This window comes from Phoca vitulina, unplaced genomic scaffold, assembly GCF_004348235.1.
Source record: "Phoca vitulina isolate PV1807 unplaced genomic scaffold, GSC_HSeal_1.0 scaffold5, whole genome shotgun sequence".
In the NCBI taxonomy this organism is placed as follows: Eukaryota; Metazoa; Chordata; class Mammalia; order Carnivora; family Phocidae; genus Phoca; species Phoca vitulina.
Genome location: NW_022589708.1, coordinates 61565634 through 61709812, shown reverse-complemented (window position 1 = coordinate 61709812; position 144179 = coordinate 61565634). Strand labels below are relative to the sequence as shown.

The 144179-nt window shown below is 42.2% G+C and overlaps 1 protein-coding gene and 1 non-coding gene across 2 annotated transcripts; one reads left to right on the top strand and one right to left on the bottom strand.

The window, feature by feature from the left end:
- Positions 1–29935: 29935 nt before the first annotated feature.
- Positions 29936–123872, bottom strand: FOXO1 (forkhead box O1). The gene is made up of 3 exons (XM_032403105.1): positions 122826–123872; positions 30512–31867; positions 29936–30046 (listed from the first exon to the last, which is right to left on the bottom strand). The coding sequence occupies exons 1-2, from the start codon at positions 123474–123476 to the stop codon at positions 30530–30532; spliced, it is 1989 nt and encodes a 662-aa protein (XP_032258996.1). The 5' UTR covers positions 123477–123872; the 3' UTR covers positions 29936–30046; positions 30512–30529.
- On the top strand, positions 59227–59333 carry LOC116631869. Its single transcript, XR_004299307.1, has one exon. It is a non-coding gene; the product is annotated as a U6 spliceosomal RNA (small nuclear RNA).
- Positions 123873–144179: the final 20307 nt, after the last annotated feature.

The following is a 144179-nucleotide window of genomic DNA, read 5'->3' as shown; positions in this document are numbered from 1 at the left end:
AATATCGAAAAAGTCGATTGTTTTCCTATTCTTGCAATTAGCAACTGGAAATTGAAGTTTAAAAAAAAATACCATCTACAAAAGCATCAAAAAGAAAAGAAACATTAAGTATAAATTTAACAAATTATACGCAAGATCTATATGTAGAAAACTACAAAACTCTAATGAAAGAAATCAAAGATCAAGATCTTTCATGAATTGAAAGACTCTATATTGTCAAGATATCAATTCTTCCTAAATTGATCTATAAGATTCAATGCAACCCCAACCAAAAACTCCAGCAAGTGTTTTTGTAGATATTGACAAAATAATTCTAAAGATTATATGGAAAGGCAAAGACAGAATAACCATCACAATATTAAAGAAAAAGAACAAATTTGGAAGACTCACACTGACTTCAAGTCTTATAATAAAGCCACAATAATGAAGACAGCACGGCATTGCCAAAGAATAGACAGTCATCAAAAGAACAGAATATTTAGCTCAGAATTAGAGTAATACAAATTTAACCAATGGATCTTTGAAAAAGGAGCAAAGGTAATCCAATTGAGAAAGAACAGGCTTGACAACAAATGGTGCTGATAGAACTGGACATTCATATGCAAAACTCAGACCTAGATATAGACCTTCTTTTACAAAAATTAGCTCAAAATAGAATATAGACCTAATGTAAAATGCAAATGTGGAAAACTGCTAGAAGAAAACATAGGAGAAAATCTAGGTGATCTTGGATTTGGCGATGAATTTTTAGGTACAACACCAAAAACATAATCCATGAAGGGAAAAAAATGAAAAACTGGATTTTATTGAAGTTAAAAACTGTGACACACACTGTTAACAATATTGAAAGACAAGCTACCGACTGGGAGAAAATATTTGCAAAACACGTATCGGATAAAGGTCTTATAAGCAAATAGACATAGAACTCGTAAAATTGAACAATTAAAACATGGGTAAAAAATTTGAACAGACACCTCATCAAATATACATGGCAACTAAGCAAATGAAAATGTGTTAAACATTTGTCATTAGAAAATTACAAATTAAAACAAGATACTATCACACACTTATTAGGATGGCCAAAAAAAAATTTTTTAACCTGAAATGATTGCTGATGAGGATGTAGAGCAATAGGAACTCTCACTCATTGCTGCTAAAAAATGCAAAATTGTGCAACCATTTTGAAAGATAGTTTGGCACTTTCTTACAAAACCAAACATACTCTTACCAAATAACCCAGAAATCGCACTCCTACATATTTACCAAACTGATTTGAAAACTTATATCTACACAAAAATGTGCATGTGAATGTTTATAGCAGGTGTATTCACAATTATCAAAAACTAAAAGCAGGGTGCCTGGCTGGATCAGTCAGTAGAGCATGCAACTCTTGATCTCAGGGTCGTGAGTTCAAGCTCCACACTGGGCCTAGAGATTACTTAATAAAAAAAAAAAAAAAAAAAAAAACCTGAAAGCAACCAGGATGTCCTTCAATAGGTGAATGTATGAACAAACTTTGACATATACATACAATGGAATTTTATTCAGTGATAAAAAGAAATGAGCTATCAAACCACAAAAAGACATGGACAACTCATAAACATATATTCCTACATATGCCAGTCTGAAAAAGACAAAACCAGCCTGGGTGGCTCAGTTTGTTAAGTGTCCAACTCTTGGTTTCAGCTCAGGTCATGATCTCAGGATTGTGAAATCGAGCCCCATGTTGGGCTCCATGCCCAGGGTGGAGCCTACTTGGGATTCTCTCTCTCCCTCTCCCTCTGCCCCTCCCCACACCTGCTGGTGCACTTGCACTCTCTCTCTCTCTCTCTCAAGAAAAAAAAAAAAAGACAAAATTATAACAATGATAAAAAGATCAGTGGTTGCCAGGAATGCAGGTTAAGAGAAGTAGGAATGATAGGTGATGCACAGGGGATTTTATTTTGGGGGGAGTGGTGAAACTATGTATATGATACTGTAATTGTGGACACATGACTATGCATTTATCGAAACCCACAGAGCATAACAGCACAAACAGTTGGCCTTAATGTATGCAAACTTCAAAAACATCATTTAGGAGTTTGGGGGACAACAGGATGGAATTCAGAATGTGACGAAACAATCTAACTGTATCGTGAATGTATAAAATGACCTCACTAAAGGGGATGTGGGAAGATGTTGTTGTCCTAAGTAGCTTTGGAAGTGAATGGAATCTGTAAGACTAAAGACTAAAGACAAAAGAAATTGCATATAAGCACGATACTCTAGTGGTTAAAGTTGTTTCACACAGGGGTATAGGTTAACAAATTTGATACCGCTATACATGGATACTAGAACTAAACAATTAAGTCAATGAATGGGGGATGGTGGGAGCCTGGTTACTGTTACAGTGAGAGGTTACAGACAAGGGAGGGGAGTGATCCATGTGGTAATGGACTACAGCTGGAGATTTCAATAGGAACTCTTTTTGGGCTTAATATGGACATATAGAGTTATATAGAGAATTGTTTATTGGTATGTTTACATACACTGATTAATATACACACATATATTTCCCTTCTCTGTCACCTGAGAGAAGTAATGACACACAAATACACCAAGTACCCAGATCTTGGCTTCATTTTTTTTTAAATTAAGGTATAACTGACAAATAAATTGTAAAATATTTGAAGTGTACAATGTAATGATTTGGTATATGTATGTATTGTGAAAGGAATCCCACCTCGCAGAGCTAATTAATACTTCCTCCCATATTTTATGTCTTTTTTTTTTTTTTTTTTTTGGTGAGAATATTTTTCTACTCTCTTAGCAAATCTCAATTGTACACTACAGGGCTATCAATTACAGTCACCATGTCATACATTACATCCTCAGGCCATATTCATCTTATAACTGAATGTTTGTAATCTTTTACCAACTTCTTCCTATTTCTTCCAGCCCCCATCCCCTGGCAATCATTTTTCTACTCTCTGCTCTGTGAGTTTGACTTTATTCAGCTTTTAAGATTCTACATATAAGTGATACCATGCAGTATTTGTCTTTGTCTGGCTTATTTCACTTAGCATATGCCCTCCATGTTGTCACTAATAGCAGTGTTTCCTTCTATTTTAAGGTTGAATAATATTCCATTGTAATCATAACAAAAAATTTTGTAGCTACATATGGTGACAGAAGCTAACTAGACTTATTGTGATCATTTGGTAATACATACAAATACCAAATCATTATGTTGTACATGTGAAACAATTGTTATATGTCAGTTACACCTCAATAAAAACCCTTACCTCACACCATACACAAAAATTAACTAAAAAACAGATCCAAGACCTAAATATAAAAGCTAAAACAGGGGGTCCCTGGGTGGCTCAGTCGGTTAAGCATCTGCCTTTGGCTCAGGTCATGATCACGGGGTCCTGGTATCAAGCCCCTAGTCAGGTGCCCCATGTCGGGCTCCCTGCTCAGTGGGAAGCCTGCCTCTCCCTTTCCCTCTGCCTGCCATTCTGCCTGCTTGTGCTCCCTCTCTCTGTCAAATAAATGAAATTTTTAAAAATAGATAAATAAAAAATAAAAGCTAAAACTTGTAAAAGTTCTGGAAGAAAGCATAAGAGAAAACCTACATGACCCTGGGGTAGGCAAAAATTTAGAAATCACACCAAAAATATGATCCATAAAAGAATTATTAAATTTGACTTTATCAAAAATTAAAGCTTTTTGTACTTCAAAAGACACCATTAAGGAAAAGAAAAGATAATCCCCAGTATGGGAGAAAATATTTGCAAATCATATATCTGACAAAGGATCTATATCCAGAATATATAAAGAACTTATAGAACTCAATAATAAGAAGACAAAGACCCAATTTCTAAAATTAGGCAAAAGATTTAAACAGATATTTTGCCAAAGAAAATGTGCAAATGGCCAATAAGCACTTGAAAAGATGTTCAACATTAGAGAAATGCAAGTTAAAACCAAAATGAGAAAGCTTTACACTCACTAAAATGGCTATAATCAAAAAGAGAGATGGGGAACAAGGCAAAGCAAATGTTGGCAAGGGTGTGGAGAAACTGGAACCCATATACATTGGTAGTGGGAGTGCGAAATGGTACAACCATTTTGGAAAATAACTGGACAGCTTCTTAAAAGGGTTGCTTAAAATGTTAAATATAAACTTATCATATGACCTAGCAATTCCACACTTAGGTGTCTGCCAAAGAGAAATTAAAACATATGTTCATAGAAAGACTTGTATAAGAATGTTCATAGCAGCATTATTCAAAATGGCCAAAATTTGAAAATAACCCAAATGTCTACAAAGCGGCAAAAGGATACACAAAATATGTTATATCCATATAATGGAACACCATTGGCAATAAAAAGGGTCATACTGCTGGGAGGTGCTACAAAATGGATAAACCTCAAAAACATTATGTTAAATGAAAGGAGCCAGATGCAAAAAAAATATCTATTGATGATTCCATTCATATGAAAAGTCCAGGTAAGAGCAATCTACATAGCCAGAAAGCAAAACTGTGTTTGTCTGGGTCTGGGGGGTGAATGCAAACTGATACAAAGAATCTTTGGGGGTGATAAAAAAAAAAAGTTCAAAATTGGATTTTGGTGATGGTTGTACAATTCTATAAATTTATTAAAAATTATGTAATTGTACACTTAAAATGGGTGAATTTATGATATGTAAATTATACCTCAATGAAGCTGTTCAAAAAAGGACTACCTAAAAATGAAATTTAAAAAAAAGCAAATAGGGTGCCTGGGTGGCTCAGATGGTTAAGCGTCTGCCTTCAGCTCAGGTCATGAGCCCAGGGTCCTGGGATCGAGTTCTGCATTGGGCTCCCTGCTCAGCGGGGAGCCTGCTTCTCCCTCTGCCTCTCTCTCTCTCTCTGTCTCTTATGAATAAATAAATAAAAATCTTTAAAAAAAAAGCAAATAAACTCAAACTTGCACGTTTTAGTAATCACACAAAGATTATTTCCAAGTGACTTTAAAACTCAGTGATATTATTGCATATTCCCTAGTAGAATATCCCCGAAAAGGAAAACAAACAAAGAACAAAAAAATTTAAAAACTTGAACGCCTGGGGGGCAATCAGAAGAGCATGAGACTCTTGATCTCGGGGTCGTGAGTTCAAGCCCCATGTTGGGTGTACAGATTACATAAGGAAATAAATAAACTAAAAAAAAAAAAATTTAAACTGTTTTTTAGTATAAAGCATATTGTTTGTAATAGTGTTGGTATTGTTCTAAGACAGCAATTTGGGCTGATAAAGAAAATAAATGATTATATTGGTGTACAGTTGATCCTTGAACTATGCTGGGGTTAGGAGTCCCAAGTGCCTGAAGAGTCAAAAATCCATGTATAACTTCTGACTCTCCCAAAACTTAGCTACTAATAGCCTACTGTTGACCAGAAGCCTTACCAATAACATGAACATTACCACATATTTTGTATATTATATTTATTATATACTGTGTTCTTACAATAAAGAAAGCTAGAGAAAGGAAAATGTTGTTAAGAAAAACATAAGGAAGAGAAAATACATTTTCAGTACTATACTGTATCCAAAAAAAAGCCACATGTAAGTGGACCTGTGTATTTCAAAACTATGTTTTTCAGAGTCAGCTGTAGTTGAAAATGAGAATTTTCAGTGGAGGAAGGAGATACAAATGCACAATCAATTAGGTTAAATAAAAAAAACCTGTGGTCCTGAGTTTGAATTGGAATTAACAGTAGGAATTAATGATGTATTTTATCTCAAACTTTTTTTTCTAGCTTTGTCCACTAAAAATCCTAGTGACCCTATCCAGTAGTAATGAGCCTCTTAGCACCCAGACTATGGTCTCTGAATATATAAAAAAGTTTCCACTTTAAAGAACAAGTACTCTTTGAAGAAATGTCTGATTCCAGATCTGTGGCACAAAATGTTCTAGATGAGCCCAAAATTTTTGTCATACCACAGAGAAAAGAAGCTACCAAAACCTACCAGAGTCGTGTCCAAAGGAAGGAAGTGCCAAACTGATTCAATTCCAACTGGCCAAATGGAATAACTGAGTATCAAAGAGGACAATATCCACCATAAACTGAAACACTTCCAGTACATCTGAATCTCTGACTTTATAATCAGACACTAAAAAACAAAACAAAACTCAATGGTTGCTTTGGAGCATGCTGGCGAATCAACCCATTATTTTGAAAAATGGTAAATAAAGCAAAGGATGAAGCATTTATGTTGCTTTCATATTCAAATTCAAACTGAGGATACCAAGCGATTTAAGAGGGCAAGGTTATCTTGCAGAAGCCTTCCAGGTAATAAAGGCAGAAGGAAAATGAAATGAGCAAACCACCATTTTGCAGTCATAATGAAATACGGGATTTAGGCAATAATTATCAAGGGTTGCTAAAATCAAGAAAAAAGATAATCACACACCATGACGTTCCATTGGAAGGACACTACACCATCTATAATGTCACCTTGCTAAAAAAGGAATGGAACCTGAATCTCAGGGAGTCACCAAACCCAATTTACAGGAAGTACAGGGGGAGGTGAACATTTATATTAAATGATGTGTTTTAAGTCTCTTGTAATGTATAGGTATTATCCAGGAGCCCAAGGGCTTTATTTTCAATTTTCAGTTTTCTATTTTTTTTTTTTGCAATCACAACATATGAGCCCTAATAAAATTCTGACTCAAACAAACCATTAAGAATGTATGTTTTAAGACTGGACTGTGCTGATGTTTGCACAACTGTCTAAATTCACTAAAGATCAAACTGTACATTTATGATGGGTGAAGTTTATAGTCTGTAAATTATACCCCAATAAAACTGAAAAAAAATAAAGTGTGTCAGACTGGCAGGAAAATAAGAACACTAATGGATAATAAACAGTTATTGTTGATTTTTTTAAGGCGTGATAATCAGATTGTGGTTTTTAAAAAAAGAGTCCTTATCTTTTAGAGATTAATACTGAAGTATTTACAGAAACAGATAATGGGAAGCATTTCCTTCAGAATACTCTGGTGTGGGGTGAATGAGGGCTGTAAGTGTTACAGCTGGGTATTAAGCACATGGGACCATTTTACTAGTCTGCATTTGTGCCTGGCAGAAATGTTCTATAATAAAAAGAATGAGGTATAAAAGGATGATTTGACAAAGAGAAACAGTGAGTAAGAGAGTCTCTTCCTCTCTCGCTTAATTATTTACTTCTTATCTTTCCACCTTTGATATTAATGCAAATACCTTGTGGCAATTGATGGCATATAAAAAATAACACTATAACTCAAGTCCCATGTCTTCAAAACTATAAAAAGTGTGGGACTGCTGCCTCCCACCCCAGGGACGTTGTAAGGAAAATAGAAACCAACCACCAATATGTGGGTCTGACCCCCCGATGGGAGCCGAACTGCTAAGCAATGATATGATCATGTCTCCCGGAGCCACACATGGACGTCCTATTTTTTTTTTAAAGATTTTATTTATTTATTTGACAGAGAGAGACACAGCGAGAAAGGGACACAAGCAGGGGGAGGGTCAGAGGGAGAAGCAGGCTTCCCGCTGAGCAGGGAGCCCGATGCGGGGCTCGATCCCAGGACCCTGGGACCATGACCTGAGCCGAAGGCAGACACTTAACGACTGAGCCACCCAGGTGCCCCACGGACATCCTATTATTTACTATAGTCTAGCTGGTGAAGTAAGATCCCCAGACCCACCAAATGGATTCTTCTTAAAATAAATATTTTGCATTGTTTCACGAAAGTCGGAGCTTACACATCTGTGAGTAACGTCACTTCAGGAAGATTCTGAGTAGAGGTGAGCTTTCCCTGCAACGTTTGGTGAACCAGCCCTGCGAAGTCTAAAGCTCTCCCCACAGCTCTGCATAATGGCTGCTTGTTGGTTTATACAGTTTGTTCCATCCCAACCCCCCTTTTTCCTTGAATCCTGGATTATTTGTTCCAGAATCGTTAGGGGATGGCGTTCAGTGTAGAACACTGTTAGTATGTTAAGTCATCTTTACCTGCCAGGAGTGCAGAAGGCGTGGCCTGGGTTGGGTTACACCTGTCAGGTGGGTAATGGGCTTTTCCATATCTTTTTTTTTTTAAGATTTTATTTATTTATTTGCCAGGGAGAGAGAGAGAGAGAGAGAGAGAGAGAGAGAGAGGACAAGCAGGGGCAACGGCTGAGGGAGAAGCAGGCTCCCCACTGAGCAAGGAGCCGGGGGCGGGACTCGATCCCAGGACCCTCTGAGATCATGACCTGAGCCAAAGGCAGACGCTTAACCAACTGAGCCACCCAGGCAGTCCTGCTTTTCCATATCCAAACATGAGCATCCAGTCACTTGCCCTTGACACTCGGCTTAGGAAAACCTCGAACGTTTCCTCTGGATTGGTCTGAGTTAGATAATACAGCATGGTGGTAAAGAACATGGCCTTCGGAGTTAGATCGGCTCTGTTCAACAAGCTAGAGTCAATTCTTACCTTTCTAATCCTCAGACTCCTCAACAGGGAAATCGAAATAAAAACCCCTTCCTCTCAGGACTGACGCAGGGGTGAAATGAGATAATGCAGGGAATGCTTTTAGCACTGTGCTGGCACAGAAGACATTTTAACCAAAGCCACTCACCATGACGTTCCTAACACTGAGACTCGTGGGGGATTGAACTGGAGGTGGACCTTGCAGCCTGTTTAACTGGGGGGGAAAAAAACATTGAAAACTGAAAATAAAGCACTTGGGCTGCTGGATGACCTGGCAGGGCACATGACTGATGAACAGATTTTTCCAGGGATGATTCTGCAATGGCAAAGGTGTTTAAAAGGGCTTCAAAGGTCTGCTGCAGTCTCTCGGAGGCCACAGCACCTGCCCCGTCAGGCTCCAGGGCGGGCCTGGTCATGGAGAGAGGGCGCACTGGCCGGAGAGTCAGACAGACCTGTCTGTGCGTCCTTGGCCTCCTCCCTGGCAAATGAGGATGCTAACATCCACCCGGATGAGAGGGAGGGTGAGAGGGAAGCCCCGCAGGAGGGATGGCAGGAGCTGAGAGGCCATGCTCTGTGCCCCGCACTGTGCGGGAAGCTTACAGGCACTGTGTTATGTAAGCCTCACAACAATCCCGAAAAGAAGGCATTACTTATTATCCTATTTCGTCAGGGAGGAAAGAAGGGCTCAGCTCGGTGAAGGCGCCTGCCCAAGGTTACATAACTGTTAGGTGAAAGGGCCAGGATTTGACACTGACTCTCAGAACAGATCCCAACCCTCCAACCATTCCTTTCTACCCTCTCACTCGGCTCCCCACCCTGGACACAGAGAGGCCCAGAGACTGTCTTCCTGTGGGACATAATATCTTAGGTGTCCCCCAGCCCCTGTGATTTCATGAAGCCCTATCACAGTTACAGAGAGGAAGGGGTATCAGGGCCTGGCTAACCTTCCTCCCTAGCTTTGCTACCAGCTCTGCATGCAGGACCTAGCTGAACTGCGTACAATGGGACCAAGTAAAAACATCACACACACACACACACACACCCCACACACACATCCCCAGAAGATCAAGGGAATATTTATTTGGCATCTAGGGATCAACTCCTGGAAGAAAAAATACAGCAATCCATTTAAAGTCCATCTCTTCAGAAAATTAATTAACAGAAGGGCTGCTCGCTCTCAGCAGTTTCCAGAACTGAATATGCAGAGAGATGAGAGTTTGTTTTTCTGAGTACGTGCTGTCTCATTGCTTGAATTCTTTAAAGCTCAAGTTCTAGCCTCAAGTCTGCAGATCCAAAGTCACGCCAGACCTGAGAGACGTCACAGCCACGACGCTTTGGAGCTGTTGTCAGACTATTCAAACAGAAGCAGAGCCAAATACCCCCCCAACCAGCGCCGCCCTGCTCCCAAAAATGTTATGTTTTCCATCACACCTAGCCATAAAGTCCCATTTGAGCTTGTGAGCCCAAGGAGCCACACGACTGCAGACACCTTCCCGGGCTGCACTTGCGTCTTCCCTTGGGACCCAGCATCTCAGCAGAATGGCCACGGTCACGTGCTAAAATGAGTCACAAGTTCCCCAAATCTCCTGACACCACTTGGGAGCAAAGGGAAAGGGAGAGCAAACAGGCCCCTCAGGGGCTGCCTGGCCATGACCTAAGAATCCAGCCCATCTCTCTGGAGGAGCCTTCATGCCTCGAGCCCAACCTTGCACAAAGCTGGGGGAAGCTCCAGAGACAGCATTTGCCCCGGGAGCCACAGGAACTGGGCCAAGCACCACGCAACCCTCTAGGGCACTCCAGACGTTGAACCACCCCACAGAGGCTTCCCTGACACCCTGGGCCCAGCAATCCCGTCATGCCAACAAGCCGGTTCCCAGAAAGTGGAATTGTCCCACAGGGAGGTTATTTTCATTCTGAGCAGGCGAGGTTCCAGGTCACACCAGGAATCTTCCCTGTACCACAGGGGAGAGACACAGAGCACACGTGTTCACAGAATGAATGCCCCTAGGGGATGGGAACCCCCACCTGCCCGCCCCTCGGCGCACACCGGGCTCCTGGGCCTTCCCTCACTGACAACTCGACCTCCACAGACACCTTGAAAATACACCATCTGCCTCATGCGTGTCTAGCTGCTCTTGAGGCAATGGGGATAGGTTCAAACTGTGTCCCCGATTCCTTCAGTGGGTGAACTGCCCCGGGGCAGAGCCAAGCAGTGTTCTCAGGGACTTGGGTCTAGCTGGCAGCTCCCCACACTCCGGCTGCACTGAGAAGTCTGGCCCCTGCCATGCCTCTTGGAGGCTGCTGAGGTCCAGCCAGACCTACCCACTCACTCTTTTCCTGCCCTTTCCTGCCATTGTGCTTTGCTCCAGACCTTGAAAGGACCATCCACCTTAAAAGCCTCACGTGTCCCATCGAAACCTGCCTATCACAATCCCCCCGCCCCAGGCTTTGAGGCCCAGCCAAACACTCCGGCACCTTAAAAGGCCCCCGTAAGTCCCCATCCCCATCCTCCAGTCCAGGCACACCCCCCCGACCCCAGGTGTCACTCATCCCATCCCACCACCCCAGACGGAATGCACTAGGAATCCAGTCTACTGCCACACTTCTTGGGAAGTGCACTGTTTACTCTTAGCTCTCGTGCACATATGCTGATTTTTAAATCTTCCTCTTTTTTGAGATAATTTTAGACATACAGGAGAGTTATAAAAGTAATACAAAGAGTTTCTGTACACACTTCACCCAACTTCCCCAATGTTAACACCTTACGTAGCCGCAGTACAACCGTCTGAACCAGGGAGTTAACCCTGGTACAATACTATTACCTAAACTACAGGCTTTATTTGGCTTTTCCACCCATGTCCTTTCTTCTGTAACGAGATCCAATCCATGATCCTTCACCGCGTTCAGTCAAGTCTCCTTACTCTCCCCCAAATCTGTGATGTGAGCCGGACGCTTTGGGAGACGTACTGGTCAAGTATTTTATAAAATGTCTCTTAACTTGGGTTGGTCTGATGTCTTCGTACCACTAGACCGAGGTTGTTCATTCTCAGCAAGAATACCACAGACAGGATGTGACTTCTCAGGACATCACATCAGCAAGTACATGGTGTTGATGGGTCTTATTACCGTCGATGTTGACTTTGATCGCTTGGCCAAGGTGGCACCTGCCAGGGTTCTCCACTATAATCTCATTATGTCCCCCCTTCATAGTTAGAAAATATGTGGGGGAGATACTTTGAGGCTAGGCAGATATTCTGTTTCTCCTTGAACTTTTGCCTTCTAATTTACCATTCATCAGTGGGTCTTCCTGCAACAATGATTACTCTGATATTCTAATGGTTACCTTTACTTCCCTCATTCCTTCTATATTTATTCATCAGAACTTTTCTGTAAAGAAAACTTGTCTCTCTTTCTCATGTACTTATTTATTTCAGTCATTAACACTTCTCAGTACTAACTGCAGAATATTTATTTTATTTAAAATTAATATTAAATATAATTATACTCTGTATTACATCACAGAATATATAAACTCTTCTATCTTGTAAATTATGTATAACGTATTATATAGGAATTAAATTATATAAATTATTTTAAATATAAATACTACCATCACTTATTTTGTTGCTCAGATTGTCCTAGCTTTGGCCACTGGGAGCTTTACTTGTGTTGCGATGATTTGCTTTACTGAATTATAAGCTTTTGAAGATAAGAATCATGGCTTACTGGTTGTTGGTTCCCACAGCCTTAAACACAATGTCCCGAATATCCTGGATTCTCAATCATACTACTTAATATTTACACACATTTCAGTTTTTAAAGTGTTTTCAGATCTCTTATCTTGATTGTTACATTGTTAGAAGAATGTATGCATGGGGCGCCTGGGTGGCTCAGTCGTTAAGCGTCTGCCTTCGGCTCAGGTCATGATCCCAGGGTCCTGGGATCGAGTCCCGCATCGGGCTCCCTGCTCAGCAGGAGGCCTGCTTCTCCCTCTCCCACTCCCCCTGCTTGCGTTCTCTCTCTCGCTGTCTCTCTGTCAAATAAATAAATAAAATCTTAAAAAAAAAAAAAAAAAGAAGAATGTATGCATGAATAACGACCAAAGTAATTCATGAGTGATTTCTGTGTATATCCCAAAGAGTTGAACTCACTTAGGTTGAACTCACTTAGGAACTCAACTCTTACCTGTCTTTCCTTAGTTGAGTCTAGAGTCACTATCAGGCAAAATACTTGGTTATTTTAGCTATGTCTAGTCGCCACTTTTTTTTTTAAGTTTTTGATTTTTACATAGTTGAACTTTTTTTTTTTTTTGAGAGAGAGAGGGCATGACCAGAGGGAGGGGGCAGAAGGAGAGGGAGAGAGAATCTTAAGCAGACTCCCTGCTGAGCACAGAGCCCGACATGGGGCTCCATCTCACGACCCTGAGATTATGACCTGAGTCGAAATCAAGAGTCAGACACTTAACCAGTTGACTGAGCCACCGAGGCACTCCTAGTTGCCACTTTTGACTCAGGCAAATTAAGTATAGGACTCTGATGAGTAGATCTTAGGTTGTTTTGGTTTGTGTGTTTGTGTTTCAGGTCAAGCTGAATTTCCCTTGCCTCTCCTCTGTCCTGGACAGTGCTGGTCTGTTACCATACATTGAGGTAGCTGTCTGAAGTGAACAGCATCCTCAGGGCACCTGGGTGGCTCAGTCAGTTAAGCCTCTGCCTTCAGCTCAGGTCATGATCCCAGGGTCCTGGGATGGAGCCCCGCATCAGGCTCCCTGAGCCTGCTTCTCCCTCTCCTTCTGCCCTCCCTCCCCCGCTCATGCTCTCTCTCTCTCTGTTGAATAGATTAAAAAAATCTTTTTTAAAAAATAAAATAATGAAGTGAACAGCATCCTCTTAATATGGTTCTCATTCATTGGGCAAAAGCTTCTAGAGTATGATGCCCAGCCATGAGCACCTGGCATTCTGTAAGACTGCAGTTCAGATCTGTGTGGACAGGCTAACATGAAACATGGCAGTTGCTTTGTACTTGCTACGCTGTCTTGGAATGAGCTGCAAGGCAGTAGACTTGGAGTGGCTTCAGATGAAAAACAATGTTTCTGGTTATCAAAAATAGCAAGGCTGGGAAAAAATAAGGGGGCACTCCCGATCTTATGGACTGTATCAGAGGGGGGCAGTCATGAAACTCCAGTGATTCTTTCCTCCAGGAAGAGCCAAGAGGACTTTTGCTCACGTCCACCACTTCACACCTGAGCCTGAAGAAAAGTAATGGGTAAACTATTGCGTATGAGTAGGGTAGCCATATGACATACCCAAACCAGGACACTTTTGAAAGTGAAAGAGGATACTATTATTAACTACCATAGGGCAACAAGTAAAAGTTGAAGCTGTCCTGAGAAAACTGGGATGAATAATCATTCTATATAAAACAGAATCCCTAGCTTAAAACAATGGAGACTCAGGGCGCCTGGGTGCTCAGTCAGTTAAGCATCCGACTCTTGATTTCAGCTCAGGTCATGATCTCAGGGGCGTGAGATCGAGCCCCACATTAAGCTCTGCATTGGGTGGGGAGCCTGCTTGAGATTCTCTCTCACCCTCCCCCTCTGCCTCTCCCCCAGCTCCCTCTCTTAGGGGAAAAAAAAAAAGGAAGGAAGGAAGGAAAAAAAAAAACAATGGAGACTGGTAAACTTTTACTGAACATATGTATATCTTCAGGAAAGCCCACAGCAATCCTTGGTGAGGTTTTGAGGGAAAGTAGATTGTTTCATGACTGAGTTAAATGTGAGAGGGATAGAAACAGCTGGGTATGTGTAAGATATATTTGTGGAAGGGCATCGAGGGCTAGGAAGGACAAGGAGGCACAAGCAGGCTAATAGACAAAAATTATCCCCCTCCTCCAATCAAGAAAGAGTGCAAACCTCAGCCTATGAACCAGCTGAGTGGTATGTCTCCCGGCAAAAGGGACTGTTATGTAGCACAAGCTCATTAGTCTTTCAAATCTTAAACATTTTCTTCTTTCAAGTCAAAGCCAATTTTAAGTATTCTGTTTAATAATTTCCTTCAAACATCTCATCACTTAGGTCATTTCCTTTTACAAGACACGAGCCATGAGGACGGAAAAATGGGGACTCTCACCAGGGAGGGTGTGTTCTCTGGGATGTTGCTCTCCGATGTTTATTTGGAAGCAGTCACAAACTCCACCACCTACCCAAGTTGTCTCCATGTGGTCTGTAGTGGGAAACACCTCTTTGGCAACAAGTCATAATCCAGTATTATTTTTCCCATTCTACCAAGGAGGAAATGGAGCCTTTGTCAGGATGGGATGACTTCGTTAAATTTCTGGCTTGAGTCAGTACACAGCCGGAGTTGGGATTACGGAGCTAGAGCCACGGTCTTTCACCTTTAATGGGAATAGTCAACATCCTGTTATAGGAGTGTTTATCCTGAGTTCTTATTTTTTTCACACAGGGAAAGGCATTTCATGGTATCAATCTTTTCAAACCTAAAGAGTTAAAGGAGGAGGGAAGCCTTCCACATATCCATAGCGGAAGCAATGGCCTACAAGAAACCCACAGGGAAGATCAGGGATGATTAGATAAATCCATTATCTTATGGTGAAAGCCATGAGAATCTCTGAGTAATCATTTCCACCTCGGAGTATCTGATGAGTGACCTACATTGAGTACTTACGTTAGAACCTGCCCCAAAAAGTGCTCAGCAGACAGTGATTATTAATTATTGCCATTGCTGTAAATATTAATAAGCAACGACTTCAGCCTAATACTGTGGGGAGAATTTAAAACTGGTGATTACAAAGCAGGTTAGTGATCTGCTAAAATCACTCACGTCCTGACTATTCAAGGTAAAGTCCATAGGGCGCCCAAATGGTTCTTACAGGGAGGTCTCTTCATTGAAGTTTTTAGCTAATGAATTTAAAAGAGATGATAGAATATCACCATTTTCTTTTTTCTTTTTTTTAAGATTTTATTTTATTTTATATTTTATTTTATTTATTTTATTTTATATTTTATTTTATTTTATTTTTTTATTTTATTTATTTTATTTTATTTATTTTATTTTATTTTATTTATTTTATTTTATTTATTTTATTTATTTTATTTATTTTATTTTATTTTATTTTATTTTATTTTATTTTATTTTATTTATTTTATTTTATTTTATTTTATATTTTGACAGAGAGAGACCCAGCGAGAGAGGGAGCACAAGCCGGGGGAGTGGGAGAGGGAGAAGCAGGCTTCCCATGGAGCAGGGAGCCCGATGCGGAGCTCGATCCCAGGAGCCGAAGGCTTAACGCTTAACGAATGAGCCACCCAGGTGCCCCAGAATGTCACCATTTTCTAACCCTAATGAAATAATCATGAGAACAATGATCATCGGTGGCTGCTAAAATCATACAAAATAGACACAAACATCATGTACTTCCCACCCTCTGTATTCACAGAACACTATGATACACTCTTTACAAAAAATGAACCTAAATATGATCACAACTCGAGATCTAACTAGTAATTTTCAGGATAACCAGAGGATGAGAAATATATTAAATGATCCCATGAAGATACAATCTAAAATCCAAACCGTGGGATAGTCTACAAATGACCCAGTTTCTTTAACAGAGTGCAAAAAAAGAAAAAAAGGCAAGATATATAGATAAAGACTCTTAGAGATGTATCAAAATACCAATATATGAACGTCATTTGGATTCTAATTTGAATAAACAAACTCTAAGGAAAAGTTAGAAAATAATTGAGAAAATTTTAATATTGTGCTGACTGGATCCTTAATAATACTAAGATTGTCTTATTCTTTATGTGTGATAATGGTATTATGATTACATTTTTGTTGTTGTTTTAGTTCTTGATCCTATAGAAAAACAAAACAAAAAAAATGGTAAGATGAAAACATAAGAGAATACAGGGTGGGGTAAAGATTTCTTGGTGAAAACACAGAAAGCACAGACCTTAAAGGAAAAATGTTAATAAAGTGGACTTAAAAGTACTAATTATCAAAAGACACTGTCAAGAAAATTGATAGCAGGGGCGCCTGGGTGGCTCAGTCAGTTCATCTGCCTTCGGCTCAGGTCATGATCCCAGGCTCCTGGGATCGAGCCCCACATCGGGCTCCCTGCTCAGCGGGGAGCCTGCTTCTCCCTCTCCCTATGCCATTCCCCCTGCTTGTGCTCTCTGGCTCTATCTCTCTGTCAAATAAATAAATAAAATCTTTAAAAAAGAAAAAAGGAAAATTGATAGCAGATTGGGAGAAAATATGTGCAACACCTAGATCTGAAAAGATAGGTAAGTAAATGATAGACAAATAGAACAACACCCATATCTTGTATCCACAATATACAAAAACTTCCTACAACTCAATAATAAAAAGACAAACAACCCAATCAAAAAATGAGTAAAATACTTGAATAGATGCTTCACAAAAGAGGATGTACAAATGGCCAATAAGCCTATGAAAAGGGGTTCACCAACATTAATCATCAGAGAAATGCAAATTAAAATCATAAGGAGATAACACTATAAGCAACAGAATGGCCAAAATTAAGAAGATGAAATGCTAAATTTTGGAGAGGATATGGAACAACTAGAACTCTCAGACATTGGTTGGTGGGAGTGTAAAATGGGACAACCACCTCGGAAAACCATCTGGCATTTCTTAAGAAGGTAAACATACCTATGACCCTGAAATCCCAATACTAGGTATTTACTCAAGAGAAATAAAAATATATGTACACACACACACACACAAACACACAAACCTTGGATAGGAATGTTTATAGCAGCTTTATTCATACTAATCAAAAACTGAAAACAGCACAGGTGTCCATCAACAGAAGAATGGATCAACCAACTAGCACATCTATACAATGGACTACTAAAAAATAAAAAGGGTCAAACCACTGATATAAGCAACGACATGGGTGAATTGCAAAAATAATACACTAGCCAGAATAAGCCAGGAGAACAGAATTATGATCTCATTATATGAAATTCTCAAATAGGCAAAAATAACCAGCAGCGATAAAAATCAGATCAGTGGTGGCTTCGAAACACAGTGAACTGATGGTGGAGGGCACGAAGGGTGGGATGCTAAAAATGTGATGTACCTTGAGATGGAGTTGCCAAGCTCTCTGAGGATCTGAATGTATGTAAGTTACAAGTCAATAAAAATATTTTAAAACTTAAAAGGATTCTTCTCTATATAATTATATAGATAGACCTTTTAAACAGGTGAAATTATGTGCTATATGGAGTTTCTTCAAAATAATCCAGGGTGAAGGGTGGGTATATATAAACAAGTTTGGTCCTGAGTTGATAATTGTTCAACGCAGGTGATGAGTACATGGAAGACCACTGTACTTTTTTCCCTGCTTTTGTTTAGGTCGGAAATTTTCCAGGATAAAGAGTGGGGAGAGTGAGGGACCCAGGGAGAGAGAGAGTTGAAGGGAGGGAGGGTCCAACACCAAGATCTGTGTCAACAGCCCTGAGGACATCTCTGAATACCAATTTGGCTCAATCGCAGATATTCTGTGATGTCATCAGAAAAGGTCAAGTTGAACTAGATAAGATTCTTTTTGCAACTGAGATTTATGTCCTACTTTTGGGGACACTTTTCAAACAAAATAGAAAAAATCCAGGCAACCCTAGGGGCAGCGACTTCTAGGGATCTGGAATGTTCCCTTGTGTGGAACAGAGCTCAGCCTGAGGACACCACCCAAATGACATGTCAGTGCATTATCATGATAGAGTGTCTGACCCTACCCCAGGGTGGTTCACGCCGTGGCTCTTGCTCACCAGGGCTTTGGAAGAGAGGCTCCCTACCCTGGAGCTGCAGCAGGCTTCGCCGGGGAGCAAGGAGGCGCTTGCCCAGCCTGGGCCACAGAGGTCTGTATGGTAAGCTCATCTGAGCCAGAACAACTGGGTCCAGCTTACGTTCCTTCAAAGATTTTGCAAGATGAGTGGCTTCTCTCCTACAGCTTTACTATTTTTTTTTTTTTAAAGCCTCATTTCCAATGGAAAACAGATCCTTCATGGACTGGGTTATTTTCTTCAGACCTGGAAGCATTTAGCTCAGCCATGTGATCACTCCGGATCAAATCGGCTGTGTTTCCAGGTCTGCCTCTTGGCTCAAGCTGCTTAAAAGCCACTCCACAGCGTTATTCAGGGATTGAGCCTCACGCTGGTGAGAAGCCAAACCAAGCCTTGACTCATAAGCACCTGGAGGACTGGGGGCCACTCTAGTCAGCCCATGTATTCAGCACTCACCAGCACGGCAGGCAGATAAAAGCCTTTGATGGATGACAGAAATTTTAGAGTTTCAGGGTCTGTTATCAGCCCAGTATTTATCTGACCCAAGTAGCCTATTTTTAAAGAATACTTCATGACATCTTTCTGGTAGAGTAAACCTCACTCCACAGCTGAAGAGAGTAGGAGACGTCGAGCCTCAGGAGGATGGCTAACAGGTCTGTCCTGTCTTGTTCACCACACAGGGAATCCCTAGCCCTCTGCAGAAGGCCTGGGACACAGCAGGTGCTCAGTAGATATTTAATCATCGGACGGATGAATGAATAGCAGTACATGTTATTAGTACCTCCACAGACTGGTGGCCGTTCTCAAACATCACTGTTCATAAAAATCACCTGGAATAGTTAAAATGCGGATTTCTCAGCCATCGTAACTCCTATTGCAGATTCTGAACCCACAGGTCTGGGAGGAGCCCTGGACGTGACATGTCTACAGATGTTCCCAAATAATTCTGTTGCCCACAGTTCGTAGCTCCCACTTTGAGAAACACTGTGTCTCACGTCAGCAGGTTCCCTCAGGGTCTCCAGTAACACAACTCCCCGACCCAGGGGACATTTTTTCCCTAGTCTGTGGTCCACCTAGAGTGGGTTCACTCTGCTCTTACTTTTATTTTCGAGTAATCTCTACACCCAACATGGAGACTCGAACTCGAACCCCGAGATCAAGAGTTGCACACTCTGCCGACTAAGCCAACCAGGAGCCCCTCTGCTCTTTACACTGGCAGGTGCTTGGTATCCTTTGACGGAAGGCATTGCAAATGCTAAGTGCTACTAAGCTCACAAAACGCTCTGAATAGAAAGCCTTTCCTAATAACCCATCCACTTTTCTTAATTATAGTTTTTCCTCCATGAGTCTTAGAACTGTCCTGGAAAAAAAACATTGGCTCATGTCGCAAAAAAATATTCAATTCCAGCACTTTCCTTGTGTAGGTCAATGATTAGCCCTGCTGCTTTCAAACATTTCGCATTTGGGACTTTTATTCTCTGGAATCCAAAAGATGGCAGAAGGCCTCCCCTGTCACTCAGGTTGTGACACAGGTACCCACAGCTCTCTTCCCACGCAGGGACAATTGAGACAAAGGCACGCTTCATTTCAAGACACTTGGGTCGACCAGCATCTTTGGGATCCGTAGCTGATTCAAACTTCTTTTTGCTGCCAAATACATTAAGAAATTCTAACCCCAGAGGGAGTATTATTGTCCATAATAAAGATTGAATTTTCATTCACTCAATTCCTATCAGTTTCTCTGACACTCAGATTCAGGAGGGGGGAGATGGCTGGGTTTCGAGCCAACTCTTTGAGCAAAGGAAGGTAAACTCAGACTCCAAAAGTATTACACAACAGAATGCCCAGTCCTGGAAACATTCCGAAGCCTTTTTTTAGTTACCCAGAAATGACAAAGGAAATTCTTTACTCCAGGAAGGTTTGCAGATTGGTGTGGCTGCAAGATCCAAGAATGCATTTTTCTTATGTCTTCCTCCCCATCCCTACTCCTGCCAGTAACCAAGTGACAGCAGAATTATTGCTAGTCCTCTATTTTTTTAATCATGTGATTTTCTTACAAAAGACAAGGACAATTGTTGTTTCCAAAAAAAAAAAAAAAAAGGCACATGATGGTTACATGAGATTCCATACAGCTGTTAAATGCTTCCAGCCTGTCCTAGCCAGGCTTTTGAAAATTATTCATGCTTTTAACAGCGTATCAATTATTCAAGACAGAAAACGGAGTCAGAAGGGAACTGGAACCTTAAAGATAACACTAATTTTAAAGTATAGCCCATAGGGCTCGAAGAATTTTGAGATCTCGTAAGATACATTTACAGGAATAAATAACATTCTCTATTCAGGGTATGTCTTACCACAACTTCAACAGTATTTCTAAACAAAATTGCCTGACTTCAGGAAATGTCTCCTTTTTACCAAGTCTTGGTTTGGGTAGGTGTGATGAACTGAAGTAGGAAAAACTTTTTGTCTCGTAAAGGAGAAAATTACCTTCCTTTCAAAATATTTTATTTCAAAAAATATTCGAAGACTTCAAATTAATTTCACAATAATATTCTTAAAAATCAGGATGCAAAAATCCACGTATTTTATCCAATTCCATTTGGTAGGGGAGAAGTAGAGGCCACCCAATCCCACAGCAACACTTTTTAAGACAAAAATTACAAATGGCAGCGTTCATGTCTTTTCCAAGGGAGGTTCTGTGGAAACGCATCAGCAGCTAAGGCTGAACAGTTGCCCCCACACACACCTTCTTTCTAAACTGGCGCAGGACTGGCACGACCTATAGCTACAGACCTGCTAACCCTCCCCAGGGTGGCAGTAAGCAGATGCACTGGCACTCTTAATGGCAATTTTGGAGGGGGGTGATAAACACGGGGAACTGGCTCTGTCCCCTGAGCCCAGAGAAAAGCTATATGGAAAGGCAGGGTTTTGCAACCTGGGGGGACCACTGGCTGCAAGGAAAGCCAATGATCTCTTACAGGTCTTTCATCATTGGTCCTATCCCTTCTCCCGCCTTTGAGCTCTCCTCGGTTGAAGAAAGCCAATAGCAGTTCCAGACCTGTCAAAATACCTTGGGCTTCTAGGTCTGCTTTTAATTTGTTGGAATGTTGGCAGACGCAGCCTGGCTCACCAAAGAATGCCTTTGGCTGTGTCCAGTGGTCAAGTGTACCGGCCAACTGCTTTAGGCTCACTGGGAGCTTGGTGATGACCCAAGTCAGTCAGGCCTGGCTCCGAGCTTCTCTGGAGGATGGTTACAGGGCTGCCTTGGGAGATTACGGAGGATTATTATTATTTAGCTAGAGCTCAACACAGCCACTGTGCGTCTTGGTAAAAGGAGCCCTGAAACTCAGCTGACCCACCTGTTCAAGTAACTCCTCTGAGGAGAGGCTGGGGTGGGACTGAAGGGTAGGGAAGGCTTTGAGCTGTACCTCAGTTAAGGAAAGGAGAAAGACAGTCCCGATAAACAAATCTTCCAGCATATGAAAACGCTGGAAAGAAGGCTGGGAAGGACCTCATAGGCCTGGGATTAAACTACGACCCTCCAGCCGAAGGCAGCTTCTTCCAGGGGGCCCTGAGTGCTCTCACCCACAGGGAACTCTCGGTACATCCATTGTGCAGGGAGGGCTCCAGGAAGTAGAAACCCAACAGCAGTTATCCACGTACAGTGAACATGTAATTAACCACCCAAACCTGAGCCCTTCAGAATGATAACAGCAGCATTAACAATTATGCCGGGCAAAGTGCCCAAGCCTGTCTTGGGCAAACCAGAATGTTTGGTCATCCCCAATTTCTGGGGCCCCTTCTGGGTGCCAGGCATTGGTATGGGGTCTTGATGCGGGTCATTCCCCCACTCACGCCAGTAAGTAGATCCGTAAGTGACACACCTTGATGAGTCTCAAAAGTGGAAGTGGTGTCCTTTCGCATTCCACTTCCAACTCCAGAACCTTTTTCTTCCACCGGCAAGGTTAAAAAACCTCTGCTGATGCTTAGGTTATCCAGCTACTCTATTGTGTACCCTTCCTGGTCACTGATAACCAGCTGCCATGTGCCTCCTGGTTTCTCCCCCAAACTAAAGGCTCTGGCACTTGAATTTGAAACTTCCTCTGTGCCCCAGGTCCTGCTGCATTGGCTCTGAAATCTAATGTGCATGCCCCACGCGACCGCCAGGCCTCATCTTCCCCGGACCTCTTCCCCCCTAGGGCCTGTACCCCACGGCCACTCAGTCACCCAGTGCCCCGACCACACCCTGGGCCTCACCACAACTTCCTGTTCTGTCTCCCCTATCCCCACTCTGTTTGTTCTAGATCACCCAAACCACCAGTCCTCTAGCGCCTTCATTACACTGTCAGTGGTGTGCTGGTCAATATTTAACCTGCTCTTCGGATGCCTGGATATAAAGTTTATTATGAATTTACTGCCGTGAAGGATGTGTAGCATACAATTTGCAAATATGAAAATATACCACACTCTCTATCGTAAATTCTGTCAGGCCAATTGATTCCCACAAAATGCTCTCATTGACTTTTGCCAAACTCTTTTATCTGGTGCCAACATATGACAGCGATTCAGCCCGGATTAGATAAATGGACTTGCATCCCAACAGACTCTTTTCTCAATAAATGTATTTTCTCAGTAAATTTAACTGATATGACTTACTGTTAAACTATTTCTTACCTTCATTCAAATTACGTTCATTCACCTGAAACTGTTCGGCTTCAGCAGAGCAGAAGCACGCCATGAAATGATACTCCTACCAGACAGACACGAGCCATATACATACCTCAAGAGCAGACAAGAGTACAATGTAGTACGTTAGGATGAAACTCATTGGTGATGCGTTTTGAGCATTTACTACCCTTGTTTTTCTTAATATAACTTACAACTTACTTATAAGTTTACCTAATTTAATTGTAAATACTGGTGGTATTTAAAATCGGCTCTCAATGGGGCGTCTGGGTGGCTCAGTCAGTTAAGCATGAGATCAAGCCCCACATCAGGCTCTGGAAGTGGAGCCTGCTTTTCTCTCTCTTCCTCTCCCTCTGCCCCTCCCCCCACTCCCTCTCTTAAAAAAAAAAAAATCAGCTCTCAGAATCCCTGCAAATGTAAGCACTACTTCTCATGAACGGGAGGTTCAGGCTCCAATACCTCACTGTGGCCTCCATAACATCAGGCTTTTCCTCCCCTCCCCTCTCCCTATCACAAAGAAGGATGGTCTAAAAAGAACACAGGGAATTGGCGTCCTCCACGGTCTGCTGGGAAAACATGACTGGGGTGAAGCCAAGGTCAAGCAGCCTAAAGGTCTCTCAATTTTCTTTGGTATGGGACCATGGGAAACTTCTTAAAGACCAGTATCACAACTAGTTTGTAATGGGCACATAACAGGTTTACAACTTACTAAGTATTTCTCAAGTTACCAAGAAAAAGAAAGGCCTATGGACTCCCTTGGGAGTATCAGTTTGGCCAACTGTCCACACTCCCCTGCGTAAGAGATGGAAGAGTGCAAATAAGGATGCAGAGCAAAGATGGAAATGAACCAAGTGGCTCTCCCACTCATCCTGCAGGAAATGCTGACCGCCCAAAAGCCCCATTAAGGAAACACATCCCCAAAGCCTACTATTACCTACACTGACACCAACTCACACGTACAAGGTCTTTCTCCCGGACACAGGAAGCCATCTACAGACATTACCTCATCCTCTAATCCTCACATCAAACCTGGGAGGCAGGTAGTAGAAGGTATCCTCCACTCTCCTTATCTGTGAGGCAATCACTTCCCAAGCAGCAGAGCAGATCACACTCCGCAAGCCTACCAAGCATCCCTCACACCAGCACAAGCAAGCAATGGGCATCTCAGCTCTCGACCTGCAACCAAGCACTGAAGTGCGGAACAGAGCCCCCCCTTTATCCCAATGTATCAGAGAGAAAGAAAACTCTGGTTTAAAATGGTCCCGTGAGCCCTATTCTAAGCAGCTGTCTCAACGAAGCTCATCTCAGTGGGGCAGCCACTTTCCTATGGTTACAACCCCAAAAATGTTTGCAGAAACTCTAGCAGTACAAGTACCCAACATGGCTCCCAGGCTACCATCTGCAACTTTTAAGTTCTCTGCGAATTCTGAGAAGTTGGCTGGTGGGGGACTGGAGCTCATGGAAGGAATGAGAGGTAAAGAATGAATAGCTGAGCCCTCACAAAGTCACCCTCTTTCTTCCTGGAGGATGTAAATCCTTACTTTCCACCAGTGGCTTCCAGTGCAAACAAGACTTGCGCTTTTGGAAGACAGAAACACGGTAAAGATACTTACTAATGCCAAGAAATTTCATTTGGCCTTTAAATTCACGGAGGACTGGGAGAAGATAGAATCCTGCCACCAATCAGCTAAGAAAAGTTGGCCCCAATCTCCTTTCCTTCCCTTTCTTAGAACAGACGAATGGCTTCACAATGTGGAGCTTCCCCCCTCACAGCCATACTGCCAAAGCCAGGCGTCCATACGGCCTCCCCCCACCAGCCACCTGCAGTAACTAAAAGTTCTCAAGCTTCTGGATGCCCATGCCACTCTGTAGCTTCCTCCAAGGGCTCCAGACACCTTCAGCTCACACCACAGCTGTCCCCGTTTCACATCTGGTTTCCTGATGTATCCCCCACTGATGGGACTCACCGCCTTCTTTCTTCTCTTACACCAGCATACGTACCTTCCTTTCCGTTCCACAGGAAATGTCATTTTGCAGTTTAAGGAACTGGAAAACATCCTAGACTCCATGTATGTTATCACCAGTGTAAACTTTTTAAAAGATTTAGCGAGAGCAAGCAGGGAGAAGAGCAGAAGGGGAGAGGGAGGGAAAAAGAATCTCCAGCAGACTCTGCGCTGAGTGCGGAGCCCGACCCCACGACCCTGAGATCATGACTGAGCCACCCAGGCGCCCCCACCCATTTTTTACACCAAAATAATGAAATAGCAAATTGGAGTAAGACACCTGCCGTGCCTACACCCTCATTTTGGAGGTCACGGCCCAACCCGGCTGCTGGCTCAGGGGCCTGTAATAAGCACAAGCAGATCAAAAGTTCAACGCGCATGTGATGGCATCTAACTCAGACTGCCACTTAGCACGATACATCTCTCAGAGCAGCCCTCCACCTACCTAACCACTCCAACCAGTGTACCTTTACCTAGCACAGCACAGCCAGGGGCCAGCTCAAACATGACAAGACAATAGCTGAGGCAAAGTCTTTCAGGGTGGCAGGTTCACTGGTCAAGAAACAATCCTAGGTACACACCCTGATTTTACCATCAGCGGTCTGCTCACAGTGGGGGCTATGTACGGCCCGAGAAGTTTCTCCTTTTACGTTAAGCACCGAGCTCCAGGCCTGGGATCCAACTGGGGAATCTTCCTGCTGCGTCGCTTCCTCTCACCAAGTGATGTTAAAACTTGGTAACTGGTCTCAATAAATGACACGAGATGCAGGATTTTGTGTATATGCACGGAGGGTTATGAAAGGAGCCTGCTGGCTTGAGTTCTGACAACACGATCAGGGCACTTCTCTGCATTTGGGCTAGATCAGTTTTCCCCAAGTGATCTGTGCATGAGCCCCAGGGCCTGGGAGTAAATGCTTTTATCTGTTCTACACTCTGGGCTTTCCGACTATCATCTGTTTTAAAGAAAGGGTTCTATCTGCTAGAAGCAAGGGAAACCAACCAACCAACCCTGAAAGCTGGACTGACCTTCTGGTGTCTAAACAGATAAACATTAGAATAACCTATCTCCTTGTTGCTACTCTCATTCATTCACTTGCCTTGTAAATGAGTCAGGAGCAAGGAGACCACACTTTGTCCTGGTTTCCAAATGCATTTTAACCATATTAATCTAATCCTAGCTCATTCCTCAGGCATCTTCTGAATAAAGCAAACCTCCAATCCGTGGCCACTTAAAGGAGGACACAATCCTCCCCCTTCAGCAAGGGGTGTAAGGTGGGGATGGGAGCCACTGCTCCCCGCACCCCAGCCCGTGCCTGCCGGGTGCCCTCCTGGCCAGAGCTCTAACTTGCCCTTCAGGGGTTTTTACCTTCAGCACGGTCTGTTCCGACATGAGACTTAATATGCCTAGGAATTACTATACAGGATGTAGTTTCAGACATTCCGAAGATGAAGTACTCTGAGGTCATTTATTATCAAGAATTTTACTTGTTCAACTCTCGGGGCTTCAACTCTTAGAGTTGGCCCTCCCTGCCCTCCCCCCACCCCCACCAAGAGAACTACCAGATTTGAAGACACCATGGCACTGTGGCTCACAAGGTTTGACTCAACCTAAATATTAAAAAAAAAAAAAAAAAAAAAATACAACCCACTAATAAAGAGCTTATTCTGCACAATTAGGAAAGAAAGACACCAAACCATTTAAACATAATTTATGTACATTTATGGCTTTATACAATAATAGCAAAGATTGTTCTTGTGTCTGTAAGTACATCAGCATCATCAGGCACTTCTCAGAGAGTATCGGAACAGGAACGTGGAATCCGCGCTGTTACTGAACTCGAGTAGTGAAATGCAGGTGGGCACGGCCGCGTCCTGACAGGACTCCCCTGGCCACACCGCCAGGCTGTGCGCACCACCCTCAAGGAGGAGGCCAAGAGTAATGCAAGGCTGTTTTGTTTGCATAAACCACACTGCATTTTTTAATGAATGATTACTCCCAAACCAAAACCACAAGAGAAACTTCTCGTTTAAAAGTCAGTTATAAATTAAGCACTCTTAAGAGCTGAATGTGAGAATTTCAAGTAAGTCTGGGGGAGGGAGAGGGGTGTTGGTAACATATACCCAGCAGTTGAACAAGTCCAAATTGTATAACTTTGGAAAACTTTTTTTTTTCCCCCCCGTTTTAAGCGTCCTTCTCTTCTTGGTACATTCCATTGATTTACTGCCCACTGGGATACAACATTTGCTAATTAATTTAGACTCTGTCAGTTTGTTGAAGCGGAACTTTGCAAGTAATGCATCTATTACCTAAATATATTCCATACGTCTATATTACGGAAACAATATTTTATATTTAAAATATCAGAGTAGCTCTATAATACAATATGCTTTTAATAACAGTACAAACCAGAGGAAATAAATCAAACAAGGCTGCATAGGTGGTATCATGTGCACATCTCACAAAGCAATCATGTACAATAACTGAGACACTCATTACTCCAGAAAGTCAGTATTCGTACAGAAGAAGAATTACCAGAGGTCACATAATGTTTGTTTTCAAAACAGACAAGGTGTCTTTCGCTGGACTTCACTGTACCCCAGAGAGATACCCAAGATTCATGTCAGAATCTCAACACAAAGAGAAATCTGAAGGGAAAAAAAAAAAAAAAAGGTATTTACACAGACTCAGGAGGAAGAAACATCTTTTTAAAAGTTATTCTAGGATGTAGTAAGATTTTAAGAGCGATTTCAGCTGTAGTTGCCTCTTTAATGAACAAATGGAGGGGGCTCTCAGGCTTGTCGTGTGAGGGCACGAGAGGAGGAAAGAAGGTGAACACGGCAACAGGAATGGGAACCCGAGGACTCTGGCATCGACAAGTTCTATCACATATGCAGAAGGCACTGCTTAGAGGAACGAGGGTTTCCAAAACCAGACCTATTCTGGAGTGGCCAACAGTGAAGATAGTTGGAGAGGAGGCTATTTAATGAATTCTCAAAATAGCAGAAGTCACAGTGGGAAGCTTTACAACAGAGCTGGCCTCCTATAGGAAATCTTTCAAGAACACTTGTGTTCTTGTTAAACATGTAGGAAAAACCAAGCCAACAGATCCGCAATTCACATGCAAGACAAAGCAAGTGTGATCCAGGCTAAGTACACAGAAAGAAATCAGAGCCTTCTCAAGAAGGCAAGAGGAACATTTTCATACACCTGCTCCTTTTACTGTGCTGACTTAGGGCATTCCACATGACTTGAAAATACCGATGGGGCGCAAAGCCAATTAACCTGGTCTGTCAGTTATAGGTAATTGCAAAATATTAAAACATAATGATGCAGAATTATAGTTTAGGTTGCTAAAGGCTAAAGAAATTCTCCAATTTTTAACTTACACTAAGAGCTTTTAAAATAAATTCAAATATGCAACTTACAGCTGGTTTGTCGGGTTTTCAAATTAATTGCCCCAATCTTTAAACAAGCTCTAGTTCCCTTTGGTAGCCATCTGCACTCAGGGACACGAAGCATTCTGCAAATCAGTAAAGTCCTATTTTAAATTTTCCTCCTTCCACCTAAATTTCCACAGTGTGCTACGTAATCTGCAGGACAGAAGGGACAGAGGGATGAAGTGTGAGTCTTAACATAATCCTTCGAGGCAGAGCTACAAAAGCAACCTCCACCTACACCAAAATAAGAACACAGAAGTACGAGAGGAAACATTTGCTGAAGCTCAACTCAAAAAGGATGAGTTGATCAAAACTCCCAGGTTTGAGAGAGGAGCACGGTTTTAGACGCAGGACTCCCTTTCTGATCCACAAACATCACGAGGCCCCTCGGGAGTAACTGACACAACACAGCACACAGGCATCTATCAGAGGACTCAAGGCTCTGTGATGTACTCAGTTCACGGGATAATAGGAGCAGATGGAATTTCTTTCAAAAACACACATAAAAAACATATTAAGTTCTCCTACACATGAAACGCAAAATGTCCCTAACTATACATCGCTCTCCTGCCAAAACAGTCAGAAACGTTGAGTATGCAAGTACTAATTACAATGATTTTAAGATTAGTCAGAAACAACACCGAGTAGCATCCCAAAGTGTACAAACCAGTTAAACACGTATAAAATTAGTACTAATCCAGTTAGAAATACAAAATGAAAATTATGGATGCTGCCTCAAATATCTGGGATTCCACAAATTTACAAGCAGACTATGTAACAAAGTAGACTCTAGTTTTAAGAAAACATTACAGTTCAGTATCTATTCCAAAAATGATCTCAAGTCCCAACGATAACATCAAAAATCATTTATCTGGAAATTAGAACCATTTAAATGTTTGTACAAATTTGCAAATAACAAAATAAACAAACAAAAAAATAGAAAAGACCTGTACAAGGCTGGCATTTAATCTATTTTTCCCCCAAAGGTGTTTGACAAGTCCATAAATTCAGCAGACTGGTAACAGGCTATTGGTTCTCATGTGAATTGTGTGGCTGTGTGAACAGGCCCAGAGCTGTTCCACGGAGGCGCAGGATGGAGAGCCTGGTTCTCTGTGGTTCGTCTGTTCAGCAGAACACAGGTAGTACAAACAAAAGTTTAACTTATCAAAGACATGAGACCATCACAGTATTACAAAAAGAGTATAAACTTTCCTTGGACCAAATGGATATTAAAAAAAAAACAAAAACAAAAACAAAAACACACACAAATACAATTCTGTAGCCACTGCTTATGTACAGAACTTGAAAGCACACCAGGATCCGACGTCTTTTCTGCAATTACATGGTGTAGTGAGTTTGGCACTTCATTGTAATGAAATTTCCAATGGCACAGTCCTTATCTACAGCAGCACATAACCTGCAAGCATCGGGCAAACATCCTGTACAGGAAAAGTGTCTTCGCTGCCAAGTCTGACGAAAGGAAAAAAGAAATGCTTTTCTTTTTTTTTTTAAATCAAGAAACGAAAAGGAGGGGTGAAGGACATCTTTGGACTGCTTCTCTCAGTTCCTGCTGTCAGACAATCTGAAGTACTTTTAAGTGTAGCCTAGAAAAAACACACAATGAAAATACAGCCAAATTAAAATCAATTCAATTTAACATATTAGAGTGACAGATATACTTGGGGGCAGGGGGGAGCTTTCTCAAACAGCTCCAAAATCATTCAATGGGGGAAAATTCTATTTAAAAAAAAAACAAAACTGCAGTATTTGATTTGTATCAAACATATTCATTTATTGAAGAGCTACTAAAAAGATGCAGCCATCTAACTGTCAAAAGAAAACCTTTAAAGCAGTCAAAGGAAGCTTCCTTATGCTTAAGCTCAAAAAAAAAAAAAAAATTTATGAGCTGCAAAAGGGGCAGAGAACGCATGATAAAAGATGCCTCTCGGCAAGGAACAGGCAGCTGACATCAGAAAAGTCGCAACTATGGAAGATATATGGCAAGTTACTGTGTTCCTCTATTTTAAGCTCTGGCTTCAGAAGGTCTTTTGACATTGGGGTGATCTTACCTGTTCACTAACTCACTCTTAGCCTGACACCCAGCTATGTGTCGTCGTCTTGACGCTGTGCGGGAAGCTTTGGTTGGGCAACACATTGTCAAAGTTAAAATCCAAAGTATCTCCATCCATGAGGTCGTTCCGAATGATGGACTCCATGTCACAGTCCAAGCGCTCAATAAACATGCCATCCAAGTCACTGGGGAGCTTCTCCTGGTGGAGAATGCCCATCCTGCCATAGCCATTGCAGCTGCTCACTGAGGAGTAGGCCCCTAGGGTGTTCATCTGCATGGGGTGGGACAGAGGCACTTGTAAAGCTGTCTTCACTGGGGCCAAGCGGTTCATACCCGAGGTGTGGGGCATGGTGTTGACCGCGTGGGGCAAGGCACGCCCATTAACTGCAGATGTTGGCTGGGTATGTCCTGGGTGGGTGTGGGAGCTGGGGTTCATCATTTTGTTATGAGATGCCTGGCTGCCATAGGTTGACATGACCGAATTAGGGCCCATCAACACATTCTGACCAAGGACCCGGCTGTTGGGCTGGGCGACCCCAGGATCAACTGCTGTCATAATATCATTATGGGGAGGAGAGTCAGAAGTAAGCAACTCCTTCAAGAGTCCCGGTGCACAGTTATACTGATTCATACCTCCATAGCTCGATTTGTTGTCCTGAAGTGTTTGCATAGGCATCTGGGGCAAAGGGCTCATGCTGGACTGGCCGTATGTATATTTTTGGTAGTTTGGGCTGGGTGAATTCAGACTGGTGTTTGGCGGTGCAAATGAGTAGCATGGTGTCTGCTGCATCATGGTGCCAGGTGAAGACTGGGTTGAAACAGTTAATGGCGTTGGCGATGAGAGAAGGTTGAGATTATCCAAAAGATTTTCCATATTTTCAGGACTGCTTATCTCAGACAGACTGGGTAGAGTGGAAGCCATCTTCGCAGCAGATGGTGGGTACACCATAGAATGCACATCCCCATCGCCAAGATCATCCTGTTCGGTCATAATGGGAGAAAGTCTCCCACTAATAGTACTAGCATTCGAGCTAGTTCGAGGGCGAAATGTACTCCAGTTATCAAAGTCATCGTTGCTGTGAGAGCCAGGGCTTGCGGGCCACTTAGAAAACTGAGATCCTGGGCTGTCCCCGGCAGCCTCCTGGCCAGCCTGGAGGGATGCTTTTTTCTTAGCAGCCCGGCCCCGGCTCTTAGCAAATTTACTGTTGTTGTCCATGGAAGCAGCTCTTCTCCGGGGGGATTTTCCACTCTTGCCTCCCTCTGGATTGAGCATCCACCAAGAACTTTTTCCGGTTCCTTCATTCTGCACACGAATGAACTTGCTGTGTAGGGACAGATTATGGCGAATTGAATTCTGTAAAGCAAAACATCATGTTAGAAACACAATACTTCTCCAGTTAGAATACTATTTGGTATAGGCAGATAGATGGGAAGACAAGTAAAAAATTTTTAAAGTTTGTGGTACAGATTTCAACCCATACAATTACACCCATATGGGTTCTGAACTCCACTATAAAAGAGCTCAAACCAGTATAAGAGAAATAGTATCTTATCTTAAAAACAGTATCTGTATCTTAACGTAATGAGGGGACAAAATTAAATAAGCACTATTATAGACATCTTTTATATAGCTATATTTTATAGGGCAATTACAGAACTGGTTTTAAAACCACTTAAATTTTTGCTTGGCTACAATGCTATGCAAATAGCACTCTGTAACAAAGTGCTATCAAAAACCCTTTCCATTCTATCACCCCTAAAACTACTGCCAGTTCTCTTCAGATTGCACATATGCCATTTACACAAGTGAGAAGTTTTATATTACTGGGCCCACATGATTATGGAAAAGAAAGAAGTGAAGCAGGGTATATTCTTAGTTAAGAATTAAAAGCCTGAAAACTAGTAAGACCTAGATTCCTTTCTACTTTTCAAGTCCATTAGGCAAATATAGGTGAATATAAGACAAACAGGATCGTATTTCTTATTTTAGAAAGTTGAACTGCCAAAAAAGGGAGATTTTAAATTCCAGTGTTGTTGGGGCGCCTGGGTGGCTCAGTTGTTAAGCATCTGCCTTCGGCTCAGGTCATGATCCCAGGGTCCTGGGATGGAGCCCCGCATCGGGCTCCCTGCTTGACAGGAAGCCTGCTTCTCCCTCTCCCACTCCCCCTGCTTGTGTTCCCTCTCTCGCTGTCTGTCAGTTAAATAAATAAATAAAATCTTAAATAAAATTAAAAAATAAAATGTTCAGTGGTGCCTGGCACATGGTAAGCGGTCACCAAGAAGTAGGTACCAGATCCCAACTTTGGGGGCACAAGGATATTGCCAATCTGAGCCCTGCTCCCCTCTTCCTATTTACTGGGGGTGTGGGTAGGAGTTTAGCCGTATTACAAACACACACCCACAACTCCAAACATACAGGAGGCCAGAGACAGTCTCAAGCTCCAGTAAAAGCAGCAAGGCCAGACTGCAAACAAGGAAGCCCCAATCTGATTCCTCTAATGGACACATGGTGAGACTGCCAGCATCTGGAGAGCCTCTGGGACATATGGAAAAGGAAAAATGGGCTCCAAAGGAGGGACTCCAAGGGACTTCTGTCCCTTGTCTTGTAGCTTTTTGTTCCCCATACAGAACAGGGCAACAGTAGACCCTTACTAGCTGCTCATTCCGCAGCCTCTGTCATCAGGGCCCTGAGCCCAAGGCCAGGAGCAGGATTCTGGGTGTCATAGACACTGGGAGCAGGGCCTTGTGTGTGATTCCCAAGCCTTCCCTGGCACCCTCGGCCAACTGGGCACCCTGGACCTCTGTGGCCCCTCTCCCTGACCACGAAAAGGCTCTGGCTGGATCTGTGGTCACCCAGGGATGCAGCCACAATGCCCACAACCTTTTGCCATCCATGTGGGATGTAATGATGCTTTGAGTGCCAATCGCTGCGCCAGAAAAAGCCTTTGCACAGCAGGACAAGGCCAAGGCTTCAACAAAAACCATGAATTCAAGTTCTTTCTTATTAAAAAGAGATTGAAAACAGAAAAGAAAAATAAATCTCCTTTTCTAAAAAGAGATGCAAAAATCTGAGTAGAGTGAGGCTGGACAGCCAGGGCTGAGAAATCCATATTTCAAAATGCCCTCTGACCCTCTGTACTACATTCCACCCAAGAATTGCAACAGAGCAGCGAACGTGACAAGCCCTTCTGCCAGGGCATACAGTGAGTGTGGGGCAGACACGGCCCTGAACGGGGGCTTCCGGGCTGGACGCTGGGCAGGTGTGCGAGTGGGTGGCAGGCAGGTTTCTTTTGTTCCCTAGACTTTCCTCTTCCTTCCCACCTCTTGACCTATCCCCAACTCAAGACAAGCTTTGAGGAAGACTTTAAGTACATACAAGAACCCCTAAAAGAGGCCAAAGACTACATTTCTCCAATGGCCTATTTCATTCCCGGAAGAGTCTCCAAGCCCTACCAAAGGATCTTAAACACACACACCTATGTATGTTCCCAGGAGCCACAGCCTCATCTCCTGGGCCCACTAACACCAGCAAACCAAGTTCTAAATTCATCCTGAAAAAGAGGCAGGCCTGTCCCTGGGGATGACCTGGAAGGGAGCCGAGCGCTCTGACCCTATGACATGTTCTATAGGCTGAAAGTCTGAACGTTTGCACAATATTCCATCATGACTATCTTGTTCTTGGAACACAACAGACACCCAGATAAGCCACGATGAAATCTCTGGAGGAAAGGAAGCTTGACTCCTGTCCCTGTCACATTTAGTTAATGATAAAGGGGGAGGATCCTCCTAGATGATGGCTTCCTGGCTGTCTGCACTGACTGGTGGAGGGTGGTGCAGCTCTACAACACACATATTAGATCAGCTCATCTGTAACTGCAATTAGGGGACACTTTTAATGAGATTGCAGAACGTGTAATGATGAAATCTTCAGAAAGTTCAGGAAGCATTCAACTAACTCAGGTGGGACATAAGCTAACTTACTACTCAGACTTAGACTTAACCCCCTCCTCCAAAAAGGGGGTCCAGAGCAATCCCCTACTTATCAAAACATCACGCTCCATATTTTTCTAAGAGGACATTTCAGGTCGCTCTTTGAGTAACAGAGCTGTCTTCTAACTTTGCCAACAATTAAAAAAAATTTTTTTCCAAACAGGAAAAGGTTTGCTGTGCAGGGCTTGTTACAAAAATTCCTGTTTTTCATACAGCCAGCAGGGCTCCGGTGGAGGGGGGGCAGGGAGGGGCACGAAGAGGTAAATCTTGTAAAAATGTGTGCTGCTATTAACGGTATTATGTCTGTAGATCCCTGCGGGGCACAGCCACGGCTGCAGGGAACAGCAGTTCTCCCGTGAACTGTGCGCAGAGCCACAAGCGACTGTCGGTGCCGGAAGATACTCAGTTCTTGAACTATGAACAAAACAGTACCTGAGGAACGAGGCAGGCTGTGAAGACAGAAAACTCAGGCACTGTAAGCCACTTACCCAAATCCTGAGTTTTTACATGACGCCATTAGGGTTTTTCCCCCCACATCAGCCAATTTCCTCTCCACCAGCTGTATTTCTCTGCAGCCTGGGCTTTTTACTAATGCCGAGCTGGATTTCCTCCACACATACCCTCTCTGCCACTTGCTCCCCAACTGGACCCAAAGCAAGGCAGCACGTTCTTCTTGGGAAGCCTGACCCGAAGAACCCAGTGGGTCGTGTCGGGGGCAGGAGTAGCTGCACAAGGTATGTGCTTGCTCTTTCAGCCTGCTTCTAACTCCCAGGTGTTCGATTTCATGAGCTCTATGGATTCCAAGTGGCTTAAAGGGCACGGGCTGAAGTACGTTTTTATTTCCTAATCTGAAAGCCCCTACACACATACACACGCTCTGCACACAAGACAAGTTCAATGAATGTCTGGTGACTGACATCCCAAACACATCACAGGGAAGATGTAATGTCTTACACATCTTTTATCCATCTGTTCATGTACCAATTCATGCCAAATAACGTTTACTGGGACCTATTTTGTGCAAGGTGCAGGGAAGGACAAGAGAAGGAATCAGGCAGAGTCTGCCTTCTAGGTGTTTTATGATCTACCTGGGGCAAGAACAAGTCCACCTAAACGGCCACTTGGGACAGAAAATGATGCACAAACAACTGTCCAAGAGCACTGACATTTTCCTGCCAAAGATCACCACCCCACCTCCTCCAACTTCTCTCTCAGCCCAAATGTCCCTTTCTTCTGGAACCATCCCATCCTATGGCTCTCTAACACAGGACCTTGTTTACTCACCACAATTAGGATTCTGCTATGTGTGGTCCCTTGGGGGAGTGCCTGGCTCCCCACTACACTGTAAGCTGCATGAGCCCAGGACCTGGTCTGTCTTCTCGTACACTGTATCCTCACAGCTCCATCACCAAGAGGCACTCAAGTATCTGTTGAATGGATTAATAGGTTCTACATTTACAGGGTTGTTGTGGAGATGAAATGAGATAACACATGTAAAGTGCTTACCTCAATCAATATTAGCTGTCGTTATTATTAGAATAATGGCATCTATAAAATAACACGTCTGTGTTTTAAAGACTTATCTGTATTATAACCATTTTATTTATGATCATACCTTGCACTGTTGCCACTAACACAAGGCTTTTACATGTCAGGTACTGGAAAAATAGACCAAGTCGGGGTAAGAGATAAGATGTTTTCTCTCTGCACTAGATAGTGTCTCGGGTGCTGTGGACAGATGTTAATAAGGAAGGACTTCAGATACCAAAGCTGGTGTATCACTACCCTTGCCGGTGAGTGTCACGAGAATCCTGAAGTCTTCTCAAGGTGTTGCCACGGAGCCTTGCACGTGGGCATCACACACGGCTGAGGGCTCGCCGCGCTCCGCACTCAGCCAGCGCGTGATGGGGTAGGCAGTGGCAGGGATTACACAGGCCACAGTCAAGAGACCACAGTCTGGTATCTCCTGGGGGCCGGGGGGGCGGTTATGACTGAGCCCTGCTGCTCTCCTGCCTCGCTCCCTGGCTGGAAGAAACTAGGCTCTGAGGCTGGCCCCTAGAAGCCCTGAGGACACAGGACAGGAACTGCCCCTCCCAGGATGCTCCCAGCCCTGCTGTCTAAAGCCAATAATCAGAGCCACTGAAGCACAAGCAAGAAGAAACCTTCATACCTTTCATTTAGTTTTAAGTTTTTTGACTCATTTTTAAATCTATATTTGCAAATATGTTATATAATGTATGCAATGTATTGTTATAGTACAAATGAATAATGTAACATCGGAAAGGGTATGTGATTTCTACAAAAACATTTAGAGGGGTGCCTGGGTGGCTCAGTCGTTAAGCGTCTGCCTTCGGCTCAGGTCATGATCTCAGGGTCCCGGGATCGAGCCCCACATCAGGCTCCCTGCTCAGCGGGAAGCCTGCTTCTCCCTCTCCCATTCCCCCTGCTTGTGTTCCTTCTCTCGCTTTGTCTCTGTCAAATAAATAAATAAAATCTTAAAAAAAAAAAAAAAAAAAAACATTTAGAGACCCCTAGTCTATTATAGTAGGCGTCTAATCTACTAGAAGCCTGAACAAAGAAAACCTAGGGAGAACCAGCCCTTGAGTCAAGTCTAGCAAACTGTTTGGCCCACCAGACCTGGGTTGAACAAACGGTCTGGTCTAGCCCTCGGTTTGCATCTCTCCTCCCCTGCCCTGCCCCAGGCTCCTTCCTGACCACTTCTCTGTCCCCTGGACCCTCATCAACCTGAATTCTGCCATCTGACTCGAGCTGCCAGCTTGGCTCCATCTAGCCTGTCCACTGGTGTGCGTGGAGACCACCACCTCTCGGCCATGGGTCTTGCCCTCACTCCACTTTTTTTCCTGGTTGGCAGTTCTAAGACTAGTCTGGTTTTTGTGTTTAACCAAAAAATAAAACAAAACCATCCACTTAAGTTGGCCTTCATACTTTAGGTCTGAATTTTACTTTATACACAAATTGCTTTTAAAACCTCATCTGATTCCACACTTGGAAGATCCCTTTAAGGCAGATATTATTGAACCTGTTTTAGAAATGGGAAAACTGAGGCTCAGAAAATGAACTGTACAACTAGGACTCAGACCAAGGTTTCATGAGTCTGCGTGTAACACAGCTGCCAGCTAGAAAAACCACCTCCTTGGCTTCATCGTTAAGAATCAAAAGAACATACTTAAGACTAAGGTTATATGAATGCATCTTCAGGGAGTGGAAATAATTCTGCTTACAAATACTAGTTTACAAAACCAATTTTCTGCCCCACTGGATAATAAATTCACAAAATAGGATTTGCTTCGATTCTAAGGGGTTACTCTTTCTGGCAGGAAACCATAGCAGCTGAAGTGTGAACTTCAGGTATGAGCATCGCCCTGGGGAAAGCGTGCGTAAGGAGGCTGTGGGGACCCACAGGAAAATGGAGCAGCCCAGAGGCCCCTGCAGCCTAGCACTGCCCAGCACCCTGCCGCAGGGTGGGCGTGAGCAACAGTGACCAAGTCAAACAAAAAGAACTTCAAACTAAGACGCTGGAACACATGACTAAATGAACTTGTTGTTCTAGAAATTCTAGAAATTCTTTCAAAATGCTAGACAAACTAGATTTTTCCAAAAGCATTTTATCTAATTTCTGTGAATGCTGTCAATGCCTGCAATTGTTTTGCAGACTCCCAGCGTGGACCAGACTCCCTCCTCCTGCTTCCTCTCTCTTACACCGTCTCTTCCTGCACTTCAACGAGTGAAAACAAACTAAGGAGAAAGTCGGAATAATCTCTATTCAACAGAGTTCCCATTAAAGTTGCTAATAAAACAACTTTGTAAAATAATCCATTTTGCTTGCAAACAGAAGGAAAACATGTGACCGTTGGCCAATTGTTCTTTTTACAAGTGATGTCAATAGACACACTATCAATAGACAGCATATAGATTCAAGTTTGAAAAGTGTTGGAATAGAAGATCTGCCGTGAACAGCTAATCTACATGCTTACACATTAGGCTCCAGCAGCATTCAGCTCTTCTTCCAAAAGGCTGGTATCCTTGCCCAGGAACCGGTCCTTGCCTGGACACCCAACGATCCCATAGGCCAGTCTCACCCCAGGTCTGCACTGAGGAGGACTCAGCTTCTCCAATGAGCCCAGGGCTGTGAAGAAAGGACTCACAGCCTCATAAAATTTGCAAACTAGAAGGCAATGGGAAGGTCATCTGGCCTAACGCCCCCATTTCATATTAGGGAAAAGAGAGTCTGGAAAGATTAAAATGCAGATGAAAAATTTGTGAGTGTTCATTTACAAAAAGCAGAAGCACATGGGGCTTTATTCCTAGAAGAAATGTAAAACAAGTATGAAGAACGTGCAATGTCCCTCCCCTAGCCAAACCAATTCATAGCTATAGATTCTCAAATGGCTATAGATACACATTTAGCTCTAAACAGCTTTCTCTCTGACTCAAATCATTCCAAAGAAGGAAAATATGACTACATTAAAGAACCTCCAGCAAAAAAAGCATGTGGGAGATTATGCTCTCATGTAAAACACCAAAAAGACAAATTTAAGAACTCATGAGCACCATGAGAAGTTTCACGTTTGTGGGGAAGCACACAGAGGCAGAACCCAGGGTCAGGCTGACTGCGGAGCCACCTTGAGTGAGTGCCTTGATCTCGCTAAGCCTCAGTCTCGCCATTTGTGAATCAGTAATTACCCAGGATTGTTACATAGGATGCTTAAGGACTGAACAGCAGCATGTATATGGAAAGCACTTAGTGCACCCCTGGACACAAAGCTGAGGAAATAAAGGTTGGCTATTTTGTGATAGGAAGCAAAGGGATACATAAACAGGAATTTTAAAGCTATCATGAATGGTTACAACTTGATTAAAAACCATTCATCACAAACTTCCTGTTTTAACAGGCTGCCAGCCTTCCTCAGACTTGTTTCCATGTCCTCACAACTGAACTGCAATCTTTCTCTTACAGAAAAATTGTTTTCTCCCCTTAAGAAGATTTTCAATGCAAAAATGTGATTAACTAGTGTGTTCTGTTGGCTTTTTGGATGACCTATGTCAGAACACATGTGTGTCCATGAGATTGTTCAAGGAGGAGACAGAGTGATGACAGATTCTATTCAGGAGGGCAATTATTAGAACAGTGCTCTTTCTCATTTCCTCTCACACACTAGTTACTGCCATTTACCTGGCTGAGAACAAACCCTATGAGAGCCATGAAGAGGTGGGCGATTTCAAGAACATATTGCAGGACAAAATATTTGGTAAAAAGGTGAGCTACAAGTGAATGGCACCATGATACTAGGAAACAAAGAGGGAAGACAGAGGCACCCCCAGCCTTGAAGGAAGAGCAAGAAGAAACCTTGCAATGCAGAAAACAGATGATGATCCGAGGATGCAAGATGATGCTTGCCTGATCTTTGATAAGCTCTCATATTAGTCAAAAGCCTAAAAATTTCAGAATAACATGCCAGCCAATAACCTCATTGGTTTAGGGTTTAAAAAAAAATCTCCAGGGACAGAACAGAAAATTTACTTAATGATATCAAAACTATTGCAAGCTTTTATTTTTCAGAAGGTCATAATCAAAAAGAAGCACAGTGTTTCCCCTTGCTGTGTCCTACAGCAAAGCCCCATATCAAAGAAAGCTACTGTTTTATGAAAGAAAGGGTAAAGCCCTTAATTTTCAGAACATGAAAAGGAAAGTCCTTCCTGTACCATTTAATGCCCCATGCTTTACACACTATCAGAAACTAGAAACGCCAAAAGACAAAATTCAAAAAAATCCAGGTAAGATTGAAACCTTAGATATAAATACAAGCATCTTTCCTCATGTTCCAGATCATGGGGCATTTATCTTAATCACTCTCCTTCTAGAACTTCCATAAAAGTTGTTAATACGGACCCCTGCTTAAGACAAGTCTAGAAAACAGAAACCACCTCATGCTGTCATACACTTAGGCCGGATCACATTGCCACAAAATCCAACAAGGCCAACCTCAAATGAGTGTCATCCACCCTGGCTAATTAGGTCCCAGTGGTGGATAAAGAGAGACTAAATTTCATTTAGTTAGAATTCTCTCTGTGTGTGTGTGTGTGTGTGTGTGTGTGTGTGTGTGTGTCTTTAAGGGATCTGTAGGCTAACTAAGGATTTCAACACGGAGTTTGTTTCTCTTGGGATTAATTTAGTTTCTTCGCAGCATGCAGGCATACTTGGCAACCCTTTAACCCACTCACCTCCGTCCCCAGGGAGGAATACAGACCGGGCACTGCCAAGTGCACAGCAAAGAGCTTCAACTCCCCATCCTGCCCATTTAGGTGACCTAAAGGAGCCCATCCTTTCTGAAACTTCTATTTTCAAGATTTATTTCTGAGTGCACTGCGGAGCCCGACAGGGGCTCAGTCTCACGACCCTGAGATCATGACCTGAGCAGAAATCTAGAGTCAGACGCTTAACCGACTGAGCCACCCAGACACCCCTGAAACTCCGATTTAATTATCTGCTCAGAATATGGACTTTTTGCTGCTCCTAATGACTGCCTCAGACACACAGGGCCGTACCACAGCATAATGTTAAAAGGGAATTCATTTGTTGCAGAAGTGATCCTGCTGTTTCTTAACGAAAATCTGTGTCCATCTTATAGGCCATACCATTTTTCTCATCCTCACTGGCTCTATAAATGCTCTGCTTTACGACGCAATTAACTACCTCTGTATTTGGCTACCAGAAAAGTAACAATTGGTGTATTTGACTACCAGAGTAAGGTAAAACAAAATAAAAACAACGAACACTTTAGAAGTTTTTTTCTTCTGATGAATAGCTCAAATTAGGCATAAAATGAAACACAGCACGTAAGAGTTTCATCAATTTTCAAGTTTTCTAAAGTTATTAAAGGATCAAAGTGAACATTAAAATATTTTGTTGGGGATAGTGACGAGCCCATTCAACCTGTTCATGTTAGGTGAATGTTTATTCCGGGTATGTGCCCAAACTGTTTACAAGAGCCAATGAAAAACTTTATGAATTGAATATAAATTCAAAGCAAAGAACACTGAAATTTTGATGGATTAAAATCTCTAGGATATGGGTGCCTGGGTGGCTCAGTGGGTTAAGCGCCTGCCTTGGGCTCAGGTCATGATCCCAGGGTCCTGGGATTGAGCCCCACATCAGGCTCCTTGCTCCGTGGGAAGCCTGCTTCTCCCTCTGCCTGCCGCTCCCCTTGCTTGTGCTCTCTCTGTCAAATAAATAAAACATTTTTAAAAAATAAAATCTCTAGGACAACATCCCATCCATAGAATGTACGATCTAGAATTGTTTTTTACCCTAAATATGTTCACTGTCTGGAAAATCTAGGGAAAAATGAATCTACCGAATGCATAATCTATTCGCCAAGAACTGCTACTCTTAGTAAACAGAATTTAAAAGTATGAAGCCAAAGTGGTTTTTTTCTATTTTGGAACTCAAATACCACAGATCCAGATTACAAAAAGAATGGAAAGAAACTGTGAAAATTTAATATGCTGAATTACGTATTATTTGCAAAATAAAGTTTCCTTAGTTATACAGAATCTTGAAATTGGCTTGCTTGCCCAATACTCCGGCTAAGGGGCTTAAAGCAACAATGATTTGTGAATGCTAAGCATACATTGTTTTTTGTTTGGGGGCAACCTCCCGAAAACTCTTGTCCCAAATCAAATAACTATTAAAAAAAAAAAAAAAAAATCACTGGCTGACCTAATCCCAAAACCTAACAGCAAAACCATTTGGGCCCATCTGCTTCATGATAAAGTAAAATCCCCGCCTGCCATGGGAGACTGGGGCCCAAGCCAGGGCTGTTTCCAAGCATCCTGCAGATATCCGGATCCAATTCAGCAAGCAATTTAGTCAAATTCTGACAACCTAGTTAAGAATGTAATGGATAGCTTAGAATTGTTACCGGATTGAACAAAGTTTGAAATAGTCATTCTTCACAGTGCAACCCTAGCCCCAGAAGATAAATTTTACATTTTAACCATTTTTAAAGTCCACAATACATTTCTATTAACAATAGAGACAGACACCAATATATTGTATAACCATTTTAGTCCTCAAAGTAGCTATAAATTAAGCTAGAGTATCACACAATTTTACAACAAAACCTAGTTTTCTAGATTGGGTGTGTGTGTGTGTGTGTGTGTGTTTTCTAAAAAGACCACAGGGTGAATCAGGGCTGGACTAGAACATGCTCAGTCAATCCCAGTCCAGCCCGGTGTCAGGGCACTGCTTTGTTGCTGGGGTAGGAGGGGAAGGAAGACAGTGTACCAAGAAGGAAGGGTCTCATAGGACCTGAAACCAGTCACCTTTATTGGGAATACAAACAAAAGATAAAATTTTACCTTTGTTTTGTCATTGAAAACTCCATCCAAAATTAAGCAAAGAAATTGAGCAAAGCCTAGCTGAAATCAGTCTAACGTAAACTATTTAAATCTATGGACAATCTCAGAAATTAATTTATTTACACTCACTTCAGTAACATAAATTAGGGTCTTGAAACTTTTTTTTTTAAAGATTTTATTTATTTGACAGAGAGATAGCACAAGTAGGCAGAGAGGCAGGCAGAGGGAGAGGGAGAAGCAGGCTCCCCGCTGAGCAAGGAGCCCAATGTGGGGTTCGATCCAAGGACCCCGGGATCATGACCTGAGCCAAAGGCAGCCGTTTAACCGACTGAGCCACCCAGGCGCCCTAGGGTCTTGAAACTTGGCCAAAGTAAAAGCAATCAATGTAATTTTCATTCAACAAGTATCTACTGAGCCCCTACTGCATACTAGGTACTATGGAGACAACAGAGTAGCATGAGGTTCTTTCCTGTTTCCAAGAGTTTTTCATGTATATGTATATGTATATGTATATGTATATGTATATGTATATGTATACAAGGCCAACAACACAACAAAGGAAGATGTGGATTGCTGAATAAAAAGGCAAAGGGATTCTTAATGTGAGGGCAGAATATGAATCAAAGTTGACAGTGTACTGTGTGGTGGCTAAGAACATGTGTTCTAAAACCAGAGACCTGGACTCAATCCAGTTGCCACTATATACTGCATGAGGACTACTATGCAAGTGACGTACATCTAACAGTATTTATCTTATGGAGTCACTGTACTGAATGTTCAGTATATACAAAGTGCCCAATAAATATCAGCTAAATATTTGTGAGAAAAAAATATTTTAAAGCACTAACAGAACAAGTGTAGAGAAGTCAGAAGTAAATGTGGCGGTGTCTGAGCTCAAACATAGAAAAGGGGAGATATGGTGGGAAGACACTTTAAAAAAAAAAATCTAGGAGCTAGGAGCTTATATTGCATCGGACATGTAATACACAGAAGAGCAGACCAAAGATCAGAATACAGTACGACGTGGAACCTGGAGGAAAGTGCCAACCGATCTCCCTACAAGATGGTGGGAGAGAAGAAGAGTTTGTGTCCTGCTTGGAAAGCAGAGGCTTCTTTGATTGTCCAAAAATGTAAATATGCGTGGGTGTCCGTATTTTAATGTGCATATTAACTTTTGTTGATAAGCAGAAGCCTCTCAGGGAGGTGCTGTTTTGGCACCGCTCTTCCCCACCCCGAGAGGTGTCCACAGTTCCATCCGCTAAGGGGACGCGGCCACAGCTCGTGTGGAGAGCCCAGTGTGCAGAGCCAGCCTCACAAGTGCCATCTTTAGGACTTGATCTATCAGAAAATGATGGGGTTTTACACTGAAGCAGCTGTTTGGCTTTTGTCTCATGACTTGAATGCTACCTGGTTGTTCTGGAACTCATGGCATAATCTCTGATTTTTTTCCTAGTCACAGGAGGGCAGGATCCGGGGGCAGGGACCATTTGTTTTCAAAACAAATTTTTTAAAACTCTCCCTTCGTGAAGTCCAGTGTGTTTTTATACTTTCATCCATCGTTCACAACATTTGGCATACAGATTCAGTTCTCACTTTTTGAAAGGTTTATTTTTGTTTCTTGAGGTCATTGTCTGGGCTCAACCATAACATCTTTCAGGTTGTTTTGAGCTGCTAAAGGGAAATTAAAGGAAATAATGCCCTACAATGTAACCATGGACTGTTTGACATAAACATGGATAAAGCTACAACAAATTATTCACTAGTTTTAAGTCAGTGCTCTGGTGGGTGCATATGAAATCCAGGGCCAAAAATGGCCCACTACAGCTGGACCACAGTGATGGGAGGATAAGCTGAGATGGCATCTGGCTCCCCAACTGTCCCCCACACAACACAACACTCCCTCCCACCCTCATGGAAGGTATCACACACACACACACACACAAACAAAGGAAGGTCTAAATCTTGGGAACTTAATATTTAATGGTTGATTATCCCATCAGAATTTGATTGTAAAAGCATATGCTGGTGGGCATAAACCCAACCACCCTTGGCCAATCCCACGGACTTTTGTTCTTCCATGACACAGCCCTGGCCTCTACCTGCCTCCTACCTCCTTTCCTTTCTGTCCCAAAGTAAATTAATGCCACCAGTTTACAATCAGGTTGAAAAGTCAGAACATTACTAGCAAACAAAGAAACAATAGCAGATAGTTCAAACATTTTATAAAACTTAGATGACACAGTGTCATGCTTTCTCTGATCACTTTTCTGGAGGGACAGCTAGAGAACACTTGCTGAGAGGAAAGATCATGCCTTAGGTTGTTAACTTTCCCATCTTTTTCACAGCACCCTCTCCCAGTCATTCCTCCTACTGAGATCATTTTATTCTCCCCACCAAAACAAAACCAAACAAAACACTTCCAATTAATTCAGGGTTTCTATCTTCTGATTTTAAAATACTACTGTACTGTAACTTTTGATTTACACTCAATTCCTGGAACAGCTTAGGATGAAAGCAGGTAGATCCTTTGCTCTTAGGAAGGCAGAAAAGAAGAACAGAAAAGGAAAGAAAAAAAAAAAAATCAAGTGTGATATCCAAGATCAGTTCTAAGAAGCTGGACTTGCTTCCTTGGTCGGAGATTTCAATGCAAAATAATCCATCATTTCCCCCTGGTTGAACACTTTACTTCAAAATAAAAGAGTTTTGTTAGAAGTTCTTCTGCAAAAAGGAAAGAGGAAAGCTGATTAATGAGATGGCTGCAGCATCTGCCACTTGCACCTTTATCATCAACCCCCCCCCAAATTAGCCAATCTAGTAAGAGTAACAAGTGCAAAACTGAATATTAAATATTAAAGAAAAGCGGGGGGTAGGCGTGTTGATGCAGATGGCTTCATCCAGGGAATGTGCCTGGTCAAACGTGTGCCAGGATGCAGCAGCATGCTGTTCTGGGTCCAAATTTCTTAAGTCCATCCTCGCTAAACAGTGCAGCTGTCATTCAGGTTACAGTTCATGGCTCTTTACCTTGACGACACTGACAACTGGTCCTAGAATGCTGATCCTGCTGATTAACGACTTTCCCGTGTTCTGGTTAAAGCCCTCCTCCATAAAGCTCCTCCTGAACTGCTGACAAGGACATGATGACAAGGATTCCCCATGGCCAGCCTCCTACTCCACCCCCAGGGTAGTCTTTATTCCCAAAGCATTATCCCCAACCGCTGCCCATGTTAACAGCATCCCCTGGACTTTCCCTCCAGGTCCCCAAAGATTAGACTTTCCTCCAACCACTGAGGTCTCCTGGAACACCTCCAAAGTAAACCCAGGACAAAGCAGCACATTAACAGCACAGTGAAGCATCCTGAACATGAGCTTCAAACAACCATGATTCCTCTCAAGGTGACAGGAACTCACTGAGGACATACAGTTGGGACATGTGGTCACAAAAATGTGCAGGACTCTTCATGTTAATACACAAAGCAAAGCAAAAACAAAACACCCTCCAGTAGACTTTGTGTTTTGTAGGTATGGTAACATGTATCCCCCCCTTAAACACACACACACACTTGTGATGATTCTTGACAGACTCTGCTGTGAAACCAACGTTTAGTGGCACACACTTTGGAAAATGCTGCCCCAATGGCAAGATGGTGGTGAAAAGGAAGACCTAAGTATAACTCTGTCTTTGTATGTAGCACTTTGGACAAATTTTATATCCTGTGTGTCTCAGCTTTCTTGTCTACAAAGTGGAAAAAATAATGCCTGTCCTAACTACCTCACAGAAAAGTCATAATGGATACCACTGCTTCAAAAAGCACAAACCAAGGACTATGCATTTGTGAGATTTTAAGATTGTGTCCAGGGCAGAAGGGGTCATTAATCTGAAGCTGCAGAGCTGCCCCCAAGCTTCCTACCAAAGAACCAGTTTATTCTCCCAGTTACCCTGGAAAGCCCAGGTGCTCTATGAACCATACCTCTTATTCTTTGAAGAACGAAGGAGACACCAACTGTCCAACCAGGTCAGACTGCTCCGTAATAAAGCAGGTCTTGCATAGGCCCCTCCCCCAAACATCACAGAGTGAACAGCAACAGTATCTTCAAAATACACAAGGTAGGGGAGCCTGGGTGGCTCAGTCGGTAGTTGAGCATCTGCCTTCGGCTCAGGTCATGATCCCAGGGTCCTGGGATTGAGTCCCGGGTTGGGCTCCCTGCTCAGCGGAGACTCTGCTTATCCATCTGCCTCTGCTCCCCCCCGCCCTGTGCTCTTTCTCTCTCTCAAATAAATACAATTAAAAAAAAAAAAAAAATACATGAGGCAGAGCTACCAGGGAAGAAGAATGGGCCCACTCTTATTTCATTTCCAAATCTCTTCCACCTCCCTAAATGCTTTTGTGAGAGGAAGAGACAGACAAGACACAGGAAGCAGAAGAGAAGGGGTTAGAGGAAACAGAGGAGTGTAGTAGGCTGATTTGCTTAGAAGACAGCTGAATGAAACAAATAACAAAGAATCCTGAGCATTCTCCTGGGTCAGGAAAACACTCGAATTTTGGCTGTGACACCACTCCTCACACTGTAAGAACTGTGATGTGAGCAGAGGGACGGTTTCTGGGGACATGAAACAGAACAGTCTCTCCCATTAGCATGGGGAGTAGCAGAACTAGTGTAGAACCAGGCTGGGCAAAAATAGCGACTAGAACTGGAAAGTTTGCATACAACATTTGACAAAGAATGTCAGTTATGACGTCCCTGAAACATCTACTGCACGCTTTTATTAGAATTTGTAGCTAATACAAATGGTGCTCTTTATTACCAGTTACATAAGATCTATATCGCCAATTATTTCTTTTATAAGAATACTTTAATGAATATAATGTCTCTGGATGGTGAAGGTAATGGGGATTTTCACTTTCTAGTTTACCTTTACATGTTGTCTTTTTGCTGTTGTTAAAAGAAAGAGCATGTATAACTTTTATAATCAGAATAAAGCTACTTTCTTTGGGGGTGGGGGTGGAGGACAAATAAAATACCTATGCCTATTCTTTCAGGCATTCATTCAAAAAATTAAAATAACGTAACGTTGATTTCCTACCAAGTGCCAGGACCTGTATCAATGTGATACACACCACACACACACACACACACACACACACACATTTACATAATCAAATAAGATGAAGTTCACAAACCATATCCTAAGATTTTTGTATTTCCAGGAAACAACAGCTCTTTCCTTAAGCAGGAAGCGGAAAAAACAAAAGTGTTACACAAAACCGGTAGGGTACAGCGGTTGAGGAACATGGGCTTGTTATCAGACAAACCCAAATTCTAACCCAGTCCTGGGACTTGGCAAATGCACGAACTTGGCTGAGTCACTTAAACTCTCCATGCTTCAACTGCCTCATCTGCAAAGTGGGAATAATAGTTGCCACTACAACAGAGGTTTTTATAAGGATTAAAATTAGATAATCACACAAAGCACTTGTAAGTACAAAATGTCAAGCAAATGTCCAGCCTCTGACTACAGGCAAAGGCTAAACTTCATCTGACCTCACGTTACCTCCCTGCACAAATTCGAAAAGCACCCAGTGCTGATTTATTCTTTAGGCAAAACACACCCAGGATACTGGGTCTTAATGTTTATCCAACCATTATTAGCAGTAGCAACAAAAGATGCTGTCATTTCAAGGTGAAAGTCATCCAGGGCACAATCAAGCAAAATAAGTTTAGCCTGAAGCTCAAACACACTTCAGTTCAAAACAGTCTCCACTGTACCTCTTGGCGCTCACGTACACACACAGCGCTTCAGTTAGGGAGACATGGACCTTCCTGGGTTATGGCCAGGAGAGCGTGGTGGGAGAAATAACAAGAAAGGCAACATTCAATCAAATGCTAGGGCACTTTCTTGGAGAATACAGCAGAGGACTGAGGCTTTCCCAAGGTTTAACAGGTATCCAGAGTGGATGGAGCACCACTGAAAATTGTGGCCGGGTTTTGTGATCCCTTCCCTCATCCCGGACAGACCCTGAAGAGACACCGCTTGAAGGCAAAAAGGTGAACAAAAATAGAGCACAACAGCCTTCCCACTTGTTGCTGAAACGAATTCCTCCACCTTTGAAAAGATACTCATGATAGCTTGCAGAGGGCTGCCCTCAAACAACAGTACAAATTGCATTTAAATTGGGAAACCAGCTGCTCCTTGATCAGTCATCCTTTTATCAACAACAGAACTTTAATTAGCCCCCATCTGCTTCCTGTTTTATGCCGCAAATCTTAACTTTCACCTGTTTAGACCAAACTGCAATAACTATACCCACAGTAAATAAAAGCAATTAACTTTTCATACAACATGCAATTAATTCTCATTAAGCTCATATTGGGCTATTCAAAACAGTACATAATTTTCAAATCAACTATTTTCCCATAAATAACAATGTTCTATAGTAAAAATTCAACAGAAACTCTCTCCCACCCACATCTTCTTGAATTTTTTCCATTAAGAAGGTTTTCAAGCTGTCTGGCTTCAATTTCCTGATTTTACTGTTAAGTATGCGGTCACTTCAGGTCATGTAACAACAACAGATAAATCTCAAAAACATAATGCTGACTTAAAAAAAATCAAGTTGCAGAATGATACCTATGTTAACTGACAACATTTATGTAAATGGGGGGGGGGAGCGCGCGCGGCGGCGGCAATGCACGTTCCTCTATAGGGTAGATGGACCCGCATGTATCAGCCCGGCCAGGAGGCAGACTTCTTGAAGGAAAGGGACCCTCCAACACAAGAAGGCTTAGAGCAAGATGAGTGACATCTGTTAAAACCTGGCGGGGTCATGTGGGTGCTAATTATGTTAGCCTCTGTGTTTTCCTAGATGTTTAAAATAGTGCACAAAGTTGTAAGATAAAGACAAATGGAGGATGGCCAGCATCCAGCAAGGGAAGGAGAGCTGGCCCCCATACTTTCTTGGCCCCACCACACAGGCACACACCCATGTGATTGCTGGGGCTTGAAAAGCCTCCCCCAAATGATTCTAATGCCACCCCCAAACTCATCCCTTGAGAAAGGCTGAGTAACAATCCACTCTCAAGGGCAGGGACCCTGCTCACTCATCTCGAAACTGCCCACACTCACCTACCTAGTCAGTACCTGAGATGTAAATATTATTTGAATAAATCAGTAGATAAGCAGAAGAGGATTCTTTGTTCTGTTATCTAGCCCAATAACCAAGCACATTAAGTCAATTTTCCTTTCCTGAAGGAGTCTGAACAGATGAGTAGTTATCACTCCAAACCAATGATCAGAATCTTCCAGAAAGTGTGTTGAAAACAGAAACACTTAAAGCCCTTGGCTCAGGGGCTGGGATGCAGCAGGTATGATGGAACGGGACCAGGGACCTGTATTAAAATACTCACCAGGTTTGGAAACAACTGGACTAGCTTAATGACCAACATTCCTTTCAGTTCTGATATTCTAAGAAAATAACTCAACTGTGTTATTTCATATAGATTCTGATTCAACAGCAAGAGGATGAAATCCCAGAATATTCTTAACAAGTATCTCCTATGATAGGCGAGTTTGAGAAATGCAGTGTTAGTGGTACTTTGGGTCATTAACACCAAATAATAAAAGGCTATTTATGAGTATGATGTTATTTAATAAATGCTTAAGAAAAGATGTTTAAAAATATAATTATATGCCAGTTCATTCTAAGATCAATTTTTAAATCATCATTGTTTTTCAGAAAGAAAAACAGAAGCATCGTTAGTGAATGAGGACGTGTCAACCTCACCTTTCAACTTCCTGGAATTTTCCTCCCCCGCTTTCCCCTTTAATATTTCCCTTGGACACACACACACACGGCCAACTTCACAATGGAGTCTTTACCAGATCATTGCTCCAGATACCAACAGGCCAGTCAGGGACTAGGTGGGAGGAACCCGACTGCAGCCTGACCACCCCTGCTTCAACAGCTCTTGCTTCACAGAGAAAGGGTAATGATTTCTTATCAAACACTGGTAACACCTAAAATTCCTTTACACTGACAACAACCCATCTGACTCCGGGGTGAAGGTGGACTTCACATTTGCTCTGAGGAAATGAAGAGTGGAATGTACTTTCATGGGATCAAAGATTCTGCAGACAACTGAGCATAGGTCAGATGCACCTGACTTAGGTTAATGCAGAAGAAAAGGAGCATGAAACCCCATCCACTGGATCTAAACCCACTGACAGTTTTCAAGGGTTGAATGCAAAATCTAAATGACAAGGAGGTCCAGATAAGTATAAAACTATCCTGGCTAGTCCGTCACATCAGGGCTCAAATCACATCAAACATCTTCTGGGGTCTTCCATTTAGTACATAATTTTAACTAGTTCCATGTTTGAGACCAATCCAAAGGGGCACTACTTTCTTTTTTTTTTTTAATTTTTTATTTTTACGTTAATCCCCATCCATTACAGCATTAGTTTCTGATGCAGTGTGCCATGATTCACTGTTTGTGCATAACACCCGGGACACACTAGTTTCTTAATTCAGCCCCAAATCCCTTCCATGAGCATCCAAGTGAATCATGAACTCCCTCCTCCTTGCTTCATGCTTGCGGGCTAGTCTTCCATATATGGATGCATCCACCTCTTCTCCCCCAACTCCACCGCTGTTGCCAGGACATGAAGGTCTTACAAGAATAAATGTGGGAAAGCCCCCAGGCCAAAAACTCTGGATTGTAATCCATAAAGCAGCAAAATCAATTTTGAGGACTGAGCATTTTGAGCATTCTTTAAAAATTAGTAAAATAGAGCATATCTCACACAAAAGGGCAAGTATAATACTAATCTGTAAAACTCTTGTATCACGTGTGTGCACATATGTACACTGAGTCATACTATAAAGCGGATTTCTTATTTTGCATCAGGCTGGGGAAAAAATTGAGAAAGCCACAGAAACAGAAAAAAACATACTACTTCCGAGAGGACATGCTTTCCCACTCTAGGGAAGGCTTACTGACAAAGCCCAGTCAAATGGTAGTACAGCTATGCTAGGGTTTCTGGAAATGTCCCATAACCTTGAGGGAGCTCCCACTCTGCACAGGTAACAGAGGGGTCTTCTTCTCAGTAGCCCACAAGGCCGATGTGCTTCTTTCCACCTGGAACAAGGAAGGATGAGCAATGGGAAAGGGTTGTGTAGTATCATGTTGGGAGTTTTTAACGAAGTAACTTCCAAGCAAGTTATGTTCTTATCAACAGAAGGAACAGGGCATGTTAAACCTTCACAGTGTGCAATTTTAAAGTACTATTACTTAAGCCTTTCATCTATCCCTCCATCTTTCCTTTGGGTGGGTGCAGCACAAGGAAACCATGGCTCAGACGAGCAAGAAAAAAATGAAATTTGGATTATGTTTACAGCCAAGGGAAGGAGGAAAGGAGACACGCTGAACAATCCTCTACTGGAAACATTGCTAAAGTGTTTTTAAACTGAAGATTATACCACCACTTAAGATATTTTTTCTCCACTATTTTGCCCAGCATATTACAAAACTGCATCTAGGACTGAAATAGCAGATTGCCTCAAGAGCAAATGACAATATTTGTACCAGAAATGTTGGCAACCAGCGGCACAGATGGGTTTCTGCACAGCAATCTTCAAACTGGGGCTCCAAGAATAACTCCACCTACTGCACCAATGCTAAACTGCTGAATCCAAAGTCAGAAGGGCTCATTATTCCATATTTTCCCACCACCTCCTTCCAAAAGGCACGTGTACCTGCCTGACCTCCTCTGCCTGGGAAAGGCTCAAAACACAGAAGAAAAGGAGAGAGGAGACCAGCGGGAGAAGCTCCCCAAGCATCAACAGCACTGGATGGTAAATGATCCAAAAGAGGCAGGACACAAAAGTGATGGTAAAATCCAGGTAGACAGTTATTTAATCTTCCCCTTCAAATACAAAAAATAAAAATAAAAATAAAGATTTATCCAAGTTTCATCTTCTCTCCAGGGTTGGGTACCTTGGTCAAATAAAAAGTCATTTTTGTTAAAAGACAAACGCAAGAATTGAGGGAGAAACTGGCACCAACCATAATAGTTACTAGGATGTTCCCGAAGGCTGTCAGTCAACACCTACAGCCCAGCTCACTGGATGAAAACCAAACCTCCTTCAAGTGCTTAAAGAAAACAGCCGCCTTTCAACAAAGGAGAGGGCACTTCCACGTCTATTCTTACCAACTGCCCACTGAGATGTGCTGTTGTTACCCTGTTCCTTTGCAATTTCTACCACATGGTCTAGAAAGGCAAATTCAACAAAAGTCTTCACTTAAGGAGACATTAAGTATGAAACTCTCGCAATTTAAGGTGCTGGCTTAGGCATGCACAGTATCCTTTCCCTGCCTCTGAAAATGGTAGGGGTTTGGAAATGGAAATGGGTCTCTGCCTCGGTGCAGACCATAGGTTCTTCCATAAAAAAAGAGAATCAAGGTACAAACTGTTTCAGGATATAACAGTGCTTTCTAAACTACCTTCAAATTATATAATGCAGAGTACAGAACACTGCATTTATGCTCCATATCCCTACATCTCCTATGGTACACAGAAAGCCTATAATCTCACAGATTAAATTCATTTAACAGAAATTTAGGGGTTCAGGCAAACAGAATCCCACATTTAAATAAATGTTAATTTAACCCTAAAGAAACTGAGAAAGGAAGATTAAGGTAGGCTGACGCCCCGCCTTTCCTCTCCAACTGATCAGTGTGTTCCTAGACAGGCTCTGGCTATAATTCCCTGAACTACACTTCTTAGCAGGGTCAGGTGAATCTGGAGAACAGAGCTCTTTCATTACCACTCCTGATTCACCTGCATCTGAATAAGCCAAGTGATGTCACAAGTGAAACTAAATTCCCTGCCAACCTTTCACCTTCCACTGAGTTAGCTAATTAAAACGAGGGTGTTAAACCCTCCACAATCGCCAAATGGCTCACAGAATCCCAAAGTTCAGATTCCCCCCAAACACACACCCCAACATTCAGCTTTGAAATATATCTTCATCCTTCTATTTGGATGAGTGTGTAAGATTAGGGTCGCGGGGCGGGGGGCAGGGCGGGGGGATTTACTCCCAAGCCAACAAATCACCCTAAGAAGACCCCCACTAAAAAGGGGTTGGGAAACAATTATGATGATTTCCCCTTTATCCACCTAATCTCCTAAACCACGCTGGTAGAAGGTACCAGCCTGATCGGGTGGTCTTCAACCAAATTGTCTCTAGAGAATTCACAATGCGTACCTATGGAAGCTTCCTTGGTAGAATAAACATAAACAGTCAACATAAACAGAGTCAACAAGAAGACAGTGACTCAGAAGTGCCACTGATGTGTCCACAGGACAGTCAAGGTAGATCATCAAGCAATGACTGCAAGAGTGTTCAACACTAAAAGAAACCTCATACTTCTGTCTATTCTCATAAACAGTTCAATCCAATTCTCATCAATTCTAAACAAAGAGACTGGCATGAAATTTACATTTTCTCCCCAATCAAGGCCTTCCCCACCAATGACATGGAATTTTAAAAAGAAAAAAAGAGAAAGACAAAAAACCACATAAACACAGCATTATTTTTAGAAACAACTTTCATTTCCATTTCAATTTACTTAAAATTTGAAACTTGCTAATAACAGAAATAGTATTTAATTGTCACTAAAACCGGAAGTTGCTGAAAAATAAAATATAGTGTTTCAGAGCAAATTCAAGGATCTGTGTTGTAAAATATTTGGTCTTTGTTACTCTCTCAGCATTCAATTTGTAAAAAGGAAACATGTTCTAGTTTGGTTAATTAACCACTAACATAAGTCAAATAATGAACATTGCTGCCTCCTAAATAAATCAGAATAGATTAACAGAATCCTTTGAATGTATTCGTGTGAGAGCACATTTCAAAGTCAGCCTGGTAACTCTGTCTGGAAGTTCAGAAGAGGAATGTGCTTCTGGATGTCAACAGCAGGAGAGCCTTCAGGAGCCCCATTGTTCCCGTGTGCCGGGAGCTCAGCTGTTCGGAACTGGCATGAGTCGAGACAGGAAGAGATGTCAGACTTCTGGGGCTGGTCACTAGAGCAGGACTGCACAAGGCCCGAAGCAGCAGATGTTTGAGGGGTGCTTGGAAACAGCAATGTGAAGACCTAAGTACTAGGAATTTGAAGAGCTACGGAAGTCTTACTTTTTGGCCATAATTTCCAATCAAGAAGTTTTAGCAGAAGTCTGCAATTTTGTCCTATGGCAACCTCTCTCCCATCTCTCCGGAGTGTTTGTGGCCCTTACCCAACTCCTCCCAATAACAACAGTATTATCTTTCAACCCCTAAGGCATGCCTGAAAACATAACAGAGAGATTCAAAAGCCATCATTTCGGTCCAAGAATGACTATTCCAGCACAATGACAAAGAGAAGCCCACTTAGATAAACAAAAAACCTATTTTCATAAAACAAGGAATTGGATTAGGCTAGTAACATCTAACAACATCTAAGCCAAATGATGCAAACAGAACACCAGGAGAGGAATTTATACCATGACTTAAATGCCACAAACAGGGAAATCCTCTCCTTGCTGAGACTCTTGGGTCCCTTCTTACGTAATGACTCCTGGCAGTTACCGTTCCTAAAATAGCTTTCTTTCCAAAATGCCCATTATCCAAAGGCCCACTCCTTCCAGAGTTAAACTAAAGTTTTAGAGAAGTGTTCATCTGTCAAGGGTGCAGAATGAAAACAGAGATTGCCTTCAGCGTGCTTTCAAGGTGATGCAGATGGGAAGAAGCATCATGTGTAGGGGAAGACAATGAGCAGGTAGCCAAGAAATCCTGCTCTGCCTGGTGTCACTAACCAGCCTGGTGACCTCGGGCATAGCCTTAACCTCTCTGCTACTCAGTTTCCCTCAAGTAAATGGATGGCCTCCAAAGACCCTTCAACTCCTTTAAAAGTCTGTCAGTCTAAAAAAAAAAAAAAAAGGACCCCACTTTAGTAATTCCACCCAGTCTGAGGAAACAGAGGGAGGGACCTAAGAATACTCTAATACTCTGCAGGACAGATACTAACTATTCCCAGTGGTAGCCCAGCAAGAACTGAAATATGTCAACTCGGACCCAGAACGAGTCTAAAGACGAACCAAACACCAGCAAAAATCGAGAAAATGCAACAGATAAAGGTTAGCTTTTCATCTCCACAGTATAGGTCACCCAGCAGTCTCCAAGTCCAAAACTTGCCAGGATGGCTCAGACTTGCTGGGAGTAGAAGCACGGTGGGGAAGTAGAGAGACACTGAAATGCCATTTCAGTTTAAGTAACATACCAGGAGCTGTACTGATGCCTTCTGTGCAGCCTTTTTCAAGAAAATCAAATTGCTTGGGGAGGGGAGTGGACTTAATTTAACTAAACATTTCACGAGGCAAATGACAATTTTTCATTTACCATTCCATTTTATATACTGGCCAGCAAAATCCTCTTCTACCTAATATCTACGGTCCTCTTCCTTTTATCCCTTTCTGATTTTTAAGGTGGTAGGTATTGCAAAAAACAATACATACGTTCTGCAAGACCTCTGGAGGTATGCAGCATGACTGATGGATGTAGGATGAGTGGAGGCCAAGAGGACTAGCAGTCTCGAGCTGAAAAGGCAAGAAGTTCACCAGAAGTCCATCGTTTCTACTCTGCAAATCAACTGAGAAATAAAGAGGCCCTTCAAAATAAAAAGGCCCTTCTGCCAACAAGTAAGGAGGAAGGCGGAGCCCTGACAAATCCAAGAGGGAATGCACACTTTGGAAGAGGGCAAGATGGTACTTTGCTGCTGAAGGATGGCACTTTGCTGCTGAAGGATGGCAATGACTTAAGATTATTTCCTAGTGGCTCCCTCCTTCCAGACACATAGCACCAGAACTAGGCCCAGACATGGTCCAGACAGACAGCAGCTCATGGACAAGGCAAGCCCCACAAAAGGAAGAAACCATCAGTGGCAAGGAGCTTCAGCCAAACTGGGCAATTCTGAGCAACCGAAGCTCCAGAGACAACCAGGAATGGAGGGAGGGACTAGTAGGTTAGTGTGCAAGGCAGCCCAAGGCCCAGAAGAGGAATCCCAGTGCTGTCCTTACCCAGCAGGCCAACCAGGTGCCGGGAAGGAAAGAAAGCAGAGTGAAAGCTGACAGAGGAAGCACCCAATGGGGCCCATGAACAGAGAAAGTATAAAACCATTAAAGGCCAGTCCCTTTGTAATTTTACTGTTTTGTTATTTTTGCCAACCCTTATTTCCTGTGACGCGTGCTGTATTTGATTGGAAAACTGGATGAAAAAGTCAGGAAATAGTTTCTTCTTCCTTAGGGGGCAAGAAGAATTGTAGCTCTCAAGGCCAACCTGAAGAGATACAGAGTCACTACTGAGCGACACCACAGAGTGGACAGCCTCTAAGATGCCCTAAGAATCTCTTGATATTCAGGCCCTATGTCATCTCCTCTCCTCCAGGCACTCAGCTAACCTAGGCCCCAGATTCCTGACCGCACAGAAACTGAAATAATGGTTGTATGTTATTTTAATCTGCTAAGTTTCAGAATATGTTGTTATTCAGCAATTGATGGCAAAAATATCCCATTTCATTGAAGCCTTTTAAGCAAGTGAAATTAGGATTTCCTTAAGTACAAAGCCATCCAACTCAATAGCAGCTACTCTTCTTATCTTTGGGCTCAAAGACTTCATTAGGGTGCAGGATCCTAACAGAATGACATAACGTAGTCAAGAGCTGATGCACTATGTTTTTTCTTAATATTCATTTGTGATAGGGTACCTGAGTGGCACAGTCGGTTACGCATCTGACTCTTGGTTTTGGCTCAGGTCATGATCTCAGGGTCATGGGATCGAGCCCCGCATTAGGCTCCCTGCTCAGTGGGGAGTCTGCCTCTCCCTCTCCAACTGTTTCTCCCCAGCTCATGCGCTCTCTCACTCTCTCAAATACATAAAACCTTAAAAAAAAAAAAGACACTCTCTCCCTCTCTGCCCTTCCCCACCGTTCTCTCACTCGCTCTCTCTCAAATAAATGTATCTTTAAAAACATGTATTTATGAGGCGCCTAGGTGGCTCAGTCGTTAGGCGTCTGCCTTCAGCTCAGGTCATGATCCCAGGATCCTGGGATCGAGCCCCACATCGGGCTCCCTGCTCAGCAGGAGCCTGCTTCTCCCTCTCCCACTGCCCCTGCTTGTGTTCCCTCTCTCGCTGTTTATCTCTCTGTCAAATAAATAAATAAAATCTTTAAAAAAAAAAAAGTATTTATTTGTGTTGAAGGAATGTATGTATGCGGTTCAAGATTCAAAAGAAGACCTCACCATTTCAGGTATCTGAATAAATGTACCCCAATTAAGGCCAACCTCAAATTCAGGGTTGCCCCCCCCACCCCGCTTTCCTTGCTTAACTTTTTTTTTAGTAGGCGCCACACCCACCATGAAGCCCACCATGGGGCTTGAACTCACAACCCTAAGATTAAGGTATGAGAGCTGAGATCAAGAGTCAGACGCATAACCAATTGAGCCACCCAGGTGCCCCACTTGCTTAACTTTTTCCAAAACACTTATCACCATAATATACTTCACATTATACTTAGCTAATCATTATCTATCTCTCCTGTTGGGATTGTAAACTCCACATGGGTATGAATTTTGCGAGTGTTTTGTACTGCTGGGTCTCCAGCCCCCAGGTCTATGTGTTAATAAGTACACGGTGACTCCATGAATAAAAAGGAGATATGGCGAGAAAAGTCTCTGCATATTCTTGACATGGTCACTGATGTAGGAATTCGTATATGACACTAAATTTAAAATACTTTTCATCCTGGATGTGTTACTTTTTACTTCTTTGAGAGCTCCAAAAGAAACAGGAGTTTTCTACAAAAACATGAATCTTGCCCTGGTGAATCTCAGAATGAAGACATCTGATAATAAAGGCCTTTTCCTTCAATGACTTTTGTGAAATTCTACTTTTGATAAGAGGTTCCAAAGCACATTTTTTTTAAAAAATTTTATTTATTTATTTGACAGAGAGAGAAAGAGAGCGAGCAGGGGGAGCGGCAAGCAGAGGGAGAGGGAGAAGCAGGCTCCCCGCAGAGCAGAATCAGACGCAAGGCTCGATCCCAGTACTCTGGGATCATGACCCGAGCCGAAGGCAGATGCCTAAGTGACTGAGCCACCCAGGTGCCCCCTTCAATGCATATTTTACCTTAAGTCAAAATCATTACAGATATTTCGAAGAGTGGCTGCATCATCTTTCCAATCATTGTATTGTTTAAGTCTTCTACGGGGAAAAAAACTTTAAAATTTCAAGTAACAAGAGAGGTTATACTCTACTTGTTTCAGCAGTACATATACTAATATTGGAACGATACAGAGAAGATTAGCATGACCCCTGTGCAAGGATAAAACACAAATTCATGAAGTGTTCCCTATTTGGGAGAAGGTACAATTTATAGTAAATTAAATGCACAGATATTAAGAGACGGTTGAGTTTGGCAATTGCATAACCCGTGGACCACCAGCCCAATCAAGAAGAGGACACTTCTATCACTCCTGAACGTTTCCTTGTGTTCTTTTCCAGTTGATCCAGCATTATTCAGACACCTGAAATGGTGAGGTCTTCTGGTCCTCCAACAATGGCAGCTTCTATTACGATTTTTATTCACCATAGTTTATTTTCACAGTTCTGGCACTGCACATAAATGGTCATATTTTAAAAAATTAAAAAAACAAAAAACAAAAAAAAACAGGGCTAGCAACACTAAAAAACAAAACAAAACCCAAGAGGCCGTGCGTACCACTGTGGTATGGCCGGTGTTACTCAATCTCTCTTACTCCTCATACTGTCCCCACAACCTGCTGGTTGGGTATCTCCTGGGGAATGCACATAACTTAAAACTATAGCGAAGACGACTCAAAATTCTTGGTTGCTATAGGTCAATAAATAAGTTAACACTTTGCAAGTAGATTAAATGAAATAAATGATTAGGCTTGCTGAATGCTCGCAGACTGACATCTTCATCCAATAACACCATGTACATATTACTCTTCCAAGCTGGGGACATCATAATGTGCAATGCCCATCTCATTTAAACCTCATGCTACTCTCACCTCCTCCTCCAACCGCTCTCAGATGACTCAACACCAGACAAATTAATTTGAGAACCTGTGTACCTGGTCCTCCGTGGGGGGGTAGGGGGAACTATCAAAACTCAGGATACAGAGAAAGTTGCTTCCTGTCCGCAATTTGCTTAGTGAATCAGGCCTACAGTAGCTTTCAGGGAGTTATCTTAAATTCTGAAAAGCAACAGATCAATCCATATTTCAAAGATCCAGAACAAAGAACGTTCGCTTTTTGAACAGCAGTGAATGCAAGGCAGAAGAAAGGCTGACAGAAGGATGCCTAGGTTTCTACATGCCTCAGGGACATTTTCTGAATAGCTCCAATTCAACGACTAGAACTGTAACATCAGCTGAGCTCTGCCTTGGATGTGAGCTCCTGAAGGACCAACACTACGTCTTACCCTTGTTTGTCCTTCTGCAGGACTTAGCAGAGTCAGGAAACCAAACTTTCCATCACCAGAAAGAATCTACAAGTTACTCTCTCGTTGCCAGTTTCAGTAACCCCAATTCCCATTTTCCCGTCCCTTTTCTTACTTTACAGTGATGGTGCACCCCTACTGTCCTGCCATGAAATATTAAAGGAGTATATAGGGGGCATTTCTGGGTCTCCCATTATTAAACATAATTAAAAGGTACATAGCTTATGATAGTACCTATCTAATTAAGCAATAATTTCACAGCCTACACAACAATTACGTATATAAAACTGAACACTGCTAAAGTACCAACTATGCCTCAAGAATAGAAGGAAGCATTTTGAATAAGACTATTTAAAATCTAAGACTGAAGATGAAGGAGGAGTACGGAATCTCGAGTCACACATATAATACAGTAATTAGAAAACAGTTCACTTCCAGGGTCTTAAGTGCCACTTTACAATCATTCCAAGATGTTACTGTTTTCTCCTTATGTAATGTTAAAAAAAGCTTAGCAAGATAATTATACATGTTGTAAAGAAAAGCTTTTACCACCGCAGAGTGTGCTTAAAAATATTTTAAGTTTGAGGCATCTGGGTGGCTCAGTCGGTTAAGCATCCAACTCTTGCTTTCAGCTCAGGTCATTGTTCAGGGTCCTTGGATCGAGCCCCATGGGGCTGGCTCTGCGCTGGGCATGGAGCCTGCTTAAGATTCTCTCTTTCTCTCTCTCCCCCTGCCCTTCCCCCCATCTTAAAAAATATTTCAAGTTCAAATTTGAACCCTGGTAGTAAGTATATACAAACTACTGGACATTCTGACCTATGAGCTGGTTCTATTTATACCACAAGAAAAGGGAAATTTTAGTTTTTTGTTATTTGCTTTTTTTCCCCCAAAATTTATTATATAAAGAATCCTCTGGCTTCCAGTAAAATCTACCGCAACATAACAAAAATTCAGGCCTTTGGATCCTTCTGACATCCTTCTTTACTCCTTAATTAGATGTTTCATTGGCTTTCAAGTGAAACTCAACTACTGGCTCTGAGATCATTTACATTTACTTAGACATTTTAAGCCGCCCTGTCACCATTATAGAGCACTGCTTAATGAGGTCCCCTTACACAATGGCTGGCTTGACAACAACCCACAGTTAATACTAAAATGATCCAAGATTTGCTACTTTTTCTGAATTTAAAAAACTTAGCCTCCTCCCTAAAAATAGGAGGGGGAGAGGTATTATTTCATAAAGGGTGCTTCTACTTGAAGCACTTCCAAGAGAACTGTATAATCAAGTGGAGACTTAATATGAATTCAAATAAATTCACAAGTTCAACTCTCAGTCCTTGAACATGGAATCTCCCTCCTCCTTGACAGTGCACAAAAACCACACACTGATCACTTCTAGGCTATTCTGGAGTTTGTGTGTGAGAGCAGAAAGAGCCTAGCAGAAGGCAGGGCAGCAGGGGTGGAGAAGGAAGAAAAGAGAAGAAAGAAGAGGTGGCAGAAGCTCGGGCAGAAGTGGCCGCGGGTCATGAAGAGCTGGCTGGAGAGGGTAAAAATGAGGCTCTCCAGAGTGTAGGAATCCCAACACCTTCATTTTGGGGGTGAGGAAACAGAGGCCATGGTCACAAAGCCAGCAAGTGACAGGAGTCAGGCCCAGGTCACCTGCTGAGAGGGCAGGATGCAGAGACAATAAATGAAGAGATAGAGCAGCTTTCTTCTCGCCTCACACTCCCCTCTAAGGAAGAGCACAAGAGGGAGGCAGGAGAAAAGGTGTGCAGCTCAGGAGGAGCCACCTGGCTGTGACGAATGGTTAATGGGCTTCTCTCTTCAGTGCGATCGACATGAGATATTATGTTTGTAACTTGGTTGAGATTCGTATACTCTCAAGAGGCCAAGATTAACTCCTCTCCCCCAAATAAAGGAACACCCCACTAGCTTTGCATTACAAACGGAATATAAAGACAGTATAGAAAAACTGAGACGGATTAAAAAGTTTAATAAATAATTCACACTTTGCTAGAAATGGCAAGATGCCCCTTGATGCTAAACAGCCAAACCTGACTTTCTATTCCTTAGGGCCTGGCTCTAAAATATAAAATTTTATACTTGAAATGAGCTTTGTAGAGAAGAAAAAAACTTCCATTCAATAAGCCTAACTATTAACTTGGAGGGGGTTGAGTACCATAAAAACCAGTGCTTCTCATACTTGAAATGCACAGGAATCACCTAGGATCTTGTCAAAAGGCAGATTCTGATTCAGTATGCCTGGGACCAAGACTGAGATTCTAACAAGCTCCCTGGTGATGCTGATGCCATCAACCCCACCCATGAACCACACTTTAAGTATCAAGGCCATAAAAAACACGAGATATGAAAGTCACATTTCAAGGTATGTTTATTTCACAACTTGGTCTGCTAGCTACAATACAGTGACATTTGAGTTCTTCTCCTTCTGGTGATTGACAGGCTCTGTAGAAATATGAACATAATTTTGGGGGGGGGAGGGGAGGAAGGAGTTTAAGTCCAATTAAGTATAAAAGCATTGTGATTATCTAATACAACAGAATTTACTCTGGGCTCAGTGAGGAATAGCATAGTCTATGTGTTTTTTCATACAACAAAGGACAATAAAGGTTGATAGTTATGGAATCTGATTTAATTCCTCCTGAGGGGCCAAATGGACCCAGTGTTCATTTGCACGAAAGCTCATCTTTCCTTACCGAAAAGAAAATTAACGCCCATTTGCTCTCAAATGCGCACTGCGTTGTTTTCCAGGAGTACTGAGGCTTTCATTCTGACAGCCCACTGGAAAGCCTGGGCCAAGACAATGGAGCTGGGTTGTTCTAATCCAGGTACAAAATTAGTAGTAGTATTACCATTTCTATCCATGGTCTCATGTGCCTTAGTGAAAACGTAAGCCTTCTGAAGACTACCTTAAAGTCTTTGTGGGCTAACCCATATTTGAGGAATAAAATTTTAAAACCTAGCCTTAGGAAGCAATGTGGCTTTCTTTAGAAATCTTTACTCAAATGTGTGCCAGTTACTAGTTATACGACCTTAGGTAAATTACTTAACCTTTCTGTTTCCTCCACTATAAAATGAGGACAATAGCCACCTAAGGTTCCAGTAAGATCATGTACTTTGAGCTCTTTAGCAGCTCAGTGGTTGGCCCAGTGGGGTTCAAGGGCAGGATTATCACTGTTACGGTCAGGGCCACCTTCTCCAACTGAGCCAACCAATCCCAATTCGCATGGTGCTAAATACAATCCCTGCTAGGCTCTGTTCTCAGCCGGCTTACATTCCAAGCCAGCAACACATGTAAGTCACACCCACTTTTTAAACACAACATAATTCTTGATTTCTGTGTAATCATCAAGCACTAAGGTATTCAGGAAAGAAAGTCTGCAATACGTACAACCGTTCTCTTCACTGTCCCCAATGCCATCTCATCACTCACTAATCCTTCCCTGTCTTCCCTCAAGTTAGCCTCAGTCTGTCTGAAGACAGCACAGCATCCCAAAGCACTCCCCCAGCAGGGTGTAAGCAGGAATGGGCTGCTTTTTTTCTGCCAGTTTAGTACTGATCACGTGGGCAGGACTATTTACACAAAGCAAAACCCTGGAAGACCATTATTTACATATGTGTGTGTGTGTGATTAATACTTTAAGGTCCATAGTCTTCCATACATATTATCTCAATCAATCCCAACAATAACCCTGTGTATTTGGGATCACTATTCTTATTACTACAGATAAAATCTCACAGAGTTTAATACAAGAGACAAGTTCATGGCCACCCAGCCTTCCTGTGCGTTCTCTTAGTCTATAAGAGATCTCCCCAGTAAGAAGGTGGCAGGGAGGTGAATCATCTTTGTTATTGGAACCATCTACATAATTCAATTACATTCGATTCTGACAGAGACCACTGGAGCCCACTTTTATCAGTGTGAGCTGCACCCCTCTAAGTTATCAGGGTGTAAACCACAGCCCACCACCTGGAGGCCCTTAATCATAGTTTTAAACAAGGTCTCCTGGGCGCCTGGGTGGCTCAGTAGGTTAATCATCTGCCTTCCACTCAGGTCATGATCCTGGAGTCTTGGCTCAGCAGGGAGCCTACTTCTCCCACTGCGCTTCCCTCTGCTTGTGCTCTCCGTCTCTGTCAAATAAATAAAATCTTTTTTAAAAAAAATTTAAACAAGGTCTCCTGTGTCAGAATGAAAATGGCAACGCCGCATCAAGGTTGAAGCCAAAACCCTGCCTTTTGCCCTCGGTAATGGGTCCTGCCCTATAAAGAACCTTCCCTTGAGCTTGCGTTGGTCCCTTCTGCCAATTCAGGGCCAGAAAGCAGCAGCCAGCCTTGGAGCACTCACATGCCTCCTGAGGATGGCAGAGGACCCTGTTCACCAGTGTGAAATCTCTCTCTCCCCCTCTCCTCCCACCCCCTCTGCCCACACACCCTTCTTGTGCTCAAAGGGCCTTTTCAAAGGTATTAGAGGTGTGCTACAAAATCTTCATTAAGTAATTTAATAATGCGTGCGTGTACGTCAGTCCCAAACAGAAAGGAATGTGCCCAGGAGCCAGCAGGCAGAGGCGCATTCTTCCTGTTGCCCTGAAACTGCAGGCAGCCCAGTAGCGGGCTGGCGGGCGCTGCTCCGGGGACAAGCCCTCTGACAGCACTGCTCTCCCAACATCAAAGGGCTGGACCTCATCTTCCATTTGTAACCTGGGTTTTTCTCAGTCTCAAATCATAGCCTGACAGATGTTAAAGGCTGACAGGGTATAAAATCATCCTCTACTGAGTCAAGAATATGACAAGCAAGACGGAGCAACGGAATAAAGGAGGTCCCAGTTCAGAGAAGGGGAATGGAAATCTACCCGCAGTGAGCGGGAGAACATGAAGTAGTGAAAATGGCTCTTTAAATGGCATACCGCACAGTGGTGGTTATTTTGTCAAGTACTGTTCATGGAATATGGTGACAAATGGGGAAGGACTGTGTCTTGCCAGTGGTATTTAGTTCAGTTTTTCTGGTTTTTTATTTTACTTTATTTTTAAGGAGGGGCAGTCACAAGAGATTCCAAGTTATTTTTAAATTTCTTTCCCTAAATATTCTGATTGAATTCATGATCCTTTCAACGAATACAACATTATTTTCAAGAAGGAACAAAAACAAATTAATGAAATAAGCCAGTCTGGCCCACTAGCATGAAAAAAAAAAATCACATAACACTGAAACTTTAGAAGAAGAGTCAGTACTTTCTTGAATGGATTCTTTCGGGAATATTTACACATAAAATATGGCTCACACGGTCACTATCCACCCAAACTGGTGAAGCAGTTTTTATGAACTAAGTTGTTCTTGCTTTGCCCTCCGTAATGTCACTCATTCTGTGCTACTCCAAGTGTGGTTCAGGGACCCACAGCAGCACCTGAAAGCTGGTTGCAAATGCAGGACCTTAGGCTTCACCCCAGACCTAAGGAGTCAGAACCTACATTTGTACAAGATCCCCAGGGGATTCATACACACATTAAAGTTTGTTAACCACCATTTTGCAAGACATTATTTAAAAATCATTTAAGCCCATTTTAACAGCTCTGCTAAGAAAGTCTTCCCTACACTGAGATGTAATATGCCTTCCCCTAAGTCCCATTTATGGATGCTTCCCTAGTAACAAGAATACTCAGGGAAATAACTCTAAAGTTAAGCTTGTGTAAAATACTTTTAAAACAAACTCAAAATTCTTCTTTTGATGTGTGCAATGTTTTGGGGGGAAAAGAAACATTAAAACTATTACAAGCTTTCCGTAACACCACACTTGCCACTATTTCTATTGACGATCAAAAAGTGTACACTAAAAAATGCAAGCAGGTATCCACATTAAATCAACAATATCAACTGAGCAATAAACATGGCAATAAAAAATTCAAGTGAAGAACGGAATACAAGAAAAGCTCTTCAAGGTCAAATTATTTGCAAATTAGTCTTGTTGGGGAAATCTGTTCCATAATTCAGAAGGAGAAAGACAACTGTTCAACTGCAGCATGGGGATGATTTTTCCCAACATGCCAGTCTCTATGCTCGGCATTTTAAACACATTATTGAATTTAAGCCTATCACAGCCCACAGAAGGTGGGCACTGTTTTAGTCTATGTTTTATTAAGGTTTAATTTACATCAAACCAAGAGCTGATATCTGCTGTGTATGGCTATACGAATTTTTACATTTGTTTATCCCCATGTCACCACCCCCCACCGCTGAATCATTTCCAGAACCCTAGCAGGAGGCTCTCTTATGCCCCACCCAGTCAGCAGCCCCTTCCCCACCACTATTCTGACTTCCACCACGTACACTAGAGTTTTGCTTGTTTACGGAAATTCATACAAACCGAATTGTGCAGAATGTACCTTTTCTTCCACTGAATAGTTCCAGATGGATCAGCGTGGACAGGGAAAAGGGCAGGTCCTGCTGGGAGTGGAGAATGAGTAAAACAACTATAGGAGGCAGGAGAGTGTCTTACTGTATGGAAGGTGGACTGGTAGAGGAGTCTGTAGGAAAGGAAGCTGTAAAGATGGGCCTTTCAGATGGTGAGTGGCCTGGAACGCCAGCAGAGAGTGTCTGAAGGTGTTTGAGATAAAGGATATAATTAAAGTGACATGTCAAGAAATCTGCTGTGGTAGCCTGTCCAGGGTAGAGTGAGGAAAAAGGAAACTGGAGGCAGCAAGCCCAATGTAGAGGTCCAAATAGGAGATGGTGAGTGCCACAGGGAAGGAGAGAGGCAAAACCCCAAGGAGTTTCATCCTGACACTTGACAGAGGAAGCTGGAATTGATGGGAGGAGTTTTCCATAGCTCTAGAATGAGACTCTTGAGAGAATGGTGGTGAATGCTATTCAAAATATAATGTAGGCGGTAGGGGAAAGTGGTTTTAGGGAGGAAGGTGAGTTTAACACCATGTGGTCACCAGCTGGCTGAAAATTAGACTAAAGCTCGGAGAAAGATGTAGAGAGGTAGGGAGAATACGGACGGTGAACAAGACAGCAAGAACTAAATGGGTCTCCAGAAACCGTGTGTTTGTTCTCACCTAGCCGAACCCAGTGAGAACAGAAACCACAGGACTGAACCCTGGGGAACCCTTACTCAGAATGCAAAAAAGGGCCGAGGATAGGATAGGAGTTGGATAAAAAACAAAAGATCGGAGCATAATTTAGCAACAATTCCTGCAATAAGCATTCAATTTAAAGACACTTTTTCTCAAGTACAACCACTGTAAACGCTGAAACAGGTTCTCCAAGAAAACACAAGGTACTTCAGAAGCTTCATTAACCCTTTCTAGCATCTTCAAGGTATTACTTTGCAAATTACTGTCTGGGTATGCTAAACTTAGTAAATTATTGTTTGGGTAGACTAAATAGCAGCCCAGTACTCCGAAAGAGTTAATGGAGCTTCCAAACTGTCTAATTTACTCCTAAGGTACTTTTCATATTCAAGACTCTAGCTCATTTTGCACATCACCAATGATGACTAAAAGGCAATCCACGAAACTAAGCATTCAAATTTCTGACCAAATCAGATCTAACAGATCCAATATTTTATTTAGACTCCCTAATCATAACAAATTCTAGATGATTAACAACCAATCAACAGTGATACTTCCTCAAGAAATCCACTACAAATAAAAACTGAAGGGAAAATCTGAGATCAATACCTGCATAGGAACAATGTCTGAAAACATGAGCCTAAGCCATGTCCAGACTGTGTATAAAATTATCCCACAGGCACAGACTATTAAGTCAATCCCCCTCTGTTTGCCTGCTCTGCATTCATCTCCCCCTTCACAGACTATAACTTCTACCAGATGACAAATGATAAATTGGGTTTGCTAAAGCCCAGCCTTTAGGAGATATTAAATAAGAATCCCTACGATGAGGCATGCTTCTTTTCTCTAAATGAGGACAATAGATAATATGAAAAGAGTAATTTAGCTGTTGACTTGAAGCTAATTTTTATCTGCTCGAGCCACTTCCAGTTATGCTGCCAATGATATTTTACATTATTCCCTGAATGAACTTACTCTATTAATCAAAAGCAAGTTGGCAAGTTTTATACACAGCATTAAGCAGTGATTTTTAAAACATAATGCACAGAAAGCGGAAGCATTGCTAAAACATTCAGATGTTTCATTAAAGAAATAAAGCACTCTCCCATTTTTCAAATTTTCTTTAATGATCACATTTTTAAAATTATAAATACAAATGTAAAGCCAAATTAGTTCTCAAGTCTCCAAGTAAATCTGAACAAATGAATCTTCTGAACCGCCCAATACATTAAACACGATACTTCACTGTAACCCCATTTCAGAATTCTTATTACAATTTTCAGTGGTTAAATGGCTTTTTTTGGTCAGACTGGCACTTTTGGGCACACGTTTTATAAGATGTTACTCTTGCTATGCTGTTCTTTTGAAAAAGATAAAGCAATAACTAAGTATCTTTGTACAAGCACAGTTTTTATCATTAACATCTTGACTTGAGGGGCACCTGGGTGGCTCAGTTGGTTAAGCATCTGCCTTAGGCTCAGGTCATGACCCCAGGGTCCTGGGATTGAGCCCTGCATCCCCGTGGTAGATTCCCTGCTCAGTGGGGAGTCTGCTTCTCCTTCTCCCTCTCCTCCACCACCTGTGCGTGTGCACTCTCTCTCTCTCTCAAATGAATAAAAAATCTTTTAAAAAAATCTTGACTTGATAAATACCTTGAAATGGATATACCATCAAAGATCCTCAGTTCAGACCGGTTATGTAATCCAAAAACAAACTGTAAGATTTATGGTTGAAAAATAAGGTGGGTGCCTGGCTGGCTCAGTCCATAGAGCATGTGACTCCTGATCTCAGGGTTATGAATTCAAGTCCCACATGGGGTGCACAGATTACTTAAAAATAAAATCTTTAAAAAAAAAAAAAAAGTAACTGGAATTCTATGGAAGTACATTTTTTTTTAAGATTTTATTTATTTATTTGTCAGAGACAGAGAAAGCGCACAAGCAGGGGGAACAGCAGACTCCCCACTGAGCAGGGAGCCCGATGCGGGACTCGATCCCAGGACCCTGAGATCATGACCTGAGCCGAAGGCAGACGCTTAACCAACTGAGCCACCCAGGCGTCCCTGGAAGTACATATGTTGTTAATGAAATTATATAACTTTCCGAGCAAAGGGGCATTGGTTGAAATCACACACAAAAAAATTCATGTAAACTTTCACAAAAGACAAGCATTCTGGTTTTCTCTTTATTTTCAGTGCCATCATCATAGGAACAAATTAAATTTGTTAAACTTTTTTAAACTAGCTACAGACTTAACCAACCTACATCTTGGCTGTAGGTTATGCGTCCTCTCCTTAACTTTGTGAAGGTGAATCTGAGTGAAGGAACTGGGAAGCGACCAACCAAGAGACAGTGGATCTATTCTCTGGTATTGAAACTAGTCATCCGCAAAAAAATTAGGCCTGCTGTACAATTGAGAAATTCTCAAAAGAAACAGGTACATAAGATTAAAAGAAAAGCTCTCAAAGGAAATATGAAAAACCTTTTTCTCCCCAGTCTCACTTATGAGGACAAGAAAAAATTTTTAAGTTCAAAGCATAAAACTCATTAATACAAATCCCTTGGGGTTCAATGAGAAGAACATGGGAAGATGCATAATCAGTGTACATGTTTAATGTAAAAGAGAATGAAATTCACAGAAACAATATAAAAGAAATATTTCAAATACCAATGGAGAGTTATTTATCTTCAAGTGGTACTACAGTTTTCTTTTAATGCCCATGTTTTTCTAGACAAAATCATTTAGAGGGGCATCTGGCTGCCTCAGTTGATAGAGCATGAGACTTGATCTTGGGGTTGTGAGTTCAAGCCCCACGTTGGTCCTAGAGCTTATTTAAAAAATAAAAATAAAAATAGGGCGCCTGGAGGGCTCAGTCAGTTAAGCAACTGCCTTCAGCTCAGGTCATGATCCCAGGGTCCTGGGATCAAGTCCCACATTGGGCTCCCTGCTCAGTGGGTAGTTTTCATCTTCCTCTCCCTCTGCCCCTCCCCCTGCTCATGGGCGTGAGTGCTCTCTCTCTCAAATAAATAAAATCTTTTTAAAAAATAAAAATAAATCATTTAGAATTTTTAAAAAACTGTTATTTTAATTTTATCCCAATACAATGCATCCTATCTAGCAGGCATGATTTACCATCTTGGCCACTAACCGCCAATCATTTTAAGGCTTTTCCAGGATTTGTGCCAGAGATTAACAACATATCCTTTTAGCTGACACATGTAACGATGGTCCCAAATGCAATACAAAACAACAACATACTACCAACTACCAAACCATACTACCAAGCTCATCAACTTGATAAGCACAATTTTCTGCATGTTACTCACACTACCATAAAATCAGCACAGAGTTCAAGGTCCCAATCTAGAGGCCATTTTGTGTGGGATGAGTAAGGGATGAATGTGAACACAACACACACTCAACTCACCCATTCACTGTCTTAGTCACTCAACAGCTAGACCACCGTTAGGGCCATCTCCTTAGCCGTTTTAACTGAAGGCACCGGTAATAATCTTTCAAGTCTCTTTCAACTTCTTACTACGCCTATGCCTTCTATTTATATTTTACTTCTCTCAGCACACACTTAAAAGATAAATCTACCATTTCAATACATGGTGATAAGGAGAAACAAGACCTATCACAAAGTAGGTTAGATGTGGCTTTTTGGTAGTTTGTGTTCTTTTTTTTTTTTTTTAAGATTATTTATTTCAGAGAGAGAAAGAGAGGACAAGAATGCACAAGCAGAGGGAGAATCTCAAGTAGACTCCCCGCTCACAGCGGAGCCCAATTTGGGGCTTGATCTCATGACCCTGAGATCATGACCTGAGCTGAACCAAAAGTCAGACGCTCAACCCACTGAGCCACACAGGCATCCCAGTAGTCGTTAACGTCTTAGTAACACTGACCGTTAGGTCAAAACACGTTTGTTATCCAATCGAATCCAAACACGATCAAAACCCTAGCTGGTCAATTAATCCAAAAAAAAAAAAGACAGTACAGAATTTTTTTTAATGATATACAGGATTTAAACATTTACCTTAAAACTATGCATGTAATAGTGTTTTGCTAAAGTAAAAAACCTTTCCTTTGAGGCAAGGTCCTATGGTTGGATTTCCAGTCTTTCTTATCAATCCACAATGCATTGTCACCAAATACTTACATTTTTTATTTCTCTAAAGTGGAGAAGGAATCTGCCCATAGCATAGCAATCCAACTACAGAATTCTTCATGCTTTCCCCCTAATCTTTTATAGGGTCTGATTACACCTAATCTATCAGCAACTTAAGTCTTCCCAAAATGTTCACTTAGTTTTTCTAAAAACAATTATTTCATTCATATTTAAGGGGTTCATTTAATAGTTAATTTTTATTAATTGGGAAAACAAGTACAACTGCACAAACATGTCTGAAAAAGCACAACCAAATTCCAAGAGAAAGACAACTAACGTAGTGCACTAGAGGGTAGCTCAAGCAGTCAGATACCACATTCAATGAGTCAGGGGTTTTATGAAGGGAATGGAGAGCGTGGGTTAAGGCGCCTGCTGGCGAAGTGAAGGTCCAACTGGGAGAGCTTCTACTGTAGATGCTGGTGTTACCACCAAGACATACCCTAAACACTTTTGTGCCAAACAGGGGTAAAGATGTTTTGTTTTTTTAATGTTTGATTTAGGTTTTTTTTTTTTTTAAGATTTTATTTATTTATTTGACAGAGAGAGACACACAATGAGAGAGGGAACACAAGCAGGGGGAGTGGGAGAGGGAGAAGCAGGTTTCCCGCGGAGCAGGGAGCCCGATGCGGGGCTCGATCCCAGGACCCTGGGATCATGACCTGAGTCGAAGGCAAACGCTTAATGACTGAGCCACCCAGGCGCCCCTGATTTAGGTTTAAAGTGATAGAACTAGCCTGAATTGTTTCAAGTTCGATACTTGCCACCCAAGAAGCACTTATATTAACACTTTAAGTGTATAAGAGTTGCATGTTACTTGTTCCTGCAAGTCCATCTTCTGGAAAATCTGAAGAGTGGTAATTGTATATATGTATGTGCATGTATGTACATGCTAGTTAATGTGCACCTATGACCACATGTAACTCCCAATTATTTCATAATTACCTTGATGCCAGATATATTTTTTTTAATTCTCCTAAGGTTTGGAATACATAGTATTTTCTGTAGGTGGTTCTCTTTGCATGTTCATCTTCCTATGTGTTCTACATACCTATATTAGAATTGATTCAGATGCTTTCACCCCGGTGTCAGACTGGTACCAGACAAGGACACCAAGCCACCAGCATGAACGAAAGGAGAGACACATAACCTATACTGCAGATGACTGAAAGATGATGCTACCTAATCATCACAAGCCCTTTCCTGCGGGAGGCTTTCTTTGAAAATGTCATAACAGGCAATATGGCTCTAAACCAGACAGCTCTGTATTTGTTCACGTATTGGTAAATATTACTGTCATCCCTAAATACTGTTTTATGTAGAAGAATAAACCACAAGCCACTGGGTTAAAATGTTTCTTTTTCCCCAGACAGAAACCAAAAGTGTATTTATTTAACATTATAGAGAGTTAACCAGCTATATGTTTAATTCCTCCTAAAATCCAACTGGTTCCTCTTTGACAGAAATTCTTTCCTCTTAAACTGCTTCAGCAGCAATGCAAATTTTGCTATCAATAATCACATTTGTTAAATGCCACAGAAACCTGAGTTCTTTGTTTCCAGAATTTAAAAACTGGTACATATTTCGTGATTTACTAAAAACCAAACAAATGATACTGGGTAGTGCTGCTCTTCATTGTTTATGCAAAAAAATATGATTTAACATTTTTTAAAAACTTTGAAGTTTCTAACAGTAAAAGAAAGGGCATTCCTACGAAAACTAATTATGCTAAGTTATGTTAAAGTCCTTTTTTTAAAAAAAAAAAAATTATTTATTTGAGAGAGAGAGAAAGAAAGCACGAGTGGGAGGGGAGGTGCAGAGGGAGAAGCAGACTCCCCGCTGAGCAGGGAGCCCGATGCGGGGCTCGATCCCAGGACCCTGCGATCATGACCTGAGCCAAAGGCAGATGCTTAACAGACTGAGCCACCCAGGCTCCCTATGTTACAGTCCTTTTAAGTGTGCTTTCAGATAAAAATATTGTAACTTAAATTTTTCAAAATGATTAATATGCACATACAGGCACACAAGCACACGCGCACACTTTTGATTAACTATAACCCAGTCCTTACTCTTAGCCTGCAAAACCACATGCTGTAGAAAAAAGTTAATACATGTCTACAGAAGTAAATAACTAAAAACAGAAAAATAAACTCTTAAAATCCACTGCTTAATTGTATCATTTTATTCCCTTATCAAGGAATAAGTGCATGACTTCCAGGATATTTTGAGGATAATTTCAATCTGTTTGCAGATGCTCCATTACAATTCTAAGAAGTCCAGAGTGTCACAGTTGGTGCTTAAAACTTTTAACAGTATTACTGTCAACAACTCACATATGAAGAATGCCCTCCCCAACAATGCCCTACTTTCAAATACAAATGATGGGGACATGGCCCTCACTTTTCCAGCCTCAACTCTAGTATACCCAATTCTAACTACAATGCACTTCTCAATTCCCTTATCACGCTCACCCTCTACCACAAGCATCCCTTTGGTCAGGGCTGCTCCTACCACCCTGGATTTCCTCCTTGCCGGCCCAAATACTGCCTCAGCCTGTTGAAATTCTACCTCCACTTCAGTACCCACTTAAGGTGGTGGGCAGCATCTTTCCCCGGTGCTTCCACCCAACATGACCTTTCCAGTTCCTGAAACCCCATGGCATTCCCTTCTGCAGCACTCTCCAGTCACATGCCCACCTTCCTTGCAGGCCAGTCACTAGAGAAGCCCTGACCAGCTGTTAGCCGCTCACAGAAGAGGCTAGCTGTGGCATCACCAACTGCACAAAGGGAAGGAACACCACCACTGGTGATCAGCAAAGATGCAGGGCTAGCAAATGCGACCGACTAATGTGTGGCAGGACACCACAAATTATACCAATAATACTGCCAACACTAACCACTAAAAGATGCCTCTTCACACCAGCTGACAAGTGTTTAAAGCTGGTTAAGCATGAATCTAATAATCTAGAAGATGTGCATGAGTGGATAAATCATAAAATTATCAATAATAATAAAAATATCAACAAATCTGGAACAGAAAAGATACCCTGACAGAATAATACAGTGGAATTTACTGAAAGGCATGTCTACTTAACCAAAACACTACAAAAACAAGTTTTCCAAATGTTTGATAGCAAGATAAAGCAAATGTAAAAACTGAAGATCAAAAATTACATCCATCACTCTAGTGACCAAGGAGGTTTCAAACATACCAAGTTGACAATCTACCAAAGTGAGGCTGTAACATCCTTCAACCCTGAGACTATACCACACCCATCCTGTCACCTGAAGCTGTCTAACTTAAAACAGACTATTTCAAGGACTAGCAAGAGTCCTTGAAATAGTACTCAGAAGTAGTACACCAGCTTCTGTCAGCTTATGAATAGTCCTCAGAAGTAGTACCCCAGTTTCTGTCAGCTTATGAAAAAGGGGTTTTAAATGACTGCACATCATGTGTTCTGTTTTTCAGAAGGGCAGGGCTATGGAAGTGGATGTTCATGCCAGACTACCTGCCAGGTGTCCGCCTGTCCCTCTCTTCTCCCTGAAGGTCCTGTGTCCCCACCATCCAACTTCAGTGCCATCCCTGTTCCCCACTTTCTTTCTTTTTTTTTTTTTTTTTAAATTTTATTTATTTGACACAGAGAGAGAGACAGCTAGAGAGGGAACACAAGCAGGGGGAGCGGGAGAGGGAGAAGCAGGCTCCTGGCTGAGCAGGGAGCCCGATGCGGGGCTTGATCCCAGGAGCCTGGGATCATGACCTGAGCGGAAGGCAGATGCTTAATGAGTGAGCCACCCAGTCACCCCTGTTCTCCACTTTCTGAAATCTGATCCCATCCTGACCCTGCTTAAAACCCCTTGGTGGCTTTCTTTTTCCAGGCTGGAAAGGTAAAGATCAAGGTACAGGTACCACCAGGTAAAGATCAAGTTCATGCAAGGTTCTCAGATCTGACCCTGCCTGCCTCTCTGCAGCCTTGTCTTACTCTGCCTCTCATCCTTCTGACTTTGTGTGTGGGCTACCGAAACATACTGTGCCATTTTGTGCTTCCTAGAGGGTCTCTGTATCCCTCCTGACCAGAGGTCACTGCTGCCTCCTGCCATGTCTCTCCCTTGTGCCTTGTCCAGGCCTCTGTTACAGAAAGAGGCACATGGTATTGCAACTCTGCAACACCTGGAAAACTGGGGGACCATCCTGAGTACTTAACAAAATGTGCAAACACAGCAAGGAATCAAAGAGTATATGATGTCTACATCAGTGTTGCAATCCTTGGACTACTGTAACATTCCAAATCCCCAGAGGTAAACAACTATCCATCCTAGTCCACTAAATAGGAGCACCAGAAAACCCACATTATTCTTGGAAACACTTTTAAGATATACTTCCATGAGCTTCCCATTTGGGGCTTCTTACAACCTTCATTTGTTCCAAATGTGCTCTACTACATGTCAGGCACGGTACTAGGCACTATGAATGAATGCTAAAGTAAAGCACTGTCTCCACTCTCAAGGAACTTAGATCCCACTGGGGGATTCGACAGCCCCCAATACAGCATTCAGCAGTCACTATTCCACACTACTTAGTACAATACACACAAATTATCAATCCCCATACAATCAATGCTTTTATTCTTGTCCGCTACTTAACCTCCTTTGGCTATAAAACCCTATCTGTTGCTCTCGAGCATTTCCTAATGTTTTACACCTTTCCAATACATGGCAACATAAAGGTGGACTGGAGGTGACAATAAATGAAATCTGTTCGTACAGATAGGGAATGAAACAGAGACAGAATGGCCCAACATCTTCATTTTACAAAACAAAGTGGACCAAGGCAGAGACAAATTACATGAAGTGCCTAGGGTCCTCCAACAGGTAAACAGCTGAACCAGATTTAGAATCCAAATCTCCTAAATCTCAGCTCACCCCCTACCTGATAGTAACATGTGCTCTGTGATGTGTTAAATTCAGTCCACAGTCATATGAAAACCTGAACTGGTGTTTCTTGGAGCATGGCAAATGACAAAAGCCAAAGACAACAAGGTAGCACCATATAATCTCATAACCAAATGCTTCCTTCAGCTGCTAACATTTTTAGCATTTGTGGTAAATAGAACTGTTGGTCCCAATTGTTCCCTTGTGGCTATTTCTATGGCCTCTTGCTGAATAAAGTACACTTCCCTACTCCTTGATTTCAGGCTTGGCCATGACTTATTTTGGCCAATGGGATGCTAGTGAACCTGGCACTAACAGAGGCTTGAAACGACTTGCACAGTAAGGCTCCCCCCCTCCTGAGCATCTAACATCATCATGAGAAGAACTTATCCCAGAGTTACTGACCTTCCAGTCTGGACCTCAAAGTGAGAAACAGAGCTGCCCCAGGCAACTTCATACACATGAACAAGAAATAATGCTTGGTAGGTGTGTGACGCCGAGATTTGGAGGTTGCTTGTTATGCAGCAGAAGATGACTGATACACTGTCTTATCCTTCAAGTCAAAAATGCATACTTATGGTTACCTGTCACGGCTATATCCCCTTAGAATATCAACTTGCTGTTAAAGTAGTAATTACTTTACTCTTTTTTATTTCCATTTTACTAATTCCTCAGGGTCATCTTTTATTTTAATTACCTACAGAAAGGAACAGGTCTCCAAATTATAGTGCCATCTCCAAATGTTTTACTGCTTCTTAAGGCAGGTATTGTGAGAGTGGGAGAAAAATGTATCCTGTCAGTATCACCTCATAAAATGCCTTCTTTCCCCTTCAAAGCAGTAAGACTTGTCACGATCACAACTAATTTATTAAAAATAATTCCCAGCTCCTATGATGGGAAGGGACTACATCCATCTTTCAGCACAGGTACTAAAGACTTTTAAAAGACTGCTTTAAAACCCTCAACTATGATAAAGGTTAAAATACACTGAATTCTGATATTTTTCAAGGGCCTCCAAATCAAGATAACATTAAACAATAAGGCCCATGTAAATGCCCTTCAATTTAGCCATCTCTTATTCCAGCACACAGTTCAATGTTGTTAAAACTACTATAGCTTAATTAATTATAGTTATCATTTGTAATTTTTGAAGCTGAGTAGACTTGAAATAAAATTACGTTTAGACCCACAGAACACTCTATGCAATAGTTATCTGGAGGGTGAAATACCAAACTAGAAACCTACTGCTGATTTCTCCTTCTGGTTGTCATGACAAGGTTAATGTGTCTCCTTTCTTTATTCTTCTGTCTGTCTACAAAAATGAGGACACACTTCTTTTCGAACGGATGTCATTTCCAAGTTCATGTATCAGTATACACAGTATTATATGCCTGGAGTATGTATAGAATTACACCTGGGTCCTGGTACTTGTGAGTCCATTTATGCAACAGCACAAAAAATACAGGTTTGAAGCCATCTATTTTTTATGTCAAACGAGTTCGTGATCTCCTTTAGAAAATGAAAGCTACTCATTTGTCCATTGTGGACTATAGATAGTTCATTAAAATTTGACCAGGAAAACCAAGTTAAACATTCCTCCCCATCTTTGAATCAAAACCAGGAAAATGGCACAGTCTTCAGGGAAGACTGTATTTACTTACATATATTCAAACTGATAGAGATATTCTGGGGGGGCGGGGGAATCCCTCAAAGCCAAATTTAACACGGAGCAGAACTCAAGGGATGTGGTAACTGGGGGGCGACAAACTGACATGCGCTTTTTTTTTAAACTAACCTCTCACTGAAATTTAGCATTATTTGCAATGCTAATAACACAGTATTAGCAGTACCTGTGACTTTGGCACCAATGGAAATTTGATATCTTCACATTAGAGTTGCTATCAAAATTCAAAATATTTACTTGTAAATGAGTTACCTCAGAATTATGATGACTCACCAGAAGACCCTGTTATTTTACTATATTGATAAAGAAGCACATCTATTGCCATATAACTGTATCCACTGTAGCTGGCTTTCTTTGCAATCACTTGTGCTGCACCCTGGGCCACATCTCTCACTCTCCAGTCCTTATTAACTGAGGACATCCCGAGTGGGGAAAGAGATGAGCCCACTGGGGGAAGGGAGAGGAGACCACAACCTGTGTCTGTGTGTGTGTGTGTGCGTGTGTGTGTGTGTAAAACAGTGAAATTAAAAAAGGGTAATTATGATGAGGCATCTGTCTATTTGGCACCATCTAAAACCAGCAAGCAATAATTGTACAACAAGGGGGTGTTTAGTGTATGAGGTTTAGGACATTGTGCCAGAAAACCTAAAGCACCCAAGTTGTAAAACATTATAATAAGCAGATAATCCTAGGCCCAGCGTCCAAGTTTCTGCCCTAACCTGTTCCTTATGATTATGATTTTAAAACATCCCAGTGTCAGCAGGTTCACTGTGAGTCAGACCTGAAATAATAAATGGCTTATTTTCCATCCTGATGGAGGAAATACATCATGGCTCATTGTGGCTCACTTAACTGAGGCTGTTTTTACAGGAAAATATAAAAATAACTAAGTCATTTTTACTTTAATTTTTTTTATTAACAAAGCTCTATACTACAATCCACTTTAAAAAGAAAAAGCATGTTTTCCACATAAGCTATAAAAACAATACCTCGCAAACATCTAGAAGGAAAAATAATATAAACACCCAGAAAGAAAATTAAATTTTTGACCAACAAACACCCTGGTGGGTCAAGATAACCAATTAAATGCATTCGCTTCATCAAGATAAAGTGCTGCTTATTTAAACTGTCAACCACATGATAATACTGTTAAAAGAAAGCCAAAATATTTCACCACCATTTGTTAAGTAGTTGCCAGGTTTGATAAAACTACATTTATGTATACACAAATATATACATACATTCCAGAACCCAAAGTCTTGACTACCGCAACCTCTCAACTAAAAGTCAGCGGGAAAGGGACACCTTTGCCAAAATAAATGCTTCCCCAATGACATGTGCACTGCGTACAAAACCATAAGCCCATCATGTCTGCAGATAAAATAACTACAATGAGTGAGCAGGACATTCTAGGAACAATGAGTTTGTTCTGTCCTGCTACTTAAATTCATCCTATTCCCATAGAAGAGAATGACTAGAACCCATAATTCCCTTACGGGTTCTAGAGACCACTGATGACACCACTTCAGAATGCAATCTTGTTATCCAAAATGGCAGCCAATTATTAGGTACATACATACTTTAGGATATGACAAATAAATTTAGAATTATAGAAGGCTCTCAGTGTATAATACATCTGAATACAAAGAATGCACAGCTCCACTGACTGTTTACATTGAGAAAGTGAAGCCATCATTCCATCTCCTCTTGAAAGGGTGCTCTAGGTAGAAAAACCTGCCAACGTTCCCAGTGACTTACCGCCCATTCCCTCCTCACCTGACTCTCCCTACGTCCCTAACCATGAGTGGGGGAATGAGAAAAGGCAAATAGCAGAAGGCATATTTGGGTGTGTTGTTCTCATTTTCAAGAGCTTTAAAAGGCACAAACTGGGGGCGCCTGGGTGGCGCAGTCGTTGAGTGTCTGCCTTCGGCTCAGGTCGTGATCACAGGGTCCTGGGATCGAGCCCCGCATTGGGCTCCCTGCCCGGCGGGAGGCCTGCTTCTCCCTCTCCCACTCCCCCTGCTTGTGTTCCCTCTCTTGCTATATCTGTCAAATAAATAAATTGGAAAAAAAAAAAAAAAGGCACAAACTGTGTCCTCTTCATGAGCCTTGTTATCTCACTCCTATCACAGCTATAGTATTATCAATACTGGGGGGGGGGGAACCCACATGAACTAGGGGGCTAAATTTTGCCCTGCCTTCCTGCAGGAATTACGGAGGACAGAGTCAGTAGACTCTTAGAGGCCTGGCCAAGAACTGCACTTGGGAGTTCCCACTCTTCATCCTGCATTTTTTAGCAGTCATACCATGGAGACCTTGAATCTCATCCACAAAATCTGGGCTTCACCACCTCTCGCATGGGTTCTATAAAGCTCAAAGGGGATAGAGCAGGACAGATGCACAGCACATTACAGACACTTAAATATTAAGAGAATGTGCCATTAATGAGGGCAAAGAATGTTAGAGGGTCTCTATGAATTTATAAAATTGAAGTACCAGGATGACACCTCAGGGTTTCAACCTTAAAAATAGAAGGGATTCTTGATATATATGCGTGTGTGTTACACACACACACACACACACACACACACAAAGTACATACACAAGTGCAAGCATACCTAAGGAGATTTCTTTTAAAAACAAAGTTGACCCTACAATTCTGTGGCTGAGATATTTTAAAGTCCTAGGCACAAAAATTTCTTGTTTTTTTTTAAAGTCAAGTCCATTACTGGTATCAAGTGATCTAGAATTTTAATGGCAACATTTTAAAGAGCAAATGACCCACAAACTCTGCTTTCCCATACTCCTTTCCTCAGCAACATGAAGTCAAAGAAGTAAACTTTAACCAGCCACAATTTTAAGAAACCCACCAGATGATCCCAAGTATTTGAACCCTGGGATCTTTGTTAAAATGAACAGCTAATACACATAAACTCTTATTTCTCCATTAGGATGATCACTAGGTCAATGAAACACAGCAAAGTCAAAAGTGTCCTCTTTTGGGGGGGGGCGGTGGCGCGTGTGTTGGGGGCGGGGTGTGAGGAACAAATGGCTAGAAGTAGAAAGAGACAGTGAAAAGGTCAGTGGCCTGTCATCTCTCTCTTCCTTAGGCACATAAGAATGTGACACAGTTACATGTGGTTTGCAAGAGGCCTCCTCCCTTTACAAGCTGCTTCTCCAACCCATCGCCAATCTAAATCAATTTTTATTTTCAGTTTGGTGTTAAAAAAAAGAAAAGGTTACCACACACAGAGGGACTTTAAGTCTGAGACTTTAATCACATCAAAGTCTGGAACTTCAAAGTTGCAGTTCCCACAGCAACAGCAACTCCGCTCCCATCTGCAATTTGAGTGTTACTGTATATGGTAGTCTCTCTGATTTAAGACCTTGATATGTGTGTGGGCAATGTGGCCAAGTCACAGGCACTATGAATTTGAATTTCCTGGCTCTCACTTGATTGCTTTTAGTGGGTGATTATGGGGCATTAGCATCTGCATTTAAAGCAGGTCCCCAAAGAGGAAGCACATTCAGGTCACTTGAACAAACATGAGTGTGGGCCACACCAGAACCATCTGATGGACCGCCTGGCAGCCCCACCTTTTCAGTTCTGTAGTCTTGATCAGAGCCCAGTGACCAGGACCGCCAGGATGGCGCTCACAGGATTTCAAGTTGCACCCTAATGGCTGGCACCATTAAATAGCTCATTTTTCTAAGAGTCTGTGAAGAGCTTTAACAGACAGAAGAGAAAGTAAATCAAAGCCCCTCTTTGAAGAGAGGAAAAAAAAAAAAAAAGCCCTAGCATCCAACCCAGCATTTGAACAACTGGCAGTAGCCTTTCCTCTACCACGCAACACAGTGGTTTCCAAAGGTATTTTCCAGCAGTCCAGTTCCTGATTTCAGTGGCCACTCTGTTTCAGGAATAAGAACAAAATTTAATACGGAGACGAATGTTGGAAAAGTCCCCGGGAACTAACAGCACCAGTAGCTGGTTATGTGCGTGTGCACCCAGTCATGCCAGGGTGCTTCTAAATACCAAACTGTTTGCTGTATACCTGGGCTCTACTTTCCCCATCTCCACCAGTGGCTGAAAATTTTGAGGCTAGATACATTTAACCATCAGAATATGTGCCGACCGTGAGCTAAGCCTACTTTAGAAAGACGAGAGCACTGCTGGGGATGTGGCCCTCCATTTCAAAGGAGCACAATCCTGCAGTAGGATGGCACCACATGTAATTCATCTGAAAATGCTACCCAGAGAGTGGCCTACATGACTCAAGGTCACTGGAATTGTAAAAGACTTAAAAATACAGTCAGGTCCCCCACACTTTTCGAAAACTAAGACACAGAGGGCTCCTGAGAGCAAATCTTCATGTAGAGGGTTTTGTTACAGAGAATGATGCTGGAGGAATTTCAGTGCTGTGCACTCAATGGAAGACCCAGGCCCCAGGCCCCAGGCCCTGCCGAGGAAGACTGCAAGTACAGCAACACCCCCCTTTTCTGGTGGCCAACCTTCCAGCAGAAAACATTTAGACTATTTGGACAAACATGAAACAGAAAGTCAGGGCAGAAAGGAAAGAACGAAAGCCGAGTACTAACCTACAGAGCACAAAGACCCTCTCAGACCCTTATCCAGAGCTTGTTTAGATTTAAACTTTGTATAAAGTAAAGTTAGTTATTTAACACTCTGTTTATACAGGTTCTCCTGAGAACCTCATTCCTTCCTAGCTTGACATGACAACCAGTTTTAAGGAGCGAGGAGACCAAACAACGCACAGGTGAAGAGGGGTTTCAAAAGCTCCAGAAAGCATTATGACACAGAACAAGTGGATGCTCCCAAAGACCACCCCAATCACCCCAGTAAGACAGAAGGCACACAGTGAACTCAGAGGTATAGAAAAAGATATATTCATGCAACAAACAGTTGCTGGGCACCTACTATGTGCTAGGTTCAAAGGAATGAGCGTAACAGAAAATGCTTGCCTTCATGGCGCCCATGCTCTAGAGGGGAGACAGACAAGCAGAATACATGCAGTGGGTCGGGTGACAATACATGCCACCATGAAAAATAAAGCACAGAGGAGAATGCTGGGGAATGTACTGGGAATGGGGGAGGCTACGGTTATCAGCAAAGTGGTCAGAGAAAGTCACAGAGAAAGGCTAACATCTGAGTAACGGAGGTGCAGTAAAGGAAGATACCTGGAGAAGTGCATCAGAAAACGAGGCGAAGGATGATGCCAAAGCCCAGGGGCAGGAGGATGCCTGGCCTGCAAGGAGGTCAATGTGATCAGCAGGATACCAAGGAGAGGGAAATGAGGTCAGAGAAATGACTGGGGGATCAGGTCATGGGAATCTCATAGGCCACTGGAGGAATCTTCAGCTTTTCCACTGAGGGAGCCAGGCTGACGGGAAGCAAAGGCAGCGGTGGGAAACCAGTTAGGAGAAACAGCAAGCAACTGGTGAGAAATCATACAGCTTGGACCAGAGGCCAGGAGTAGAGGAGGTGAGATGTGGGAAGGAAATCTGAACATACTTTGAAGATACAGAGGGCAGAATTTGCTGATAAAATCACACATGGGGTGGAAAGGGAAAGGAAAAAGGCCTTCTTTCTGAATTCAAACGTGTTATTTGGAATATTTACTTGAATGGAACACAAATATCTTCAGTAGACCATGCTGAGCTCTCTCAAGAGAGCTCTACAAAGACACTAATGTTTGAAGAAGTAAGAAGGAGAGAGATGGAAATTTAATTGATAAAAACAAGAATCAAAACAGGTACCTCTAGAAAGTTCTTGAGAAGGAAATGAGTCTTGAGGATGAGACAATGTAGGTCTAATGAAGAGATGGGGAAACAATATTTCAGATGAAGAGGCTCAGTAGAGGGCAAAATGCACATGGGTTAGGACAAGAAGTCTATCGGTAAAATCATAAGCAGGAGTAGCAGAAAGGGCATTTTGTAATACAGAGACACTTGATGGTACCAAAAGCCTATGATAAGGAATGTTACTTATTATATGAGGTAAGTGTTAGAAGCTACCACAGGAACAGAACCAGCCTGAAATACAGAGGGGAAAGATGAAGCTTTGTTTCTGTGCTGAATGACAGAATAGATCAGGGAGTTGGGATGGATGCAAAGGTAAATAAGCACAATAAAATTAAGACCTAAAAGAGACCCAAGGAATGAAAAGAATAAACTGGCACTACTTGATAGTCTGGATGGGGGTCTGGGGGCAGAGGGGATATGTGGGAAAAGTAGCAACTAACCTCCAGTTCCAACTGCAATTAACTGGTAGTGGTTGGTTGATTGATACAGGAAACACAAGACAAATTCTGAGTTTTTCAGGTGTTCTTTTCTCAAGTTATATCCCTTCTGCTCTAGAACCCTAACGTGCAAACACATACACAGACATTCCCTATCCACCTTGCTGAATCCAAATAACTTTCAAATAAAAAAAAAAAAAAAAACTAGGGGCACCTGGGTGGCTCAGTCGTTAAGTGTCTGCCTTCAGCTCAGGTCATGATCCCAGGGTCCTGGGATCGAGCCCCGCTTTGGGCTCCCTACTCTGCAGGAAGCCTACTTCTCCCTCTCCCACTCCCCCTGCTTGTGTTCCCTCTCTCGCTGTCTCTCTCTCTCAAATAAAATCTTTAAAAAAAAAAAAAAAAAACTAAAGAGATTTTTTTTTAAAAGACTTTATTTATTTATTTATTTGTCAGAGAGAGAGAGAGAGAGAGAGAGAGCACGAGCAGGGGGAGCTGCAGGCAGAGGGAGAAGCAGGCTCCACCCAGGACCCTGGGATCATGACCCAAGCCAAAGGCAAACGCTCAACTGATTGAGCCACCCAAGTGCCCCCAGATTTTTAAAATATTATACAAAAGTATTCATCTTTGCATGCATACTTCAATTAGAATCTCTGCATGGGATCCAAATGGAATAATAGGAAGAGAAACTGTATTTTAGGGAACCATCTATCCCTAATGAATAAGGGAATCGAAAAGGTGAAAGGTTATTAAAAATGTTTACCACTAAAAAGAAAGGTGACATCACTACAGACCACAGATTCTTCTGGCAGAAAAGGAGAAGACCAAGTAACATGTCCCCGGTACGCAAAAGCCAGGTGGGAGACACAGTGCGAACCAGTAGAGACACGGAGCCCAGCACACAAGCCTCAACAGGCCAGCATCTCTGCGGTCCTAACTTATAGTTGGATGAAGTAACAAGGAAAAAAACGTCAAAGGAGTTGTCAGGAGGAAAAGGAATCATGATCTGAAAACAGAAGAGTCAAGTAACAATGCTGGATACTAAGAAGAAAGCAAAACTAACAGTCTTTGATTTTTAATTTCAGATCTTCCTAGGCAAGGAAAGCATGAGTATACTATATGCCACCATGGCACAACAAAGGAGGCGTACCATATGTGAACGTATCTGGAGGGAATGGAAACTAGAGTGTAAGCCTAAGATCACCACGAACAAGGGATGAAGAGGTCTAGTCCTCCCACAACTTTGGGCCACTGAACAAATAATAACCACTTCAGCCTCATCCTTTCATTGACAAAATAGAAACCGACACGTAACACACCTGTCACAATGACATTATCCACATTTCCAGATATTCCCTTCCAGACTAGTTCAAGATTTAAGAACTTTAAATGTACAAGTATAAATACCAATTCATGATAAAATAAACACTCTTCATTTTTCTAAGCTCCCAAGAGCTGTGTTCCATGTTGCAGGATTATGTTATGGTGGGTGATGTTGCTCAAATGGATGATGAAGGCAGAGAGAAGAGTGCTTTCATTTTATTGAAGACCAGAATTACAAAACTGAAGGTAGTAAAATACTTGAAACTAAGAGCCTTGGAAACAGACCTGGATTTGATTCCAGGCTATCCTTTTTATTGACTGTATTACCGGAAATATCTAAGCCTTGATGTCCACTTTAAGGAAGGGGAATATCAACATCATCTACTTTATATGGCTGGAATAAGAATTAGAATTAGAATTAGATATGCCCTTACCATCTAGTACAAAATAAGTACTAACTAAAAAGCAGCTATTTCATTAGCTCATCTACGACTTAAGCTCAATTTTTATTTCTATCAGCATTCCCACAGTGGAAAGCAGTACAAAACTGGGGTTCTTCGATATCCTTAAAACCCTAAAGAACTCTGAGACTGGTATATTCTTGAGGTTCCTCAAAAGAGATCCGATGTATTAGTATTATTCTTCAGTATTATGTAATTATTTATATACAGTATTTTTAAGTTGTATCCTAATAAGCTTGACATTTCTCTCATATATACAAGTTTATATTCCATTAAAGACTTTTCCTTCATTCTAAAATTAAAATCTCAAATTTCACAACTGTGGAAAATGCTACACTTATAAAGGGGGTGTTTATTTAAAAAAAATCTGATTAAAATAGCTAAGTCTCAACATGATACCGTGACATACCACTCCTTTTTTTTTTTTAAGATTTTATTTATTTATTTGAGAAAGAGAGAGAGAGCATGAGCAGGGGGAGGGGCAAAGGGAGAGGGAGAAGCAGACTCCCTGCTGAGCAGAGAGCCCGATGCCAATGCCGGGCTTGATTCCAGGACCCTGGGATCATGACATGAGCCAAAGGCAGCCGCTTAACCAACTGAGCCACCCAGGCGTCCCGAAAAATCCCAATTCTTTAAAAATTATTTCCCAGTTTACTCCTATCGTGCCCATTCCCCAAAAATTACTAGAGCTATAAGTAAGCATGGAGGGGGAAGAGTGCTCTACTCATTAATAACCTCCACACAGGAGGAGACTCCCTAGGGCATTGTCTGCTTCCAGGGTTAGATTCAAGGTTTAAACCTATGCCCATCACAAATTCTCAACTGAAAGAATACCTTTTTATCAAGAGTACTACTAAATCAAAACAAACAACCTAATTTGCATTTATTCACCTTTCCTTTAATCCTCCAATGGGAAAGTTAAAAAAAACAATGAAATGTAGGTAAAGGGGAAGAGAACAATGAAAACAGGAAACTGACTTCTGAAAAATAACATAATCATATTGAAATACATTTCTCTACCAAAAACATGACCATAAAACATTAATCCATTGGTAGGCCACTCTATGAACACAGGCTTTTTAAAGTGACCCTGGGGATCACGTGGGGCATTAGTTCTTACTTTGCTGACACTTATTAATAAACCTTTTCTTACTGTGTGCATACCTCTGTGTATCACATGATAACCCAGAAGGTAGACCAGCAAACTTGACAAGAAGTAAAATGAGACAAGCAAGAAAACCAACAATAGAATTAAATTACACTGACAAGTTAGAATGCTGGGTTAAAAATCAAGATGAAATTGAAAGTTCAACAGAATTATAAGACAAAGATGTGAGAAACAGAAACACTTGCTGACTGCAAGCTTCAACTGAACCATCAGTGATACAAATACTCAACAAGCTGTTAGGGTCTTAGGCTGTATTAACCAAAGGAAGATCACAGAAAATTAAAGTCCCATTGTGCTCAAAACTAACCACATCATAGCCAGAGGATAGGTGAGCTCCTGATTAGCGCACACTAAGAAGGACACTGATAAATGAGAGTGCATCCCATAAAAGGAATGGAGGCCAATACTGCAAACTATGGTCAAAGAAGCCCCCATCTCTGCAGATAAACAGGGACCAGGTGACTCCTGCAGGACAGGCTGAAAGGAGATATAACCTAGTCTCAATTCTAAGATGTCGTGAACCTGGGAAGTGTTACCACATCACAGCCTGATAGTGCCATCAACAGAAAGCAGGTTAGTAGTGTTATCAAAGCTACTGGCAACGAAATCAAAAACACAAGAAACAACAAGTGTTGGTGAGAATGCAAACTGGTACAGCCACTGTGGAAAACTGTATGGAAGTTCCTCAAAAAGTTAAAAATATAACTACCCTACAATCCAGTAATCATACTACTGGGTACTGATCCCCAAAATACAAAAACTCATTCAAAGGGATACATACACCCTTATGTTTATTGCAGCATTATTTACAATAGCCAAACTATGGAAGCAGCCCAAGTGTCCACTGGTAGATGAATGGCTGAAGAAGATGTGGTAAATATATAATGGTGTATTATTCAGCCATCAAAAAGATTGACATCTTCCCATTTGTAACGACATGGATGGAGCTAGAGAGTATAGTGCTAAGTGAAATAAGTCAGTCAGAGAAAGACAAATACCATATGATCTCACTCATATGTGGAATTTAAGAAACAAAACAAATGAGCAGAGAGAGAAATAAACCAAGAAACAGACTCTTAACTATAGAGAACAAACTGATGGTTGGGGCAGGGGGGGGAGGTGAAATAGGGGACAGGGATTAAAAAGTACACTTATCATCATGAAAACAAAAATGAAATGAAATTATTTTTAAGAAGCTACTGACAAGGTGTGCTTGCGTGGCTCAGTCGTTAAGCGTCTGCCTTCAGCTCAGGTCATGATCCCAGGGTTCTGGGATCGAGCCCCGCATCGGACTCCCTGCTCAGCAGGAAGCCTGCTTCTCCCTCTCCCACTCCCCCGCTTGTGTTCCTGCTCTCGCTGTCTCTCTGTCAAATAAATAAATAAAATCTTAAAAAAAAAAAAAAAAAAAAGAAGCTACTGACAATGAATAGTACTGCAAAAATATATCACTCATGAAAAAACTAAGACCATACAGAACAGTACTACAGGAGCTTCATAAAAACTTGCAAAACTGGCTTTATAATAACATCTGAAAATTGCACCAAAAAAGAACAATACCTAAATACCACTTACCAGGTATTGCCCACTGCAACCCATCACTTATGAACTTCTAGTTCTGATTCAAACTATATTATGAGAATGGCACTCTGACTAAAGGAGGGGGCAGGAGTTATAAGGCCAGAGTAACTAACCATCTCATAATAATTTAAATGGTGGTTAGCCAGGCAAATGGCAAGGGGACATTGTGTATGAATTTAATACTTTGTAAAGCTTACCCACTCCACTCTGAAGTATTTTTAGGAAATTTTAAAAGTGTATGGAATTACCCATGTTCCCAATCTATACCTTTTTGTAAACATGTAAAAGACTGTATGATTACAACTTTCAGTGGGATTGTTTCAGTAATGGAAGTAACTCTCTCATTGAGAGGTATGCATAGTTTTTTATGTATATAAGAGAATGTTTCTGGCAATCCCTCAGGTAGAAAATTTAACAATATCAATTTCAACATTAAACATTTGTGCATATATTCTAAAGCTTTTTGCCAACCCATTATAAAAGATGGTTTCAAATTCTATATACAAGTAACAAAGTCAAGTAATATATAAAGTTTTGATTGGATAAATTTAACTCAGCAGAAATCATGAAAGTACTATTTATTGTGATTAAGTGGATTGTTAGTAAAGATAAAACTGTTTAAAGCTTTAATGCAACAGAATTACCATACTGAATTGAAAGAAACACAAAGTATAGTACATTAATGTGGATTCGAACAAACAAAAAGGAAATAAAAGCATTACCACGAATACCATACATGTATTGATAAACTGCTCATTATGACCTAGAGCTAATTTGACATGGCACAAATGTACTAAAGATTAAGTATGCAAGGTGTCATCCAAAAACTCAAGGGATCTCCTTCCTACTCAAATAAAATAAATACAGTATCAACAATTTATACTGCTTGTGGTCTTCAGTGCTAATAGATCACTTTTCCAATAAATCCAGCAAATTCTGACTATCTCTAAATAGATGTCCACAATTTCCCACCATTAACACTTAAGATGGTAAGAGCAGACAACCTATATGTGGCCCAACAGAAAATTCTATAAAACAGAGTTTATAATACTTAAATCTTTATTAGCTTAGACTCAATTAAAACGTCTGATTTTCGGGGTGCCTGGCCGGCTTAGTCAGTGCAGTATGCAACTCTTAATCTGAGGGTCATAGGTTCGAGCCCCACATTGGGCGTGGAGCCTACCTTAAAAAAGAAAATCTAATTTTCCACAGAAGTGGAGACAGTGATTATATTCTACATAAGGCAACTGCCTCTTTAAAATATTTTAAGTGCAAATTAAAGGAAAATGTGGCTCATGGTAGGTACATTACACAGATAGCAACCTTCCCCTACTGCCACCTGAAGACATTGCATGTACGCTTTTTTTTTTTTTAAAGATTATATTTATTTATTTATTTCTGAAAGAGAGAGCGCGTGCGCACAAGCAGGAGGAGCGTCAGGCAGAGGGAGGAGCAGGGAGCCTGATGTGGGACTGGATCCCAGAACCCTGGGATCATGACCTCAGCTGAAGGCAGACACTTAACCAATGAGCCACCCAGGCATCCCTGTATGTACGCTTTTAAGAGAATCCAGGACAGTACGGATTATCAGCTCTATTTTATATATGCTGAAACTGAAACAGAGAGTTTAAATAAGGGCACCCCGGATCACGGTGGAAAGCCTTTTTCATCTTTACTACTCTGTATTTTAGAAAATACCTGTTCTAGGATATACAGATCTTCCCCAACTTACGATGGGGTTATATCCTGATTAAACCCACTGTAAGCTGAAAATATCCTAAGTCGAAAATGCATTTATACACCCAACCTATGAACACCACAGCTTAGGCTAGCCTACCTTAAATGTGCTCAGAACACGGACATTAGCCTATAGTTGGGCGAAATCATGTAACACAAAGCATATCTTAAAGTGTTGAATATCTCATGTAGTTTATTGAATACTATACTGAAAGTGAAAAACAGAGTGGTCATATGGGTACAGATGATTATAAGTGTATCTATTGTTTACCCCCGTAATCACGTGGCTGACTGGGAGGCGCTGCTGCCCAGCTGGGAAGGGATCCAAATTCAAAATTCAAAGTACGGGTTTCTACTGAACATGTATGGCTTCTGCACCACTGTAAAGCTGGGAAATCGTTTAAGGCAAACCACTGTGTATCAGGGACGGTCTGTGTTCAACTAGATCGAATAATAGAAAATCCTACCAACAGACATTCTAATAACAACAGGATATATTTTTAACTCATCCCACTACTTAAAATATTGTAAAAACTTTCAAAGATATTCCCAATCTCCTGACAAAGGAACCAAGTAAATTCACGGATCTTAGGTAGTTATAATGGTTTGATACAAAGCAATAAACTTTTTATAAAACCGAAAATGTAAAGCTGTTTCTAAAGCTGTCCTATCAGTGAGAGATCTTCTGCCCCAAACCCCGCAATTTTGTGTCTCAAGGGTTATAAAAATAATTCCTTGTCTAATACTTTTTTTTTTTTTTTTTTTTAAGAAATCTCTACTCCCAAAATGGGGCTTGAACTCACGACCCTGATATCAAGAATCCCATGCTCTACCGACTGAGCCAGCCAGGTGCCTCCCATGTCAGTTTAGATTCCCAAATTTTCTCAACTCAACTATATAGAAAACCCAAAGGTAACTCCTTACCTAGTGTACTGTTAAATACCCAAAGAAATGAAAAATAGGCTATATAACAAAGCTGTAAACTCCACCTACACCTCCCTCCCTTCCAAATGTGTGCTCTCTTGAGTTGTGGAACAATGCCCTGTTTCATGGCAGACAAGGGGCTCATGAACTTCCCTAAAACTAGGTGGCCAGACTCTGCCGCCCCAGATTCCTTACAGCCTTGATTCCTTAGAGCCGAGGACCAACTTCCCTCCACCTGAAGCTGAAGGACTACCAGCTATCAACACACACCCAAGGGGGACTTCAATGGCAGCTGCCCTTCGTGCAACAAACTTCTATCTGGCCACAAGATCCAAAACTCCTAACATTTCACAACCTCTTTCTAAACAAAGTGAGTACCGGCCAGGGGTGTCATGATGTCAAGAATTAAGAAATACATGTATATGACTTGGGGACACGAACCTACCCTTGTCCAATTTTTCTTTACTCCTCCCTCCTCTTTATTTCTTCAATTTGCTAGATCTCGAGCATTACTAGAACCCTGCAATCTCCTCTGCTCTTCCCCCATTCCTCCCACAGCCAAGCAATTTTATCAGCACTTTCCTCCACCCTAATGTAGGCCTCTCAGAATCACAGCAACAAGGCCGCTGCCCCAGACCCTCTCTCTGCCCATGCCGACCCTGCTCATCTTCCCTGGACCCAGAGGGATCACTTCAACCACCTGCTCAAAAGCCTGACACTCTTTAAACTAACTGCTGTGTGTTCTTTCAACTGTCAATTGCATGAGAGATGAAACTGAGGAACTGTTCAAAGGTATTACTGAAGAAAGTAATGCTTAAATGCATTGTGCGACCCTGCACTGGATCCTGTACCAGCAGAAAAAGAAAGCCACTAGTAAGGACGCTACTGGGAAGCTGACAAAACTGGAACATGAAATAAAAAACAGAATGAAAAGCACTGTATTAATGATAAATTTTGGGGGCACCTGGTTTAGTCAGGAGAGCATACAACTCTTAATTCTTGGGGTTGTAAGTTTAAACCCCACATTAGGGGTCTCTACCCAATTAAAGTTTTTTTTACTTAAAAAAAGAAGTCTAGGGGTGCCTGGGTGGCTCGGTGGTTGAGCTTCCAACTCTTGGTTTCAGCTGGGGTCGCGATCTCAGGGTGATGAGCTTGGCCCTGTGTGGGACCCGCTCATGGAGGAGTCTGCTTGGGATTCTTTCTTTCTTCCTCTCTGTCCCCCTTCTGCCCCTCCCCCCCACTCACGCCCTCTAAAATAAATAAATAAAATCTTTAAAAAATGAATAAAGTCTAAAGAAAATAAAATTTTTAAATAAAAATTTAAATTTTTTAAATGAATTAAAATAGGGAGGGGAAAAAAAAGGTAAATTTCCTGAATGTGACAGCTGTACCATGGATATATAGGAGACTACTTGTATTCTTTGGAAATACACACCAAAACATTAAGGGATGAAGCAACACCATTTATATAAGCTACTCCTGAACGGGTCAGGGAAAAATGTGTGTGTATAAATATATGTCTATATAAATTTACACACACACATGTGCATATATACATAAGAATGCAAACAAATGTGGCAAATGTTAAAAATTGGTGAATCTGGATAAAGGGTGCACAGAAATTCTTTATATTTTTCTTTAAGCTTATCTTTTGAAAATATTTCCGAATAAAAACTTTTGTTTTGTTCTGTTTTTTAAAAAGCCCTTTGAAGGGGCATGAGGAAGCTTTTCAGTGATAGATATGTTCATTATCTTGACTGTGGTAATGTTTCACAAGTGCATATGTATGTCAAAACGTATCAAATTGTGTACTTAAAATATGTGCAGTTTATGCATGTGAGTTATAACTCAAAAAGCGGTTTCTTAAAAACACACACACACACTCAAAACCTTAGGAGGGTTTCAGGCTTTGTGGGCTGACAACTTGTCTCAATGCACCTTACAACCATGTGGCCCTCTGATCCCTTTACTCTTCACCTCTCCTTTCCATAATCCTGAAGAACTCACTGTACTATCTGAGCTTGTCTTTCTTCTGTTTTTTTGTTCATTCTATTACTACTTCCTGGAAAAGGAACAGTGGAATTTGGACTCAACGCAGCTAGACTCAAATCTAAGCTGTGTCAAATGCTCAATGAGAAGCCCACTTCCTCATCTGTGAAATGGGGATTATGGCCACCTACTGACAAGCTGCAGATGGGAACTGGCAGGGTGGTTGAGGTCCAAGTAACTGAGGTTGAAAGTATGACAGTACCATGTAAACTGAAATAATACAAATAATGTTGAGTGTCATTACCTCCACACATCTAAAGCCCAAAGTTTTCCCCCAGGTGCCTGCTTGGAAAAACAGACTCCTCTCTCCCCTGAATTCAGATAGTACTGTCCCTGATCCTTTGCGAGGCCACCTTCAGTCTACCACGTTCATCACAAGTGCACCTCATGAACAAGATACACCTATGCAAACAAGCGTAACAGCCCCATCTTCCTACGCTGGCTTAAGCACCTCCTAAGAGCTCCACATCTGAATTCAGTAACATACTGAAGAGGCCCAGCCAATAAGGTGGCAATGGGTGGTTAGAATGGTAAGCTCTAAACTGCCTCCGACTTCATTCACAGTCTGTGGGTATGTAAAGTGGCTGGGTGTGCGGCCCACCCACCAGAGACCCGCCTTTCACATACTGGGTTGTGGGCCTGGGACACAGATCCAGTTTCCCGATGGGGCACTGGCCTCCACATGGCTCCCCTGGGGCACAGTGTTCTGTAAGAGGAAGCTACAGATGACAGGATTCAGGACAATGAAATGAGTGTACATCATTCTGAAACCAGAGGACCTAGAAGGCAGATAGGAACTGGTGGTCACCAAGGCTCCAGAAACAACAAGTAGCTGGGTTTAAGATTTTCTCATGCTCAGCACTCAAGCCCATCAACATACAGTGCGGTAAGAACCTTTAGTTAGGTCACATTTAGTATTTTTAACTTACGAAATAATGTTCACCGCTTAAAAACTGGCTAATACCTTCTACCTTTCTACCTCCAAAAAATAAGGGAAGGCTTTGGCTTTTTGTGTTTTTTTGTTTTGGGGGTTTTTTTTTAGATTTTCTTTATTTATTTGACACAGAGAGAGAGAGCACAAGCAGGGGGAGTGGCAGGCAGAGGGAGAAGCAGGCTCCCCGCCGAGCAGGACCCTGGGATCATGACCTGAGCGGAAGGCAGACACTTAACCCACTGAGCCACCCAGGCAACCCAGGGAAGGAGGTTTTAAAACATAATTAGCTGAAACCAGAAACCCCAGACCTCCCCAAAATGCTAGGCACTTTGTTCTAAGAATTCAAGTACTATGCAAGGGGAACTGAAACCCTGAGAATCTCTAATTGTATAGAAAATCTGCATGTAGTTTATACTCACGCAAGCCAGGGGGAATCCTTCAAAACAGTCCTGGGCTATTTTTGTTCCTACTGAAGAGCAAAACTTACTTGTCAACACTGGAAAAACCAAGAAAGGCTTGTCATTTAATGATTGGTCTGGTAAACAAGAAAAGGGCCTAAAACAATCTATTTTTCCCCCCTGAAGTACTGTGAAGGCTACATGCTTTGGCAACACCACTGTCATTTTATTTGTTTGAAACCCTGTAAATTTCTTAAATGGGAGGGAAGCTGCCTTGAGGTACAACACTAAGATCCCTCTCAGCACACCATTCTGCTAGAGTGCGGTTCAGAAGAGAAAAGGGACAATGCATCCACACAGGTGTGACTTCCGATTCCCAAAGAGGCTTACACTGAGGGGGAGTTTTCTGCCTAACATATGCTGTGGAGATAGATAAGTGAGAAAGAATGAAGCCATTATGCTGAATAAAGAAACATAAAGAGGATGCAAAAATAATTAACTGCCAGAGTCTTTGCTCCAGACTTCTCAATCCTCTGGAGCTAGGAGAGGGCAGGCCTGGGGTCCTGTAGGTGGGAGTGGCAGCACAGTGGTGAAGAAGGGCTCCCCTCCACAAGTGTTTATGCTCCAACCTCGCAGCATAATCAAAGCAGACCAAACAACTGGAGAACACAGTCCATAAAAATATGAATGTGAACTCACATTATATACTGAAATTAATTCAAAACTATCAAAGACCTAACTGTAAGAACTAATGCTATTAAACTCTTACAAGAAAATATAAGCAGAAATCTTTGTGACCTTGGATTAGGCAACAGTTTCTTAGACACAATACCAAAAGCATAAGCAACAACAACAACAAAAAACAGATAAATTGGGCTCCATCAAAAACCCTTAAAACTTTTGTATTTCCAAGAACACCACCACCTTTTCCACATCCATGTTCATGGCAGCGGTAGCAAAAAATGGAAGCAACCCAAGTGTCCATTGACAGATGAATGGAAATGGTGGCAGATACATGTGATGGAATATTATTCTGCATTAAAAAAGGACATTCTGTTACACGCCATAGTATGTGCTTGAAGACCTTATGCTAAGTGAAATAAGCCAGTCACAAAGGATTCCACTAGCGAGGTACCTAGAGTATTCAAATTCAGAAACAGAATGGTGGCTGCCACGGGCTGAGGGTAGGACGGTATGGGGAGATACTGTTTAATGGGTGAAGAGTTTCAGTTTTGCAAGAGGAAAAGAACACTGGAGAAAGATGGTAGTGATGGTTGCACAACAATGTGACACTACTGAATGCCATGAAACTATACACTTAAATATGATGAAGATGGTAAATTTATGTGTAGTTTACCACAATTCAAAAAAAATAAAAGAAAAAAATACCAAGAAAGTGAAAAGACTATCCACAGAATGGAAGAAATTATTTACAAATCATATACATGATAAAATATTTATATCTAGAATAAAGAACCCTTAAATATCAATAATAAAAACATAAATAACACAAATTTTTTTAAGATTTTAAGTAATTTCCACACCCAACATGAGGCTCGAACCCACAATCCTAGATCAAGAGTCGCACACTCCACCGACTGAGCCAACCAGATGCCCCAAATAACACAGTTTTAAAATGGGTAAAGGAGAAGTGCCTGGCTGCATCAGTCAGTAGAGCATGTAACTCTTGATCCAGGGGTTATGAGTTCAAGTCCACATTGGGCAGAGAGTCTACTTAAAAAAAAAAAAAAAAAAAAAATGGGTAAAGGATTCAAATAGACACTTCTCCAAAGAAGACAGACAAATGGGCAGTAAGCACATGAAAAGATGCTCAACATCATTCACCATCAGAAAACAAAACCACGATGAGATACCACTTCATATCCACTAAGATGGCGAAAATAAAACACGGTAACAAGAATTATCAAGGATATGGAGGAGTTAAAGTCCTCATACCCTCCTGGTAGGAGTATAAAATGGTACAGCCACTTTGGAAACACAGTTTGGCAGCGCCTCAAGATATTAAACAAGAAGTTACCATATGACCCTGCAATTTAACTCCTAGGTATGTATCTGAGCCAAGAGAAATGAAAATACATGTTCACACAAAAATTGTACATGATCATAGAACATTATTCATAATCATCAAAAAGTGGAAACAACCCAAATGTCCATCAACAGATAGATGGATAAATAAAAAAGCAGTATACCCAGACAGTAGAATACTATCTGGCAATAAAAAGGAATGAAGTACTGACACATGCTACAACATGGATAAACCTTGAAAACGTTATGCCAAGTGAAAGCCAGTCACAAAAGACTGCATATTATTATATGATTCTATTTACACGAAATGCCCAGAATAAGCAAGTCCATAAAGACAGAAAGTAGATAAGCAGTGACCTAGGGCTGGAAAGTAGGGGGCAAGTAACTGGCAATGGTTACAGGTTTCTTTTGGAAGTGATGAAAATGTTCTAAAATTAATTATAGTGATGGTTGTACAATTCTGTGGACATACTAAAAACCAGGAATTGTACTTTTTAAACGGGTTCATTTTATGTTATGTGAATTATAACTCAATAAAGCTAGTATAAAAATTATGACTGTGGATGTCCATCCATTCCATGTCTAAAAGAAACCAAGTCACAGTAACTCTCTGAGTGGAAAAGGAAAGAACTCACAAGTTTCCTTATAATCAATTATAGGAACTCAACTTCCTTCAGCAGTCCCCTTGGTAACAATGGCCCAGGTACACATCAGTGGAAATGCCTATTGTACATATTATGCCAAGCATCCAGGGTCATAAAAATAAAGTTGCAAAGTACTGTTCCAAGTAAAACACTCACTATATTAAGGTTGGAGACAATTATGAAAAATTTCCTTTACAATCTAGGATTTGACTATAGCTCTTCAACATCAAACTGTCTATCCACATGACAGATGGGTATGTGATAGGATAACAAGGCTTGATACATAGCTATATGATTTTACAGCAAATGTATAGAAGCTTCACTTTTCTAATAAAACTACCCATGACAAAGTCCCCTTAGAGTTTTCCCAATGACACCACAAAGCCTTGCTCTATGTTGGGATAATCTGCAGGCGAAGACTCAGCAATTTAACTAGTTCGTGTCTACACAACTACATACGAGCGTGTGTAATTGTCTTACCATGTAGGTAATAACAAATCTCACTTAGACATTAATAAATGAGCAAACGGATGTTCAATAAACTGAATATAAACCTAAGAAGCTGCAGAAGAAAATGTACAATTTATAAGTCATTCTATTATATTACTAAGAAAAGTGGCTTTGGTCTTAATTTCTAGAAAAGGAAGGAAGGAAGGAACCTCTACAAATCCACTGTCAATTTAGCATCATTCACTAAAACCTAAGCCCCTAAACCTAACTTACAACATTTATGAGTCATGACCAATTAAGCATATTGATCATCTACCTTACGGGTCACCTGGCAGTGCTCTGCCTGAAATAAAGTGTCAGGCATCAGAAATGCTTACAGAAGATCCTTTCAATCAAGAAACCATAAAGCCTAATGCCACATGAACTACAAAAAGAAGTTTAGGAAAATAGTGGTTCCCATTCATTCTGTTTCTACAGTTCCTCCTAGGAAGAAGGAATAAAGATGATACAATTTTTCTGCAGGCTACCAAGTATCTGTAGCTTTACACAACCATTACACTACAAGCTTCTTCTAATATTTAGAAAAAATTTAATTGTTTCTAATAAAAAGCCCTTTAATACAAAAGGGCAACATTTAAAGACTCAATGTATAGCTTAATACTGCAATCCACGAGAATGAGGAAAAGGTTATTTTATACACCACCGAGGCCATTTAAAAAGAAAAAAAAAATCACAATCTGTTTTGTTTTTACACAGCTTCATAATCTGCTCAAACACTACTGAAATTTCTGTAATCAGGTTTATAATCCTTGAACAAATACCCTGTTAAAACTATCGTGAAAATATTTTCACAACAATCTGGCAGAGTATTTGTACACCGATGAAAATTTAGAAATGTCCTGTCTGGGCAATTGCTTTAACTCTATTTGTCTCACTGCCCCCTACAATTGGGCAGGGCTGGTGCCTTGTCCAGGAAGGGACAGGCACACCCTCTGAACAAGATCGATGGCTGCTCCGAGTCCTTCACCCTCCCCGAAGGTTTACCCTGCCTACTCTTGGGGGCCTGCACTGCACTCCAGCTACTGCCCCCCGCCCACGGACCAATATGCCGATCTCAGGACCACAGTACCACATGTTTGTGCAAAACATCAGTTAAACATCAGAGGGGTCAGGGCGCCTGGCTGGCTCAGTCGGAGGAGCATGAGACTCTTAATCTCACTGTTTTGAGTTCAAGCCCCATGTTGGGTATAGAGATGACTCAAATAAATAAAACTTCAAAAAAAAAAAAAAAAAATCAGAGGATTCAGTTAAACCTCTGCCACTTACAACTGCCACAAGCTATACAATCTTGGGCAAGTTCTTCCAACTTTCTGGGTCTCCTGATGGTAATACTCATTTAGAAAGGTTGCCGTGAGAACAAAAGAACATCTACAGCAATCCTAGCACGGTATCTGGCACCAAGTACAAGAGGAATAAATAACAGTAATTATAAACAAGGGCATTTCTTGAACACAGACTAGGTACCAGGCTTCACGTGTATTAACTCAACCAGTTCTCACAACAACCTTCAATCAGTATTATCCCAGCTTACAGATGAGGAAACTGAGGTGATTAAGAACTTCACAAATGGAAGAAGACTGGATTCAAAAATCAGACAGACAGCAGCTCGCCCTGCAGCAGTGGAGATATGGAATGGCTAATGACGTTAGTATAAACGCTCACAGCAGATCCACGTGCGGAGCCAACCCTTGACCTGAGTCTTCCCATCTATAAATTCCACCCAACTCAAAAAATGTCAATCTCCTTCCTATTTTCTGCCTTCTATAAATTGTTCTATGCTAAAATAACGATAATAGCTACCATTTATAAAACACTTCCTACATACCAAACACCTCACTAGAACATTCTACATTTTATTGAATTCTCACAACTTAGAAGAGAATTACTATTCACATTTTTCAGATAAGAAAGCTACAGCACAGTGAGATGGGTTGCCCAAGTAACAAAGCTGCTAAGTCCTAAAGGCAGGATTTGACCCAGACAGCGTGACCAGCAGAACCCAAGCTCTTGACCCTCTAGTACACTGACTTCTCAGCAATTATAAACTTTATGAGAATAACTTAAATCTATGGTTTAGATAACCAATACTACAGAATTTCAGCAACATTTTGTTTCTCTATAAATCAATTACAGGTGAGACTAAAATTCTGAAGCACTTTAGACTCATTTCCAAGCTACAATACACATTTTTACCTAGAGTCCACCTACTTCATTAACAATATGTCTGCCTACTTTAACTGTATTTTTTTTTTTTTAATTCTTGAAATCTCTTTTTCTACCAGCACAGTTCATTGGCAGAAAAGACTGGAATACACTCTTCCTTTCTAAATTTAAGAATCATATGGATTGGGTCAGGTTAGGTTAGGTTAGCCCAATAATAACAGTGAACCTGGTAATTTAAGGACCTGATAATTTAAATGGTTACTCTAAAAAAACATGTGAAGCCAGATGAGAACCTTTGATGACATCATCATTATCAGCATTATCATATAACTTACAGAGGAATAGTAAAGTAATAGGAGGAAGACGTAACATTTAAGAATAAAATAGTTTTTGGGCGCCTGGGTGGCTCAGTCGTTAAGCGTCTGCCTTCGGCTCAGGTCATGATCCCGGGGTCCCGGGATCGAGTCCCACATCGGGCTCCCTGCTCAGCGGGAAGCCTGCTTCTCCCTCTCCCACTCCCCTTGCTTGTGTTCCTGCTCTCGCTGTGTCTCTCTCTGTCAAATAAATAAAATCTTTATAAAAAAAAAAAAAAAAGAATAAAATAGTTTTCGGGGCGCCTGGGTGGCTCAGATGGTTAAGCGTCTGCCTTCGGCTCAGGTCATGATCCCAGGGTCCTGGGATTAAGCCCCGCATCGGGCTCCTGGCTCAGCGGGGAGCCTGCTTCTCCCTCTCCCTCTGCCTCTCTCCCTGCTCATGCTTTCTCTGTGTATCTCTGTGTCTCAAATGAATAAATAAAATCTTTAAAAAAAAAAAAAAAAAAAGAATAAAATAGTTTTCACAACCTCATCAAGGAAAATGTAATGTGTTATTTTTTAAATGTCTGTTTCATGCCCATTATGTGTGAGGAACTATACTCAGGTGTTTCCAGGATCAGGAAAGAGAAGGGAAAAATATTGCCCTACAGAGCTCACAGCCCAATGAGACACAGGAAGCAAGAGACTAATCCAGGAGAATTTCCATGAGAAAGCACACCTGTTAAGAGGAATCCAAGGAAAGAGATCCCATTCAACTGGGAGGAAATCAAAAAAAGCTTCATAAAGGAGGTGGCAAAAGAGGTTGCATGGGAGGAGGAAGGAAGCACAGTGTGAGCAATGCCCATTCCATGAAGGCGTGAGGACCAGGCCTGGAATGAGCATTTTGCTAACATACACCTGGGGGAATGAAGATCTCAGAAGGCAGCAACTGTCCTGAGTGAATTACTGACCTCTTAGGACAGTGATGAGAAGAACGGAAGCAAACTCTTTATTCATGCCACTCTAAGTTTTGCAGAAGCTTAATAATCAACAAATAGAGGGATTTTACTGCAGGGAAAATATACAGGGTAATTTTGCACAGAGCAGGGTTTCTCAATCTCAGCAGAATTTGGCATTTGAGACCAGATTATTCTTTGTTGAGGGGCTGTCCCGAGCACTGCTGGATGTTTTCATGTTTAGCAACAACTCTGGCCTTTCGCCTCTAGATATGCCAGTAGTGACCCCCTCCTGCCCCATTTCCACAACCAAAAGTGTTTCCCCAATTGCCAAACGTGCGCTGGGGGGCAAAATCCTCCCCAGCTGAGAACCACCAGCCTAGTCTTTTGTACAAGAAGAATGTAGAAATACTTAGAATTTTTTCCTTTCTCCCTTCTGTCTGAAAAATCTCTGCAGATAAAATGGATGGAGTACAGGGGAGACAGCAACCTCTGCCTTCTTATGTGGCAACCCCACCCTCAGCCCTCAAAACAAACATCATCAGAGATGAAGAAACCCATACTTAATGTTAACTTGCCCAAAGTTCTGCTAAGTTCAACAAGCTTGAATAAATTTGGTGACAATATCAAGGTTCTAAACACTACTTACTGCCCCAAGGAGCCCTTTTACATAGGTAAACAGAAATTCAATCACTTTAATAAAATATTAATAACCTTCTATATAATCTCATGCTAAATTGGCACAAATCCTGTCAATCTATTATGAACTACTTGTTCAGAAACATCTAAAACGCCACCACTTCATACAAGCAACATACAAAAGCAGTGAAAAGAAAGAACCACTGTAAGCTGACATGATTTCTTAAAGATTATATGGGAATGAACATTATCTGGAAGCAAGATCCAAAGGCAAATAGTACCTATCTCTGAAGCCCAGGCTATCCCTCCTCTGAACCACACTACTCTCCCCATGCATCTTTCAAAGCAAAACCAAAAGACTTTCTCTAAACAAGGGAAATCCCAGGAGTTACACAGGCCAACTGATGATCTAGTAAGAAGGGCAGCTTGGCAATCTACAACTCCTACAATGCCAGGAGGGTGGTCTGGAGCAAGCCACAACGCCTCCCTTGGCCTCAGTTTCCTATCCATGCAATGGAGACACTGCCGAATGGTAAGGAAGACCAACCAGCACTTAGTGAAATTTGGATAACAGCTTAATTGAGAATTTTACCTCATCCTTGCCCCTCAAATGAGGACTCAGTAACCTATCTGAAGCTCAAGCTCACCCCAAGAACAAAGTCTTTTCTGTCCAAATGGGTCAGTATTTGTTCTATTTGTCAATCATGGAGCATCAACAAGCCAAGTCCATCTCCCTGTGAAAGGAAGTACTTTTCCTCCTTTTAAGCAGTATGTGAAGGGAGTGACAGAGTCCACAGTACAAAGGAGTAAAGTCCACCCATCCACCTACTGAGGAAAACATGGGGCAACTCCTTTTGGCCACACTGTGAGCCATGTCTGGGTCACTTGGTCATCTCTTCCCAACTACTCACTAATCATCACCACAAATGCACTCCTTCCTCTCCTCAGAAGAGGAGAAAATCCACTAACCCAAAGGTTCCCTATATCAAAGTACTTTCTCATCCTCAAGAGTTAACTAGCTGGATGAGCCAACCAAATTTGTCTTGGGACTGTCAGTATGTGCATTAACTGTTTAGATTCCGTTAATTAACTGATTATCCATTAATTTTATTTTACCTTCGTTATTTCCAACTTTAAGTTCTAGTTTTTTCACCAAGATTCCAAAGATAATCATTCTCTCTGATGTAGCACAGTGAAGTGGTTAAGAGCCTGAGATTTACAATAAAAACCCAGTGAGATCTTGCTTGGTTCCATCACTTACTATGTGACATTGGGCAATTAATTTTGTGCCTCAGTTTCCTCATCTAAAAAATGGGGATAGAGGACACCTGGCTGGCTCAGAGAAGCATGAGACTCTTGATGTTGGGGTCACGAGTTCAAGCCCCACACTGGGTGTAGAGGTTGCTTAAATGAATAAATAAAAACTTAAAAAATAATAAAAATAAATGAAAAAATAATTTAAAATGGGGATAGTAACAATATCTACCTAATATGCTTATGCAATCAAATAATAAACACGAAGTCTAATTCCCATCCTCTTCTCCTTCAACAGTAGAACTAATCAACACTTGCTTGAATCCAGCATCTTTCAAAGAGGAATGGAAAACCACAAACTTCATTTTCATTTCAAAAACCTTAAATGCTTCTAATGTGTTTGTTGCTCAAAATGTGAAAAGCCAGCCAAATATAAAGGAAAAATAAATTACCCATATTTATATAATCCAAATACTACCCACCATTAATATTTGGGTATTATTTCCTTCAGATTTTTCACACAATTGGAAATTGAAAGATATTTCATACAGTCAGATCAGTTTACATACAATTTTATATTCTGCTTTTTCATGTTGATGAATATTTTCCATGCCATCAGAAGCTCTTCCAAGAAAACACAAAACAAGTCTTCCAGAGTGCCCCTATCAAACTTGCTACAGTATTATTAGGAAAGATAGCTAGGTATTTTGGCTCTTTCTTTGGTTATGATCTGTGCTTTTTACCTAAAAATATTCCATATAGGGGCACCTAGGTAGCTCAGTTGGTTAAGTGTCTGCCTTTGGCTCAGGTCGTGATCCCAGGGTCCTGGGACCCAGCCCGGTGTGGGGCTCCCTGCTCAGTGGGGAGCCTGCTTCTCCCTCTGCCTGCAGCTTCCCCTGCTTGTGCACTCTCTCTCTGTCAAATAAATAAAATCTTTTAAAAAAATAAAAATATTAATAAATAAATGAAAATATTCCAGGGTGCCTGGGTGGCTCAGTAGGTTGGGCATCTGCCTTCGGCTCAGGTTGTGATCCCACGGTCCTGGGATCGAGTCCCGCATTGGGCTCCCTGCTCTGCCCTCTCTCTGTCTCTCACGAATGAATAAATAAATAAAATCTTTTTTTTTTTTTTAAGATTTCATTTATTTGACAGAGAGAGACACAGCAAGAGAGGGAACACAAGCAGGGGGAGTGGGAGAGGGAGAAGCAGGTTTCCCGCGGAGCGGGGAGCCCAATGCGGGGCTCAATCCCGGGACCCTGGGATCATGACCTGGGCCGAAGGCAGACGCTTAACGACTGAGCCACCCAGGCACCCCAAATCTTTTTTTTTTAAATAAATAAATAAAAATAAAAATACTCCAGAAAATCCAGAAGCCCATAAACAAAAAAAATGAAAGCCCCAAACTCTCAACTACTCTGAATTTTAAGTCCAACTATTTTGGCTAATGCTAAAGTGTGTAATATGGCATAAACAGCTCCTGCTCTGAACACTCCCATTTGCCCTACCAAGAACTTCCCCATGGTATCATTAACCCCATTTTACAGATCAAGAAGCTAGGATACAGCAGTGGGAACACCGTGGTGATCTAAGGACATCTCTCCAGGGGTGTGAGAAAACGTCTGCCCAAGGACCTCCACGCAGATTTTGTAGGCACTGGCACTGGCTGGCCAATTAGCACTGTCCAAAATCACAGGTGGGAAAATGGAGACAGCAGGAAATTGAAACACACCTCCCCAACAATCTGATTAAGACAGGACTAGTTTTCCTCCCCCTCCTCAGCTCACCACAAATGAAGCCAAGTAGACAAAGTTTCCACATGGACTGACAGAGGAGAGTGGGAACTTCACCACTTGGAACAGAAAGGGAGATATAGGAGGAGTGGGGAGATGGTGATGAAGGCAGAGACAGGATGAACACCCAATCTAATGCAGCCGAAGAAATATTCATGGCATAAGATCTGTACATGGACCATCCCAAGGCGTGTAACAGGTCACACGTGCAGTGTTGGCTCAGGCACTTCCCAAGTGGTTTATAGGAGCTTGGAGCCCTTAGCACTGGAGACCCCAAATCCATAATGCCTGGTTTGACAGGGTCAAATCTCTGTAATCAACAGATAAAATGTCTATGCCAAGTATTAAACCAATACACAGGGACATCATTCTTGCTCATCCTCATTAAAGCACAAAAACCATACAACCCGAGATTTTTAACTCCTTTTACTAATGTACAGACTATGCTAACGTAGAGACATGTCAGAATGTGAAGTCAACCAACACCACCCATTTCCAAATTAATAATTTCCGGATTTAACACAGGGCAGGAAGGCTGCAAAATCTGCTAAACCAGATTATGGCTACAGAGTTAAAGAGTCAGCACTGAACAGCAAGAAGACACACTTTTAGCTCAATGAGGACAAGTGATAACAGTATGCACCTAGAGGGTCACCTGGCTGGCTCCGTTGGAAGAGCATGTGACTCTTGATCTTGGGATTGTGAGTTCAAGCCCCACATTGGGTATAGAGATTACTTAAAAATAAGATCTTTAAAAAAAAATGCACCTAGAATTAACACTGATATGGCTATAATTACTCATCTTGCACCTTGCTATGGTTCTCCCTTCCCAAAAGTCAAATATAGGTTAACTACGCATCACATAATGGGATGGATTTGATAGTGCAAGCTCAGTGGAAACTGACACCTATACATCCAGACTATCTGATGTCAGAAAACCTGTTTCCTTCCCTTCCCTGACCATTTACCAGTACAAACTGAAGTTAATAAAAATATCTTTCAAGACAGGCAAACACACACTTACAGATTTTTTAGTTTAAAGCCTATAATATACAGAGTTGTTTCCATTTAGCTTACTCCCCTCAGTTACTCTCCTCTTTATGGGCTTTGCTTAATGTGGAACTTGCTCCCATGAAGCACAGTACCATCCTCCAAACACTGGTTAGAAGCACAGGCCCCTTGGCCCTACAGTCTTTTACAGCTCTTCTATGTCAAAGGGTGACAGCATCCAAAACCTAGCACAGGCTCAAGCCACCCTCACAGAAGCATGGTGTCCCTAGACAAGGGTGCTACCAACCCCCTGTGTACTTCACTGGTCATTCCCCATCGACAACAGAAGCCTAGGTCTGGGATTCTGTATTTGTCAACACATAGAAATCTAAGTCCCAGGGCGCCTGGGTGGCTCAGTCATTAAGCGTCTGCCTTTGGCTCAGGTCCTGATCCGGTCCTGGGATGGAGCCCTCCATTGGGCTCCCTGCTCCGCAGGAAGCCTGCTTCTCCCTCTCCCACTCCCCCTACTTGTGTTCCCTCTCTCGCTGTGTCTCTCTGTCAAAGAAATAAATAAAATCTTTAAAAAAAGAAATCTAAGTCCCTCTGAAAGGCTTATTAAAGAGTTAGGACGGGTTAGCTGGGAAAAGAATAATTATAGGAATTGGCTTCATGTACCTGAAGGGAAAATGAATTAAGCTAATTCAAGATAGCTCCTAAATCCAGAACCAGAAGCAAGCCAGGGGCAGGGGAGCGGGGGGAGTTACAGGCAAACACCTAGGCTCAATATAGAAATACACTTTATAGCAGTGTGGGAAGTAATAGATTCTCAAAATCCCCAAATGGCCAAGGAGAGGCTTCTGTACCAGGTGGTAGTTATAAAATTTGTTAAAAATAAAACTTCAGGGGAGCCTAGCTGGCTCCATGGGTGGAGCATGTGACTCCTGATCTCAGGGCTGGGAGTCTGAGCCCCACATTAGGCTTAGAGATTACTTAAAAATAAAATAAGATAGGGGCGCCTGGGTGGCTCAGCCGTTAAGCGTCTGCCTTCGGCTCAGGTCATGATCCCAGGGTCCTGGGATCGAGCCCCGCATCGGGCTCCCTGCTCCGCGGGAGGCCTGCTTCTCCCTCTCCCACTCCCCCTGCTTGTGTTCCCTCTCTCGCTGTGTCTCTCTCTGTCAAATAAATAAATAATAATAATAAAAATAAAATAAAATAAAAGTCTCCATGACTCTTCATACCTTCATTACACAAAGTTTAAGACCCTTGAAAGCCCAAGCCAGAACTCAAGAACTAGGAAATAAACGAGAATGCAGACACTTTAAGGTAACTCCTACACAATTTGTCAGACATTAAATGTTCTACTTGTAAATACCTGTGAATGGGATTAGATCTATTAATAATTTAGTGACCATTTCCAATGGCAGCAATTAATACAATAGGGTTGTTGTAATGAAGTAAAAATGTACCAGTAACCAGCAATAACCTTTGAAGAAACTTTTCAGCTGATTTACCTTCATAGGTTGGAGAAATTAATTCAAATTGAATAAACTAGGGGGCTGAAAATGAGAAAGAAAGCAAACAGGAAATGAAAAAGTAAGGAGGGGGGAGTAGGAGATGATCAAAAAGACCCTTTTAATATAAGTCATTTAGATCTGTATCCTCAAAAGCTCAGAAAACTATGTGGCATTCTTCATTTAGTGAATAATTGAGAACAGATCAGAAAGACTCCCTACATCCCACATTTTTAAACTAATCTACCCCAGGTATCAGCCTTAGATGGGAAATGAGAAAATTAATGAACAAATAGCAAGCCTATTAATTGGGGGGGGGGGTCATAAACAGATCATGATTTTCTGTTTAAAGCACTTAAGGCAAAAGTGGACTTTTGTGACTCTTAAAAAGGGAAACACTGCAAAAGTCTGGCTTCGACATTTCGCTCTACCTCATCAAATTTTAGATATTGAATTTGATGACAATTCAGAGGGGATAATTTTTGATGGTGGTTCTGACTAATGGTGGTTCAGGAAACAATCACACATGTAAACTTAGTAACAGCAAAACACTCTTCTACTCGGGAGAGGAGCCATAGGTTCCCTTCTGCAGCTTTCTCTGTTGTTGATAGCATACTTAGGACATAAAAGCATCACAGAAAGACAGATTTTCTTTCTACTATAAATACAAGCGTTCAAAGATCCTAAAATGTCTAACTAGTCAAAAATTAAATCCAGATCAAAGACAATAAAATTAAATATCATTAGAGTATTTTCTTAATATTCCGCACTAAATAATTTCATAGGCTCAGACTCCTATAAAGAGCGTGCCAGGGCGCCTGAGTGGCTCAGATGGTTAAGCGTCTGCCTTTCGCTCAGGTCATGATCCCAGAGTCCTGGGATCGAGTCCCACATCGGGCTCCCTGCTCCTTGGGAGCCTGCTTCTCCCCCTCTGCCTCTCTCTCTCTGTGTGTCTCTCATGAATAAATAAATAAAATCTTTAAAAAAAAAAAAAAAAAAGAGCGTGCCAGTTTTGAACCGCACCCAGCAGAAATAATTAAGACCCTCTTTGCGCGGTCCAATTTTATTTTTTTCCTGTCTTCCTCCACCTCTGTTTGAAAGAGCCAAAATGTGTATTCCCCACACTATCACAGGAAACAAAGCAAGGGAATTCCATCTAAATTGAAGGATGTCAAATTCCCAAGCACAGCCAGGCAGGATGTCAAAGGTCATGCCCCATATTTGGCCAAAGAAAAATACTATTAATATATTTATAGCTAGAACGAATAACTATAAATCCAAAAGCTATAACCTGATGAAAGATGGAAGAGGCATTAAATCCAAAAGTTTTTAAGCCTACACCCGGTGTGCTGTCCTGGTGACATTCAAGTTCATCTGCAAAATAAATGTGGTCTAACAAGTCATTATGCTCTTATCAGTGGGCCCCTGATGGGACAGCCCTGTGAAGGTCTGCAGGAAAGTGGCTGCTAACTTGTTTCAAGCCAGAGTAACAAAATAGCCTGAGGGAGCAGGCGACCTCACCAGGAGAGATGAGCTTTTGTGCAAAAGGCAAGTCACAGACTCCAAAGTTTGCTTAATAAAATTCAATGTCATTTTTTTATTTAAGTGAGTCCCTGAAACAGTCTCAGCTTACTAGGGCATGTGACTAAGGGAGGGCTCTCCATTTGAATTTAGTAAGGAAAGGAATCCCTATGATGCAGTACCTTAGAATCTGAGATGTTTAAAGTTTCTCATTTTATGCCTCTGACATCTGTACTTCTTCCTCCCAGTCCTCTTTAAAAGTTATTTGAAACACAAATGGGGGTGGGAAGTGTGAATGAGGCTTAACTGGAGGCCCTGAGCTGTCAATCGCAGGAGAACGATCTCAGCTCTCGACTTCCGTGACTGCATGTTTTCCTTTTTTCTCTTCTTGCCTTTTATACAAACACAGGCGGAAGTCATGGTTAGTCTAAGAACCATAGCCATCAACAGCTTGTCTTTGATTAAAATGTCTCCTAATTTCATCACAAAAGAAATTAAGTAGGATCTTTCTATGAATAAATTCAGCATCTGATATAACCCAAGATCATTCATTGTTCAACGGAAACACATGGCACAATAGTCATTATTATAATTTTTTTTTCTTAGAAATACAATTTATAAGTCATGCAATCGAATGGTAATGAATTCTGAAATTGACTTTCAAACATGCACCCTCCCATAGTTTGTGGAGCAGAATGAACAGCATAAATGTGACCTACATATGTATCAACATAATACTCTCTCCATTTTATTCTATGTCTCTCTCCCACATCCTCTACCTTTAGCTCAAAATAAAGCAAAAATAAAGCAATCACACTAAGGAATGCAATGACACAAACTTTAATATTCAAACTACTTATTAAATGGCCTGAAACCCAACTAACCTGAAAAGATGACTCCAGAATATTTACTTCTGAGTTAGACACCACAGGCTAAAAAGATCATGAAGAAGGTCAATCTCTGAAAAAGTAGAAACAGATGGCATGGGGACTAGCCCTCAAATACAGGGGACCCATCTAAACACCAAAGTGTGAGCAGGGTAATTCTGAAAGCCGTGACAACCATGATTCTAAATTTCTATTTTGGTAATCCTAAATCTGCTTTCTTGTGTTTTGGTTTTGTTTGTTTTTTTTTAAGTATGTCCTCTGTATAACTATTCAAAGATATCAAAACGGCATTTCAAGAAATATAAAGCACCTTAAAGAAACATCCCAGAAATACTAGGATATATTACAGTGCTACTACAAAGCACAGTGATCACAGCTGAGGAAGTGCCCATTACAGAACCAAAAAAGATGATGTAAAATCACATCAAAACATACCTAATTACAGAAATTTTTAACCCTAATACCTTTCCTTAGCATTTATTTTTTAATTTTCCCCAATACTTCAGAAGAGAAAATAGCAATGAAAACCATTTGGTGGGGCGCCTGGGTCGTTAAGTGTCTGCCTTCGGCTCAGGTCATGATCCCAGGGTCCTGGGATTGAGCCGCACATCGGGCTCCCTGCTCTGCGGGGAGCCTGCTTCTCCCTCTCCCACTCCCCCTGCTTGTGTTCCTGCTCTCTTCGCTATCTATGTCTCTGTCAAATAAATAAATAAAATATTTTTAAAAAAGAAAGAAAATCATTTGGTGATCTCTTCTAAAATGTAAAGCCATCAAATACTGTGTTTGGAATCAGTATTATATATCACCCCCCCCCAAAAAAAATAAGTGTTATAATCTGAAAGTCTGCCTGTTAATACAAATACATATAATAGACATAAATCTAGGCCCTATATAACCAATTCTATCTCATGAATTCTAAGAGGTTCAAGAAACCATTTGACGCACATAGGTAACAGAAGTATAGGAATCTTTCACATTCGGCATATGCAAACGTTATAATGGGACAGTAAAAAGAAAGGAGAGACCAATTCAGCCCCACAGATTACATAAAAGTCAGCAGGATGGTCCACAGGAAGCTTTCACATTCATTGCATGTAAATTTCATGATGGCATGCATATCTACCCATCCTGAGAGAAAGGGTTTACATTCAAATTTAGAGAGATGCAATTAGCTTGGTACCCAGTACACAAACAACCTTAGTTGATATTTACAAGTTCTGCAAGTTCCCCTCTTCCCCCCTTCAGAGCTGGCCCCACAGACTGAGAAAGAGAGGTCCCCAGATGAAGGCAGGTGATGTAACACTTGCCTTAAGGTAGGTGGGTTTCTCCTACATTCAAATCACAGTATGGTGGGCTGAACCTGACACTGAAACTTCACTGGTGTGACAAATTGATGACTCTGCAAATTACAAGTCACAAATTCAAGAAACTACATCATCTCTGAAACAAAGTTAGGGTGCCTGAAGGTACCTATCTTGATGCATTTATCCTTATGCAACCCTACATTTAAGGTTATATGAGAACAATAGGGAAAAAAATTCCTTTCCTGTCAAAATAGTACAATAGAATCCACATTTTGACTGTCACTACCTCAAGAATCTGCCAAAATAAGAGCCTCTAGCTAAACCATATGCAAACCATTTCCTTTGACCTTGCTTCCAAGCAACCAAACTGTCTAAGGTATTTGATATTTACTTGTATAGACCATTCCCAAATATTTATGTGGTTATTTTGTTTTCAAGCTTTGAAGGACACATAATATTTACAACCCTAGGAATTATGTAATTCATTATAATTTCTCTCTTCAAACTGAAATCCAAACACATTTCTTTTCAAATACAGAATGCAGGGTAAGCCCTTTTCACTCTTACCCTCCCCACCACTGAAAAGATAAAGACCCTCCCATTCTGTATGCAGGGATTTCTCACCTAGACAACAAGATGGGTCTTCTCTCAAGACACCTGCATGTTAGGCTTTCTGGGGCATGAAACTGGTAGAGGAAAAGCACTAATTTTCTAGATTAAAAAAGGAAAACCGGGAGTGCCCAGCTGGCTCAGTCAGTACAGCATGAGACTCTTGAACTAGGGGTTGTGAGTCCAAGCTCCACGGTGGGCACAGAGCCTACTAAAAAAAAAAAAAAAAAAAAAAAAGGGGAAAATTTTTTGACCCGGGGGGGGGGGGGGGGGGTACGCACAAGGAGGAGTTGAGGAGGCAAAGCTAAAAGCTAAGTACCTCAGATAACCCTTGTAGAGATACTGAGATCTTTATCTGCCCACATCATCCAAGCTGGTTCTCCTCTTCCTCCTTCCTTCATTAGGCCTCTCTCCTGGCTAGAGTCCAAGTAAGACTTAGAGGGTTAATCACGCTCTTTGAGACTTTTCTACTGCAGTTGTAAAATGCAACCACTGAGGTCCCCTCCCCTTCCTGAAGTCAGGTTCCTTTAGCTACTTTCAAACTGTTAACTCAGCAAACCCGTAACTAGAGGCCTCTCACCAGCAGGGCAAAGGCAGCTCTGTAACAACTTCAGGATCACGGTTGTAAAGAGACAAACATTTTTTCTCACCTCTGATCAGATCTCTGGTATAATATAAAGAAGAGATTCACAAAACCATGACCCATTTTCCAGATTCATGAGGAATGGCAACTGAGAAAAATCTGTTTATCCAAGAAATGTGTTTAATCCAACAAAAGAAAACAGGCCACCCCTTCTCCCCACCCTCTTCCACATAACAGCTCTGCTTTAATCAGAGGAGTTAAGCAGCATCTCCAAAGCCACTAAGGTCACAGGATTTGGCATCAGGATCAGTTCCATAACCTAAGCAACACAAAGTGACACACCGTAATTAAGACCAATATCATCTAGGATGAGAAGTTTAATCAAGCCAGAAAAAGATTTTCTTTTCAGTTCTCAAAGAGCCACAGAGAGACGCTGGAACCAGGTCACACTCACAAAGGTGGCAGCCTGGGAACTTCCACGTATGTGGCCAGCAGGAGTGTGTAGGAGGAGCATGAGATGCTGGAACTAAGAGCACATCCCATGTCACAGGCACTGCAGGGCAGACCAAGGAACCACAGGCTTTAGAGGTGGCATTCTCTTCTGAGAAGAGAGACGTGCCATCCACCATTCCTAAGAATTCTAGAACTCCTGAGACTTCGTGTCAATAGGGACAGGCTACCTTAGAAAAAATGACCTGTCTTCCCACAGATCTACAAATTGACTCTGCCTCTCCTCCCAGGAGCTAAGACTCCACATTTCTCTCCTTCAAAATCAGAATCAAGATAAGACACAAGTTAAAGGATGAAGATGTTTTACATCCTCTCTACTTATGGAATGAAAAGACCAAAGATGAGCTGCAATTCTGCACCTCACTTGATCTCACAAGTGTGATATCCTGATGTGCTATGAAAGCTATTTTGTCCATGTGGAAGGTAATTTACACATTTAATAAAACCTCATAGTAGTGAGCTCTTTTTGTTTCCCTGTCTCTCACTCCCCAAAGCAAGGTACCTTTTAAATAATATGCTGTCTGCTACTATCGGTATGTATATACTACTAAAATAGCTTTCTACGTTTCTCCAATACTTGTTATTTCTAACATGGTTAATAAGTTTTAATAGATGTGTATTTGTGCCTTTTGCTATACCCAAATACATTTTCTATTGCATAAATCTTTAAGTTCTCCATGAGATAGCCAGGCTCACTCACAAGTATTCTGAATGCATTCAGTTCCATGTCTGCCTGGTATCACTTTTAGGTTTAACACATCGAAATTTAACTTCCTCTGGATCCACTTAAGTATCTCATTATAACCTTCATTCCTACACTAGGGTCAGTGGGTAAAGACATATTACGAGAACGCTATTAAGAATTTCTAGTATTTAGCTAATGCAATACTAGAACTGACGTTTAAATGTTAAAGCATCTTTTGAAGCCAATACAACTTTCCCTCATAATTGCCCTAAGTATATTCTGAGATTGCTAACTCCAACTTTAGAATTTCTAATTTTTTCAAAAAAAAAAGAAAAAACAAGAATTATGTATAACAATGAGCATTCTGGGGCACCTGGGTGGCTCAGTAGGTTGGGCATCTGCCTTCCACTCAGGTCATTATCTATGGGTCCCGGGATGGAGGCAAGGCCCGTGTCCCGCTTCCTGCTCAGCAGGGGGGGGGGGGGGGGGCCTGCTTCTCTCTCTCTCTCTCTCTCTCTCTCTCTCTGCCCCTCGCCCCGCTTGTTCTCACACTCTCTCAAATGAATGAATAAAATATTTTTAAAGAGGGGGGGCACCTGGGTGGCTCAGTCCTTAAGCATCTGCCTTCGGCTCAGGTCATGATCCCAGGGTCCTGGGATCGAGCCCCACATTGGGCTCCCTGCTTGGCAGGAAGCCTGCTTCTCCCTCTCCCACTCCCCTTGCTTGTGTTCCCTCTCTCACTGTGTCTCTCTCTGTCAAATAAATAAAATAAAATAAAATAAAATAAAATAAAATAAAATAAAATAAAATAAAATAAAATAAAAAGTGGGGGCGCCTGGCTGGCTCAATTGGTTAGGTGTCTGCCTTCAGCTCGGCTCATGATCCCAGGGCCTGGGATCAAGCCCCAAGTCGGGCTCCCTGCTCAGTGGGGAGGCTGCTTCTCCCTCTCCCTCTGCCACTGCTTGTGTTCTCTCTTTCACTAATAAATAAATAAAATCTTAAAAAAAAAAAAAAGAGCTTTCTTTGTTTAAATCACTCTGCTTCCGGGACACAAAGTATGAAGGTTAGGTTTTTGTTTTTAAATAAACTCTACCCCTAAGGTGGTGCTCAAATTCACCACCCTGAGATCAAGAATTGTATGCTCCACCAGAATGAGCCAGCCAGGCACCCCCTAAAAGTTAGTTTTAATTAAGAGACCAAGCAAAAAGCTAAATACTTTATAAATACCTACTATTCATATGTTTTTATTTTTTTTAGTGGGGGGCATGGGGAAGGGGTACAGAGGGTAAGAGAATCCCAAGCAGACTCTGCGCTCAGTGCAGAGCTGGACACAATCCTGAGAGCCTGAGATCGCTCCTCAGATCACGACCCCAGCTGAAAGCAAGAGTTGGACACTTAACCTATTGCACCACCCAGGCGCCCCATGCCTACTATTCATATTAAGTCAATTATATAATAAGTTTCATGTTCCATTATCAAATTCTGTATATGAATTTTAAACCAAATGCAGTACATTGGCTTTACTTGCATTCCATAGGTTTCTATATTTTCATGAGCATCTCTAAGAAATTGAATTTTAAGAACTAAAAATGTGACCGTATTTTCATTAATTCCTTATATTATAAAAACAAAAATATAATTTCACAGAAAAATTTGGTCTATATTATTTTCATAATATATACAAAGTCCAATTTCAATCTGACAATAGTCTACCTATACTTTTTAAACTTCCTAGGTTCCATATATTATTCTGAGAAACTGATGCTTCCCCTATTTTCATGTCTTTATGAATGCCAAAACATCATTTAGAAAATCAATTTAAAAATAATCTGATGGGGGGCACCTGGGTGGCTCAGTCGATAAAGTGTCTGCCTTCAGCTCAGGTCATGATCCCAGGGTCCTGGAATGGAGCCCCACGTCAGCCTCCCCACTCAGCAGGGAGCCTGCTTCTCCCTGTGCTTGTGCTTTCTTCTCTCTCTCTCTCTCAAATAAATAAATAAATGGAATCTTTAAAAAATAATTAATAATAATCTGATAGAAAAACGGATGTGCCAACGGACAGATACACGATAAAGCAAGTATAATAAAATGGTAGTAGTAGAAACTAGATGGCAGGTATACAGGTGTTTAATGTAGAATTCTTTCAACTTTGCTGAACATTTGAAAATATTATAATGCAATCTTGGGAGACTAACATCCCATTTTCAAGGTCCATTTCAATAGCCAACACAGAACTCTATTTTTCCCTGAAGGCACTTACCCTTTCTACCATGTACTATATAGTTATTTACATGTCATACCTCATCTCCCTACAGGATCCACGTTTGAATCAGTTTTCTATCATTCAGATACATCTAGTACAACATTCTGTAATCATTCATTACATCAAACAATCATCCAATAATCATTCAACAAATGGGGAAAAAATAAAAATACTTTGACGATCTCCAGAAAATAATCACAGATCTTTATAGGTAGACTAATATAAACATTATCACATCGCGCACACACAGAAAGCTAAAATATAAAAGATCCATGGTTCAAGAAAAACTTTCCCAATCATATATTTACAATATAACTGAGACAATATAACATGCAGGCATTAAAGTTAAATTATAATACATAGCAGCATGAATTAAGAGATCACCAGGCATCCACACAGAGAAGGCAAAAATGCCTTCAGGCAGGAACCAAGACTGGAAGTTGGTGGGACAGTCATGAGCTTTGCATACTACGCAAAATTTTCAGAACTTCCAGTAGAGGCACAAGATGATCCAAGTCCTACGGACAGGATGGTCTAGAACTTAAATAAGAGACCTAACCTGGGAGAACGGGTAGAGGTCAGGAAGTCAATGTCTCAAGAGACTAAGAAAAAAGAGCTAACAGACTCGGGGGCATGAGAAGAGTGTGCTGAAGAGGACATCCAAGTCTGAAAACTAGGGAAAGGGTTAACTAACTAGACCACTAACCAAATCAGGGAACTCAAGATGGGAACCTCGTCTCAGAGTAAGAGGACATATAGCACACTTGGGTTTAGACGTGTTCAGTTTGACGTGAAAGTGGGGACATTAATGTCCTGGAGACCAGGACAATAGCGGAGGTAAGTTACCTAGAAAGGAACCAGAGAAAAAGTCCACAACTTGTCCTGAGGTATCTTTACGTTTGAGCACAGAAGAAAAAATGATAAGTGCACCAACTGGAAGAGAAGCCAGATGAAAGGGGGAGGGGGCGGGTATCAGCATAGTCCAATGTAACTGAGTCCCCAATAAGAATGTATGGGGTGTGGGGCACCTGAGTGGCTCAGTCGTTGGGCTTCTGCCTTCGGCTCAGCCATGGTCCCAGCGTCCTGGGATCAAGCGCCGCATCGGGCTCCCTGCTCTGCGGGGGGCCTGCTTCTCCCTCTCCCACTCCCTCTGCTTGTGTTCCCTCTTTCGCTGTGTCTCTCTCTGTCAAATAAATAAATAAAATCTTAAAAAAAAAAAAAAAAAGGATGTATGGGGTGGTCAATGGAAAACTGAGAAAGGAGAAGACTTAGACACTCCCCTGTCAGCCTTAGTGACTTCTGACCCATAAAGACTGCAAGCTTCAGCAAACATCAGAAGCCAAAAATTATGGGCTACAGAAGCTCATCACACAGCTCCATCTCACTTTTTTTTCTGTAATAAATATAGCCTGAAATAAAGGACACATGTTTAATTTCTGTCCTTAAAGTAATGCATTAAGGTGAAAATTCACTAAAAAATTAACTGGAAAGGGATTGCAAATTTAGCTTTCTAATCTTATTTGGCATAATATCAATACTAGTTTGCTTTTTTTTAAATAGCTTATGTCAAAGGTATATGAGGATGGATGAAAAATAAAAAAGAGGGGAAGAAAAAAAGGAAAGCATCCCAAAAGAGCCTTCCAAGTGGCAAGAATACCAAGCCTCAGTATTTGCAGCGCTTAACCCACAAATTTATAAACCATAGGTAGACTGAGTGGAATAAAGTGGGATATCAATGGGGAGGGTGGTTTTTTAAAAAACTGAACCATATGAAATCACTAATGTACAAAAATGCATTTTCACATTTCATACGTTCCTTAGAAGACCACAGGTAACAAGCAGTAATTCTCTGCAAAGAATTTCTGTGCCACTGACACGAGTTCTGTTAGTCCTTATCAGGAATTAGCAAAAAGGGAGAATTCTTCCAAACTTTAGTACATTTATATACAGCATATCCACTGGAACACAAGCCCTTAGACACCAAAATACACACTTTCTCAAGTTCATCTGATCTTTTCTGTTTGACAACTGAAGAGGAGCCCATACTAACTTCAGAATTTTGTACACACCAAGAAAAGGTAGTTATCTGACCCAAGGGAGGTTCCAGGGGGTTGGGGTAAAGGCAAGAGCAAGTCTCTACAAGTTGTTATTATGAAGGCCAAGGCAAATGTTGAAAGAAGCAGGGCTAGATCCACTCTGCTCAATCACTCAATGTTCCAATGCTCTATACAACTAAACACTCCTTTGCTCTCTCCAATCACCATGGGGTTTATACTGCTTCTCCAAGAGGATTCCAGGAAGCCCCAAAGTTATGGCACATGCGGGGGGGGGGGGGGGAGCAGGCGATTAAATTCCCATGATGCCAGGGTACTGGGTAGTCTCCAAGGGCAGAGTGTTCTAGAAAAATGCAAATAATTCAGGCTCTCCAAAGAAATTCCAGGCAAATACAGACAGCTGCTGTCTTAGAAAATCATACAGAATTGTAGTTTAGGAGCTTGGATGGAGAGGCACAAAAACAGGCAAAACATTCTCAACCTATCAGGGATTCTAACTCACCACTGAGTATTCTCTTTCCCCTCCTCCCCCTTTTACATATCCCCTTAAAAGATTCCCTGTGCAGTGCATAGTATCTAGCCATATGTGCGTCCATTGCCAATGTGATAGCCTCTAAGTAATTGGGGGGGGGGGGTGTCTCAATGTACTTTAACCTTTTTTTAAAGTTTGCATGAGAATTAAAAATGTCTTCTTTCCAGTATTCAAATATTTGCCACTCTAAGAAAATAAAATCTGAAAAAAAAAAAATCAAAAATAGAAGTCACCACTCTGGCCACATCTCTCTCAAGGATCTGCCACAAAAACACAGGTAAAATAAAAATAAAATTCTTATAATCATCAATTAAGGATTCATACTTGACACCGACACCGATTTTGGAATTTCTGGAAAAAAACATGCCAGCCATAAGATCTGTCACATCAGTCCCACAAAACTTTTTCAGTCTTCAGCAAATATGATATCAATTTGGCTGCATAATTCCCTTACTCATTTTTAATTCTCTTCATGCTCCCTTCCCCAAATACATATATTGAAATTTCCACTCTAAGGTAATTTCAGTAACAAACTAGAAGTTAGCCTCACCAAGAGGCCATTCTTTAAGTCAAATATGAGTATGCAGCAAGAAAACATCTGTCATCGCTGTGCCAAGGACTCTGTGGCTATTTAAATCACTCACCTGCAGATTACAAACCTGAATTACAGAATATGAATTTTAAAATAAAAAATTTTTAAAAAGTACTGTCAGTTCATAGGCCAAATTAAAGAAACATCATTCCAAAATAAAGAATATCTGAGGTATATAAAACAATTTAAACTTTTCTTTAAGAAGTATTAAGTCTTATTGTTGAAGCATTCTTTTAACCCAGGTGTTCCAAATAACGTCGCAACAAAAGACAAGACTCAACTTAAAACTGCCATGGGGGGGGGGGGGGGAGGACCCACACAGAACCAGAGCTCACAATACTACTTCCCAAGCTCTAGAAAGCTTTCTATGGGTGTGAAGGGGGGCGGGGGGGGAACAGGTCATGGAAAAGAAGTTTCACTATTTATAAATACTGTACATGGTTTAAAAGATCCCAGGTTTTCCAAAAGTCTTAGCTTCCACTTTGAGTATAACCTTATGACAGTTATGGCCAATATTAAAACAAGTGTAAAGCAAATGTAATGTACCATCCCTACAAATACAAAATGCACATCCCGCAAATACAACCAGTGTCTAAAGAACTAGAAGTTTATGAACTCTTTAACAGCTTTTCAACTATTCTGTCCTATGCAAATGACTTTCAAATTCTCTGGCAGGCCCCAGGAAGTTAAAGCACAAGAAACTGTATTTAATTAAAGATTCAGTCTAATTCCCAGTAGTAAATCACAGGAAATAGTTCCAAAGCAGCCTCTCCTCAGTTCTAAAACAGTTAGGTTTTGGTTGATTTGCATTTTAGAATTCGAATTTTTTTTAAGCTAAAAGTCATAGTAAAATTTGTCCCTTTTGTGAATCTTTAAAACAGGAGGGTCTTTCAAATCTGAGAAACTTGGTTTTAACAAGTAACTCATTTTTATGAAAACTCTAACCAGAAGACTAGTTATGAGTTAGAATACTTAAGGTTGTTTCTTTTCTTCTTAAAATATCCTTTTACTCAAAGTGAAAATGCACTTGTTGTAATCTGACTTGCACCAACGGACTCTCATTACACCTGAAACATTTACTCACTTGAGAATGGCAGCCTGCTCCCTCCCAAAGCCCCACTTGGTTTCCACTGGGAGCTGCCGCTGGGCCTCCAATCCTGAACAGATATTAACAATTCTTACTATCACTTAATGGATCTTCTAGCTATTTAAGTACATTTTTAAAGAAAAAATTATAATTGCATTTGGGGAAAAAAATTAGAAGAACCTAATAAAAAAGGTTGGGGGTTTGATTTGGCCTTAAAATGTATTTTTTTAAAAGCACTAAATCTTAAAAGTCTAGGTTATATTCCTAGTTTAAGAAGAATACTCTGATTTAAAACCATGAGTGGCAAAACTAAATATAATCCCAAAACACTGCCTTTCTCCATCTCTGAAGAAAGGCACTCCAGCAAACAAGTAGATTGTATCCATTTCCAAGGACGTAAAAGTGGTGTAAGTACACACCGTACTTTGAATGTCCAAAAAAAAAATTTTTTTTTAAATGGCAAACGCTTTATAATAAATAGCTCAAGCAGGGTTGATAGATGAGTAAGTCAAGTACTTAAATTCAAATGTTAAGTAAAATTGGATTTGGCAGACAATCCTGATTTTGTGACTTAAAAGCATACCAAGCTTTTTGAAACACTTGGTAAAACTGCATGTAATGCCTAGTAATGAGATTGTAAGTGGTACCTTTACTCTAAAATACACTTTGGAAAAAATAAAATCCTGGCTCCTTCTCCAGGAACTTCAATAAGATATGAGTAACTTAACCTTTTTGACACACATTAACCACAAACATGACAGTGTATGTAGAACAACCGTGGTGTAACCAATTGCGCAGCAAAGATCAATCTTTATTATGCTGTACAGTCAGGATAAGGGGTGAGGAAGAAGTTCTCAGCTAAACTTTCGTATCGATCCCTCCACCTGTGACAGTGAGAAACTGTCAGCTTCAGAAGGCCGCGCGGCGAACGGACCCCCCGGTAAGCCTGCCCACAGCCCGTCCTGAGAGCCCCCGGGTCTTTTCCGCCTCCACGTAGGGAAGTACCTGGCCCCCGCCCTGAGTCCCTCCGAGTCTCCCCTCTCTGAAAGGCAAAAAGGACCAGAGGAACCTCATCTACAGTCCTCCATCGAAGCAGGACGTTAGCACACGTTCCTTTGATGCGCACCTCCACTCCGACTCCCCCAAATCACTTGTCACCAAGACCCCTGCCTTACCCCTCGTAACTGTACTTCCACGGTCCATAACACTGAGGTGGCAAAGTGAGAAAAAAGATACACACATCTCCACCTCTAGTCACCCAGGGCAGCTTCTCCAAGCCTAATCAAAGACCTCGGACCATGAGCGAGGCCAAGTTTGGGGGCATTTCCTAGCGCTGAGAAGTGCTGGCCTCGCAACCCGGCGGCTCGGCCCGGAGCGACGCACCGGCCGGGCGCGCTGGCCCTTTAAAGGCGCTCTCTTCCTACGCCTGCGGCCCCTCCCTCGCCGTCGCAGCTCTCGCTCCCGCCCCCGCCTCCGCCGAGGGTCACACTTGAACTTTAGCTCTCCCAGCGCGGCCCGGCGCCCGCGCACCACAGGCGGTGGCCGCCTCTTCGCACGTGTCGGATGCACTACCTCGGGCTCCGCGCGCCCGGCCCCCTGCACTCGAGGCCACTTCGGATAAAATCAAAACAAAGCAAAATGCACACCGGCCTCCAAAAACTGCGCTGCCTGCCCCCAGGGGTCGGCTCGCGACTTTTCGTCCCCTCCACCTACAGCTCCGTCCCCGGGCGGCGGGGCCCCGAAAAGCCTCGCCGCGCCCTCCTCCGCCCAGCGCGGCGGAAACGGCTCTGCGGCGCAGCCCAAGGCTGGTGGGACGCGCGCCGCGGAGACGGAGAGGAGCCGCCCTCACCCCCCAAGGTCCAGGAGGAAAAGGAGCAGTGGCAGGAGTCCTCGCCGGTCGTGGGCGAGCAGCCCCCAGTAAACCCCTTCCTCCTTTCACTGGCGAACTTTTCTGCCCGCTTTGATGTCCACTTCTTGTTGTACTTTTTTCCCTCCCTAATTCCCAAGTGAGCCCCCTCCTCCGTCCCGCTCGAACTCTCACTTGAGCGCGCTCACACACACTTATTCCGGTCCCCCGACAGGTCCCGGGCAAGCCCACCACTCACATCTGCCACTTCTCGCGCTCTCAGCACGCGCTGTCCGCATGCCCTGCACTTTCAGGGCAAGCCAACTTCCACAGGCGCCCCCTCATCTGCCCCACCACAACCTCAGGTGGAGGCAGGGGTCCCCGCGCCCCGCTCCCTATCCGGCCGTGCGCCCCGAGGCCACTCACCTTCCAGCCCGCCGAGCTGTTGCTGTCACCCTTATCTTTGAAGTAGGGCACGCTCTTGACCATCCACTCGTAGATCTGCGACAGCGTGAGCCGCTTCTCGGCTGAGCTCTCGATGGCCTTGGTGATGAGGTCGGCGTAGGACAGGTTGCCCCACGCGTTGCGGCGGGACGAGCTGCTCTTTCGCGGCTGCCCTGCGAGCGGCCCGGCGGCGGCTGGGGGCACCGGCGGGTGCTGAGACAGCGGCCCGGGCGGCGGAGGCTGCGGCGGCGCCGGGTGCAGGCAGCCCGCCTCCGGGCCCTGGAAGTCCCCGCACAGCCCCCCGGTGGCGGCAGCAGCGGCCGCCGCCGCCGCCACCGCTGCCGCCGCCGCTGCGGCCGCCGCCACGGAGCCGGGCGCCTGCTGGAAGTCCCCGGTCTCCTCCAGCAGGCTCAGGTTGCTCATGAAGTCGGCGTTGACAGCGGCCGCCGAGGCCGAGGGCAGGCCCGCGGCGGCGTCGGGGTTCGCGGCCGCGCCGCCCGACGGCGCCGGGCTGGAGGTGGCCGAGTTGGACTGGCTAAACTCCGGCCTGGGCAGCGGCCAGGTGCACGAGCGCGGCCGGGGCAGCGGCTCGAAGTCCGGGTCGATCTCCACCACCTGGGGCGCTTCGGCCATGGTGACCCCCACCCCTCCCCCAGCCGCGGGAGAGCCGAGGGGTCGAGCGCACCACACGGGACCAAGGGGGAGGGGGCGCGAAGAGCCGGTCCGAGATTTGGGGGGGCGAGGTCCGTGCCTCGAGCCGACGAAAACCGGGAGGAAGGAGCGGCGGAGTGGAAGCGCGAGCCCAGAACTTAACTTCGCGGGTCCATCAACATCTAGGCTCTTCCAGGTCCGCTGCACGGGCAGGACGGCAGGCCAGAGTCACCCTGCCGAGCAGCGGTCGGCGCCGCACTCCTGCTGACAGGGCCCGCGGACGGAAGGACGGACGGACGCCGCGGGCTGCTCGCTCTCCCGGCGGCGCGACCGCGGCGCTGCTGCCTGTTGAATGTGGCGGCGGCGGCGGCGGCTGCAGCGATTACGCTGCCGCCCGACTTACGGGATCTGCCGCCGCCCCCCGCCCGCGGCGGCGCGCGCGCCGGCCCGCCCCTGACTGACAGCCCGCACGGCCAATGAGCGCGCGGCACCGCCGCCCAGGCAGCCAGTGGTCGCCCGCCTGGGCGGGGGCCGGTTTTCCACCGGGAGGCGGCAGTGGTTTGGTGGGGGGGTAGTGGGGTGTTTTTCTCGTTCACGCTCTCTCTCTCTCTCTCTCTCTCTCTCTCTTTTTTTTTTTTTGGATCCCTGTTATTATTTTCTGGTAATTCTCAAGTGTTTCTGTGAGTCTCTCGCCCTCTCAGTGTTTTGATTGCTAGGAGGCAAACCAGCGTGGAGGCGGCGGCGACACTTTGTTTACTACTGAGGAGCAAAGCCGAGTACTCGGGAAGCTCGAGTGGAACGAGTCTCTCGCTTCGCCTCGACCTCCGCTCGGGGCCCAAAGTGGGGCGGGGCGGGGGCCGGGGGGACGCTCCTCGCTCCGCCGGCACTGGTGGGCGGGCGGAGGCGGCCTCGCGGAATTCTACTCAATCGCCCCCTTCTCGGCTCCACCCACGATTTTTTTTGCAGAGAGACGTGGGGAAGTCGGTGGGCTTTGTTTTTGTTTTGTTTTCTTTCCCTGCGATCTGTCAAGTTCTTCAGCCCCCACGCGGGCTGCACAGGCCCCCCGGCACCTGGATCCTGCCTGGCGGTGGAGTCCGCGCGTCCCCGCCGCCTCCGCGCCCGGAGCCCACCTGTCCGCACCCCCAAGCGGAGCCTCTGCGGTTCGCTCTCGCCGGGGGCCAGGCGTCCAGCCCAGCAGCCTCCAGCTGGGTTCACTCCATTGTTGACCTAAAAGGGTAGAAATGAAGGAAAGGGACTCAGCGCGGGCTGAAGACAGTCCTATTTCACACGCACACACAGACTCAGAAGCATCCTGGACCTCATGCCCTCTGTGGGAACATCTTCCCCTGGGCGGGAACCTCAGACTCTTAATAGTCCAGGGGCTGCGGGGAAGGGATCAGAGAAGGGGATGCAGACAGAACCTTGTCACTTTATTACTTACCCCTAATTAAGTTCGACTGTTTGCTTGTTATTTCTTTGCTGTTTAGGATGGAAGTGGTAAGGTGTCGAGAAGTAAAAGCACAAGAGGGGTAAGACCAAAGCCTTGGGGCTCAGCCCTGCCCCACCCCCAGGTTCCTTTAAACTGTTTGCCGCGAGTATCAGTAAATCCCTCACCCACCCCACCACACCTTTCCCCATCTGGGCTCCAGGTCCTGTCGAGATCAGTGGTGCCAAAGGTAGGAAGACAATTGTCCTTGTGTCTTAGGGAGCAAAAGAAACAGTTTTCAAGAAACAGTTTTTTGTTTTGGTTTGATTTTTAGAAGGAATATGGAAGGCATTTCCTTTCATAGGGATGGGATCACTTAGGATGGAAGATTGACGGTAGGGTTTTAAATGCCTTGTCCAAAATGACAGCTCCCAATTATTTTAAAAATCCCCTTTTTTGGGGCGCCTGGGTGGCTCAGTCTCGGGTCATGATCCCAGCGTCCTGGGATCAAGCCCCGCATCGGGCTCCCTTCTCTGTGGGAAGCCTGCTTCTCCCTCTCCCACTCCCCCTGGGTGTGTTCCCTCTCTAGCTGTGTCTCTCTCTACCAAATAAATAAAATCTTAAAAAAACAAAAAAATCCCCTTTTTCTTACAGGTAATTCTTCAATTGAAAAAGTGGCATCTAAAGAAAATTAGGCCTCATTTACAGAAGTTTGAAAGGACCTAGAGATTTATTTTTTCCTTTACATTCTCACTATCATCTCCCTGGTTCAGACCCCTATTTATTCTTAACCCACTTATTGCAAGAGCTTCCTACCGGTTATGGGGGGCTGGGGGAGAAGGTCGTGAGCCTGATGGATTAAGGATAGGGTTGGGTCCCACCCTTCTTCTCCTGTGGTCTCTGCATTTACTATCAAATTTGGACAGTTCGGGCCACCTCTGCCAGCCGCTAGGGGACCTCAGTAACCCAGACGATGAGCTCAAAGGAAGGTAATGTGGAACTGTGGATACCCTCAACCTCTCCAATTAAGCTCTGCAGAGGCAGCCCCCATTCAGATGGCCGCACCCTACAAATAGGCGGTGCCCTGGTGGATCATTCTTGGCAAAGGAAACCAGCTGCAGATTTGGCCTTGCTTTCCTTTCAGTTCCAGTTTTTCATGGCTTCGGTCAGAGGAGAGTATTTGGTTAAGGGAGTTTTCTTACAGACTTTCCTCAGGTCCTTGAAATCCGGACTCTCCTGCCTAACTGTTTAAATGTTGTAATTTGCTTTTCTTTGGTCTTGAAGCAGGCACAGAGTACCTACAGTGCCAGTGTCCCTGACACATAGTTCCAAAAAACTGAACAAATGTTTAAAGGTGTTTCTAGCTGCCTACTATACCATTGCGCATGTCAATTTACTGAACCTTAGGGTGCCGGTGAACACTGGCTTGTTTCCAATCTTTAGCTCACACAAGCTATTCTGTAATGAATAACCATACATAACTCATTTTGCATCTGTGCAAGTATATACACAGGAGGAATTTCCAGAAAAGAGATCCCTGGGTCAGCAGTTAAATGCATTTGCAATTTTTTTTAAGATTTTATTTATTTATTTGACAGAGAGAGACACAGCGAGAGAGGGAACACAAGCAGGAGGAGTGGGAGAGGGAGAAGCAGGCTTCCCGTGGAGCAGGGAGCCCAACGTGGGGCTCGATCCCAGGACCCTGCGATCAGGACCTGAGGGATCAGGATGTGAGCCATCCAGGCGCCCCTGCATTTGCAATTTTGAGACACACTGTCAAATTGCCCTCCATAAGAGTTGTATCAAGCTAAACGTTCTTTTCAGCTAGACCCACAGAATGTTAAAATTGAAAGTAGAGATCACCTTAGTGGCCTCCTTTAATTTCTCCATAAGGAAATTGAGGCACAGAGAGGCTGATTTGCCCAAGGTCACACAGAAGCCAGTGGTGATGCCATGGCTGGAACTCCAATTTCCTGCTTTCCCATCAATAATCTCTTCAATACACAGAAAATTAGAAATATCTGCAATTCCTATATAGCAATAACCACTCTAAAACTTTGTAGTATATTTCCTTCCAGTCAACCCCACAGATTTTAATAATTTTAGTTAGGTGAACTCCACTGAACCAAACGAAGTTTGGATTTTGGAAGATTGAAAAAGCAGACACACAAAAAAATGATAGTGACAGTAAGATAATGAAAGAAAAAAGATTACAAAAGAAGTGGTTTGGGCTTTTTTAGTCAAAAACAAACATTTTCTCTCTCTTTGAAAGATGCCAAAGTATTGAGGTTGGCACTAGTTCTGCTTAAGAGAAAAAAGTTCACTTCTTTTCTTCACTATTTTTTGTGGTAGCTGTTTGCTTCGAAGGCTGTTTCTAATGATCATCGCTTACTGGTTGGTGCATATGTCCCAACTGGAAAGAGAAATGTTTCATGTCAGGTAAGAACAATTAAACTGACAAAGGAAATTTATCCTCACAAAGTCCATCTCACAAACCTATGTGGTGTTCTTTCTTCTGCCTGCTTTTCAGAGTAGCTATTGCACCACCCTTGACGGGAAGACTGAGGGATGGTTCCCTTCCATCAATTCCTTGGCAGAAACTTCTGCATTTACCCCTCACCACCAACATACTGATCTCTGGTTTAAATTCTTTACTTGTCAAAATAGGTAACTTAAGTCCAATTTAATGAGTAAATGAAAAGTCTGGATGTTTCTTTTTCAGTCATGACACTTCGCTTCATACTTCGCCTTCCCTTTATACTTCGCCTTCCCTTTCCTCAACAACTGCCCATTTCTGATATTTTGTCTGAATTATTAAGAGGTACTGCTATCGGGGCGCCGGGCTGTCTCAGTCGTTAAGCGTCTGCCTTCGGCTCAGGTCATGATCCCAGGGTCCTGGGATCGAGCCCCGCCTCGGGCTCCCTGCTCAGCGGGAAGCCTGCTTCTCCCTCTCCCTCTCCCCAGCTTGTGTTCCCTCTCTCGCTGTTTCTCTCTCTGTCAAATAAATAAATAAAATCTTAAAAAAAAAAAAAAAAAAAGAGGTATTGGGGCGCCTGGGTGGCTCAGTCGTTAAGCATCTGCCTTCGTCTCAGGTCATGATCCCAGGGTCCTGGGATGGAGCCCCGCATCGGGCTCCCTGCTCTGCAGGAAGCCTGCTTCTCCCTCTCCTACTCCCCCTGCTTGTGTTCCTTCTCTCGCTGTGTTTCTCTCTGTCAAATAAAATCTTTAAAAAAAAAAAAAAAAAAAGAGGTATTGCTATCAACCTAAAACCTTTCTTCACTTTGCCCCTAGAAAATAATCTGAAAAACCACAGCTTCAGGTTCTTAAACCAATGTCCCAAAACCTGACATATTAAGTGGTAGCTCTAGCAATAGTAGGAGTCACTCATTTTTCTTGAGGGATAATTTCCTTTGGATTTGGCTATCCTTTCAACAAAGATTTATAGAGCACCTACTATGCACATGCCAGAGATTGTGCATCTTAGTACTTTGTTTTGATGGCAAATTCCTTGAGTTTGCAAATCTTTTTTTTTTTTTTTACTTTATATGATTTCGATGTCAGCGTTAGGACAACGGATGATACTCTTAAATAACCAGTGCATATTAACAATATTTATTTGGAGGAATGACACACACACAAACATACAAAGCATTTGGTAGATACAAAGAATGCTAAGTCAGGAAAAAAATTGAAATATTATCATCAATTTTGAAGAAAAATAATAAGATGAGTTAAAAAAACTAAATAAATGTGCCATTCACAGGCATTGGGAGTATGACCTCTGGCCACCAGCCCTTGGAGTTTAGATGATTTTACTTCAAATGGACAAAAGACACAAGCTACATCAGGTTATTTGCCAATCACAAAGACAATGCTTACTGACCTATCACTGGAGAGAGGCATTGGGCCAGTCATGTACCAGATCATCAATATTTTCAGTTGCAAAGAGCCAATGTTTGTTACCTTCGATAAATTCTGTTCCCTCATTTGAAGTGTTAGTGAGAGACTACTTGTGGGTCCCTACGGGAATACTGAAATATACTTGTAGATAATTTAAATGACCACCAATAGAGAATGGTTAAATAAATAATGGCATATCTGTAAGGTAGAATCTTATGTGGTCATTTCAAATAAAGTGGACACAGCATTTGTAATGACATTTGCGACGATGCGATGCTGGTGATGACAGTATTTAAAAGATTGGACAGTACTACTGTCGGCTAAAAATGTTAGCAGTGGTTGTATCTGGGTGATGGACTTTTGGGTGATCATTATTGGTCTAACACAAACTCCTCCTTTTACAGGTAAGAAAACAGAGACACTAAGAACTTAAATGATTGACCCATGGCCGTACAGTTAGTAAAGCACTGGGACCAGAATGCAGACCTCTTAACATTCAGGCCAAAACTGAGTTCTATTGCATTGCTTCTCACGACAGCACCTTCGCTAACTGGGATTTTCAGACTATTTGATGACATTCAACCTACTTTATTTTATTTGTTTGTTTAAAATTCAACCTTTTTTTTTTTTTTTCAAAGTAAGCTGTACACCCAGCAGGGGGCTTGAACTCACCACCCAGAGATCAAGAGTTGCATGCTTTACTGACTGAGCCAGTTGCCCCTCAAATTCAACCTGTTTTAAACGCTAGGTCTGTATTTTTGAGACTATAAAGTAATTCTCCCAAACTCCAAACTGTATCAGTGTTACAATTAAAATTTTTCCTGACATTAAGGACTCATGGAATTGCCATAAAATTCATGGATGGCACATGAAATCCCAAATTCTTTGAATGTCACAAATCTGAATTTTGCATCCATGCTTAAACACAATGTGTTTTCACTATTTTATTTCTGTTTCATGTCATATTAAAGCTCTTAACATGCTTCCAAAAAAGGGGGGACATATGTATTAAATAAGAAAATGCTGCCATGTAGAACACAGATGGTAGTACATTTTTGGCAGAAAGGAAGTTTAACGAGGCATTTTACTTATTTACTTGGAAAACTAATATGTATGAATGTTCAAGTTAAGCAGTAAGAATTAATTGCTGTTTTACAATAATTGGGTTGTTGTTTTTTTTTTTTTCCAAATCCAATCGCCCTATTTCCATACCATTAGTAAGGAAAGGGAGTCAAATGTGATTGGAAAGCAACCCATGAGAGTTGTGACAGTGATAGAAGAATGAAGAAGAAACTGTTAGCGTTTTATAGTAACTAACCATGTTGCTTGTCATTGGTTGATAAAAATCAATAACAAGAGGTAATGACTATGTAGAGTACATGTGTTTTTAATGATACCGTATAGTCACCGACTGTGTCAGTTAGGGTGTGAAAACAGGAGGTAAGAGTTTTATCAAATTTCAGATTTGGCTGACTCACAGGGCCCACCCATATGCAAAGTCGGCTGTGCCAGAGAGTAAACATAGATGGATCAGTAGTTCTCCAGGATCTCAGGTTTCTATTTGGCGGTAAATACAGCCTTTAAAACACATTGAAATATTCTATATTCTAAGGTTTAGCATTTAAAAATGGAATTTCTAATTAGCTGATCACTGATATCATGCTGGAGGAAAAATTTATTTGTCTCACATGATGCCATGTGTGCTTTAAATAATTTTGTGTTTGAACAACAAACTAAAAACAGAACACTTGACAGCTATGTTGCATGCCTGCACTCTGGAAGAACCCAACCTGGAAGAACTTTCCACAATCCAAGACGAGGCTTGGTGAAATCCCTTCCTCCTGTTTGTCAGATTTATATATGATCTGAAACAAGATGTTATATAAATTGACAAATATAAGTATATCCTTCTTATTCCAAAATGTTTTCAGTTATAAACCATAGATCACTATTTACCCAGAATCAAACATGTACATAAAAGTTATTTTCTTTGTGCCCCAAGATTAATAAAAACAACTATTTTTCCAACTATTATGGACTAAGCACTTTATAGCTATCATCTGAATCAGCCCTCAAAACCACCCAATAAGGTAGGAGATATTATGATTCACATTTTACAGAAATTGAAACTGAGGTACAAAGACCTAAGCAATTAACCCAAGGTCTTACCTTACAAGTTTATCTAATTATAGGCAGACTTGAACTTACCATTATCAAAATCCAGAGCTTGTCTCCTGTTTAACACTAACTTTCTGCCTCCATAAAATGTAGGAATTTTTTAAAAGAGAAGTAGAAATTAACCAGAGATTAATTCGATGATTCTATTTTTTTTTCCAGAAAATTGACGTTTGGACTTTTTTTGGTGTGTGTGGGGGGGTGGTTACCTGCAGTGGGCTCTGCCTGAAACCAGTTTAGTTTATGTTAATGGAAAGAAGCCTAGAGATAGAACATAAATAACAATAATAATGCTGATGTTTGCATTTGTATAACGCAAATGATGTGGGGATGTCAAGCCATTAGCACTTGCTTATTTGAACCGACCATATACAATAAGAGCAACCTGCCCTGCCGGAATGGTTGGCTTATCTGGGACTCTTTCCACAGCTCATCTTATCCTGAATAAAAGCACATGAAACCAAATTGAACAGCTAGCTTGGGCTCTCTTCCCACCAAAGAAGGTTATTTGTATTGGATTTTTACCTAAAAGCCTTTCTTCATATGAGTTTCAGAAGCTTGGGTTCAGATTAGAACACATGAACATCTATTTTACAGTTCAAATGGAGGCCTTACTCCTATATTATTTAAAATCCAGCTCTATTGCTGAATCTGCTCAGGGTTGGTCAGAGCCCTCAGGTCTCCTTCCTGAGAAAATAAGCAAAATTACAAGCAAAACAAATAAAACCCTTGTGTTCCCTTCTATTTTGAAGCCAACCTCAAAATGCATCGGAAAGTGCCTCCTCCACCATCAAGTGAGCATAAAATACCAGAAATATTTTTTAAAGCACCTTTAGAAAACGACTGTGGGAATGGCATGGGGTCATATCTTAATGCCCCCAGTTCTCATAAAAGGCATGAATAAAACATCCTTCAGCTAAGGGTTTAGGGTGTGTTCTCTTGCCTTTAGCCTCACAACACAGGGAAGTATAGGCAGTCTCCACAAACCACAGATTACCGGTCAGTATTAGTCAGAAGAACTTATCTGTGGCTACCTTCCTTTCAGCCAGGAACCGTTTCAATTGCCAATGAATCACAAAAGGAAAATCACTCCTCAGTGCTTTCGAATCTCCAGGAGATAGCCTCCTTGTAATGACCCATTGAACTTTCCCCAATCCATCCAGTTGCCAGGAGAGTCTGCAAATGTCGAAGATTAACGCCAGCCTCTGTGTGATAACCAAGTAAAGTCAATCGTCCCAATATATTACCTCTCTTCTTTACTAGCCATATATCTGATTTTTGATCTGATTTTTCACTTTCCATGAGAGACAGCTATCATCAGAAGCCTGACAGGGCCTGGGGAAACAGGGTGGAGCAAAGAGCGGAATGCCTCCTCTGGAATCTGAAAGCCCGCCCCACTGCGTCCCTTGGGTTGTCTCCAGCCAGGGCTTGAGGGAGCAGGAAACTGCAGAGACACGGATTTGGTAGCCTTTTTATAAAGTATGCCGCCATGATGTTTGTTGGCCTGACATGCAAAAGATGATAAAGTGAAATCACCAACGGATCTTCCAAGACAAGCCGAAAACCAACAAGGCACGATCAACTAGAAGCTCTTTTCTTCCCTATGCAATGTTCAATTTATTCTGCATTTTGAATTTTTATCTTGGTAAGACTTGCCACCCACATACCTCAATGAGGTATTATAAAGATTAAAATAATGTCTTAAAACGCTTTGAAACAGGGATGAAATGTTTGTTCTTTGACATTGGTACAACCTCGTGGGTAGGTTTTTGTTACACTATGAATTACTTTAACGTAGGTAAACATATGATTTCTAAATCACTGGTATTTGTTCGAAATCCTACTATGGCTCCTTTGCCTTTGTATTCAAGTGTTATGAACATTGCTTGCCCAATTCCAACTGATTCTTTGTGAATTCAGAAGTAATGTGTGTAATACCCATGGAATATCATAGCAAGCATTTAGGAAAAGTCTCAAATTAGGGATCTTTACTACCTATCAATGGCCTACAGCTGAGTTTAAAAAGAAAGCAATACATAAAAAGGACTTGAGGATTCTGAACTTTTGATCCACCTTTTTTATGGTCTGATAATACCAAAACTTTGCTATAAAGGCCTTAAAGATCCTATTATCCTTGACAGTCTCAGTAGACAATTAAAAAGCAGTTAAAAATAAAGTTAGCTGACTCATTTTGGGAGGTTAGCTGATGATGTTACTGGCAGCTTCAACTTCAACAGATAATGTTATCACAGAAGGCAGCCCAACTTAACAATAGAGAAAATTTCTCTAAAATAATTTCAACAGAGAATTGATACAATGTATTCTTTAGTTTTCTGTGGTTCGTTCGTTAGGGTAAAATTCTTAAAAATGAAACCCACTCAGACACCCCAACATATTTTATAAGAGGTAGTTTTTGCATCTAAGAAACCTAGAAACTGAAGACAAGTGACTTTCTCGTGAAGAGAAAACAAACAAAAAATCCTACAAAATTAGCTCTCTCAAAAAAAGAAAAGAAGGGGCGCCTGGGTGGCTCAGTCGTTGGGCGTCTGCCTTCAGCTCCGGTCATGATCCCAGGGTCCTGGGATCGAGCCCCACGTCGGGCTCCATGCTCCGCAGGAGGCCTGCTTCTCCCTCTCTCACTCCCACTGCTTGTGTTCCCTCTCTCACTGTGTCTGTCTCTGTCAAATAAATAAATAAAATCTTTAAAAAAAAAAAAAGAAAACATACAGAACAACAGGGACGATAAGTATTCTACTTAAATGGAAATGGAATATAATGGCTTCTAAGTCCTGGATCTTTTTTTTTTTAAGGTATGATTTTTTTTTTGACTATTTAAATAGCTATTGAGGAAGGAGTCAGTAACTTAATTTTAATATTCACTTTTAAAATTAAAAAGGACTCATGCCTGTTCATGTAGACAAATTATTTCTAACAAGAAACACCACCTGTATTATCAGATTTTGCAGTTATTCCTAGATTAGTTATTCTTGGCAGCTGTGCTACAAAACCACGTGTCAGTGTGTGTGTGTGTGCACGTGCTCGTGTGTGTGCTCACGCACATTCTTATGTGTACACACCAGGATTCTATTAAAAGAGCACAAATCGCCACCTTATTTTTACAGTCCAATTAAAACATTCAGCAAATTTAGTCACTAATAAACAGAAGTTGATGAGAACCATGGAAACCTCTTATATTAGCAATCAGGTGGACCTGAAATTAAAAAAAAAAAGTTGATAAAATTACACAGTCAAGGTAAGAATGTTACCCCCAAAACATTTAAAGATGTGGAAGTTTTTTATTGGCAAGGGCCTTTGCTAACAAATTCTTAAACTCGTCATAATGGAGAAATTATTAAAATAGTAATAATGGATAGGGGTGCCTGGCTGGCTCAGTTGGTAGAGCATGCAACTCTTAATCTCGGGTTTGTGAGTTTGAGCCCCATGTTGGGTGTAGAGATTGCTTAAAAACAAAATCTTTTAAAAAAAATAGTAGTAATGGGGAAAGCACTCTCCCTTATCTCTGTAACTCCTAGGCCTTTCTTGAGTAGGACAGGTGTGTGTACGTTGCAGTGGGGGGGGGTGGTGACAAGGACAGGACATCAGTGTTCCTGAAATAGCTCTCCTCAGTCCTCACTAATTTCCCTCTGCTATCCCTGACCACTTTGCTTCTGGTAGCCAGCTGAGAAAGAGAGTAGGAGAGAGAAGCTAGGGAAAATTTTTAAATCATGATATCCAACTTAGTTCAAAATCTGGAGTGTACTTTGGTTCCTGAACATCCTCCTGGTCATGCGAGGGTACTCCTGCTAGCATTCACCAACCATCAGCTCCCAAGCTCTCAACTTCTCCCTTTAAATGACGCCTGTCACATTCTTTGATTGATGTTAACGCATTTGGATTTTTTTTTTTTTTTTTTGCTTGAGGAACCTGTTATGGGCTGAATTATGTCATCTCTCCAGCCCTGCTCCAAGTTCATATATTGAAGCCCCCAGAACCTCAGAATGTGACTGCATTTGGAGATAGTGTCTTTAAAGAGATAATTCAGTTAAATGCAGTATTAGGGTGGGCCCGGATCCAATCTGACTGGTTTTCTTCTAAGAAGTGGAAATTTGGACACAGGAGAGACCCCAGAGACATATGATATGAGGACACAGAGAAGGAGGCCTGCCAGCGAAGGAAAGAAGACTCCAAACAAAACAAACAAACAATCTTGCTGGCACCTTGATCTTGGACATCCAGCCTCCAGAACTGGGAGAAAATTAATTTATGCTGCTTAAGCCCCCCCCCCCGCACCCCCCGTCTGTGGTATTTTGTTATGGCAGCCCGAGCAAACTAATACACTGACTAAATGATCAGTTATGTTTTTCCAAAGGTTAAGTTAGATTTTTAACATTCCATTGAGGAACTAAAGGCCCTAACCCAGAAAGACAGTTAAGCAAATAAAACACTAATTTCAGGGGCGCCTGGGTGGTTCAGTCATTAAGCGTCTGCCTTCGGCTCAGGTCATGATCTCAGGGTCCTGGGATCGAGCCCCTCATCGGGCTCCCTGCTCCATGGGGAGCCTGCTTCTCCCTCTCCCACGCCCCCTGCTTGTGTTCCCTCTCTCGCTGTGTCTCTCTCTGTCAAATAAATAAATACAATCTTTAAAAAAAAATAAAAAATAAAACACTAATTGAGAGCCAAAGTCTTGACCAAATCCATCTGCTAATGCTGGGTTTATTAACAAGCAGGGCCAGTATTAGAGGAGAACCGGATGCCAGGTCTTGTTCTAAGCACTGCGCTGTATAAATTCATTTCGTCTTCACAAAACCCTTGGGGGTAGGTCCTACAGTCTTACAGGGGAGTCCAGAGAGGTGGAGTCACTTGCCCACGGTCACCTAGCTAGCAAGCGTGAGAGCTGGGATACTAACTGAGGGAGTCTTTGCCCTTAACCAGGAAGCCATGTGGCGTCCTTAATTAGTAAATCTACTACTTATTACCCTTCCTCACCAACCCAGCACACATCAGCAAGAACTGGTAAGAAGAACACTAGAGGGGAAGTTAAAAGACCTGAATTCAAATTCTCACTCTACCCCTTACCCCTCCTGGTAGCTTCTTTATCTGAATGATAATGATATCCCCTTATGGGAATGATAATGCCTATCCGCTGTGGGGGCCAACTGAGACAATCTTAGAAAGGTGCTTTGCAGGGGGGATTAGCCCCAGGCATTGTAGGCATGTTTACAGGGGCTGAGATTCCTTCTGGAAATATTTAGAGGGGTTCTCTGCTGAGTGGGAACCCACCATGGCCTTAGTTCCATCAGGGGCTTATATCCCCTACCGGCTGGTCCTTTATTTTTTTTTTTAAGTTTATTTAATTTTTAGTAATCTCCACACCCAACGTGGGGCTTGAACTCAAGACCTCGAGATCAAGAGTCGCATGCTCCTCCACTGGGCGAGCCAGGCACCCCCAGCTGGTCTTTTATCTATAGTCCGTGAGGGCTCAATCATGCCACCCACACAGGTCCGTCCTTGCCTTCTGTAAACCATTCTGTGAACAAGTAAGGATGGGAGGAAAGAGAGGTCTCCACTCACCTTCCCCTAGCCTCTGGAGCCTTCTCTCCTGCCTTCCCTAAGGCTTCGAAGAGCCATTAGAAACACTACGTTTAGGACAAGCAGTCTTTGGATGAAAAACATATGTGGGGGGGCGGGGCTCTGAAAGAAAGGGAAGGCTGGGGCACCTGGCTAGCTCAGTGGGTAGAGCACGTGACTCTTGATCTCGGGGCTGTGAGCTCAGGCCCCACCTTGGGTGCAGAATTTATTTAAAAATAAAATATTGGGGTCCCTGGGTGATTCAGTCAGTTGAGCATCTGCCTTCAGCTTAGGTCATGATCCTTGGACCCTGGGATCGAGCCCCAGGGTTGATCGCCCTGCTTAGCAGGGAATCTGCTTCTCCCTCTCCCTCTGCCTGCCTCTCCCCCTGCTTGTGTTCTGTCTCTCTCTCTGACAAATAAATAAATAAAATCTTTAAAAAAAAAAAAATTAAAAAAAATAAAAAAATAAAAATAAATAAATAAATAAAATTTTTTAAATAAATAAATAAATAAATAAATAAATAAAATTTTTTTTAAAAAAAGAAAGAAAGGGAAAGCCAGCCTATTGAATAAGGTAAGCACAAGACCAGATCTGTTGGCAGCCCCCTCCAGGAGCTAGGAGCAGAAGCGTTCAAAACCTACCAGAAGCTTTTCCCTCCCGCAGCCAGCACCCAGAGCGCATTCAAGCTCATTGCCCTCTACGGTCCCTGTGGCTGTGAGGCATCATAAGGCCACCCGTCTTCCCTGGAACAGGCCTCAGATGTCCGTGTTAGACCCAGTCCGCCCAGATTGTAAACCCTGGCCCTCCAGGTAACTTCTGTGGCTTCCTCCCAGGCCCCCCACAGCTTGGGCCTTCTGGACTCACACTTGGTAATGGGAGTTGTAAGTCACCACCCCCGTCTCTGACATTTGGCCTCAGCAGCATTGTCCATGCCTTGCCATACACCTTTTTGGGCTGATGACAACATTTAATTAATTCCCTTCCTACTCTTGATCTTAGCACAAGCCTCATGATGGGAAGAGAAAAACTCTTTCAAGAACCCGCTTTTGAAATCAACACTCCCCACCGAAGCTTGCATTCCCCTCAGCTCCATTACTGCATCTTCTCCCATGTCAGGGTCTAAACCCAGCTCATCTCATGTCCTGTGCAGCTAAATTATCTTTCGGAGAGAGCTCTTTACATCTTGGCAGGGACCGAGGACCAAGCTTACTCCACGAGAGACTAGCTGGGCTGGGCCCCATATTTAAGATAAATCTTAACATATTCAGAGCCATAGGAATTTTTTTTTCCTGTGCTGTTGGCTTCTTTCTATACCACTAAAATTTGCAAAACAAAGGACAAAAATGCCACAGGCTAGGCTAAATGCAGTGCACATTCTCTAGCTGTGTGGCGGGGGCCAAAGGGAAATGCATGGGCTTGCTTTTCCCTCTGTTCTCATGGAAATAAACACTCCAAGAAATTGAGCACTGTTTTAAGATCAGATGTTCATTTACCTCCCAGTGTTGGTCGTCCCAGCCAGTAGTCAAGGCCCCCAATAGTCCAGCCTTCCCAATATGGCACCCAGCACCCAGGAAGGCCATCTGGCCCTTCTTCACCATGTACTCTTGCCACACCTCAAGTAGACAGCTAAACATTTCAAGCCTAAACTATCATCTATCTGAAAGCTATTACAATCTAGTATTTTCTGAAGTTGCATATTCTAGACCATCAAAATGTACAGCAGACCATGTTTTGCCGTTTGTTTCAGTTTGGGGGATCCTCATACATAATTGCCTACAGTCATTGTGGGGCGTCAGAGAACTAGCATGAAGTTTTATGTTCATGAGCCGTTCACTAATACTAAACACACTAAACCGAGCTGTCACGCTACTTTTTACACAGAAAATGATTCTCCGCAAACTTAGTCATGGTTCTTTGTTAGCTTTCATCTTCTACTTGAACCACTTTTCTCTCCCTTGCCAGTGTCCTCCATCATCTTCTGATGAATGAGGAGGGGCAAAGTTGCCAAAAAGTCCTTTTTCACGTTGATAAAAGTACTTTTAGTAACGTCTAAAAGCAGTGTTTTAGTGCCCCCTACTGGTAAGTAATATTAGTAGTCCATCTGCAAAAAAAGGTGCCCTTACCTTTTAGAGAAAAGACGTAAACGTAGAAAAAAAAAAAAAATCTTTTATCAGCCTTCTAGACATTGTTTAATTTTTTTTAAATTTTATTATGTTATGTTAGTCACCATACAATACATCATTGGTTTTTGATGTGATCCACGATCCATTGTTTTCATATAACACCCAGTGCTCCGTGCAGTACGTGCCCTCCTTAATACCCACCACCGGGCTAACACATCCCCCCTCCACCCTCCCCTCTAAAACCCTGTTTGTTTCTCAGAGTCCATAGTCTCTCATGGTTCGTCTCTCCCTCCGGTCCCCCCCCCATTTTTCCCTTCCTTCTCCTAATGTCCTCCATGCTATTCCTTATGTTCCACAAATAAGTGAAACCATATGATAATTGACTTCCTCTGCTTGACTTATTTCACTTAGCATTAGACATTGTTTAATTTTTAAAATATCTTAAAAGTAACACAAATACTCCATCATTTTCATTATTGTTCATTATATAGGCATGCTTTAACATGAAATGTCTTGAATTCTCTATTAGCTCTTTTCGATCTAATATTTAGTTTTGGCAGGGGAAAAAAACTTTATCAGTTGCACTTTTGGAAACTGGGTCATTTTTACTTAATGAGTAGATATACTTACTACGAGAGAATTTTCCTTAGATCTTCACATCCTCTCTGAAGCATCTTTTCTGTTAGTTTAAAAATAGCATCGTTCCACTTGAGAAAAAGGGAGGAAGTAGGCTTTGGGAATGAATCGATCTTTAAAGAAAATTTATGCCTTAGATTTTCATAAACAGTGATAATTATGGAAGTAGAACGATGACTAGCCATTACAACAAAACACCAAACCCTTAGAAGGATAGTAGAAGAACACTCCGTGCCACATGAGAGACCACGGATGAAAGGGCCACTGACGCCGAGAGGACCTGAGGCAAACGAGTGGGGGGGGGGGTAAGTTGGAACTAGAATGACTTTTAATGAAATGTGGTGGAAGATTTTTGTCCTTAATAAAGCAAGCCCTGCTTTAGATAGTAAAATAATTTCGCAACATCGATTTGCACACAGAAACTACTGTTTCTCGTTGCATTTGGGTGGAGTGTACAGCCAACTGGGGCAAGAAGGAGCCCATATGGCCTAGGGCTCTCTGTGCACTCTTAGCCAGAAGGAAGAGGAGAAAATAGAAGGGAGCGTCCAAGCAGCAGGCCACAGCCAAGTGGCGCCTGGTCCGCACTGATGAGTCCCGGGGCCCATGCGGGGAAGACACACCAGTACAGGGGTTTCCAATTCAGCCGTTGATGGGCGGGCCCGTATTGGCAAAACCAAAGAGAAACTAGAGATAGATTTATGTCACAAATATGCCAAGTGAAACCATTTTACTTATAACCTCGTGCCAGATTTGAAAGATTAGCCTTGAGGTGAAAAAAACGCTCTCAAAGTATCATATCCTCACAATGAGCAAAGCGTCCCAGGAAATTTAAATTGCCTGAAATGCTCTTCTGCTAGTTCCTCAAGGATTTTCTAAGCTGTTTGCAAATCCTTTAGACCTGATCTTCTCAGGCTTTTTATCCTTATCCTAATTTTAATCTTAAAATTCACTGGAGGAGAGCATTTGAGGTACATTTGTCATATTACTTTTATTTCTGTCACTTATTTCCACCTCTTGTTTTAAAATCTGTTAAGCAAGAAGTGAACTTTTCATCAAGGGCATATACTTAAATGTCCAAAACTGCGGAATGTCTCAGTGTGTTCTGCCAAAATCTTAATTCTAGGTACTTTGGCTTCAATGTTAATAACTACCATTATTAGTCATACTGTAGGGGGGAAAACTGCCTTAAGTGACAAGTTCTTCTAAAAGCAAACCTACCCATTATAATTTCACAGGAACTAGACAACTTGGAAATCCATGCTCGTCTCCAGGGCTTATTTCTCATAGGGTCAGAAGCACATTATAAATTTGATTCAACTGTACATCTCAGCTCATGTTCCAGGGGAAGGGAAGGGACAGGACGAATGTTGGCTTTCTTTGTTTGTTTGTTTGTTTGTTTGTTTGTTTGTTTTTATAAGCAAGCCTATTAACATACAGATCATTCTCATGAAGGAGTTCATATTCATCTGCAATCCATAGTTTGACTAAAATGCCGAGATCGAAGAAAGAGTAAAAATAGACTGTCACCCACAAACACATTATGGCATATGCAGTCTCGAATGTGCCTTAAAAGCACAACTCCTGGGGCACCTGGGTGGCTCAGTGGGTTAAGAGTCTGCCTTGGGCTCAGGTCATGATCCCAGGGTCCTGGGATTGAGTTCCGCATCAGGCAGGAAGTCTGCTTCTCCTCCTCCCTCTGCTGCTCCCCCTGCTTGTGCTTTCTCTCTCTCTGTGTCAAATAAATAAATAAATTAATTAATTAATAGCACAACTCCTACAGGTAGGGAAAGTTGGAAACCCTGATGTAAAAAGCAGTTGTCCTGATTTTCTTTTGTTTCCCCTTTTCTTTCTTCTTCTTCTTCTTCTTTTTTAATCTGAATATAGTTGACACACAACGTTACATTAGTTTTAGGTGTACAACATAATGATTCGGCAAGTTTACACATTATGCTCTGCTCACCACCAGTGTAGCTACCTTCTGCCCTGATTTTCTTTACGCTAAGTTCCACCATTAACGTAGAGAAAACCTGGGATTACATAGTGGTTCAACAAGAAATTCACTGAAGCCTACTTACACAATGTTTAAGGCTAGAGTAGAGATGTATGAATAAGCATTTAGTTCATGCTTAGTATGTGCCTTTATTCATATTAGACAACATATCACAACCATCCTACGGGCTAGGGACAAGTTTTACAATCACTGTCAAATGAGGAAACAAAGGCACAAGGTGGTAAATAATTTATGCACAATGACGCAGCTCATCACGGAACCAGGCTTCCCATGTTGGTAACCTAAGTGGGTGTGCTGCATTTACGTTGTCCCACACTGTCCCTTGGGAGCAAGGGGGGGGGGAGACCAGGGCCAATTCTGTAGGGAGATCCTGAAAGGGAAGCCCCCAGCAGCCACTGCTAAGCTATGTTTTTTAGAAATGGTAAGGTGTTTCTCAATTAGAGAAGGGGGTGGTGCTCCAAACAAGGAACAGCACATGGAAAGATAAAAATGTTTGCCATTTAATCAATGCAAGGCTATGGAAGGCTTTGGTGGTGGTGGGGGGAGATTTTTTAAGAGAAGCTTATCAACAGGGGCCCCTGGATGGCTCAGTTGTCAGGCGTCTGCCTTCGGCTCAGGTCATGATCCCAGGGTCGCGGGATCTAGCCCAGCAATGGGCTCCCTGCTCAGCGGGGAATCTGCTTGTCCCTCTCCCTCTGCCCCTGCTCATGCTCTCTCTGACTCACTCTCTCTCAAATAAATAAATAAAATATTAAAAAAAAAAAAAGCTTATCAACACTGCTTTAAAAAAAATGATCACTCTGGAGAAATTGTGTGTTCTATTTTGGGTTCTTTTAGTTATGCACATAAAAGCAAATTCATCCTCATTGTTCTTGGGGACCACAGGATTGTGATGCTTCAGGAAGAGATGCAAAGTGTTCTGTTATCTTCTTACAGGACTATGCTCCGGTAAATTCTGTTTCCATTCGGGGAGCCCCTCCTACCCAAATCTGGATTTAGCCCACTCTATCCTTATAGATTATAGGATGATTTTACAGACTTGAGTCTGCTGAGCTGGTGTTTGCAAAGGTGATAAGAACTGTGAGAGAGAAAGAGAGAGAGAGATCAGGGGTTTGATCCTTCCTCCTCCTGTGCTGGATGCAAGATTGGGAAAGAAGGCTGGGCAGCCCAATACCTGGGGTTGAGCTGTCAGTGTCCCCCAAGTAAGGAAATCAAGAAGAAGGACCTGAGGGGCACCTGGCTGGCTCGGTCCGTAGAGCATGTGACTCTTGATCTTGGGGTCATGAGTTCAAGCCCCACGTTGGGCTTCGAGTTTACTTAAGAAAAATAAATAAAAATTTAAAATTAAACAAAAAAAGAAATATGCTACCACTGTATCTTGGCAGGGGCAATATTGGCTTTTAGGGCAGTTCTTCAACACGCTGGACTGTCGTGTGTATTACAAGGTGTTGACTTAGCAGTCGTGGCCCCTAGTAACACCACTGTCCCCTGAGAGTCATGGTGACAACCAAAAATCAGAAACCATCCTCCTGTCACACACATTCCCAAATATCCTCTGAGTGGGGTAGTAACATTTCATAATGAGTTTAGATAGAATTTTAAGTAAATGTCCTGATATTTCCATGTATCACCTGCAGTAAAATAGAATTAATCAAGTGATTTCCCAAAAACAGAGAACACAACATCAGAACGAGAAATCATGATTCAAACTGCTTTGCAATTGAACCACCACCAAAAAAAAAAAAAAAGCTCATGTCCCCAGAATTCATATATGCATTTGGAGGAGTGTCAAGTGTTTCTTTTTTTTTTTAAGATTTTATTTATTTATTTGAGAGTGAGAGAGAGAGAGAGCACGAGCAGGGTGAGGGGCAGAGGGAGAAGCAGACTCCCCACCAAGCAGGAAGCCCGACGTGGGGCTCAATCCTGGGACTCCGGGATCATGACCTGAGCTAAAGGCAGAGGCTTCACCAACTGAGCCGCCCAGGTACCCCATGGAGGAGTGTCAAGTGTTTAAACTACACAGTACCCAGCACAAAAATGGGCACTCGATAAATTACACATGGTTCTTGGGTTAAAATATACTGACCTCTGATTTGCATTGTCTTCTAGCTAATTGTTTTATGCCTGTCTTTCACTCCAGACTGAAGCTGTTGTAGCTAGGGATCATAACTTAGTCACCTTTATCTCCCACAGTAGATCTGCAAATAACAGGAAGTATCTTGAACATCGTAAAGGTCAGTATCAATGGAAAGTGATGAAAGATATAAGTAGCTGAATTAACTGGTAGCACTGTCAGCTAATGCATTGGTCCCCTGGCTCCTGGCTGCATTTTAGAATCACCTTAGGGAGGGAGGATTGTTAAAACTTCAGATTCCCAAGACTCCTGTCAGACCCTCTGAAATCAGAATCTCTGGGGCTGAATCAGCAGCATTTGTATTCTTTTTTCTTTTCAGCAGCATTTGTATTTTCATCAAACTCACCAGGTTGCTCCAATATGCCTACCCCGGACACATCTGAAGACTTGGGTTTATGGAGCCAACATCCACAGGAGTGTTTCTCATACTTCCCAGATGGCAGAATTTATTAAGCAAATTTCCAAGTTCCTATGCTCAGGGGATCTGATCAGAAAGTCCGGGCTGGGTCCCAGGAGTCTGGGTTTTTTAACAAGCACCCCAGGTGATTCTCATAACCACTCAGGATTACTAGCTTAAAGGAAGCCCGGCTGAATCTAGTCCTCAAGCTGAAGGCTGGCGCCCGTGCAAGGTTTTGTGGTTGGTTGGTATAAAGCAAGTTATAGCAAGAACTAACCAATACTCTCTTTCTCAGAAAGCTGTCGGAGGATA

Bases quoted from the DNA above. Each gene is read 5' to 3' on its own strand.
- FOXO1 (XM_032403105.1), bottom strand. From the start codon at position 123,476: ATGGCCGAAGCGCCCCAGGTGGTGGAGATCGACCCGGACTTCGAGCCG. The intron at 31,868-122,825 runs GTGAGTGGCCTC...TTTGCTTTACAG, and splicing joins ACAGCTCGGCGGGCTGGAAG to AATTCAATTCGCCATAATCT.